Raw genomic sequence first — 144179 nt, 5'->3', positions numbered from 1 at the left:
TCGGAACAGAGTAGTTTCCGACAAGGACGATCATCCATTGACCATTTAGTGTCAATGGAAACAGCCATACAAAACGCCTTCCTAAACCGCCAGCACCTCGTCGCTATCTTCTTCGATATAAAAAAGGCGTACGACACAGCCTGGCGACGTGATATTCTTAACACCCTCAAGGGATGGGGAATCAAAGGCAATATGCTTGCTTTTATCCGGGAATTCTTAAATCACCGATCGTTTCGTGTTCGTGTAGACGATTCACTTTCAGATAGTGTCGTCTTGGAGAATGGAGTACCTCAAGGTAGTGTATTTATTAAGTGCCACCTTATTTTCTGTGGACATAAACAGTATTACCAATTGTGTACAGGCTCCTGTCTCATGTTCTCTATTTGTTGACGGTTTTGTTATTTACATTGCGAGCCGTTCAACGCCACAGCAGAGCGACTACTACAGAACACTATATTTCGCCTTGAGGCTTGGTCCAGGACTACTGGTTTCACATTTTCATCCGACAAAACCAAATGTGTAGTCTTTTCTTGGCTACGAAACCCTTCTATTTCGCAAGTTTTTCTGAACAGAGAGCTTGTTGCTATCTCTCCTTACGTCAAGTTTCTAGGTTTGATTTTTGATAGCTGTTTTATTTGGGTCAAACATATAAAGGAATTAAGGACAAAATGTTCCAAACTTTTAGATATGATGCGGGTCCTTAGTAACACCAATTGGGGAGCCGATCGGTCATGTATGTACGTTACGTTTTTACTATTCCCTTGTTCGTTCCCGTTTAGATTATGGTTGTGTCGCCTACTCTTCAGCTCGTCAAACTGTGCTTAAAATGCTGGAAGGTGTACATCATGCTTTTCTTCGGCTTGCCACAGGTGCGTTTAGATCAAGCCCTGACACAAGCTTACTTGTAGACTGTAGTGAGCCATCACTTTGGGATAGACGAGACCAGCTTTTGTTATCTTATTTTGCCCGTCTCAGAGGACAGCCAAATCATCCGGCTTTTGATCAGTTCTTAGAATTATTAATTTAAGAAAGTGTGAGGACCGTCCACGCTGTACTGCACCTGTAGGTGTCCGTACCCGACGTCTGCTGCAGCATATAAGTGTTGACACTCGTCGTTCTTTCCATCATACCTGTGCTCATATCCTCCGTGGAGAATAAACCTTGTAAGTTTTACTTTTGATCTTACGACGTACAATAAACAATCAACACTACCTATTATTTTCTGGCAAATGTTCCAGTGTGTCCTCACCAAGATGAACCCAGAGGCAGTGATCGAAACAAGATGATACCGTTGGTTGTGCTTTTGTTGTCAATGAAAGAACTTATATGTTTGGCCTACCCGATATTACGAGTGTGTGTTCACTGCTGAAGTATTCGCTATAAATAAGGCTCTAAATATCATTAACCTTAAATGTAGAATTATTCTTATTTGCAGTGACTCATGTAGTCTTCTCCAGGCGTTAGAAAACTTTTATTGCAAACATCCTGTCGTCATTGAAATTTACAATGCAATCACCGAGTTGAATAATTGCAACACAGAAGTAAGTTTTTGCTGGATCCCTACCCACGTAGGGATTCCAGGTAATGAACAAGCAGATTATGTTGCCAAAGAAGCGTGTATTCAACTTCCTTTCACCACCCGAGTTACTACCTCTGATTTTATTAATCGTGTAAAACAATCACTGAGAGCAAGGTGACAAAGTGACTGGACGATTACCGTCGATAATAAACTCGATAGATTAAAGATTTTGTTACCGCGGGATTCCTTTTGCAGAAAAACTCTACATGAAGAAGTAATCCTTTGCCGATTGCGGATAGGACATACGAGTATCACACACAAGTACCTAATGTCAGGAGGACAAGCACCCATATGCACACGATGCAACTGCCACATGACTGTGCACCACATTCTCATAGACTGCATATGTTTTGCGGCGTTGCGTTGTTAATTTGATCTACCCAGAAACATTCGTGGTATCTTGTGCAATGATAATGAAACTTTGAACCGAATGTTTCTGTTTTTGCGTAGTACAGGTAACTGCAAAAGTTTAATATTGCCATAAATATTTTTTATGCTAGAAGAGTTTTTGTCAATTTTTTCCCTTGCTTTCAATTTTGATTTTTTTTGTTCTATGTCTTTAATTTTATTATCTGAGTAGGGAGCCTTTTGCACTCCCTGACGGAATTAATTAAGTTTTATATAGTTTCCATTTTCTATTATTTTAGTTTTTATATTTTAAAGACTCCGTCTGCGATATTAGTTATGAGTTTTATTTCACCTATTTAACTTAGTTTTAAATTTTAATTATATAATTTATATTAGTTTTAAACCTTATTTAGTTTTATTATTTTTACTTTTTATTAAAGAAAATTCCGGGCGATGATAATGCACAGGCGTTTTTGGCCCACAAAAAAAAAAAAATAGGTGGTTATTTTTCTAGTTACTTTTGTTCTTAGGAAGGTTAGATATAATGATACATTAATAAAAGTATCATACATTTTGTTACAAAATAAAAGAAGCCGCTGTCATATTATCAGGATTTGTTTACTAACTCTGAGAGTGTTATTCGGGTAAGTATCCCATTTGTTGATGTATGTCTTCAATAAAATAGCTTGTAAAAATATACAAATTAATTTAAATGTTGTATTCTGTTATGTTTCAATTCCTGCTTGAAATGACCTCACTAATGTAAAACAAATTTTAGATTTATTACTCCATAAAGATAGCCTTCCCTGTATTCTGTGTTAGGAGTGTGGTATTCTGCAGTTAATATTATTGGTTGATGGATTCTGATCTGTCATTCACAAGAAATTTTAAGCATACTAATTCTCTTATTCACTTCATCATCTAACATACATCTGAATAAAAAAATATAAAATGTAATTTTTGAGTCGTGTTTAAATTACGTTCTATGTAACTCTTACATACTAAGAGACTCTTTGTATCTCCATGTTAGCCTTCTCTATTTTTTAATTTTCTCAGAGTTGCTGTTTGTAGCTTTTATTTTCATTAGTTATTAAATTAACATTTTTTAAAATTGTCTTCTGAACGAGAAAGTTTGTTTTTGGTCAAACAAATTATTGTAATTTGCAAGTTAGGAAGGAATGTTAAACAAGTCAGTGTCTGGAAAAAATTTAATTGACCTAGTTTGTCTGTAGGCATGGTACAGAAATACAGGAAAAAATTATTGAACCTTTTAATGAGATTAACTCCAAAAAATTTCTTCTCCAGAATTTGAGCACGTTAGACAAAGTTGATATAAAATGTTCCTACAGACAGAAACATGTTAATATTACTGGACTAAAAAAAAAAAATTAAAATCGCCTTCTCGGCTAGTATTACAAATATTCTGCAATCGATGAACCAGTGTTATAAAATGTTAAAAATATTACTATTGAAAAAAAATGTATACTTATCGAAGACTCACTCCCAAAAAGTTTAATTTACAGATAATGCACTGAACCTAGAAAAGCATGAGAAAATATAACCGTAAAAAATTAATTTTATATACTGGCCTTGTTGAGAAATGAACAATACTTAATCTATTCTACAGTTTCTTAAGGAAACAGGTTTGGTTCTTTATGTAGGGGCAGACAACTGTATAGCTACATCAGCATCTTTTGGCGACAAGGTGAGATTAGATTGTGATACTGAAACAAAGATACTGCTGCAATCAAATAAAATAATTTGATTGTAGCATATAAAATATTCATAATACTATTTCCGTGCTTTCCGATGCTATCACATAGGTTTTATAGCAGGAAATCATAAATATTGAAAATAAAATTGAAGTTCTATAATTACAAATCAAAACAACTAGTTAAAAATGTTTGCTATTCTAAGTTTGCCGTAAAGTTTTTCTGGTAGTGTCAGTAATTAATAAAATTACTTTAATTTGCAGATATATCTGGATAGATAATGTGTATGTTAAGTAAATATTTATTTTTTTCATATTTTGTGAATATTGTATTTTCATAATGTTCTTGCATAATAATGTGTTGCGTACCGCAATACTTTGCTTAAAACTACATTTTTAAAGGTGCTAGGATTATTCAAAAGCTGGTGTCTTCATTCTTAAGGATGTGTTTCTTCTCTGTACATTCAGATTTTATTTGCGTAATACAAATTTTTTGAGTGACTTTACATTAAAAATCTAAATCTGTGTAAGGATCAATATTGCATAGATTTTTTAAGTTTGTGTTTAATTTTCTCAATGGGAATCTTGTTTTAGCGGCAAAAACTGTCATTCTCTATGCTGTTATAGTGAGATTTCAGTGTATCTTACCCTAATCATCCCTTTGCGTTTTATTTCAGTATTAAACTGTTTCTGAAAGTTGTCTGTCTTATAAAGCCCAGCAACTTATAGTAGTTGGCTCCATTTAATCGCACTCTTAAATCCTTAAAATCTTTATAACTTCTTGAAACCTACTTCAAAATTAGTGTAGCCTTATATATCTGATAACTAGATGTGTAATCCATGAAGTGTACTGTTCAACAGAGCTCCCTCTTGATCTGTATGTACTGTTTAAATGTATTAACCCCTTATTCCTTTTAAAACTGCATATATTTTTTTTCTTAACACATGCTGTCAATTTTTTAATACTTAGTCTTTATGTCGATAGCTGACCCATATATTAAAAAAATATAAATTTTTGGCAAGTTCAAATACCAAGAAATTAAAAAAATAAAAGTTGGAATTTTTCGTAGTTGACAACTACAAGTATATTCTTATAGTAAATTTTTGTAGATGCTAGGATTACATTTATAAAATATGAAATATTTATAACTTAAAATTTTTCTAAAGAATAACTTTTGCTGAATTTACAAAGTATTCAGAATAAATGCTTGTAAGAATAAAGAATTATTTTGAAATAAAAATTTTTCTTTCTTTATAATCTTGTGTGTCCAGGTGCTCTAAAATTTTGAGGCTATAGCACAGACAGGCAACTTTGAGATTTGAGCCGGTTGCAGTCTTTTTCCAACCATTAACAGGTTGCATACCACACTTGCTTAACATTTTGCTCTAGATGAGAAAATATTTTTCAACAGTACTTATTAAAAAGTACATGTTAACACTCTTGTTAAAATTTTTGTTTATATGTATTACTTCCTTCACTTGAACATCACTCTTCAAGAACATGTGTGCCCTTGGTATTTAGCAGTTTAATATCAAGTTAGGGTTCTTGAACCCTAACTTGATATTAGGGTTCATTAGGGAAACTAATTAGGGATATTAGAGTTCATTAGGGTTTATGAACTTCAGATTTGCATGTACTAAAGGAAGAATAAAAACACTATCTGAAAAAATTGGGGAATTTCTTATAACCTTGACGACTACCACATGAGCATGAGGCAAAGCAAGTAAATTTATAAATTAGTAACTTAATTTTTTTCATAATCCTTTTTTATCGTTTTTGGGTTTTTTCAAAATTAACTAAAATAGAAAATCTTAATATGTTATTATTGTTTTACTTTTTTATTTGTTTTAGTGTTACAAATTGATAAAATATTTATTTCTAAATGAAATCCCTTAATAACTTGATGGTATCATAATGCGTGGAAACTCTCTGAGAGCAGCAACCTGAAAGTTGAAGGGTATGTAGTAAGAATAAAATTAGAAATGGTTTAATGAGCTGGTTCTTGTAAAATCTTTAATAACTGTGTTTATATTTAATTAGATATTGTAAAAACTTCTTGAAAATTAACAGACTACTCATTAAGAAAATATAATTTTTACATCTTGACAATCCATTTGCTTGACTTAATCCATGTGTCCTCAATATCTTATTGAGATGCCTTAATGTAAGGATAACTACTTTTACGTGCATGATTGGTTAAAATAAACCTCAAAGATATAAGTGCTTGTAATTAATATAGAGTCCCAGTTTAGAAAAAAAAAATGTATTTTAAAAGCTGCTTCTGTTCTGTTCTCTTTTCCCTATGAGTACGAAACTAATACTTGTTTCTTTGAATGTATCATTCGTAATTCTATTGAAGGTCTTGTTTACAATGCTTGTGGCACCTTTATACATATAGAAAAAGCAGCATGAGCTAGGAAGTTTGTATCGGCTTATGAGACTTCTTCATTCATCTGATAAGTATAAAATGGTGCCTACCTTTTTTCTTATTTATTTGTAGTCCACGTTTAATAAACTGGGATTTCAGGGTTGTTATATAATTCGTAGTTAAAGGATTTCTGTTCAGTTTATACAAAAAACTTTGTGACTTTATATGTTGGTATTCTGTTTTCAGCAAAGCACAGTTTTATATAAAATCGGTAATATATTTTAAAAGCATATTTGTAGGGAGAGTGTTTACTGGAACTTCATCCTCGACTATTTGTTTCATATATTTTCACATCTTTGCCTTCCTCTATCCTTTTTACCTCCTACGTATCCTTATTTTACCTACGTATTAACTTATTTTAACCATCTTTATATATGGTCAGCTAATGAAGTACACTTTTTCTCAAAATTCTGCCAGAAAACGTTCTCTTCTTTCCTATCCATCTTAAGAGATGCCTTCATCTCAAGAGGATATTCATTATATCCTCTTGTAACATTGTATTTAAGGTCTCTGTTCTTTTCTTTTCTATTCTTTTCTAATTTTCATATTTTTGCTACCGTAAAGTGCTGCACTCCCCGCAATAATTTTGAAGAATTTCTTTATAAATCTTTGATCTATTTCTGATTCTATCAGTCCTCTTTTCTGTATGAACCTCTTATTGCTTGTACCGATTAGCTTTTCTTCATCCTTTGTAATTTTGGTTTCTAAATAAAGTTCTCTCATTCTTATATATTGTGTATCCTTACATTAATATTTATGTTTTACTATTGTTTATTTTTAATATAAAATTATGTTAGTAATAAACCCATGTCATTCAGAATTTTTTCTAATTTATCTTTAGTTTCCGCCAAAAGAACAGAATCCTAACATTTTAACCTTTTCTTCTTGAGAAAACAGAGTTACTCTCAGATTTTTCCTTCATGTTAGACATACAAGTTGAAAAAACAATAGGAATAGATTACTGCCTTTTATTCGTTTCTGAGCCTTGCCTTTCTTCGTTCTTCTACTCTTAGAATTACTACCTTATTTTTTGCAGATTATAAATGACTTCTGTATTTTAAATCTAAATTTTCTTAAAATCTTAAATACTTTATTTTATTTAACTTTTGTACATTTTATTTCATCAAATGCATTCTCCAGCTACACAAAAGTCATTTGGTATTAGTGTCAGTAATATGATCTTCATTGTTTTTGAGCTTGCTTTTTAGAATTGATCCAAGGGACAGATTAACCTCACTGGTATCTGTTTTCTTTTTTTAACTGAACTGGTTTCACCTACTATTTGTTCTATTCACTTCTTATCATTAAATTATTTTGGATGTTTGAAACATTAAACTAAATGATGTTATACAATTCTCACATCGCCGTCTGTCAGAAACCAGTTTAAGTTCCATACAAATGTGAGTTTAGATGCCTATGATTTTGAATCGAGTGCCTTGGAACCCGACTTTAATATGTTTTTTTATGATAATTCAGCTTATCAAAGAAAATGGAATGGACAGTACTGATACTTGACACTATTAATTTCAGCAGTTTTCAAATTTTTATATGTCTGTCTTGGCGAATAAAATTATTAATGCAATTTTGTAAAGTGTCGGTCAAAACTTCTACCAGTCTTAAGCTGCTATGAACATTGGTGATATGTATTTTGCCTGATTAAAACTGTTTGATCCACTTAACAAAATTTTTCACGGTTAATATCCTTTTTACTATATTGTTTTGATGTTTAAACATTCACTAGTAAATCTTGCCGGTTTTACTTCTTGAGGAAATAATACATACATCAAAGACAAAAGTATAACACAGTTTTCCACCAACAGTACAGAATTCAATAATTCCTCTTACCTTATTCCGATTGTTTTACCATTTTAAGAGCATTTTTGAGAGTTTTTCGCATCGTCAATAATAAAAACTTTTTAAAATCACACATTAAACTCAAATACATTATAATATGCAACATATTATAAAAATATGTAGTCAGAAGTTAAATAAAATATTTCATGTGGCCAGCCACACATACATTACTGTACTAACATTATTTAAAAATTTTATTTAATAAAATATACAAATGTGCTGTTATCTACGGCAGTTCTGATAAGGAAGTCATTATCAAACTCTGTCAGTACATTAATCAAGTTAAACTTTTGTCTATACTAGTATATATAATATTTTTCTAAAATATTTAATTTTTTATTATCACATCCTTTTACAGTTTCTGTTATTTTTAAATACCATATTTTTCTTGTATAAGATGCACTTTTTTACCTTAAAAATTCATCTTAAAAATGGGGTGCATCTTATACAATGAAGGTAAAGATTGTTTTTAAAGTTATACGCACTCCATTTTATATACAAAGATCCTTATAGCGGGTGAATGACGTGATCGAGTTGATGCGTAACCTTCACGTGACCTCTAGCACATCATTGCTCAGAATGGGGAGTCCCAATTTGAATTGCATAATCTCTTATCAGAGTAATCAGTTACAGATGTTTGTCAGTATTGAGTTGACGTGTTGCGGTGTTAGGTTGGTAATTTTTAGCGATGGAAAAAATAGGCGACATTCTTACACTTCAAGTTACAAATTGCAGGTTGTAAAATATGTGGAAGAACATCAAAATAGGGAAGCTGAAAGACATTTTGGACCTCCGTCTACAGAAAAAATGATTAGAATTGGCGTGGTCAGAAGGAAATGTTGTTCAATTAACGCGCAGAACGTGGTAAAGTTGCGAAATGGCCAGAACTCGAGACTGAAGTTTTAAAATGAGTGCAAGAAAATCAGCAAAATGGCATTGCCATTTCAACAAAAATGATTCGTATACAAGCAATCAAAGTAGCCTGTTATGACTGTGCAATGCCAAAGTAGCCTGTGTGTAATGTATCCCTCATTAACAGATCGAATCATCCTTGGGCACAAAATTAATACATTTACAAATGTGTTAAATAGAGTGAGTGATACATTACACACAGAATAATAAAGAAAAACTTAGATGTAGAAATAGATATTATAAAATGTATCGCAATAAAAAATGGATATAACACATTATTAATTGATAATATTTATAAAAAACAGAAATTGAAATCTAATAATACAACAACGTTGTTACCGATAAATAATAAATGCGGTGATGAAAATATTTATATAAAATACTCCTACACTAACAACATTATTGGGAACTTGGTTAATGTTTATAATGACAAAAAATATAAACCAGCATATAGACCATACCATCATATAATAAAACATTTGAAAATCCATAATGATAATGATCCTAATAATTTGTTGTGTGGTATCTGTAAAATAACATGCAATGATTGTAACAAAAATTTATATTGGAAAACTAGTAGATGATCATTTAGAGCAAGGTTTGCAGAACTATAAAAGCAATAATTGGGTTTCTTCAATCTTGCAGACCGTTTAATAATCAATAAACATTCAATCACTGACTCAGATATATATTTAAAAGTAATAGAAATTGTAAAAGGATGTGATAATAATAAAAAATTAAGTATTTTAGAAAAATATTATGAATACATGTATAGACAAAAGTTTAACTTGATTAATGTACAGAGTTTGATAATGACTTTCTTATTAAAACTGCCATAGATAACAGCACATTCGTATAATTAAATAAAAATTTTAAATAATGTTAGTACAGTACTGTATGTGTGGCTGGCCACACAAAATATTTTATTTAACTTTTGACTTCTATTTTTATAATATACAAAAATTTTAATGTTTTTGAATTTAATGTGATTTAAAAAAAATTGATGATGAGGAAAACTCTTGAAAGCGCTCTTAAAATGGAAAAACAATAAGAATAAGGTAAGAGGCATTATTGAATTCTGTACTGTTGGTGGAAATCTGTGTTATACTTTAGTCTTTGACATAATTGGTACTGAGGGGAATATGGACAACTACAGTAACAAAAAAATAATTGATTATTTCTAAGTATATATATATATATATATATAAAATTAAATATTAATAATACATATTTTATTATTCAATTTTATAAAAATATAAAATTCATATATAAGAAATATGACCTATAACATGGCATACACTTGTAACACTGTGTTTCTTAACATCTGAATGCTGCTATTTATATGTTTGTAGTTACTGTTCTAGTTGAAGTTTATTGTGTTTATACGCAATGATAATTGTGTAGCATGCAGGAAATTGGTACTATGAATTTAGTGACATTTTTATATTAGTGTGACAAATGAACAGCAAGTATCTTCCATGAGGAGTTAGTCTCTCATGTGGGTCAATCTAAGAATATTTTTCATGATTATTTTTGGTACCAAAAAGGATGAGCAACGTTATCTATTGTCTGCTACTTACCTCGCTTCAGTGAAGTTATGATTTCATAGAGTGAACAATTTGCAAGTAATTTTGTTATTTTTAATGTGTGAAAATTACATGTAAAATTGTCAACAAGATCATCCCTCGTTTTACTGATAGGGCTCTGATTATGAATTTCCTTCTTAGACAAGCAATAACGATTGATTTTGTTTTTTAAAAACAGTGTGAGGGTGATCTAAACATGCAAATATTTCTGTAAAAATAGATTATTATAACACTTCAGAAATTAGGATCTTATTTTCCTAATATAGAATGGCATTGAGTTGACTGACACTTTTCAAATTTGTTATTGCACTGGTGCAAGTTAACCATGGTCAGTGGGAAGGGGAACAGTAGAGAAGTGGATCCCATTTCATATGGAAACCAGTTTCAGTGGAGCCTTGGAATGAACAACACTTGGTTAACTTGTATTTGCAGATTCAAAACAAAAACTGAGACAAAAATGCAGCATGTTTTTAGATGAAAGTTCATTGCTTGTTGCACTCAGTCTTTGATTACTGTATCAACCCAGTGAAGAAATTTAAGAACCTGATAGTGTGTCTAGTGTGAATTGTGGAGCTTCACAAACAGTGAGGACATTAGAAAATCAGCAGAGAATGAGGGAAGTTTTTGAAATAATGCATTGGTATAAACAGAGATCATCTGCTTAATGCAATTTTCAAAAAATAAGTGGTAATTATAGGTAAAAAATACCATATTTGAACATATTTATAGAACATTAGTTATGAACATATTTATGGTTTCATTTGGATTTCTGTTTTCATATATTATCTATGACCATTTGAAATGTGTCGGTTGACTCAAATGTTTCTTTGTACATGTATTTTGTAATATTAATAAAAAAAAACAGAAAATCATATTTCTTTGTACTTTTCATAATGTAAACTACAATATTATAGATTTTTAATTTTTACTTTATATTTATATACAGGTGATTCAAAGAAACGGGGAATTAAAAAAATTAAATAACGTTAATGAAAAATATTTTTTAGAAAATGAATTTTGTTTCATGTAATTGTACAAATGTTGCCATTTTAGGATACATACATTTGATTTTTTTTTTAAAGATGACCTCTTGCAGGTGACCTCCTCTTCTACATAAACACTCACGAAGTCTCTTCGTTAAATTGTTCATGGTTTGACATAACATCTCAACTGGAATTTCCGCAATTGCTTCTCGGTTCTTTGACTTCAGTTCTTCCGTTGTAGCAGGACTACTGTGGAACACTTTGCTTTTAAGGTGACCCCACAAAAAGTATTCGCAAGCTGAGAGATCAGGCGATCTGGGAGGTCATCTAATGTCACCATTTCGTGAAGGAAATTTTGAAAGTTGTATTGGTAGCCGTAGGTGATTGGTACCACTTGATAAGTGGCGCCAGCCTCTTTAAGCTAACCTGCCATTTAGTTGCCATGGATACTTGGAGTGGTGCGCAACATGCATTTGCTATCAAAGCGTTTTACAAACAGTGTGGAGGGAGCACGTAGAGAATTTCGCCGTCATTTTAATCTGGGACGGCACGACCGTGTTCCATCAGCACATCCAATTAAAACATGGATATCTAACTTTGAGGAAACTGGTTCGGCAATGAAGAAGAAACCTCCAGGCCGTGAGCAAACCGTCTGTACACCACAGAATGTTCAAGCTTTACAAGATGTTGTCACACGAAGTCCACATCGGTCAATCCGTCGTCTCTCAGGATCTTTACAATCGCATAGTTCAAGTGTTCGAAGAATGTTAGTGAAGGACTTGCAATTCCATCCATACAAGTTGCAGATCGTCCAGGAACTGAAACCAAACGATGCAGTTGTGCGAGCACAATTCTGTAATGTAATGCTTCAGAAGATAAATGATAACGAAGAGTTTGTTCACGAACTGTGGATGTCAGATGAAGCGCATTTCCACCTCAGTGGATTTGTTAACAAGCAAAATTTCAGATACCGGGCACAAGAGAATCCTACGCAGCTACACCAGCGCCCGTTGCACAGCCAGAAAGTGACCGTGTGGTGTGCTACATCATCTTATGGTGTTATAGGCCCTTATTTTTTTGAGGATGACAACGGTCTTGCGATTACAGTGACGTCGGCTCGTTACATAGCCGTGCTTGAAACCTTTGTTGTGGAACAACAAAAGAGATTTCCACCGATTCTTAGCACAGCCTGGTTTCAACAAGACAGAGCAAAGTCACATACTGCACGAATATCGATGGCAGCTGTACGCCGATTGTTTGGACAACATGTCATTTCACAAAACGGTGACATTAGATGGCCTCCCAGATCGCCTGATCTCTCAGCTTGCAATTACTTTTTGTGCGGTCACCTTAAAAGCAAAGTTTTCCACAGTAGAGCTGCTACAACGGAAGAACTGGAGGCAAAGATCCGAGAAGCAATTGCGGAAATTCCAGTTGAGATGTTACGTCAAATCATGAACAATTTAACGAAGAGACTTCATGAGTGTTTACGTAGAAGAGGAGGTCACCTGCAAGATGTCATCTTTAAAAAATATACTAAAATGTATGTATCCTAAAATGGCAACATTTGTACAATTACATGAAATAAGATTCATTTTCTAAAAAAAAATTTTTCATTAACGTTATTTAATTTTTAAATTTCCCGTTTCTTTGAATCATCCTATATATATATATATATATTTTTTTTTTTCATTTTTATAGCATACTTGAAATGTTAACCTTTTTTTAAATTAATAGTTAGAAACGTAGTCAACATATTTAAATTAATCATACAGAATTTCAAGTTTTTTTTTCTTATTTTCAGTTCAGGAATTAACTCGATTAATAAATTTGAGATTATTGTGAAGGAAAGTTTCACCCTTATTTTCCAATGTCAATTTTTTATAGCTCAAGGTATCTGATAAAGCATGAATGTATAATTAAAAAGTGTACAGTAATTTTTTATTTTTAAAGGAAAACATGAAACAATTTTTAAAGGCAAGTTAATAATAATAACAATAATATTAAAAATGGATATCCTAAAAGTTGATTTAATTTAATGCTGTAGAACAGTCATAAATTTAAAAAAAAAATATTATTCTATTTCTTAACTGTACGAAAGAGAATTAATTTATAAAATGAAGTATTTTTTAAAATGTGAAAAAGTTTAATTTGCCTTTTGTTACGAAGCACATTGAATAAATGAACTTATTTTAGTTTCCTTTAATAATTACAACTCATTTAGAGATATATGAATAAAAGAAATAATTAATATTTTTAAAGAGTACAAAACATTCGAGTTCATCTGCTGGAGTTCAATGACAAAAAATATTCCTTTGCATTCTTAAAGCAAAATACAATATGAAATACAAAATTATAAAGAAAATTTTACATAATTCTTTCCTTTTACGCTAACCAAGTGCTTGCTGACATATAATGGTATCACATACGTTAATGTAAGACAAATATGTAACAGAAACTACTACTTTTCAATAAAACACCTCTCCTCAACCCCAGGTAAGCTTTCAGTTGCTGCTCAGGAAGAAGTCTGTTGATTGCAGTTGTGTTCACTGTTGAATAGTCTGTTTAACATCCTTGTTTTATCAAATCTTTTTCCTCCTAAATACACTTTAGATGGTCTGAGGATGCAAAGTCTGGACTTTAAGGAAATAAGTTTATTGTCAGTTTATGGGCGGAGGCCTTGTAAGCCGTGACATGTAGTTGATTGTTACCCTGGAAGAATTACATTGATGTGTTCTTTTCTGTCTTGTTCCAACTGGAAACTTTGCCTATGACAAATCTCAAACAATATTCAGCATTTATTGTGTTAGTCTGTGAGGAAATCCTTGTGCTTTACTCTCCATTGTTTGCTCTTGTGTGAAGTAATTCACCCAGCATTTTGGCTGTTGTCACAATAGACATCAAACAATGAATCTCTTTCTTCTCATATTGTAACGATAATGTTTGTGATACTTGAGCGTGCAATGTTGTATTTAATCTTGTATTAACAGCAGCAGAATTCATTGGTCATACATTTTAACCGTTAAAGGTGGTTTTTGATGTTTAATTTTACCCTTTCTTTGCTGACGTTCATTATTTCAGATTATTTATATACAATTACTAGCCTGTACTTCCAGATTGGTGTGTCAATCGCTAAATTTTCCTTATCTTATGGAAGTCCATGACTAGTGCTCATGCGGTTCACTTTTCATCTCCGATATTTTTTACTCTTAAAAACTTAACAGTGAGTACTCATTGTCTCTTCAGTCTGTAACCAGTTTGTGACAGTTCATAAACTTTTTGGTCAGGAATGTGGTTATAATGTACTATTTTATGGTAATGTGCGCCTCTACTTGCTGATCTTTTACTATTAATTAATGGTACAGTAGTAATTATGAAGAGGGGCAAGTGACCATGAATAATTTTGTTTGTTTCCTGTAGTACCACTTTCACTGCATTTTGCTGAACGATGACCAAACTATAGTTCATATTTGAATCTGTCTTGTATTTAATTAGAGCGGCCCGTTTCAAAGAAAAAATTATCCAAGGGAAAGTATCTTTGTTCAGCTACAGAAGACTATGATTGTCAATTTTCATTTATTGAATTAATATAACAATATTTGATCAAGAAGCTCTTGTAATTGTGTTTAATCTCAATGGGATGATGAAATCAATCATCAATCTTCTATAGAAAATACCATCCCCATGTCTTTAAATGTGCATCCTTCTATGATGAACTCATTATTATATTAGTTGATTGTTATTGAATGTTAACAGATATATATTTGTTATTGTGAACGAAGGCTTTTTGATTGCACTGTGAATCTACTGATAGTTATCAGTAGATTCTGAGATTCGGTAGAGCTGTTCAAAGTATTTATAACATTAAGCGGTTATTTGTTATAAGTTAAGCAATTAATAGGGTAATTAATAATTTATTATTAGCTTTGTAGTTAATTTTACTTATAAAATCTATAATTGTTGCAGGGGAGTGTTAATAGTTGGCTCTGGTAATAGTATGGAATTAGGTGTCCTTGGTTGTCAAAGTGAGAATAATTGGTTGCAGTGGGTTCAAGAAGATGCTTCAAGAGCAGAGTTGCCTTTAGCTAAATCACATCAAGAAGAAACATTTCCCATTGGACTTACTGTTGATACAAGCATACAGTATACTCTTCCTTGGGGTAATCTATCATTGATGTCTTTTTTGTTTGTCGCCAAAACTTATCAGGCTGTTATGCTTTGATACATGCTATTCCTAGGCATGAAAAATTAGTCTAAGACTGTTCTAAGGATTACGTAACTGTGAAGTGTTTCTGCTGTCCTGATAAAATTAAATAAAGTAGTGTGACTTTTTCTTCTCTTCTCTGCGGTAAGCCTTCTTGTGATCTGGGTGAGCTGGTGTGTCACTCTCATTGTTCAAAATCATAAAATTCTCTGACAGTCTACCAGGAGTTATCTCCTGTCTAGACAGGCCTCAAACATTATGTGCATCCGTGGTCCTTTCTTGCTTAGGAAGGCCAGGTGGGTCCTGAAACATCCATTGCTACTCTCTGATCAACCCCATTTGTCGATCGGTTGGCTGTACTTCTTTGATTTTTATGGTCTCTGGGGCAGGGACCAATCTGTCTAGATATATTCCATTCACGTGATCTATCTTTCTTCATTGTATCTGGTGTCTTTAGGTTTTCAGTTTTGCCGATCGATGTACTTACCGCTTAAATTTACAGTGTAGTTTGGCTATCTCGGTTCTTAAAAATCTGTCTAGAACCGAGTGAATGTAGGTCTTATCTAATTTACCAAACTATCTGTGAGTCGGTGTGATGATAATTTCCTAACATTACTTATTATTATTTGTGGAAAGAATTTCTTCCCTGGCATTACAGCTTTAACAGTATTCCTAGTTTTGAAATCCACCGGTCTTCCTCAGCGTTTTGGTTTCTTGGATTGTCACTTCCATCATAAAAAAGTATATAATTCTTGATCTAACTGAGTGCAGTTCACTACAAATCACTATAGTGGTGAATAGTGGTGATTATTGTTTTTAATTTAAGATTATTATATGTTTTTATATAAATTAAATATTTAATGTTCTATAATTTAATATGAAATTTTTTGTTTAGGTGAAAATCAGAAGTTACACCAATGCCACTTGTGTGCATTTACTCACACGAAGGATTGTTGTGTTTGTTCTTTGCTGTTAACTTATTACAACTATCAGCTGATTCATTGTGCTCTCCTCCACAGTTACCCTCTGACTTAAGTGGATTATCATTATTTACTAACGCTGTAAGAAGATAACTCTTTTAGAACATTAAATATGTATATAAGCATTATGTATGTATATAATATGGGCAAAAGTATCATTCCACTTATAACCTCTTCATCGTACGCAGTACCTTGTCTAATATTACCAAGGCTGTTTCATGTAACCGATGTACCATGTACCTCTTTGTCATTTGTGATTACATTATAATTATATTATCCATCATTAAAACTAGTTTATTTGTAATGACTGAATTTTTAAAATTAAAATTAAACTTCTTAAATAAAATAATTAAGTTCACTAAAACATTTTATCGGTGTTATTTGATTAATCAGTATTACTTATGTTTATGTTTATTTTAATGTAATAGATATTATTTAATGATAATTAACATATCTTAGTAATTAGTGTAAATAAATTAAAAAATGAAATTGGAAAATAAATTGAAAATTTTACAAGCTCACTAAACACGTTCTGTAATGTTCTGAAATGAATAATAATATGATTATAAAAATGTGAGTTTGCCATTCACACTGCTATATAACTTTTTGAGATCGATAGAGCAACATTTAAAATAGTCAATTTATTGGACTTATAATATTATTTGTATTTTTTTTTTTAATTGTTGTTTGTTTTATAGATTTAAGTGCCAAAGTAATGATGTCATTTTTATTTGTTGGTGGGGGGAGAGTTGTCAATGCCTGAATGATTGATACCATTTTATTTGTTAGTAATAATATTAGTATTAAGCTTGTTAGTGATATAACCTAACAAAAGTCTATATTCTTAAAATAAAACATATATTTTGTACATATATGTACAATTTTGTAACAGTTGATAGATAGAATTCATTAAAAAGGAAGATTTTTATTAAAGTATTTCATTGTTTCATACATTATTTAAAAGTAAAATTTCATGATAAAATATTTTTTCTTAGGTAATAATAACACATTAAGTATAGAGTAAACATAAATTACTCAGTCATTTTAGGGGTTAATAAAAAATCAACAAAGCAGTGTGGCGCATGTTAATTTTTTCAAACATTAGTGTAGGTACTAGAGTTACTGATGACCTTGAATTAACAGGATGGATCATCAGTCGAGCATCGGCTACCGTGCAGGAGAAAGCAATGTGCATACTCTGGTTTCATGAAAGCAAATTTGTTGTTGCTGTTTGTTGACATTTTTGTTTTGAGTATGGTTTTTGTTTAGAGTATCTACCTAATGATGTAAATTTTGGTATCAGCAGTTCAAGGATACAAGTGTAGTACACAAAAAAGGTGCTGCCAGACTTGTTTCCAAGGAAGTTATGATTTTAGTAAAGGAACCTTTCAGAGAAATCTGGCTAAATCGCTAATTCGCTGTGCGAGTTTAGAACTGGGAATATGTCATTCAACAATCAGGAATGTTCTACACAAGCGCATTAAACTTCATGTATATAAAATTCAGTTGGTGCATGAATTGAAAATGTAGATAAATCATGCCATTACAATTTTGCCATGGATGTTCTTGATAAAGTGAACAAAAATAATGGCTTTTTTTTTAGTAAAAATAATCTCTCATTAAGCTATTTTCCATGTTTCTGGTCGCATTAATGGTCATAATTGTCAGGTTTGGGGTAGCAGGAACCCTCATGCCATTTGACAAACATAATGTGATAGCCTGAAAATTAACATTTGGTGTGTGTTGACTACTTATGAAGTGATTGGACCATTCTTCTTTGCCAAGCCGATGGTTACTGGTGCTACTTATCTAGACATGTTACAGGAGTATGCAGTACCATAAATTCAGCATTGTTAATCTATTGTTTATTTCTAACACGCTGGTGCACCATCTCAATAGGGTTTACATGTTAGGGACTACGTACGCAAACAAGTTCCTCAGTATTGGATCGGCAGTGATGGACCAATTCCCTGGCCAACTTGATCCCCTGACATTATGCCACTCAATTTCTTTTTTGGGTGGGTTTGTCAGAGACTGTGTATGCAATGAAGGTTGTCAACAACAGTGAACTAAAAGTAGGAGTAATTAACGGAATAACTCAAGATGTTCTTCATAATATTTTGTGTCAAATCGAATGTTGTCTAAAACTTTTATGCTCCACAAAAGCTGCTCATATGGAACTTGTTTGAAATTAATTGTAATAAACAAAACTATTTGATATGCCCTGCTCATCAATAAAACATGAACGTAAGTATATTGCTTTGTTTTTTTTTTATTAACACCTAAAATGGGCTGAATAATTTATGAATGCCCTTTTGTGCGAGGGTAAGTCAATTATTATCCGCAATGTAGTTATAAATTTTATTGCAATACAAATAGGAAACTTACATATACATCATTTTTCAACATAGTCCCTTTGCATTTCAAATGGTCCATCGTTGTACAAGCTTCCTGATGCCTTCATAAAAGAAGGTTTTTGGTTGAGCGGCGAGCCAGGAATGCACCGCTTCTTTCAGTGTTTCGTTTGAGGTAAATTGACAGCCTCTTAATGCCCCTTTGAGTGGACCAAACAAGTGGTAGTCGGAAGGGGCAAGATCAGGACTATACGGAGGATGAGCCAGGACTTCAAAGTTGAGTTTCTAGAGCGTTTCAGCAGTGTAAGCAGCAATATGTGAACAGGCATTGTTGTGAAACAACAAAACACCTTTCGACAGCAGTCCTCGGTGTTTGCTTCGAATTGCAGGCTTCAGCTTGGCAGTAAGCATCTCACTGTAATGCGCACTGTTTATTGTTGTGCCCCTTTCCTCATAATGTTCCAGTACTGGGCCTTAATGAGTCCCAAAAACTGTAAGCATCAGTTATCCTGCGGATTGTTGGGTCTTGAACTTTTTTTTCAGATCGAATTTGGATGTTTCCATTCCATGCTCTGTCGTTTACTCTCCGCCTTGTAATGATGGATCCATATTTCTTCACCAGTGATGATTAAGATATCCCGTTTGTTACCTTAGCGATCCAGATGTTTTTGGCAGATGTCCAAGCATGCTTGTTTATGCAACTGTGTGAGTTGTTTTAGGACCCATCTTGCGCAGACTTTATGAAACCTAAGTCTGTTGTAGATGACTTTGTAGGCCGAACTGTGACTAATTAGCAGACGATGTGCCACTTCATCAATAGTTACTCGTCTGTCTAAGAAAACCATGTCACGTCCATGCTCAATGTTTTCCTCATTTGTGGCGGTAAATGGTCTTCTCTCTCCTTCATCGTGCGTAACACTTGTGCGACCATTTTTGAATTTTTCAATACATTCGTAGACACTCCGTTGCGGCAAAATACTGTTTCTGTACTGTACCAAAAGTCTTTGATGAATTTTGGCCCCTGATACACCTTCCGATCACAAAAAACGGATCGCTGAACTTTTCTCTTCTTTGGTGCAAACAGAAAGCAGAGCAGCCATGTTTAACAGCAGGGCAGTGATAATGGAACTAACCTACTAACATCAAACCTGCACAGACATAACAACAATTAAATCACGCATGTGTCATCTACGCAACATGACTGTACTACCAACATAAACAAAAATATAACTAAACTGCGGATAATAATTGACTTACCACATATAACTACATGTTAGAGTACACATAAGAAACTGGATCATTCAGTTTACAAACATGAGAGGTATCTTTGTTAAAAAATCCTAAAATTAGCATACCAAAATGTAAATAATTTGACTTAATGAGTTTTCATTTATATTTAGACAAACATATTAATAATTTTATTTGGGTCACGGTAAGAGCAAGAAGAAATCATGGCAATGTCAGATCAGGGAAAACAAACTTCCAAAAATCTATCGATGCATCTTTTATCCATTTGGTGTTTTCCGAAGGTTAATGCAGCAGCTTACATTGCTGTGTTGATTCCTGTGTTCTACTTGAAATCAGACCGGTGTTAATGTTATTTTTCATCCATTGTTCTTGAATTTGCAAATGTATTAAAAAAAAAAATTAAAATGTTTTAAAAATTTGCAAAGTTAATGTTTGCTTATACACAGTAGGTCTGAAAAGTTCCTGAATTAAATGGCTGTAGTCGATACAAATAGCGCCATCTCTTGGACAACCAAGGAACTATGTAGTACAATGTTTGATAAATGTGTGTACAAAATCTCATCACTTCTTGTCACTCCAGACTAGAGTTATATTTGGCTGCATATGTTGTGTTCATGTGACCTTGTGTGAGCTCGTGATATGGAACAGAGGAGCACAATAAAATTTTGTGTTGACTTCAAAAATCTGTCGTCGAAACTTATTCTATCATACAGCAAGCATTTGGTGATGAAGCTGCATCTTGTACTACAACATATATGTGGGGTGGAAGCTGTTTAAAGATGGTAGAGAGTCGTTGGATTATGACAAACAAAATAGGAGTCCTCAACAGTTGTTCATGATAAAAATGTTGTGAAAGTGTGCACACTCTTGCTCGAACAACCTCATCTCACCTTTCAGGCCACAGCAGTAGAGCTAAACATCAGTAAAGATGTGGTACGTACAATTCTAACAAAAAAAAATGAATTGCAGAAAATTTCAGAGTGCTCTCGTTTCATTCCATACTTCTTGACTGAGGAATAAAAACAGGTGTGTCTTTCTTGCGCTCAAGACTTCGTTGAAACTGCTGATAGCGAACTGAATTTTTTTCAAACAATTGTAACTGGGGATGAAAGCTGGTGATTCTTGTATGATCTTCAAATAAAGCTCAATCTGCTACTTCGGTGAATCTTGGAGCACAAAGACTGGCGAAAGTCAGGCGGCAAAAATCTGAAGTGAAATGATGCTAATTGCATTCTTCGACTCGAAGGGATTCATCATGAATTTGTCCCAACCGGTCAAACTGTGAATTCTAAATTCTATTTAGAAGTAATGAAATGCTTGATGTATTGCATTCGTCGAATCTAGCCCGAGTATCGGGATCCAGGCAGTTTCACTGACTCTCTTCCATGACAATGCCCCAGCAGACATGTCAATACACCGTATTACACCACAAATCAAATCACAGTTTTGTCTCACCTGCCCTGTTCACCCAACTTGGCTCCAGCAGACTATTTTTTGTTTCTGGAACTCAACCTCAACTTGAAGATGAAAGGATGCTTTTTGACGACATTCCGGCCATACAAAGGGCACTGAGCAGTTGAAGGCGATCCCACAAAGTAATTTTTTTAGAGTGTTAGATGGGCCCTATTGGCACTGCAATGAGTGTATTACTAGAGAAGGGTTCTATATAGAGGGCTGATGTGAGTAAATTTGTTTATCTTAATAAAATCTCTGGTTTTATTTTATTTAGTTCGAGAACTTTTCAGATATACTGTGTATGTTCTTTTAGTATTGCTCAAAACACTAGTTTATCTTCTTATTCCAAACTATTTATTTTTTTTTTAGTCATGTGGTTAAGTTGCTTACTTGAATGTTTTTTTTTTAAGTCTGCTATATTTTTTTTATTTATTACATTAAAATAATCTACTAAGAAAATTCAATGAGGTAAATTTTTAGTGTTGTTTGTTAATGAACTCTTGCAAAATTGATCACATCTATTTACCAAATCTATATTGCATGATTAATGTGTGTAGTTAAATTATAAATTGTAATTTTTATTTTAAAATAAAAAAAAAAGTTCTGTTATTCGTGTTATAGTTTTAGTTTAGGTTTTTTATTTTGTTTTTGTATTTCATATTTTAATTTTGTTTTTAAAGTTCTAATGTGTTTTGTATTTTGTTTTTATATTTTATATTTTTGTTTTCCGAGCGATGATACGTACAATCATTTTTGGCCCCCCAAAAAAAAAAAAATTATAATTTATCTTTTCTTGTTGATATTAATTGTTTGTTATAATTTGTTAGATTGAAATAGATCTGTTTGTTGTCTAATAAATAATTGTTACATGTTTTAGGTTTCAGTTCCTAAACCAATTGAACCTGTAAGTTCAGAAAATAAAACTCCAGTATCAGTTACTGTAGCACAAGTTGCTCCTTTTAAGAATATTACTTTTATTGGAGAAGGAAATGGAAATGTACAAACACCTTCAGTTATTTCTGGAGGATTACAGGCTACAGCATTCTCCCCGAATGTTGCTCAGACCACTTGGATGACACAGCCCTCACCTCCGCATTTGCAAAAGTAATTAGCATCATAACTGTTGTAAATTCTAAAAATAATTTATTTTAGTAATATTGTCTCAGACTAGTCAGAATATTTTACAGGATCTAAGGATATTTTTTGTTGATGTTTGTTTTTTAATTCATTCTTAAAGTTACGGTTATGGATTATTCACTGAAATTCAAAGCTGATGCTGGACTGTGTTCTCTAAACTCTGAAGTGATTATTTCACAACCTGATCTTGGAAAGAAACAAATGAACAATCTTATTGAAGTTTTCTATCAGAAAAAAATAAAATCTGAGTAGATACAGCTGAAAAAACTAAAAGTCAGACTACCTTTTTTATGAGGCAAAGAATGATCTCAAAGGAGATTTTGATACTTTTTTAGATGCTTTTCATGATGCAGACAAAAAATAAATTAGATGATTTTTATGTTTCCATGTCATGTAAGAACAAGAAATATTCTGAGTTGTGGGAAGTTCTGAAATTAGTACTAATTTTTTCACGTGGTAATGTTAGTGTGGAGTCGGGATTGTCTGTGAACTTTCTACTCTCTGAAAACCAAAAAGAGTAAAGTATTGTGGACCAAAGGATTGTTTATGACGCTTCAAAATTTTTTGGAGTTTGCAAGAAGTTAAAATAGATCAGAAAATGTTGGCCAGAGGGGCGAGAAAGTAATATGACCTTTATTTTGGACCTTTAAGGTGAAGAAACGAAGACAAAAGAAGAGGGTAGGTGATGTTCCTAATAAATCAAAAATGAGGATTCAGCTGAAGAAGCAACAAGAAGAAAAAAAATTGTGTAGAATTAAACAGCAGATTGAACAAGAGGCAATCAGCTTAAAAATTCAAAAGTTGGAGGATTCTTTGAAGTGAACTCTGGATGTATTGCAGGATCAAAAGAATATTTGTGGATTTTGCCCTATTGTAAGTTCAAATAATGTGTGTTTTCGTCTTAAGTGTTGTTATCAAAAAGAGAGTTTATTTTGTTCCTTTATTTTTTAGTCAATGTCAGGCTGTTAGTTTATATTATTGTTTAGTTCGTATGAAAAGGTCAACCAAAATTAGTTGGTTTGTAATTAATAATTAAAAAACCCACTTACCAACAATTCTTTTATATATGTGTTCAAGGGCTTTAAGAATAAAATTCCATCATCGGGAACTAAAAAATTTTTTTTTTATGTTTTCTTAAAACTAAAACCCCTTTGTCATGTAAATTTGTTTATGCAACGTAATATAATATAACAGTGGTCGTCATAGTTTAAAATTATGTCAACTGTAGAGTGAGTTGACCATACCATTCCCATTACATTTTACCATCACGGTGGAGGAGACATTCATAATGACAGGACGTTAAGTCGACATAATTTTAAACTAAAAAAAAGAAAAAACGTCAGGGAAATTGAAAGTGAAATTTTTGTGAGAATCCTGTATTTAAATCTTTTATCACCATGCTTATACAGTATAACGTTTGCAGAAAAGTTAAAAATGCTCAAACAAATCTGTTATGCAATTTTTTTTCAAATGTGCTTATTAAAATCATGTGAGTTTTTGACCACCAGTATTATTTATAAAAGCTGTGCAGTTAAATGACTTGAATCAATACATCAAAGTTATCCAATTATTTGTTTCTTTGAAAAGTTAAGAAAAAGTTATAGTTAACTATAAAAAAAAAAATATTTATAAAACTATATATGTAAAAATGTATTTATTTATTGTTAACTATAAAAGTTAAAAGAAAAAGTTAGAATAACTTTTTCTTATTGTGAAGACGATTTTGTGCATACCATTCATATTGTCTTATTTTCATATTGCCTTCTTATATTAAATAATTGATAAAAACTCTTATTTGTGTGTACAATAGAATGTAAAATATTCTAAATAAACTTTTTTTAGTACAGAAAATTCATTCTGATTTCTCAGTACTAGTGATGCAAGTGACATAATAAAATGATTTTATTTTAAACGTGCTCTAAAGTTAAAAAAAAAAAAAATTATTAAAAAAAATTATTTTTTATATTTAGCAAGTTTATTGATATTTCCTATTAATAGTTGTATTTCATAACTTTTAACAGAATCAGAATATGAACAAAGATAAATGCGAGTTAAAAAAAGCATATTTTAAAGTATATACCAGTGGTACCCAAATGTTTCTAAGTTGCAGCACCCTTTTTCAATTGAAATTTTTCCACGGTGCCCTACCCTAAGTAAAAGCATGACTACTCGTAAATAAGAGATAAAAATAAATAAAACTCATGTATCTTCATTATTTTTTTTTACTTTATTAACATTAAATGTCTTGGTTCAATTAATTATAAAGCTTTTACAATATTTTGCGGCACCCCTGTGAAGAGGCCATGGCTCCCCAGAGTGCAGCGGTGCACAGTTTGAGAATCACCGGTATATACATTAAAAGATTGTACATATTACATATAAAGTATGCATATAAAATTATACTTGTTAATTGCAGTGTTTCAGTCTTCACTTTTCCTAGTAATCCTGGCATAGAAATTGTGCTGTTTTTAGTACAATAAGTAGTGTCAGGTTGCCTACAATTGTTGTATTTAATGGCACAAATATGCACGCATACTACAGTGATGGAACTTCTTACAAGCTTAAACACTTACTTTTAATAATAAAACCGCTGTATATATATTGCCATATTCGCTAGACATGGTCCTATGTAACTTTTTCTATTCCCAAAAATAAAGAGAACCTTAAAGAATATATAAAAGAATTTTTTATCGTATTATTGATAGTGCATTATGCATTCTTTCTAATTCTCTGTAGGACAGCCAGTTTTTATATCCATTCACTTCAACTGTTGTGGTTCATTAGTTTTTTGTCCTTACAGGTATTTGACCTCATATTGTGCTTTGTACATGAAAGTATTGTATTTATTGTGCTTCAAATTACTGATGCTTGGGTTATACATGTTTTATTTATGTAATTTTAATGGGACTTCTTACATATAAGTGATTACATAATAAGTGGTAAAAGCCAATAAATGATGGTATCATTATTTTGTAGGGTGTAAAATTCATATTATTATGTCATATTTTATATTAATTATGGTTATTGTACATCGGTATATTTTTATTAGATTTTGATGTATTTGCTGTTTAATAATAAACTAGTTAACTTAACCGTTTTTATTGTATTGACCGGTCATGTTCTTAAGTATATTATAAAACAATTCACATCCCTTATCCTCCATCATCAACATTTAGCCCTATCAGAATTTAAAATGTTATGCCGTCCTTTCCACCAGTTTTCATCTTTTATTTATCCACTGTTTGCCTTCATTTTTATGCTTGCAGCATAAACGTTTAATTTACTGTAGCATACTGTTAAACAGAAGTAAATGTGACAAACAATTTTTTTTAATTTAAAATTTGTAAGACTGTCAGTGTCTATTAGCACCTTTTACAATAACTTACGTGAAAAGATGTTTTTTTCTATTGTTAGGATGCTACATAATAGCTATAATTTCCTTTTAATATTTTTAATTTCCTTTTTGTATAAATTTAGGAATGATCTATGAAGAAAGTAATGAAACTGCTTGCATAGGGCATAATAAGGTCACACTGTGAACTCACCGTTCACATGATACTTAATTAAACATCAAATGGACCTTCAGTACATAACACATTGTACTACTATCACCGGGTTATTTTTTAGTGTATATTTTTGTGAAACGGAAGAGCACAATTTGGAGCAACTATGTGCGATAAAAATCTGTTCAATATTGGAAATATCAATTTTTAAATAAAATGTTTTTTTTTTTTGAAAGCCTTGAGTGGCACGAGGTATTTTTAGATGGCTGTAAATCCATTAAGATAAACCTCGATCTAGAGACCTTGAAAACTAACGACAATATGTGGAAAACCTCTATCCAACAGAAGGTAGTGTATTTTAATTTCTTGGAATGCATCCAAGGAACAGGAATTCTTTTAATTTCTTTCTTTCAGGCATTTCATCTGATAAAAAACAAGAATGAGCAAACCCAAGATCAATGCACACTCATCTACTTTTTTTAAGAACCAGGGGATTGTCAGTAAAAAACTTTTAACTAAAGAACAAACAGTTTAATCAACATTTTACTATGGTGAGATTTATATAGGATCTGGGGGGGATGGTATGCCTCTCCATTGTGTTTAAGGGCAATGGGAGCCCAAGTGCTCTCCAACCATGTAAATTTATACCAATATTTGTTTCGGTTCTGCCTGGCAGCTGATGAGCTGTGTGTCTGTGGGAAGGCCCAGTCAAACGAGCACATTATGTTTGACTGCTGAGCTCTTGGGGACGCCAGAACTCAGACCACCCTGGAACTTAGAGGTCAAGTAGAAAACTGGCCACTCACAAGCGGTGAGTCAATGTGGAGAGAGCTGCATTGTCAGACCGTATGGGAGTTGCTTGATCTGGTTGCTTTGTTCAACCAACATCAGTAATTTGCCTAAGGGAAAAGACCCCTACCACGCTGCTGTAGGAAGCTAATCGAGAGATATGGCTGGCTACCAGCCAGATTAAGGCTCTAAGCGCTTTAATGGTGGATAGGTACTTGCTGGCATTCAGCGACCTAGGCATGGCAGCGAATTGCTGTCTTTGATGAGATAAATTTAATTATTGATAGTCATATGTGTTTTAGTAGTTGACGGGGTGCGCCTACCTATTTTAATGATATATGACAAGTGGGCGGTGGGACACGCCAGTGAGTGGTGTATGGTACCACGCTTATTCCGCTCACGCTTTTAGGTTAGCTCTAGGAACTAGTTAGGACACTGGTCCGTAAACTGTTTCGAGGCTCAGTAGCTGTTTGTGGCACGGACATTTGGTCTTATGCTTTAGGCGACCGAATGGGGTGGTGGCAGGAGAAATGCCAAGCAAATCAAAAAAAAAAAGAAAAAAAGTGTTGTTTGCATGCGATCATATATTGTAAACATTTAAATGTTATACTGTGACAATGTCCTGTGGTTCAATAATGTGTGTGAATGAATTTGTTTTTTGTTAAAAAGGGCATTCCTACATTCCTCAGTCCCCTTACTCATCTGATCTATATCTACGTTAACTTTTTATTTTCCTGAACTAAATATACCTCTTGGAGAATAACATCATGGGGTGGAAAACATTAAGAAAAGCTATTATCATTCAACTAGGAGTAATTCCGATTAGTGACTTCCGTCACTTATTTGAGGTGCAACTTCTTCGGCATTACGTTACCTACCAAGGGAACTATTATGAAGGAGATAGAGTTGATTTGTAGTTAAATAAACTCAGAGTTATATTGAAACAGCCTTGTTTCGTTATTACTGATCTTGTGTTACTTTGTAATGCGCTCTCTGTATCTAAACCTTTATATGAATTTTAGCTTTGTTACTATAATAAATTTATTTATTATTTAAAACATTGTGTATTATTTATTTATTAATGAGGTATAGACATTTATATATGTTTGTTATGATGTATTATTAGCTGTTCTACAATAATTAAAAAAAGATTGTTTTGTCACTGTTCTTTTATGATTTTTTGTTTAAGGTGCTCCAAATTTTTCTTCTGCTGGTTTCGATAAAGGGTTTACACCATCTTCTAATATTATCAGCAGCATAAGCAGCCCATCATCTACTCCAGCTTCAGTACCAAGCCATCCATTACAGGTAGAATATTAAATTTTATGTATTTAGAATACTAGAGTGGTTTTTAGAATTATTGTAATGGTTAACTATGATCAGAATTTTATGAAATTATTACCAGTGAATCGATATATGTTGCTACACATTCTTTGTGCAAGTATGCCCCTGCACTATTTATAAAGACTCTTTTCCAGTAGTTGTGACTAAGTTATAACAGTCATCTCTTATGTTTCTATAATGAACTCCATTATAGTAATTTCATTCATGCACATGCCTGAATAGTTCTTTCACTTCAAATTTGTTTTCTGTCAGAATCATGTTTTTAACCCCTGACAGAATTTATACAAAATAGCACAATAACTGGTATACATTTTATGCATATTTCCCCCTTAGAAACTTCTAAAATCTTTATTTTAATGAAATAACTTAATAGTATTTAGATTAATTAAAAATGTATTTATCCAAAAAAGAATGTATGTTTATCATAAACTGTGTTTAAACAACAGGTTAACTTTGAATTATTACCAGGAAAATCATATGTATTGGGTGGGTACTTTCAACATTTACTTGCTAGTGTGTGTGTTCAAATTTTAAACAGACAAAAAAAAAGGCAACAACAAAAAAACTATTTAATAGAATAAATTGTTCACATTTTCATAGGAAATGATTATTAGTCATTAAAAAAGGTCTATGAAAATCCTAACAGATGAACTTTGCCATAAATCTATAACAATATATCAGAAACTTTATGTCTATCATGAACAGAAGTGATAATAAAACATTACATTAATAAAACAACAAGCATAATAGACACACAGATGTTATTATAAACATATTAAACTAAAAATAAAATATAATGTTAACTGAAAAGAACATATCAAATGAGAGGTATCTTTCGATATTTGCATCATCATCATTCCTAAATTTATACAAAAAGGAAATTAAAAATATTAAAAGGAAATTATAGCTATTATGTAGCATCCTAACAATAAAAAAAAACATCTTTTCACATAAGTTATTGTAAAAGGTGCTAATAGACACTGACAGTCTTACAAATTTTAAATTAAACGTTTATGCTGCAAGCATAAAAATGAAGGCAAACAGTGGATAAATAAAAGATGAAAACTGGTGGAAAGGACGGCATAACATTTTAAATTCTGATAGGGCTAAATGTTGATGATGGAGGATAAGGGATGTGAATTGTTTTATAATATACTTAAGAACATGACCGGTCAATAAAATAAAAACGGTTAAGTTAACTAGTTTATTATTAAACAGCAAATACATCAAAATCTAATAAAAATATACCGATGTACAATAACCATAATTAATATAAAGTATGACATAATAATATGAATTTTACACCCTAAAAAATAGTGATCCCATCATTTATTGGCTTTTACCACTTATTATGTAATCACTTATATGTAAGAAGTCCCATTAAAATTACATAAATAAAACATGTATAACCCAAGCATCAGTAATTTGAAGCATAATAAATACAATACTTACATGTACAAAGCACAATATGAGGTCAAATACCTGTAAGGACAAAAAACTAATGAACCACAACAGTTGAAGTGAATGGATATAAAAACTGGCTGTCCTACAGAGAATTAGAAAGAATGCATAATGCACTACCAATAATATGATAAAAAATTCATTTATATATTCTTTAAGGTTCTCTTTATTTTTGGGAATAGAAAAAGTTACACAGGACCATGTCTAGCGAATATGGCAACTGGGGTATCATTACAGTGTTGTTTTTGGCAAAAAATTGACAATCAAGCAATGAAGTGTGAGCAGGAGCATTATCGTGGTGCAAAAGCCATGAATTTTCACCACAAATCCAGGCGTTTTTTTTAATTGCTTCACGCAAACAATGTTGAGCTTGTAGGTAATACTCAATATATATACAGTGGTTTTATTATTAAAAGTAAGTGTTTAAGCTTGTAAGAAGTTCCATCACTGTAGTATGCGTGCATATTTGTGCCATTAAATACAACAATTGTAGGCAACCTGACACTACTTATTGTACTAAAAACAGCACAATTTCTATGCCAGGATTACTAGGAAAAGTGAAGACTGAAACACTGCAATTAACAAGTATAATTTTATATGCATACTTTATATGTAATATGTACAATCTTTTAATGTATATACCGGTGATTCTCAAACTGTGCACCGCTGCACTCTGGGGAGCCATGGCCTCTTCACAGGGGTGCTGCAAAATATTGTAAAAGCTTTATAATTAATTGAACCAAGACGTTTAATGTTAATAAAGTAAAAAAAAATAATGAAGATACATGAGTTTTATTTATTTTAATATCTTATTTACGAGTAGTCATGCTTTTACTTAGGGTAGGGCACCGTGGAAAAATTTCAATTGAAAAACGGTGCTGCAACTTAGAAACATTTGGGTACCACTGGTATATACTTTAAAATATGCTTTTTTTAACTCGCATTTATCTTTGTTCATATTCTGATTCTGTTAAAAGTTATGAAATACAACTATTAATAAGAACTAGATTCTATTTTTTTTATTTGTCTTGTGTAAAATTTATAAAAAAAAAAAAAAGACTCATAATCATGATAGAAATAAGATAATGTAGCTAGTTGTTAATAGTGTTTTCAGACAATGAAAGAGTTTCAGGAATAGGATTCGGAACAGGATAAGTTTTTATTATTCTCTCTTCTGCATTATTTTTATTTTTCATTATTTCCTGTATTTGATTTTGAGTTATTTATAAGTTCTTTCTCAAACTGACAAAAGTTCTGATCTTGCAAATTCACCCATTGGAAAATCTCTTAACTAGTTTGTGTTTGGATTCATGTGTTGTGTCTGGATGTAAAATAAATTTTTATGTTTATACATCTAGGTTGAATTGTGGAAATCTTAAAAATAAAATCAATGAATTTTCTTTAATATTTCCACATTAACAGAACTGCAGAAAGCCTTTATATCAAAGCAGCTTTATCTGCTTTTTCATTAGGTGCTAGATATATTAAGAATTTGTTTATATTTTTAAAATATTGGAAGTTATCATATGTAACATGTTTGAAGATTTATCATTTAGCTTTAGTTGCTTTGATTAAATAGAAATGATAGTAACTGTCTTGTTAACACCTTGTAGATTAAATTTCATTTCATTAAAATGTAAGCACAAACATCTGTCACCTGTTTAGTTGTCAGTTTTTGTTAACACCAGCATCTGCACATCTGTGTGCAGTTACCTACCTACTACCATTGTGTTGTCCTGCTTGAGTTACTGCATTAATTGTGCACATCTTTGTCAATGAGGATGAAAGCTTTATATCATTTTTCATTATTTGGTAACAAATTTAGGAAGATCTTATTTCATTCCCAAATTGCTTTCTTTTTTTTTTTTTAATTTATGCAATTTTGTTTTAGGATTGAAACGTTTATTTAGTACATAAAAACCAAGTAAAATAGAGAAAAGTTAAATTTTTTTTTGTTTTTACCTCACTCAAATTTATGCCTTGAGAATTGCATCAAAAAATCTAAAAACATATTCCACTTGTACTTCCTTGCTCACTTTTAAATCAAACATATCATTCTAAAACAAAATTTTAAAGTAAAACAACTGAAAACACTTTTCTTGATAATTATATCATTTACAAGGGTGAATCTTGAAATATAATGTAAACCAGAATTTTTGTTTTATAATTTATTGAAGGATAATAAAAATACGTACTCACAATATTATTTTTATAAATAATTTCTTGTTTTGGAAACATTTTTCCCAGCAGAAAGGTAGCTTTTTGATCCGATTATCATAAAATGGTGGGCATGATGTCAACCGATTGCACATGAACACTTAAGCAGCATAATCTTCAAATTTCTTCCTTCAAATATCTTCTTTTAGTGGCTCAAACAAATGATAATTGCAGGACAATAATTCCGGACTGTAAGGCGGGTGTGTCAGTGTAGTCCAGAATAAGGATGTAATTTTTTCTTGAGTTTGAGCTGCGATATGGAGCCAAGCATTGTTGTGAAGCAGAATGACGCTTCTAATTGGAAATTGACGTCTTTTTTGACGATTTGTGAGTTTTGCTTCGTCTGAAAGTTGGCAGTAGTATGCAGAATTCACTGCACAATGTTCATGGAGAAAATCAACATGCAAACTCCTTTGAAATCAAAAAATACTGTGGCCAGAACCTTTCCAGCTAACAGTCGAGTTTTAACTTTTTATGGGTGCTGTTTCTCCCTTTTTTTTGCCATTCCATGCTTGCCTGTTTTGATTCAAATGAATTCAAAATTCATTCATTCAGTTCAATGTAAAAAAAAATTCTCCTTCTGCTTTGTAACGACTTAACAACTGCTGGCACACCTCTGGCTGGTAGAGCTTCTGACCTTTGATGAGAAGAAGAAGAACCCATTGTGCTGCCACTTTTTTAAATGCAAGATCGTCAGTAATGATTGCCTGAGCACTGCCATAGCTTATTCCGATCTCAGAAACAATTTCTGCAGTTGTTAATCAACGATCATCCTTGATAAGGTGATGGGACCATGAGAATGTTTTCAGCAGTAGCACTTGTCCTTGGGCAACGTTGGTGACCAAGTAGTTCAACTAGTTCTCGTCCTTCCAAAAACTGCTTATGCCTATCATACACTGGAGTCTTTGTGTCTGAAGTATTCTCAAAATTTTGGCTGGTTTTACACCCTCTGCTGTGAGAAATTGAGTAATAATACATTGTGTGTTGCGCAATGGTACCTTCTGTTCTGACATTGGTGATTGTTTACGCCATGCGTAAAGTTTCGGTATTTCCAATGAATTCAAAGCTAGGGTTGGGTCATGTTGTTATCACAGACTTGATATATTTATTACTATGTTTCGTTTCGGGCTTGTCTTATGTGTATCTGTTTGTTTATATTTGTTCGTTTTATTCGAGCCTTGGCGTCAACCAGACGGCGATTTCTGTCATTCTAGTGACCGACTGTTTTCATTTCTCGCAAATTTATTGCTGCTCTCATACACTCCCTTTTTGCTTCGTTCACATACTAATACTTGCACACATCTCCTGTTGCCAACACACACTCTATTAGATCTGCCTAGGCTCGGTTTCCCCCTCTTTTCGTTCGCACCATCTTTTCGGCAGAGTTGACCAGACCTTCACAATGTAAAGACGCCTTTACATTTCGCTCTCAAGATTTGTGCTAATCTCTTCATCACCTCCATATTCGCATACACAGTGCGGTATTCCTGTGTCAAAAATATTTTCTAGTTCTACTCGTCAGTTTTTCGTGATTTCACAGTTTTCTATGTTCGTCCAGCCTCGTTTCTTCGTTAAGTTATTCTTCAAATTCTACATTACTTCTCTGTGGAAAGTGCTTCAATCATTACAAGCTGTCAATTCTGTCGACGCCGAATTTTCTCCAGCTTCTTATTACAATTTCAGCGAAGCAGAATTTCTTCAAACTCGTTGGTATACATTTCAGATGCCCAGTCTTGCTCAACCTCGAAGCCACATTCTCACCCCTGTATTCCTGATACACCACGGCGGACTACGCTCAGGAATTTACAGTATGTATTCGTTTTACCTTCATTCACGAGTTCGTCTCTTACAAATATTTGTGTGCTACAGGCAAGTTCAGTTTTTCATTACGTATTACGTTAAACAGTTATGCTATCATTAAAATTTGTGGAACATTCAGTTCATCATACCTAAGCCTTTCAAGTTTTAATTTCAATTTCATGTTTAGTCTAATACCCATTTACTCACCGTACAGTCACAACAGGTGACGTACATAAAGTTGTGTCATTGTTTCAGCTGTAACCTATTTTACGTGCTCAATTAATTTCAATGCGATTATATTGTAATTAACTCTTTTTATATTGAAACTATTGTAATTTAATTATCTAAGTTAATGACATCCGTTCATTGCCATTTGTCATATTATAGTATATATCCGTAGTACAACTGTTTTCCAGTTACATTTTTCTATTGATATTATGTTTTTCTAAATCTACAATTAAAATTAAGTCTTTGTTAAAAATGTATATTGTCAAAAACTGTATTTAAAAGTGTATATTCATGTATTTTTTTTCATTTAACATCATTGTTCAGCTGCTGATTTCAGTTGATATTCTATGTATCATTAAATTATGTTATTTTCATAATTTCTTTTTAGTTTTTAAGGTTATGATTTAACATAAGTTCAGTTGTTTTCTTTCTCATTAAAGTCCAATTTCTTTTGGCAAATACGAGCTGTGTTTTTTTGTTAACTTTACCCAACAGTGATACTAACTAGAAAATAGTAGTGAGCGGCTTTCTAAGAGTGGGATCCTCTCCATGCATCCCTATGTACAACATTGAGAAGCCATGCCCCTCTCCTAGCTATGTGTCAACAACAACAAGAATTCCAGTTTATATTTGATTCACCCTTGTAGCTTAGTTTTAATTTTAATAAATACAATTTTTTTTACCTATACCTATTCCATTTGTTTATTTTCATTTCTTTTGCAGCTATGATCCCAATTCAAAAGATAGTGATAATGTTCTTCAATAATTTTTCTTTTTGTAAAAAGTCTTCATCAAATTACTAACAAATGTTAGAAGAATTTTTCTATTACTTAACCATTGAACTTTGGTACATAACTAAACCATTGTACAAATGAGTTCAACTCATTTAATAATTCTAAAAATATTTTTTTTTAAGTACGTGCAGATATAAAATTGACCAATTTTTTTATGAGGGTTATTGAATCTTCCAGTGTCTCGAAACAAATGATTGTACATAAAAGTTCCTGATGTGTAATTTAAACCCTGAATTCAATGTCCGATATGCTACTGTAAACATTATTAGTAGTACTAAAAAATCAACATTAGGATCTAGACATAGATTTAAAAATTAAAAAAAAAAAAATGGGGTTTAGATGGAAATGGATGAAGATAATCAAAAAGTTTTAAAAGCTGGAGAAAAGTGATAATTGTTTCAAGATTTTCTATTAGAATAAGAATATGTCATCGACAGTTGTGATGCAATGTATAATCATTCCACTCACGAAAAGGTTTTGCATGGTTAAATGGCCCAAGTAAGGGTTATAAAAAAAGAAATCAAAAGGCCAAAGGCGGGTTATTGTACATGCAGGCTGTGAACTGAAAGCATTCCTAATGATATATTAATATTTAAATTTGGTCAGTGTAGAGAATATTACACAGTGATGTGAATTCAAAACATTACAAAAAGTTAGTAAAACACATGACTAACCTGTAATCTTCTTCTTTGGTTTATGTTAGTAATCGACAGTGCTTCTTTTCATATTAAGAACATAACTGAAATTCTAAAATTTTCAAAAAGAAAGGCAGTTATGCTAGAATAACTCTTAAGTAAAAATATCCAAATTGCATTAACTAAAATTTGAAGAGTACTATTGATAAAATCCTGGAACAATACCACCATACCTTTCCATTCTGAACTCAGTCTCATCTGGCTAATCTGGGCAAAAGTAATATTCCAAATGCAACAAGAAATATGAGGGTGGTTCTGAAAGTAACCTCTGTTTGGCTATAAATAAAAAAATGTTTACTGCTTTTATAAAAATATTTTATTATATACAACTTAAAACTACATTTTTTTACTATTTTTCAACGCAGTTAAAAAAATGTAGTAAATAAAATTAAAAAAATACCTTCATAAAATTCAGCCACCTGGACACCTAGCCAACCTTTCATGGCATTTTGAAGTTTATTGTCATTGAAGTACTGCGATGCAAGCAGCTACTTGAGCCATATACTGTGAAACTTTAAGAAACTTAGGTAAGCCATTTAGAACAAAGGTCACAGTATGCTGTCATCCAGTGTTGTTTTTTTGCATGCAACGCTCTTTCTCACAGTGCTTGAAGAACTCAAAAATTTCTGAATCGGTTCCAGTGGGACATTTTTGATTATCCCCCTTACAGCCCGGACTTTGTGCCAAGTGATTTTCTTCACTCTTATCATCTCTTCACTCATATGAAGAAATAGCTTATGTCACTGCACTTTGATGATGACGACAAACTTCAAAATGCTGTGAAAGGTTGGCTAGGTACCCAGGTGGGTGAATTGATTTAAGCTTTCTCAGCATTTTTTGGTTTTTTAATGTATCTTCTTCGTTGGTTGTGTATGTGCTTCGAGGGCCTTTCTGTTTTTACTCCATTCTTTAATCGTAGTAATGTTGACTCTCAATTCTAAAGAATGTTTTGGTACACTCACTCTTATCAAGTCATTCAAGCATTTAAAGCTTCTGTTGCAGTGAACACACAATGCGTTTTTGTTTTTGAGTAACCATTAGTGAACACATACAATAGACTAGATTCAATACCCTGCTCACAAAATTCACAGTAACAGCGGCACTTTTAATATGATTATGCGTTAATGGACAAAGATTGCACTACTGTACTGTACTGGTTAAGTTAAAACAAACTTCTATTTCATGTTAGTAAACAAGACTATATTTATAGTATGGTATGTACTTCCCCCTGTATGATACAATAATGTAACAAAATTAGTTATTGTGATTTAACACAGACAAGTTTAAGCATGCTTGTATATCAAGCTACAGTACTGTGCTGTGTAGATTGGATATACCCAGGAGTCTCTTACACAGAGGTTGGATCTGGTGGGTGCTGCTGTGTTTACTTCTATGCATATAATGTATTGATAGTAAATAAAAAATAATTTATTAAATAGGTAGTTTGTTAAAGTTATTTGGAAAGTAGTGGGTGATAAATTAATACTCATAGTGTCATGACTCAACTCTTGTTAGAAATTTTGTCAGATCTAAATTAACTATGTTCTTTGTTTTGTTTTTGCTTATTTTGCATTAAGGGGAAAAGGATGAAGAGTAATTTTCTTTGATTCACTTATTAATTTTTATTGAATAGATTGGTACTGCCAAACAGTTACTATCATATAGACAGTTTGTAATTTACAATGTATTTGTCACATGTATTCATATATTTACAGATATGTAATATGTATTTTAATATAAGTACAGTATATTATTATTTGTAATTATAAGTTCTAGACTTAATTTGTATTTAATATTAAATTTAGCGTATAGTTTCAGGTTGGTTGTATCTTTTTATGATTTAGTTTTAAATTTGTAATGTTGGAAATAGATTTATTATTATAATACACTGACGAAATGATTCCATAACCGATTTTAAACTTTTCTCCATACTTAAAATCTCAATTAAGAAAATCGGTTTGCAACTCCCTGTTGGTTCGTCTGGATAGCCAGTTAGAAAGGTGGAGATTTTTACTGGTGAACTAAATCAGAATCACCTCTCTAGATCACATCCGGAGTTGTAACTCAGGAATTTATTCCCACCCAAGGCTGACTTGCCTTTGAAAGTCAAATATGGAAGGGTTTTAAGAAAAAATCCACCGTCTGGTAAATACCAGAGAAGGCAAACTCTGATCTGGTGGGCAGCTGCTTAAAAGATAATGACGAATCAGAGCGTTTGGAAATACCCAAAAACAACACAACTTCAAAATTGAGGATAAAACACAAGCAGATAAACTCTCTAACTCAACTTCTCTAACTCAACCAGGCAAACTAAAAACTCTAACAGACATAATGGACAAACAAAAAACCCTACTTGCAGGACTTAAAGAAATGAGAAACACCGATCAAGAAGGGTTAATCTGAGGGTTAAAGAATTTACAAAGGAATTCCCGGGAAATGTATGATGAAGAAATGCCCACAGTTTGGAACAGGATTTGCAATCAATCTTAAAATAATTGACTCAATCATAGGATTTAAGTCTTACTCCCCCAGGATTTCAACCTTAACCCTAAAATCAGCCAATAAATTCTACACCATAATAAATGTCCATGCTCCCACCAATGATAAAAACAATCTTAAAAAAGATAGAGAAAAGATGGACAAATTCTGGGAACTTCTTGACCAAACTGCAAACATAAATAAGACCCACACCAAGATTTTAATAGGAGACTTTAATGCCCAACTTGGTAAAGAATGAAGATATCATGATATTATCGGAAAATGGCCTGCCCAGAAGAAAACTAACAAGAACAGCCAAAGACTTGTCGAATTTTGCAGAAACCATAATATGATCTCAAAATCCACCTATTTTATGAGAAAACAAAACAAATTGAAGACTTGGAAACACCCGGGTTGGAAAAAAGGGGAATGGCAACTCGATCATGTTTGTATGGACCAGAATTATCACAAGGAGATTTATAAAGTTAAAGTCTTGAGAGGAACAGATACTGGATACTGATTAAAGTTAAAATAAAATTCACCCCACATAAAAAGAAAAAAATCCCAACCTTAAAACATAAGAGCTTATGATCCACATAAATTGATAAACGATGCCATCTTTGAAGAAACAACTAAAAAAATCAAATTAACTAATCATTTAAAAGAATTGACATCCCAACTGAAAGAAATAGCTGAAGAACTAGCCCCTATAAACCCAAGAAAAAAACACCAATGGTGGAATGAAGAATGTGACAAAGGAGTCGAAGACCGACACCGGGCTTGGATCAACCACCAAACCTGGAAAGCTGAAGATTCTAACCACGAATTCACCAAACAAAGGAAAATAACTCAGAAAATTATAAGAGGAACCAAACGACAAGCCCAAAAAAACTTGATTCAACAAATAGAAGAAAGTTCCAAGAAAATTAACTCCCGAAACTATTATAAAATTTTTGGTCAGGCTCTTCAAAGATATGAACCACCCACCCTTATGCTGAGAGGAAAAAAAGGAAATATGGCCCACACCAATAAAGAAAACGCTGAAATTTTGGCAGAAACCTTCAATAGACTCCTCAACTGTGACGCCCCCCCAGAGCTTTTTGAGATTGACACTGAAACTCCAGTTAAAACTTCACTGGTAAATATCAACCTGACAACAATTCAAGAAGTTCTCGCAGCCTTAAATGAAAGAAAAACCTACAAAGCAAGCGGAGAAGATCAGCTTTTCGCAGAACTCTGGAAACACTCAGCAGTTTATTCAGTCAAAACTTCCCTACGTGAAAATGCCTCGTGAAAATATGGAACGAAGAAAATTTTCCAGAACACTGGACCACAACCCTCATTCATCCATTACATAAAAAAGGGGTTAAAACTAATCTGTAAAACTACAGAGGCACATCTCTCCTGGATTGCACATACAAAATCCTGTCGAGAATGATATACAACCGATGCAAAGATCAACTTGAACTGGAACTTGGGGAGTACCAAGGAGGATTTAAGCCATGGAGAAGTTGCCCGAATCAAATAATATCCCTAAAACTTATGATGGACTTATACAAAAGACGAAAAAAACAATTAATAATCACCTTCGTCGACTTTAAAAGGCCTATGATTGTATACACTGACCATCCATGCTGAATATTCTGAGAAACCTGGGCCTTTACCCTAAACTCATAAACATGATAAAATTAACTTTAACCGTTACCCAGTCCGGAGTGAAATTCAGAGTGAACTCTCTCGATCCTTCTCCATAAAAACTGGATTGAGGCAAGTAGACGGCCTCTCACCACTCCTTTTTAACTGCGCCCTTGAATTTGTCATGAAAAAATGGTATGAAATAAATCCCAAAAATATAAAAATGGTTACTAAGAAAAACTCCATCACACTAAATTGCCTGGGATTTACAGATGACCTCGCTCTTTTAGCAAATAATATTCAAGAAGCCAAAACATAAATCATGAGCCTTCAAAACGTAGCACAAAAGATAGGGTTTCATATCTCTTTCAAAAAAACTGAACTAATGGCCATAGATCCTCTGGTAATAGAGCACATTGCAGTAAACAATCAGAAAATTAAAATAGTAAAACAATTTAAATTTCTAGGGGAAATAATAACATATAATTTAAATGAAAAAGTGACATGACAAAATAGGACAAATAAAATGATTAAATCCCAAAAATTAACTCGGTCAACATATAACAAAAAATGCCTTTCGACTAAAACAAAACTTAAACATTATAAAACCGTAGTTCAGCCAGAAGTCACCTACGGAAGCGAGACCCTTTTCAAAATCACTCAGAAAAACAAATTGATAAAATTCTGAAAATAGAGAGGAGAATTGTCAAAACGTGTATCAATAAAAAACACCAAAAAGAAGGCCAATGGTGGATTGTGCCAAATGAGGTGGTGTATCGAGAAATAGAGCCTGTTACTGATACTATGCGGAAAAAAAGAATCTCTTTCTTTGATCATCTCATAAGGACACCGGAAACAAGACTGTCAAGAAATATCATTGAGAAGCTCTGGTTCCAAAAACTAGAAGTAGGATGGATCAAAGAAATTAGATAAGATATGAAAGAATTGGGAATTTCCCTGACCGACATACAGAATAAAACTGGAAAAATTACAAAGCCTAAAGACAAAAACATTAGATTTAAACAAAAGACAGAATACAACGAAGAGGGTGTTTTTTTACAGATGAAGAAAAGAAAGCAAGATCTGAACGGATCAAGAAATACTGGGCAGCTCGGAAGAGTAAAATAACACGCTTTTCTCAGAAAAGATCTAACTAAAATTGACTTAAGTGGTCCCATGTTGGCCGTAAAAGCATAATAATAATACACTGATGGTAATACTCTGAGTGGTGTAACTTCTTGGACGATTATGCATCATACAATCAAATCCAGATTTTTCAGTCAATGTTGACTCGAGAATTAACTTACATTTGAAAAACCACAAGACTAGTCCACTACTACTTTTACCACTAGACTAGTTCAGTCTGTAGTAAAACTCATTGCAAATCACTTGTTTAATAGCTGATTTTCAAAGTCTTAGATTCTGAGGTTCAGATCCTAGTAAAGGTTAGCTGCTTAAATGGATATGAATGCTAGACAGTGGTTACTGGTATACTTTGCTGGTTGGGGTCCAATTAACCGCACATCTTAGCAATGGTCCGCTTGAGTGTGTAGAAGAGTACACCTCATTTATATGTCATAAATATCAAAGGTTACTTATTGTTCATTAGTTGAACAGATTGCAATGTACACTCTAGGAAAAACAAATTATTGTTTTGTTAGTTAAGATTAAAAAAGCATTCAGTTATGTCATTAAAAGCACATATGCGAATATAATACGTGGTCCATTTGCAAAAACAAGAGCGACAGAGTTACACTTATATAAGACCCATAACCAAGTATGATATAGATATAAGAAAGACAGTTGATTTGGCTTTCTGTCTTTTCATTTCTTAGTGCAGTTGAATTGGTAAATATATTGGCTGGTAATCCATGGAGGTTTTCATGAAGAAATGTGTATACAAATAAATTCATAATTTTTGAATGGGAGTATTAAATTGCCATTAACTTTTCTCCATTCTCTAGTTAATGCGCCCAGTCCTGTAACTGAAAAGAGTCGTAATGGATTATACAGAAAACCATTCAGCGGGGATGAGTCAAATTGTGCCTTTGTGCATGGTGACTTTTAATTAGGATTTTGCCTTTTAAAGTATGAAAATTGTTGCCCCAAACAAAACAGCAATGTTCTTTAGGAATGTAGATAGATAGGTGTGAGCTGTAGTACATACCTTGAGCTCATCTAAGTTCCCTCCCTGACTTGAGCAAGTGAGCTTCCTTATAATATTGACACATGTTTTTAATTTTTTTCCAGATTATTTCTTAAGGTAAAAACAAACTAAACTACGATTAATTATATAACTTTTATTAGTTTATATTTATAAATTTATATCTATTACTTCTGATTTCTTATTTTAATTTATTTTTTGTTAATTTCTAGATCATCCAGCCTCCTCCTGTTAATCAGTCTCCAGCCACTATAGCTAGTTTTTCAGCCCCTGTACAACCAGTTTCTACACCTACATGTGCTCTACCATCTGATGCTTGTATGTATTAAACAGATACTAAGTTTGCTTATAGGGTATAGTTATTTTCCTATCATAATTGAATGTATTTGTGTTACAACAAAAAAAAAAAAAATTATGTAAAATTTTCACTTCTTGGGGGGGGGGGGGGTCATTAATTAGAATTTACGTGATTGGAAAGAAAGGGTTGATCTGAAGGTTCATTATGTTTATTATAGTTCATTAAGCTAAATTACTTTATTTTTAAAAATGAAAAAAAATTCTTGGAACAGATAGTGAAGTATTATTTAATTTTTATCAGTAAGTAGATAATATATCCTTATGCACTACATCTCAGTTTTTGTTTTTATTATTTTGTTTGTTAAATATAATGTAATAAAATATGATAAATATAACTACAATAAAATAGAATACTTGTAATAGTAATCATAAAAAAGTAAAGTAGTTTTGTATTATGCAATTATTTGGGCAGAAGGTATCTAAGATAATAAAGTAAACATTAATTTCCATTGTCATTTTTTCCCAAAGAATTACTAAGGAAATTGTTTTATTTTTCAGTCGTCAGTAATAAATTTAGAATTAATAAATAAAGATATTATGACTCAAAATTTAACACAGATTACCCACTCATGCATTCTCAGATGAAATTTCAAATTGATTCACAGTGCAAATTTTATCTTGATTTGAAATGCTTAGTGTTTTTTTCAGTGGCACAGAATTTCAAAAGGAGGGAACTTAAAATTGTATTGCTTGTATTATTGAAGAATGAAGTGCTTTAGCTTATTAATTAAAATTCAGTTGAAATTAACCTTCTTAGTGCAAAAATTAATTATGTTTTAGATTGTAGTATTTTACAAAAAATAAAAAAATAATAATTTGTTCCCAGAAATAAATAATTTGCTTAATTTAATTATGAATTTAATAATCTATTTGAAACGATAGTACAGAACAAATTTGAACTAGTGTGCATACTTTGATATGAAAAATTACTCTAGTAAGTAATTTCCAACTACAAGCCTGGTGGATATAAAGGATAGTGAATATGTGGTACATGAGCATCAGATTTACATGTATAAAGATTAAGTTTTTAAATTAGTGATTTTTATTTTCATCTATAATCATGCTCATGCTTTATTATAATGGTTTTTACATTGTTTAGAGTAAAATAATTTAATTGTAAGTAACATATAAGCTGACCGAGATTGATGCTTTGCTACTTAATGTATTTGAATTATTTTTTAATTATCTTGAAATAAACTGATCATAAGCATAACAACATTAAAATCTTGATTTTAAACTATGGCTCATATTATTGAGTACTCTGACTTATATTAAATATTGCACGATTTCTTGCCTAAAACAATATGATTTGTAAACTTGTATCACAGATAAAGAAACAAAATTTATATCCCCTCTGTTGAATATTATTTATTGACTGTTATTATTTACTGATTGATTGATATTTTAACTATTTTGATCTTTTTATGTAGTTTTGCCTGAGTAATAAAAACAGTTATCATAGTAATGAGATAATATACGAGGTGTGGCTATTAAATAACGAGATTAATGGTGTAAAATATTTTATTTAAAATTTATACATATTTAGTTATTATCCCTTTCAATATACACCCTTTCTCTATCCCTACAACACTCCATGCGAATTTTCCATTGTTTGAAGCAGTGCTGGAAGTCTTCTTCTGTGAGCTCTTTCATGACTTGTGACAAGGTCTGAAATCTTGTTCCTTTTAATGCAGATTTGACCTTGGGGAGCAGATAAGTCACATGGTGCCAGGTTAGGTGAACAAGGCAGGTGGTCTAACACTGGGATGTTATACAGGTGATTCAAAGAAATGGGGAAAATTAAAAAATTTAAAAACATTATTTAAAGTTAATGAAAAATTTATTTTAGAAAATGAATTTTATTTCATGTAATTGTAAAAATGTTGCCATTTTAAGATATATACATTTTAGTTTATTTTTTAAAGATGACATCTTGCAGGTGACCTCCTCTTCTACGTAAACACTCTCGAAGTCTTTTCGTTAAATTGTTCATGGTTTGACGTAACATGTCAACTGGAATTTCCGCAATTGCTTCTCGGATCTTTGCCTTCAGTTCTTCCGTTGTAGCAGGTCTACTGTGGAACACTTTGCTTTTAAGATGACCCCACAAAAAGTAATCGCAAGCTGAGAGATCAGGCGATCTGGGAGGCCATCTAATGTCACCATTTCGTGAAATGACACGTTGTCCAAACAATCGGCGTACAGCTGCCATCGATATTCATGCAGTATGTGATGTTGCTCCGTCAGAAACCAGGCTGTGTTAAGAATCGGTGGAAATGTCTTTTGTTGTTCCACAACAAAGGTTTCAAGCACGGCTACGTAACGAGCCGACATCACTGTAATCGCAAGACCGTTGTCATCCTCAAAAAAATAAGGGCCTATAACACCATAAGATGATATAGCACACCACACGGTCACTTTCTGGCTGTGCAACGGGCGCTGGTGTATCTGCGTAGGATTCTCTTGTGCCCGGTATCTGAAATTTTGCTTGTTAACAAATCCACTGAGGTGGAAATGCTCTTCGTCTGACATCCACAGTTCGTGAACAAACTCTTCGTTATCGTTTATCTTCTGAAGCATTACATTACAGAATTGTGCTCGCACAACTGCATCGTTCGGTTTCAGTTCCTAGACGATCTGCAACTTGTATGGATGGAATTGCAAGTCCTTCACTAACATTCTCGAACACTTGAACTATGCGATTGTAAAGATGCTGAGAGACGACGGATTGACCGATGTGGACTTCGTGTGACAGCATCTTGTAAAGCTTGAACATTCTGTGGTGTACGGACGGTTCGCTCACGGCCTGGAGGTTTCTTTTTCATTGCCGAACCAGTTTCCTCAAAGTTAGATATCCATGTTTTAATTGGATGTGCTGATGGAACACGGTCGTGCCGTCCCAGATTAAAATGACGGCGAAATTCTCTACGCGGCCCCTCCACACTGTTTGTAAAACACTTTGATAGGAAATGCACGTTGCGCACCACTCCAAGGATCCATGACAACTAAATGGCAGGTTAGGTTAGAGAGGCTGGCACCACTTATCAAGTGGTACCAATTTCCCACAGCTACCAACACAATTTTCAAAATTTCCTGTTTCTTTGAATCAGCCTGTACTTAGCTAGAAACGTCTTGACAGACAATGCAGTGTGAGCTGCAGTATTGTCCTCATGATGAACCCATGACTTGTTCTTCCACAATTCGGGTCGTTTTTTTCTTATTTTTTCATGGAGTTGAGCAAGGACCTTGAATAAAGACAAGAATAGTTAACCAATGATCAGATCAGATCAGATTACCACTTGGATCAGGTGCCACTTTGGAGTTATATCAGCGGCTGTCGGTGTCATCTATTCATAAGTCATATGGAATGGATTTTAGTTGTGCTAGTCTTTCAGTTCAGCTTTTATCCTTTATGTGGCTATGTTAGTAGAATACTTAGTGTTATAAAATTGTTTGTGGTCCCAAGGTATCTCTGTTATTTTAATAATGGGCTGGTGGTGAAATCCTGGGTCTTAGTGAATAATACGATTTAATGTTTTTAAAAAGATATTATTAGCATGACAACTAAAACATATTTTGAAAAATGAGAGTAGTAACAGTGAATTTAGTGCTGAATTTAGATGACAATGATGTCCAATCGGAGAGTGAAAGTGATTTTGAGTGAAGCTGAAAATCGTACTGACACTGTGCAAACTATACATAGAGAAACTGAAACCAATGACAATAGTGTTCAAATAACTGAAAATAACATTAATACAACTATAAGTGAAACCAATAATGATGATACATTCAGAGAACTGAAAATGACATCGGTATAATTAAACCTATACCAAAAATCATCTTGACAAACAACAAATACAAAAGTGGCAAGTAATGTTGTGTGGGTGACCCATCCACCAGAATTTAAAAAAAAATGATTTTGTTTAAATTCCTGATCGTTGTATTCCCATTTCAAATGTTTGTAAACCAGTTGACTATTTTCAACTACTAGCTAATAAGTTTTTTAATATGAATATGGATGAAACGAATAAATTATACAGAAGATCTTAGAACAGAAATTAATCACCCTAAATTTTTCATTTATCATCACAGAAACCTGTAACAAAAGACGAATTCATGTTTCTGGGATTTTTACACTTGGGGAAAATTAAATTGAACAGAGTAAAAGATTATTAGTGTACCCCATTATTTGTTTAATATACCAGTTTTTGTAATTGTATGGGCTGGAATAAATTTTTCCATAATTATGAGAGCTCTTCATTTTTGTAGTAATGAGAAAACAGGACGGTAATTGTATACATAAGATAAAACAATTAATTGATTTTTCTTTTAATGAAAAAATGGCTAATTTTTACTATTCTAAAAAAAATTATGTATAGATGAGTCCATGGTTTTGTGGCGTGGGTTCCTAATAATTTTTTGACAATATATTAATAAAAAACATAAAATACAGGATTAAACTGTATTTTCTTACTGAGCCCGACGAAACAATTTTGAAAATCCTAGTTAAAGTGGTGCTACAGATGACCTGGGTGATAAAGGACGTGTGTCAAATTTTGTTTTGTGTTTAATGAAAAAAATATATATTTATATAAACATCTGACACTCACTGTTTATGGATAGTTTTTTAATTTTTACCATTTAGAAAAGAAATTATTAGAATTAAAAAACTTACACTACTGGTACTCTAAGAAGTGATCGAAACGCCAAAAGAAGTAGTAAAATCAAAGCTGAATGTAGGAGAATCTGTTATGCAATCTTCAGAAAGGGTAATTGTTGGAAAGTGGTGAAATAAAAGAAAAAAAAAAAATTTTCATAATAAATTAATTATATTGTATGTAAACCAACATTGATTACTATGACAACCAGTTAAATCTTGTTGGTGCCAAATGGTATGTGTGGCCCTCAGAACATGCATTCATTCAGGAAGCTAATGGCACCAAAAGACGTCACACTTATATAGCTTTAAAGGCGATATTAGTGTAAATTTATAATTGGTTTGCTTGGCATTTCTCCCGCCACCACCCCATTCAGTCGCCCTAAAGCATAAGACCAAATGTCCGTGCCACAAACAGCTACTGAGCCTCGAAACAGTTTGGCGACCAGTGTCCTAACTAGCTCCTAGAGCTAACCTAAAAGCGTGGTACCATACGGCACTCGCTTACGTGTCCAAGGTTTCAAGAATAGCAACATGCAGAATCTATTGTAACTTATACGAAGCCTATTGGAGGTGCTTGTCATAACCGTGAGAGGCTAAAACAATAATATTATTGGGAAAACAAGAAAAAACTTTTACTGTTAGTTTCACTAAAGATAAAAGAAGAAGATCCAGGTGAGTTTGTGCAAGATAGGTTGAAGGCTGCTGGAGAATGTCATTACAAGCATGTTTACGAGAAGTGAGGTAGAAAACATTTAAAAAGTGTGTGAAAAACCATCGACTTTATTTTAATAATGTTTAAATATAAACTGTTCCTGTTGCTTTAAGAATAACGTTCCTGTTGCTTTTAAGAAAGGTTCTGCTAAATTGATGTAAGTAAACCTAATTCAGTTAGCTTAAACAGCTGAAGTAAATAAACTGCATACACGAGTGATCAGATGGCTGATTCTCACAAGCATCTTGTGTAAATCCATATAAAAGAAAGTGCACAACGTTAATATTCAGTAACCACGAGCTATTATATTTTATGAAAATTATACAGATATTTTAAATTTAAATAAAGTAATACATGTTAAATGATCAATAAATCTCTTTAACCTTGTTCAGTACATCCAATAACACGAGTATTTTATTCATTAAAATTGTTTATTCTTGGGTCAGTCCATTTGAAATGTCCTAGAAAAACATAAGCTGGTTGCTTGACCAATTTAAAAAAAAATTGAAACTTTTCCACTTGTTTCCTACGTGTTTCAGGACCTTAAAACTATTAAAAAAATTTTTTTTTAAGCAGTTTACCTGTGGCAGCCATTTTTGTTATGGTGCATACACCTATTTTTGTGATTGTTAGTGTTTACAGAAAAAATCATAACTAAAAAGCTATTGGTTCTGGAAGGATGAAACAAAAAGTAATTTAATCATTTTTCTCAAGATAAAAGATCGGTCCAGCGGTTTATTTACCTATCTCTTTTCTTTCTATGAGAAAGTTGCCAATAAATTTGAACATGAAAAACTGTGAAAAACAAGAAACCCTCTTGGAGCGCTTATTTAGAGAGTCAAAATGGTATCACTTTTAACAGGTTTTTCATGATCTTTGAGAGGTTATAACTTTTTTATTAGTACAATACACAAGAAATGTTTTTATTTGCCATAAACATCTATAAAAACACTGTAAGTTGTGGAAATTTGAGTATTTTATCACTAGTCCCCGATCAGAGTTACTTGATGCCAAAATTTGAATTAAAAAAAAAATTAATAAAAATTTAGCGGTAAGTATATATCACCATTAATATTATTTACAGTAAAACTATTAACATATACCTACATATAAAAAATAATTTAAACTGTGTTGCCGTCCCAAAATAAAATGTAATACTTAAACACTCAATTGTTGTGACTGAACAGCAAACAAAATGGGATAGTGCTTCAAACAGTTGGCATTGATGTCTAAATATGCTCATGTTAACTCACCTAATTTGTTCTGGTGCAAGTTATATCTGCCTTTGAGAATTGCATAATAAAAAAAACTTTGAAATTCAAATTTACTTACCTGTAAACTAATTTGCTTTTACGAGGGAAGTAAAGAATTTGCTCAAAAGTAAAGATCGCTGGGAAGTTTCTCTCCTTAAGCTTGGTGAACCTGTGTCGTTCCTTAACCTGTGTAGTAATGTGTACACACTGCATTGTTGTCTGTAAGTAGTCACATTGTTGTAGTACCTTTGATTACATGCGAGTTATTACATTATAAAATATATAGGAAAATCGATGTTGCCGCCGACTATTAAATACAATAGTCATATGTTTTTTAAACCATCAAAACGTTAAGCCGGCTTAAATTCATAGGCCGTTCGTTACTGTTAACGGTGAATAATGAACAAAAAAAATGTCTGAAAATGGTGTGAAAGGTTTAGAAATAACAGAATTAATATGAATGATGAAGAATGTTTGGAAAGGCCTCAATAATCACTGAGGTCTTGTTGAATTGTGTCGATGATGAAATCAGAAAAAATCGTCGCTCAACAATTTTCGACTTGGCCCTTCTTTTTCCTGATGTTTCAAGAGCTGTTATCGGTCGCATTGTTCATGACCATTTAGGCTTCAGAAAGGTTTGTGCACGTTGGGTGCTGCACATCTTAATGGAACGTCACAAAAAAATTCAAATGGGATCTGCTATGAAATTTTTGATGCAGTACCCAGATAATGGTGATGAGTTCCTTAATTCAATTGTTACCGGTGATGAAACGTGGATTTTGTATTACACACCAGTGAGAAAATGGCAGTCTAATAAATGGCATCATCCTCAATCACCAACCAGACCAACAAAGGTCAAACTACAGCCGTTTGGACACAAACTGCCACAGTCTTTTGGAATTGGTTTGGCATGACTACAGCCGTTTGGACACAAACTGCACAAATTAATAGCACATAAAATATGTTTTATTTTATTACCATACGACTATTACCATACTAAAACGAGGAAGAAAACGTGACTTATTTTCAGTAACTAACTTCTGTAAGATCGAAATAAATATTGGTCCAATATTGATTGTGTAACACATAAAAACAACGTTTCTGAATAACCGCACTATACGAGAGAGAGAGAGAGAGAGAGAAAAGACGCAGACATCGACACATCGTGAAAGTCAGGACTAACAAAAGGTGGCGTGATGAGAAGAGGGGGAAACAAACTAGGCCGTGTACAGACGAGAGTGTGTGTGTTGACGACAAGAGGTAGTGTGCAAGTATTGGTGCGAGAAAGAAACAGCATAAACGGGAAGTTTGGGTACAATAGACATAACATAGATTATTTGTATAAGCAAGCAGACCATTAAAGAATTACGTAAGACTGATAAAATAATTTCTCAATATGTACAAGTTAGGAATGACATCATCGCAGACAAAGAAAATTAGACTTCTAGGAACATTGACAACAACATTAAAATTAAAATAACAAAAAACAGTTAAGACTAATATGTTAAGACTAAATAGCAATAAATAATGCATGATAGAAATATGCTGACAATATCATGATGACGTAACAGTCATTCAGACTGGAGCCGAGAGAGTTGATAATGAAAACAACACGCCAAAACAACCTATTCTAAAAGTGCACATATGATAAGCCCTACAAAAGTGCAAAATAAATTTACCAAGCCTGTAATAACTACAAGACTCAACCATAACCTTGAATTTATTGGATTAAAAGCTACTTTACGCATTGGCGTAAACATCCATCATACTTATATTTGCAGGCATGTACGCCATTCTCGGAAGGGAACTTTCTTAAAATTATTTTCAAAGAGGTGGAACCTACGCACTCCCCTACACCTACCCCAAACTCAAAAATCTTAAATAGCAATCCTAACATTTAATTACATTAATTGGCAACCTAAAAAATTGAGTTTTGCTGAAAAGAAAAAAAATATGTTCACCCCCATCGCACGATAGGTGTGAAAAACCATTTGGGGTTGTAGTTTTTTAAATTTTAGTCCGATAAAAATAACTGTGAAATTCTGTAATATAACTTCTTAAACCGTTTGAAATAATTATAATTGTAGATTAAAACTCTGAAAATTGTTTTTAAAATTACCACAAAATTTTGTCTAAATTTTCAAGGGTTGAAAATTTTTTTTTGGTGAGACAATATAGTTAAATACCTCATTGGAAGGCCCTTTGAATGATAAGTAATTTGGTACAAATAAAATAAAAACTTGTTCACTGGTATTGAAAAGTTATGATAAAAAATTTGTTTTGTTTTTTTTAGATTGGTAGGATATTTTTTAGGTTATGTTGAGATGCAACTGACCCAAAGCATTAGGTCTGAAATTGCCTGTTCTTCTTAAAACATGGGTTTTAGGTTTCTCCAGCATTAAAAAATGTACTAATAAACACAGTATTACATCAGTTAAACATATGAAAAACCAATAATAAGGTACCTTTTTTTTTCATCTCCCTTGGGTCGGTTCAACATTCAAGTATTACTCATCCCAGGGGAGTGTCCTTTTGACTCTAATGGGCCTTCCCACCCGCTGGCAGTACATCCAGCATGGCAGGTTGGCCTGCCAGTTCAAGATCTTTTACTTACATCGCGCCTGCCTCTAACTGGTAGGACATGGGTAATTCCAGGATCCGGCTATGCCGTTCCCAGGGCCTCTGCCCAAGCAGTTGGGACTCTGTCTTAAATAATCTTTTGTCGCCTGCCTCAAGTCGTGAGGCAGGAGGTCGGGCCCACCTATGCTGTTCCCAGATCCCACCCCACAGCCAGGACTCAATCTTTCACAAATTTTTTTTTGTGACTCAAAACCTCTTCCACTCCCAGAAGTTTTCTTGTTATGTCTTCAGTATTAGATACTATTAGTATTAGTCACTGCAATATTCATTGCAGTGACTTCTGTGTATTTCTCTTTGTGTTGAAGGCTCCAATCCCAGCTGGGACCACATACAGTAGCACCGAGCTAGTGATCAACAGTAGTATCTGCTCTCGGGCCCCACTTGCTCACTATTAAATATCCCATTTTATAAGTGAGTCTCTCAGCCTTCTTTACGGTCTCTAGTAAATGCTGATTAAAATTATTCGTTTGTGAGAACCAAACCCCCAGATATTTCACATGGGAGCTTGGATTCCACCTGGTAGCTGTATACTAATCCACCTGATCTTGCGTCTGCCCATTACAGCCACCATTGTGTTTTCTCTGGTACTAATTACAGGTCTTTAGTTTGGACCAGGTGCTCACACGTTGCACTGTATGGTTGGCATTTCTTATCACTTTGTCCTCTGTGCGTTCTGCTGTTAACAACATCAAATCATTCGCGTAGGCAACCAAAGACACTTCCTCCATGAATTCCAATTTCAGAACTCCTTCAAACATTATATTCCATAGGAGAGGGCTTTAAGCTGAACTTTCAGGAACATCCCTTTGCATGTGTGTGTCTCCCTCCTCTGTGTCCGTCAATAACTCTCGATCTCGCAGGTAATCTCTGATTGTTGGATCAAATATGGGCTAATGTTTTTCTTACTTAAAGTTTCCATAACTGTTTCCCATGGAATACTGTTGCAAGCATTTTGGCCATCCAGGGGGACCATCAAAGGTATTTTTCTCGTCCTCCGGGTGCCCGCCCTACACTCCTTGATCCATCTCATTACCCTACAGAGAGCGTCTACTGTTGACCTGCTGTGGATGAATCTGAACTGGGTGGTGATAGTCCTCCTGACTCATTTAATTCCAACCAGATCCTTTCAGCTAGAAGTCTTTTGTGTATCTTCCCCAATGAGGGTAGCAAACATATCTGTCTGAAGGATGGAGTCCTGTTGTTGTGTCTCGCCTTGGGGATCAATACAAGCTTCCCCTTTACCATGTTACTGGGAACTGACCCAGCTCAAGCATCTTATTTATAGCCTCGAAAATGAAACAGTGGTGTCTGCTCATCAGCCCCTTCAACAGTCTCCTGGAGACCCCATTTGGGTCGGGCTTTTCCAACTACTGGTCCTTGAAACTGCCCATTCAAGCTCATCGATATTGAACCGTCTTTTCTTATTGCATATTACATCGGTCTGTTCTATTACTTCCTTCTGAAAAAGGAGTTAAACCATATATGTTGCCTGTTACCTGGATAACTGTGGGGGGACGGACGGATGCACTGAACTTCTTCATCAGCACCCGATACGACCTCTCCCATGAGTCATTACGACCTCTCCCATGAGTCATCATTTAGTTTGGCCACTAGCTTCTTCTAGGCTTTCGTTTGGAATTCTTAATCATAGCAAAATACACCTTTTGTTTGTTTTTGTACAAGTTTCTACTATTTCCAACTCCTCAGGGTGAGGGCATCTGGCCTTCATAGTAGTTGAACATAGCTTGGCGATTCCTTTCCTCCACCAGTAAACCTTTTACGTAGCTTATGGTGCCTGTGGTTTAATACATTCATTCTCCTCCATTAGAAAACGAAAAAAAAATCATGTGGGTTCCATTCCTTTATGCTCCCAGTCCTGGTTGCCACCGAATCCTCAAATGCTTGAGGATTTCCAGTTTCCACCTGTAGTTCGTGGTCTTGATAGGATCTCAAATTGCATATGAAACATGATCTCTAAATGATCACTCAAAAAGTCTTCATCTAGCACCTTACAATACTTCATTTTACTGGAGATCTTCTCCAGGATGGCCATGATATCAATCACTGCTCCAGCACCATGTCTCACAAACGTCCGAACTCCCATACTGCTCAGGACTACTATATCCATCAACCCCAAAAAAGTCGCCAATCTATACCCGTGATGAGTCAGTCTTGTACCACCCAGTTCTATTGATTCAGCATTAAAATCTCCCATAAGTATTACAGGTTTTCTCGACATCCTAATCAGCTCTTCCAGGTTGTGAAGAAATTCATCAAATCTCTCCATGTTGCTATTCAGGGAGGTATAACAGTTTACAAGTACACATGGGCTTCAAGTGACTGCAATAAAGCCCCTTTCAGTTTTCACCTTTGCCATTGACTAATGATTGGTTACATTTTTTATTGCGATGTCCTCTTCTGTGTCCACCAGCCAATTGCCTGTTGAATTTACCCTCTTATTCGGTTCTGCAATTATTAAATAGTCAACAGCCTTCTCCACCGTAGTGCACCATGCAACATTATGAGCAGTTGCCTTCCTATTTATGTAAATTTGTAGCAAATTCATGGTTTATGTGAATGACACTCCTGGCCACTGGTCCGGTGTCCGTACTCCCTGCAATCTAAGCATTTCTCTGGCTCCCTGCACGCAATAATTTTTGTGGCTCCCACTTCCACAATTGTAACATAAATCTGAGTGGTTGGGTCCCTTACAGACCTTATATCCCATTCCCCATATTCCAACATTGGTAACATCTAATCTCATCAACCCTAAGCTCGATACGGCATGAATGCCACCCAACTCTGATTCTGTTTGCTGGCTAACATTTTGGCTCTTCTAGAAGAAAGCATCACTTTGGTTTCTGAGTCTCTTCAAAGGCTGGCCTCAGAGTGTACACCTTGATCGGAATGTCTGTGCCCACCTCTTTACAAATTGCATCCTGCACTTCTGGGTGGCATCCATGTCTAAATCCTTCACATGGAATGAAGTCATTCTAGCATTTTGGGTCCCTTCCCCTACCACTGCATTCTCCACCTTTGCTCCCAAACGTCATACACATCTTCCCATTTCTGAGATGAATCAGTCACTCGGATCTCCATAGTATCCGTTGCCCTTCCTTTCTTCACTGAGAGGATATCCTCTGCTAATCCATCTCCAAAACCATTCATAACCTGTTAGAATAATTCTGCATAAGTTACGTTAGGTTTTCTGATCGTCACAATCAATGTGGCTGATCCCTGTGGGACTCTCTTCTTGTGTTCTCCATCAATGAGGAAAAGGGGCCATTTTTCCTCCATTTGCATCTCCCTTCTTGCCCATTATTCCACTGTTTTGCTAAATTTTATACCAGACTCGTCATTTGGGGCTATGAACACTGTCCTGGTTGTTTCCATTTTCCCGATTCCATGCAGTACCTTGCTGATTTGTCTAGTTAGATCATCATTATCTTCTTCTACCATAATCGTAAATACTGTGTATTTGTTCTCATCTTCATTTTCCGGGTATAAAATCTCAATTCTCCTGGAGTCTCACTATTGTGCCACTAGGAATAGGTGTTCCAATATCTGGTGCCAGCTCTTATATCATGTCTGATTATGTGCTGCTTTTCGTAGACTTCCCCTTAAGGATGATGAAGACGCGCGACCCCTCAACATCTCCCTCCCTTCAAAAGACCACGTGTCACCTCCACCTTCCGGAAACGATTTCTCTGCTATTTGATCTCCATGACGTCTTCCAGGTTGCATAAAGCATTACACTATAATGCCTTATCTGTATTCTTGGTCAGTGTTTGTGTGCGGTTTTCATCCATTTCCAAGCACATGTGAGTCTCCTTATTCTGTCCCAGTTTTGGGAGGGCTATCTCATATAAGGATCTCACTACTAATTCAACGTCTTTCGCCTTCTCCAAAATCGTGTAGGCGCACTCTTTAATTTTGGTCTTAATATTTGTATGCTGCCGAATCAACATAATTACAGCAGGATTTTTCCTATTTGGTAGGAAAAAAGTGTACACTGTTTAATTAACACAATACAAGTTTGCGACTAACAATCATCACTAAGTTGATTTCTGGGACAAGTAATTTAATTTTGTAATTTTCAAGAGAATTTTCTTATAAAATAATGTGTTCTGTTGTATTTTAGCTACAAGAAATTGATCTACTCGCAAGAATTGGACCCTGTTAGTAAACTAAGATTGGATAATATACAGCATTATTTGTATTACATTAGCAGTCAGTTGACACAGGCTAATAAAGTTCTGGATGACAGTTGGATTTCATATCAAGACAAGAAGAAAAATGTTAAGTAAGTAACTGTCTAATATTTTGGTGTCAGGGCTAATTTTGTGGTGTTACTTTTTGATGGTAATATTGTTTGTTTATTTAGTAGATTGTTTTTATTCTAAATTAGTTGAATCAAAGGTAAGAGTATGAAAGTACACGGGCAAATTTAATGGTCAATCATTTGAAAATTGGTAAGTTTGAAAGAAGACCTGTTATAAAAAGAAATTTAATTAGAATATGCATTGCATTATTATCTTATCCGTTAGATTAGTTGAGCATTGTATTAGTTTAATTCTGTTTTTGGAGAATGTTATTTTATATATTTGCCTAATTTTTCTTGTAATTAGTTTATACGGTTCATTTTTTTTACATTAATTTTTCATTTTCAGTCAGCAGGATAAAAAAAAGTTCATAGCAATTTAATTTTAGTAGTTTCCTAAAACTGGTTATCAAAAATTAACTGGTTGTCATATGTTAAAAATTAACTGGCAACACAGCATAATTGCAATAGTCACCAGAATTCTATAATTCAGTAAGTAAAAAATGGAACCTTTTATACTTCCACCATTTTTGGTAGTTTGAGTGATTAAGTTCTTAAAAGCCTGTCTCACAGAGATAAATTGACAATTAGGACAATTGACCTAACAAACCTAATAAATCCAAGCAGGCACTGTCAAACCAAAAAATGATGGTTAGAGTTTTGGAGCAGATTTTTCCAATGAAATTTATTGAATGTGTTACTATAATAATATCACAAAAAGCTGAAGGAGGTATGCAAGATCAGTCCTAAATAATTAATATGCAGTGCTCACAAAGGGTATTATTCTTGATCACAGTGAATTATTCCACCCTATAGCTTGTACCAGGGCTTTGCTTACTTAATTCTGGGAAGAGATTTTCAATTATCATTTCTACAACCTGAACACAGTACTGAGTGACTATCATCTCTTCACTGAGATGAAAGTCTAGTGGCTAACCAGCATTTTGAAAACAACAAGAAATTAATGATTAAGATTAATAACTGGGATTTTTTTATAGTTAGGATTGTTTTTATACCCTAATAATTTTTTTTTACATTTTCTTACAGGGGTAGTGGTATCCATATTCCTCCACGAGAGGAACTTTATCAAACATTAATTATACAGAATAACATTATTAATAGATTTAAACTGATGATGGAGGACGTACAACATCGTATTCAACAACGAAATCGAAAACTAGAAACAAGAATGCCATTAATTACTAATCTTAATTTGAAAAAGAATAGTAAATATAGCCAAGGGTAAGTCAATAATTTGTTTGATATTAAATTGACAGTTAGCAATAGCTCACTTATTTTGTTAAGGCGTAGAATTTTTAATTTTTATTACAGGCTTTTATAAAATTGAGTATTTATTTTCAAAATCTCTAGTTTTTTTTAATAATGAAAAACTAGAATTAGTTGTGTCATAAAATTTATTTGTTTTCATTAATTATTTGTAATTCATTCACTTAACTGAAAATAGTTTTTCATCCGAGTCAGTTTTATATTTAGAGCTGCATTATTATTCTCCTGGCTATTTTCTTAACCTTGAGTTGTTTATATTTCTCATTTTCTGTTACCTGTTATTTGTCATTGTTATTTAACATATCTATGTAGAAATATATGGCAGACATTATACTTTCTTTATATCTTACATTATACTTATATTATACTTTTGTTTTTGTGTGTGGTTTTAAGAACCTCTGTTATTAAAAATGTCTGAATCTTAGGTATCTTTTGTTTACAGATAAGAAAAATGTTTTCTTTTTTTTGATAGATATTACCATTCTGATAGAACCCTTTACTTTTCATTTAGTGTGGTGGTGTGGTAGTAGTACAAATACCCTGTCTTAATATAATTATCACAGTTCTAAATATAAATATCATAAATTTCTGATTTACGTAACTTTTGTAAAGAGAAAAAACTTAATTTACTGAGTGTGGATATACTGGGTGTACAATTTTACATGTAGAAAGAGCAAAACATACAGCTTTCATTCTCTGATATTAACAAATTACTGCAGTATTCTACAAAGAAATATGCTACAAAGTAATTAAAACAAATTTATTCCCTTTTTTATTGCTGATAGAACAATTTTTCTGTTTTTGAAAAAAAAGTTTGAAAAACAAGTTTTTCCCTGTATATTGAGTAAAGTGAATTGGATGAATAAAAAGATGCTGAAACTACATATACTGACACGTTTTGATATGTTACAACTTGCTCCTTTGTTTGCTGCTTGATGTGAAGTAATAATATTAATTTCATAACACATATTTGCTGTAGTCATCTTTCGGAAAGAAGTGTCATGAGTTAATATTTTACTATGATTTGATAATGATGTCTTCATCAGATGATGAGATAGTAGGCATCAGGCTTGATAGTGATTTTTTTATAAAATTATTATCGGAAAATAAAATAGTATTAGAAAAGTTTTAAGTAACTTAGAGTGATATCATCAAAAAAACAAATCCTTGAAAAATAATCATGGATTTGCACTAAAATGCATTCGGTCATTTGGTAACAACAATGCAGTTTAATATAAAGTTTGCTATAAAGAAGAAAACTGAAATTGAAGTGACAGGAAATAAAAAAAATTTAAATTGAAACGATAGGAAACTACACTTCTGAAATTAAGAAATGAAAATGAAAATTTGATTTTCATTGTTAGATGAAATTTAAAGTTTCATGATTAGATTTAATAAAAATATAGTTCTATCAGCAGGAATTATATGTGGTGTTATTAACCCTTAACTCACGAGGTGAGGTGTGTCATATCGCTTGAATATTTTAAAATGTGTCACTTGTGCATAAACTGTTTCAACGCCCCAATACCCGAGAATACCTTTTGCACATGCTCTCTTCTTTCAGTTGTCATTGTTAGTTTTGACCTTTAGTTCTTATTTGTATAGTGTTGTTGTCTAGCGGTCCCTTGTATCGGTCGTCATGTTATACACTTCCATATTCTAATGTTTTTTGTTATTTTTAAGTTATAAGTGTTTTTTTCGTAGTGTAAAAAATTTTATTATTTTGTAAAAAGTAATTACATTTTTCGTTGTGTATTTTGGAACTATTTTAATTGTATATAATGAATATTGATCCTAATGCTTCAACTGATGATCCTGAAGTCATAAATAGTTTGACGTTTTATGAAAACCTTAGTGATATAGATGATCCGAATATTAATGATGATCAATTACACAGATTATTTTTATTTTACTAATGTAAAACTTCAAATAGTTAAAAATTTGCAACAATAACCAAATGCTATAGAAATGGCAGATGAAACCTTTTTGAAATGAAGGCCTTTATTGGTTTGCTTTTTTATTTGGCAATTTTTACTAATTGTCAAGATTAAATCTTCATTTAAATCCAATTATGCTATAATTTGCTGATGATATATTAATTATAGCCGAGAATAAAAAAGATTTAGGAGGGATAATGAATGGCATGAATGAAGTCCTTCGCAAGAACTACCGCATGAAAATAAACAAGAACAAAACAAAAGTAATGAAATGTAGTAGACATAACAAAGATGGACCACTGAATGTAAAATTAGGAAAAGAAAAGATTACGGAGATAGAAGAATCTTGTTATTTGGGAAGTTGAATTATTAAAGATGGATGAAGCAGGAGTGGTAGAAAATGTTGAATAGCACAGGCGAAACGAGCTTTCAGTCGGAGCTTTCATTAAAAATTAATTTAAAAGTCAGGAAAAGATTTTTGAAAGTATATGTTTGGAGCGTCCCTTTATATGGAAGTGAAACTTGGACGATCAGACTACCTGAGAAGAAAAGATTAGATGCTTTTGAAATGCAGTGCTATAGGAGAATGTTAAAAATTAAGTGGTTGGATAAAGTGACAAATGAAAAGGTGTTGCGGCAAATTGATGAAGAACGAAGCATTTGGAAACATATAGTTATAAGAAGAGACAAATTTATAGGCCACATATTAAGGATCCTAGAATAGCCTCTTTGATATTGGAGGGATAGGTAGGTGGGAAAAATTGTGCAGGCAGGCAGTGTTTAGAATATGTAAAACAAATTGTTAGGAAATGTAGAAGAATGTAGCGGGTATACCGAAATGAAGCAACTGGCACTAGATAGGGAATATTTGAAAGCTGCATCAAACCAGTTAAACGACTGAAGACAAAAAAAAAAAACATTTAAAAGAAGAATCCTTCCACTCAAGAATATCAAATTTAGCATCTTTTGACTTTGGCATGAATAAGTATAAGTAGTTCCTGAAATAAAAAATACTGAATTTCAAACTAATCTAGATTGTAAGTATTATACAGACCAAAATAAATTTAGTTAAAAAAACTTTTCGAAGATAAAAATTCATTATAACAACAGCAAAATTTAAAAACCTAATGTTTGAAAAATGTTAGTGGTTTCACAAGGTTATATTCTTAGATGAGATTGTCTTTATACACTATCAAAAAACAAAATAAAAATGAAAACATTTTTTTAAATCAAGAACTAAAAAAACACTCAGGCCTATATAGATTGTAAAATTAGTCATTTTTCTCTTGAATACACTTACTACATAGCTTTTTTGCACACTTTAGACGCATGGACTTCCTATACTGATAGCACACGTAAAATGATTTCCTTAACTTCTTTGGATCGCACAAGTGATATGACTTCTTATTTTGAGTCTACCACCTTCATCATTTTTATTTATTACTGGTGGTTTGACCTGTAGAACTTTCCCCACACAACTTTGAAGTTCGTTAGCGATATGAAAATGTTGAATTCTTTGCCCTATGTGAGGTTTCCATCAGACTTCAAAAAGAGTGTTATAGTCATGATACCAAAAAAGCAGGAGCAGATAAATGTGAAGAATACAAAACAATTAGCTTAACTAGCCATGCATCAAAAATCTTAACTAGAATTCTGTATAGAAGAATTGAGAGGAGAGTGGAAGAAGTGTTAGAAGAAGACCAATTTGGTTTCAGGAAAAGTATAGGGACAAGGGAAGCAATTTTAGGCCTCAGATTAATAATAGAAAGAAGATTAAAGAAAAACAAACCAACATACTTGGCATTTATAGACCTAGAAAAGACATTCAATAATGTAGGCTGGAATAAAATGTTTTGTATTTTTAAAAAATTAGGGTTCATATACAGAGATAGATGAACGATTGTTAACATTTACAGGAACCAAACAGCAACAGGAATAATTTAAGAACATAAGGAAGAAACTGTAATAAGAAAGGAAGTCCGACAAGGATGTCCCCTATCCCAGTTACTTTTTATCTTTACATAGAACTAGCAGTTAATGATAGTATAGAAAAATTTAGATCTGAAGTAACAGTACAAGGTGAAAAGATGAAGATGCTACGATTTGCTGATCTAGTAATTCTAGCTGAGAGTAAAAAGGATTTAGAAGGCACAATGAACGGCATGGATGAAGTCCTACACAAGAACTACCGCCTGAAAATAAACAAGAACAAAATGAAAGTAATGAAATGTATTAGAGATAATGAAGATGGATCGCTGAATGTAAAAATAGAAAGAGAAAAGATTATGAAGGTAGAAGAACATTGATTTTTATTGATTTGAATTTTTCATTGACCTCTTATCTTTTTCCAGTTTATCAATTTTTCCTTTTAATATGCGATTTTTATTGTGCATTTCAGATACTAACTGCTTCAGTAGTTCATTTTCAGTAACTAAGTTAATTTACTTTTTTCATTGTCAGATTTAGATCCTGATTTAGGTTTTAAATCATCCACTAGTTATTGAAGCTGTGTGTGTATATATTCTTGTACATTGATTAATTTTTCTTTTAATACGAAAATTGCTACATTTCCTTCATCATTATTTTTAATGTCTTCTTGTTTGGAAGACATGTTTGGAGGTTATGTCTTTCTTACAGCTACATATTGCAGTTATCAAAACCAACAAACCTTTTTCCTTTGTGACAACTTATATGATGTAAGGAATCACAGAGTGCACATATACAAATTGATGCTGCTTTTTTGTGAATACAACAGATAAAATCAGTAGGAGCTGCCTTTAAACTGGTTTTCTTGTTAGCAGCCATCTTAGAATTAATTGATTCTTTTTTTTATATGTACGGTATGTCCCACGAAGAAATGGAGACACTTTCAGGATATATTCTACTGGTGAAAATAATGAAAAAAGTGGAAATGCATTGTTTTCTTGTTACGGTTAGCAAAAGATTTCACTTGGATTTCAGCTCTACTAATAAAAAGAAGCCCTACTGTAATTTTTGGGACCCAGAGAAAAAGTTGGTGGTTTCTTATGTAATTTGAACTGGGAAGTGGATAAAACAGGTCCTAGAACTGTAACTCCAGTAGTTTTTAAGTGATCCAACATAAAACAAAAAAATTGTCTAAAAACAAGTTTGTTTTAGGTTTGTAGTACAATAGCTTTGTTAAATGACTAATAAATGCAAAAGATTTAGTAAAATTGTATAGGATTTAATTCTGAGAAAATCGATATAAATACAGCCAATAAAAAGTAAAAAAGACTTAAAAATCAGTTTTTTATTGAAGTAAAATAGATGAAAAATACAGAGAATTTTTTTTTTTTATATCTAATAAACATTATTCTTAATATAGCAAAACAAAAAAATAAAATACATGAAATGATAAATGGTAACTGAATAACATTCCTCAGTTACAGCAACAGTTTGAAATTCCCTCCTTTACAATGTACTCAACATTCTGCATAATGTAAAATATTTCCAGTGGCTTTCTGTATCATCTCACAATTGTTTCATACAAATTTAATAGCATTTTGTATTTTAATGAGTAACTCTTCTTTAGTATTAACTTTTTGTTGGTATACTATTGTTATCATATGGCCTCAAATGAAGTAACCTAGTGGTGTTAGGTCAGGTGATCATGGTGGCCAATTGATTGGTCCACCATGTCCAATCCAATTTAAGAAATTAGCATTCAAGCGATTTCTGGCTACTAAAGAAAAATGTGGTGTTGCACCATCATGCTGGAAAATCATTGTCAGTCTACTTAGTAAAGGTATATTATTATTTAGAGCTGGAAATTATTTTTCAAGAAATGAACATATGCATCTCCTGTAAGGTTTTCATTGAAAACAAATTGTCTTAAAATTTTGTCATAAATGATATCACACCAAATATTAATGTGAAATCTGTGTTGGAAACTAGCACACACAATAACATGTGGTTTTTTCCCTCCTTAAAAGACTATTTTTTAGAATTGAAGACTGTGTCTTGTAAAAGTGGCTTCATCAGTAAATAAAATGAAATTTACCTTATCAGCATTGTATAGAAGCCAGTTACATGAGTTTAACCATGGGGATAATCTATTGGCCACAAATTTTTAACTCTCTGCAGGTGGAAAGGATTAAGTATGTCTTTCCGAAGGATGCACCATATCAGTGCGAAAAGAAATTCGCTTTGTACTAGTGTTTAGGCTACGCTGAATATACTGAATCATTTGATGTTAATCATTAGCACGATGATTTACTTGGCGTTGAACAGAAAACTTAACACATTGGAACCCTTTTCTTTGTATATGCTGATATACTGAAGAGTGTATAAAAGGAATGTTTATTAGGTACAGAAAGAATAGTACAATGTTTTGTCTATTTTTCATTTGTTTAACTTCAATAAAAACTTATTTTTAAAAGTTTTTTTTTTACTTTTTATTTATTATATCTACATTAACTTTCTAAAATTAAATTATCTACAAGTTTTGATACTAAATCTTGCGCATTTATTAGAAATTTACCTTTAGACACATTTTGCCATACTATTACAGCAGTGAAAATTCAGTTCCAAGGTGTTTTGCCATAATAGTATGCTTCATGTACTGCTATCAGCTGCTGCTGTGTAAAATGACTTAAGACTTAATGTATTTATTATTATAAGGGAATAGTATCATTAGGATAATCAAAACTTATAGTTACTCATAGGTTATGGGTTATATACAGAAGTAATGAATATATGTTTATATGGGTTATAAAACAAAAGGAATGAAATGTAGTAGAAATAACAAAGATGGACCACTGAATGTGAAAATAGGAGGAGAAAAGATTATGGAGGTAGAAGAATTTTGTTATTTGGGAAGTAGAATTACTAAAGATGGACGAAGCAGGAGCGATATAAAATGCCGAATACCACAGGCAAAACGAGCCTTCAGCCAGAAATATAATATTTTTACATCAAAAATTAATTTAAATGTCAGGAAAAGATTTTTGAAAGTATATGTTTGGGGCGTAGTTTTATATGGAAGTGAAACTTGGATGATCGGAGTACCTGAGAAGAAAAGATTAGAAGCTTTTGAAATGAGGTGCTATAGGAGAATGTTATAAATGAGATGAGAGTGGATAAAGTGACAAATGAAGAGGTGTTGCGGCAAATTGATGAAGAAAGAAGCATTTGGAAAAATATGGTTAAAAAAGAGACAGACTTATAGGCCATATATTAAGTCATCCTAAAATAGCCACTTTGACATATTGGAGGGACAGGTAGAAGAAAAAAATTGTGTAGACAGGCAACGTTTGGAATATGTAAAACAAATTGTTAGGGTGTAGGATGTAGGGGATGTACCGAAATGAAACAACTAGCACTAGATAGGGAATCTCGGAGAGTTGCATCAAACCAGTCAAATGAATGAAGACAAAAAAAAATGTTTATCTGAACTTTTTCAAGAGATCACGTCTTGAAAGTTTCTCCGTTTCTTCATGGGACATTCTGTATTACTGATTATTTTCAATATTGGTATTTACATAACTAGTAAACTTTCTATTGCTTTTAAAATATATTATTAGCGTTTTTGAGAACATTAAAGAAGAATTAAAAAGGGGACGTGTTCCTCTTCATCAGTTTTTTCAACAATCGAAAATTAAATTCTATCTTCTTGAAGATTCTAAGACTCTTCATTGTTATTATAGGATTTTTTAATTTCAGTATTTCCTTTTCCTGTGCTTTAATTATTTTTTTGTAATGTTTTTTCACTTTTTGTAGTATAATGTTCGTATAATGATTTTCTTTCTAATTGTATAATAATTAAATTATTCTGCTTTATAAAGGCATGATTATAGGCCTATCCAGGTAACAAACAAAAATATTTCTGATTAAAGATTTTATTTTGTTTTGAACTAGCTTATGCTATTCCACTAAAGAGTTCTTTATGTACAAATTAAAAAAAAAAACATTATTATTAATTAATTGTCTCCAATTATTATTGCTTGCTATTTAAAAATTATTACACAGATAATAATAATAATCTGTGGAAGATAAAATTATCCCCCAATCTTTACCCAACATAATATCTAATTCTATTAACTTATCATCCTTAAATTTCAGATCGGTATCTTTCGTGGTTTGTCAGATCTTAAGATAAAATGATTACAAAATCATTTTATATTTGCAACTATGCAACATAGAAACATGAGTAAATGCTCTACAACATCCTTATTCTAAATTGATGAATATATTATTTTATAAAGCTATAGCTTGTTATTTTTAGATTATTACTATTTTTAGATTGTTATTTGATGATATAATATTTGAAGCACATTGGCCAGATTGAGGAAATAAATATATTACTTCATTATAGTTGGAGGGATAATTAATTCCTTTGATCAGTGAAAAACCATTGCCAAGGTTGTCTTTTTCATTATACATGAGTTTAGTACATAGTTCATAACGTTTACATAATATTTTTAATAATTAATCTGACAGCTGCATTTCTGTTGCTGTTGTTAATTATTTTTGAAATATTCAGACTAATCAAACTACTGTGTATCTTTGTTACATTATATTGCAAAGTACAAAATCATAAATTACAGTAGATATTATTAGTATAGTGTACTTATAATGGAAACAGTTTAGCAACGATTAACGCACAAACAAGTAGCCTGGAGATAAAATTGACGTACTTCTGTATGATTTTTTCCTTTTTTAGTAGTTTAATTAAAAAAATTGTTTCTTTTTACAAAAAGATTGCAATAACGTTTATAAAATATGATATTTATCAGTTTTAAGTTAAATAAAGATACAGAATGTTGATCTTTAGTTACAAATATAAAAAATTTTTCAACTTGAATAAAAGCACAAAAAAGGTTAAGGGTGCATATTTGAAATTTAAGGGATGATAAGTTAATAGAATGAGCAATATAGTGAAAAAATTTGAGTGGCGCAGTAGTTGAATTTAATTGGTAGAGTACTTTAATGACAAGCGATCAGTCAAGGTACACAACAGAAGAATAAAAAGTGGTGTCCTTTCAGTTATTGGAACAAAAACATAGCTTTAAAAATAAAAGGTCAATAATCACTAAATGCAAAATAAAAATGTTAATTTTGATCCGACTTGCTTTGAAATTGGGCTGATCTGTGCGGGCACGTTCCACACATATACCAACTCTATGGCTTGCCAATTCTGACATATGCCTACCCGGCATGGGGGGCTTTGTTGTACTCCACATTCCAGAAAAAGCTGGAGGCCGTCCACAATGTGGCGATGCGAATGATTTTCAGAGTGTCGTGGTTTGTCAGAAATGCCACACTTCGCTACTATGCGGACATAAAAACCATGTTGGAAGTGGGCATAGCACAGGCATGCAGACTGTTCAGGAGAGCGACCATGTCCAAGCACAGCCATCTCAGGAACATCTGCTGAGAGGACCCTACACCACAAGATGTGAGGAAAAGGTCTCATGCCATGTTAGATGAACCACAGGCAGGATGAGGGTTTGTGTATGATAAACCAAGCCAGGAGCCTCTACATCAGATGAGCCAACAAGGAACTCCCAGAAATGATTGCGGGCCTTAAAAAAAGGTCATTAAAAAGAGTTGTTCTCATAAAGTCTCTTATTGTGAGTAAAGTTGTTAAGTTCATAAATGTATGGACATATGGTTTTTTTTTTGACCAAAATTAAATCAATTTTATTTACCCCATCCAGTATCATACAATACTGAAGAGAAAATATAATATAACATCCTAACTGTTGCTTAACAAATAATTAAACATTTAGTTGTGTTGTATTTTATTCAAATTAAATCTAAAATAAAATAATTACTTGAACCAATATCAATTATTCCTAATAGTATAGATATAGATAAAATTTAATGTTCCCGTGTGCAAGTGGGAACTTAAGAGCGATATTTCCATGTTTCATAAAAATGAAATTTTATGAAAATTTACTATGTAGGTAGGTTGAAACATGACAGGTTTGTCACATTGCCCTTAACGAGGTCTGTTATATATTTTTTGCAATGTAGAACATGCCTTCTTTTTATGTCTGTTTCAGCTCTGTTTAGGTGAACCAGCACAATGACGGTGCCCATGCGATCCCCCAAACCCTTCCTGAGCACACGTGTATGTGTGGAAGTTGCCTCCAAACACTAGGGTCCCCGTGAAAGGCAAATTCCTAGAGCTGAATTATACTTTGTGCAAAACTCTATAAGTCGGTCCACTCTTTCATTCCTTTTGCCCAGCCCGTATTCACCCACTATATTTCCTTCCTTGCCTTTTCCAATGCTTGCACTCCAATCTCAAACTATTATTCATCACCTTTTATGTGTTTAATTGCTTCATACATACATTCTTCGTCATCATCACCACCATGGGTGCTTGTCGGCATATAGATGTTAACAATTGTTTTCTTTTTGGGTTTAGATTTTATCCTTATTACAATGATTGCTATGCATTTTGAAATACTCTACTCTTTTCCCTATCTTCTTATTCATTACGACACCTACTCCTGCATGCCCATTATTTGAAGCCGAGTTAATTATTCTAAAATCACCTGACCAAAAGTCGTTTTCCTCTTCCCACCGAACCTCTCTAATTCCTACATCTACATTTATCCTATCAATTTCCCTCTTTAAATTTTCTAACCTACCAACCTTTTTTAAACTTCTAACATTCCACGCTCCAACTCATAAAATGTTTCTGGTGACCCCTTCCATAGTAGTCCCCACCTGGAGATCCGAACGGGGGACTAGTTACCCCCCGGAATATTTTACCAAGGGAGGTGGCTACATCATTTCTATATGAAAATGAAGAGAGCTACATTTTTCTTAAAAAAAAAAAACAGTTGTAGTTTTTCATTGCTTTCAGCTGCACACTACTTAGAGGACTTAGTGATATTGATATGACTTAGATATATTGATATTGATGTTAAGGGCGTAAGTCAGAATGACTTACGCCCTTAACAACTACTGAAAGAGCTGCTGCCCTCTTTCAGGAATCATTCCTTAGTCTGGCTCTCCATAGATACCTCTCCGATATGGTTGCACCTTCGGTCCAGCTACTCTGTATCACCGAGCACTCAAGTCCCCTCACCAATGGCAAGGTCTCATGATTCATAGAGGGAGAATAGCCAGCCACAAATATTATCATCTAAAGCACTCGTCTGAATTCGTGACTGTTATGGAAATTTTCAGTTATGTCATACCTTATTGGACAGTGGATCTCAGGTGAATTTTTTGACTGAAGATCTTGCACAGCGGTTAAAACATAGGTGGTTTAGAAACCCATTACATTAGGATTTTTTGATAGCCTTGCTTCAGATTCAGAATACAGTACATCAGTGCAAATAGCTTCTAACCACTCCAACTTTTCGATGAACATAACTTGTAATCTTTTATCAAAAATAATTTCAGATTTACCCACGATGCCTATTGATTTTAAAAACTGGAAAATTCCAGCTAATATTATGCTAGCTGAACTGTTTTTTAACACACCCCGAAAGGAAAATATGTTATTGGGCGCTCAACTGTTTCTAAAAATCTTACGTGTGGACCAATTAACTCACAAGGGAAGCTATCCAGTTTTACAAAATACTGAACTAGGGTGGATTTTAACTGGTGAATAAGTAACTTATGAAGACACAAATATTTGCAGAATTTGATTGAAAACACCTGAACTTATTAAAAAAGTTCCTGAGCAGAAACAAAAGATTAGTTTAGTTTCTAATTTTTCTAAATTACTGCGTCTGCAGAGAACCATTGCCTATTGTATAAGGTTTGTTAATAATTATCAAACAACTCCGAGACTGAAAGCTTCCTCAGACTTATCTGTATCAGAGTTAGATGCTGCTTTTTATGTTTGTATCAAAATATGCCAGAAATCCAGCTAACCTCAAGAAATTATAGCCTTGTAAAATGGAGAAATGTTACAAACTAAATCATCTATTAGAGATCTACATCCATTTCTGGACAATCTAGGAATACTGTCAGTAGGGGGGACACCTACAAAATTCAGAATTACCTTATCATAAATCCAACCAATCACTTTTCACATCTCATCATAGAAAATTAACATCTTCGCCTTATGCATACCAGTCTGCAGTTAAAATCATCTTGTCTTTACAGGAAACACATTGGATCCCAGGTATATGATGCCTGACTAGAACTGTTCTTCACAAATGTGTAACCTGTTTTAAACTAAATTTTGTAACTCATTCTCAGTTGATGGGAAACTTCCCATCTTATCGGTTGCATCCTGCTCACGCTTTTATTAACAGACGAATTGATTATGCATGCCCTATGTATATCAAAACTGGAACACGTCGTTCTAAACCCAAGGTTAAAGTTTACGTAGCTGTTTTTGTCTGCTTAGTAATGTGAGCAAATCAAATGGAATTAGTAAGCGACCTAACTACAGAAGCCTTTAAAGCTGCACTTTGTCGTTTTATGGTGTGAAGAGTGAATCTGTATAGTGATAATGGTGAAAATTTTAAAGGAGCGCATTATGAGGTAAATGATAACAGCATCAAAATATTTGAGAATCATCATCGGAATTGTGCCAGTGGACTTTTATATACCACCATATTTTCCACATTTTGGAGGCATATGAAAAGCGGCCGTCAAATCTATGAAATAACAACTTAAACAAATAGCAGCTTAACATTTGAAGAGATGGCTATTCTATTAGTTCTAATTGAGACTTGTCTAATTTCAAGTCCTTTGTCAAAATTATCTGACAATCTTTTCTGTACATCCTACCTTATTTCTGGTCACTTTCTCATTCCTAACTCAGACCTATGTGATACAGCTGTTAACAGGTTGGATTGTTGGCAGCATGTCCAGCAGATAACTCAGCAGATCTGGAAGGAATGGTCAGTGGATTTCCTGAACACCCTTCAACAATGCCAAAAATGGACAATGACGGAAGCCAATCTCAAGGTCGGTGATGTAGTCATCATTAAAGAAGATAACCTACCACCACTACACTGGAAGATAGCGACTGTTGATCAGATTCATTCCGTTGCAGATAACCTGGTTCATGTAGTGACACTTTGTAATGAGCAAGGAATGTTTAAGCGACCTGTTGTGAAATTATGTGAACTTACAGACTCCAATAAACATGATAAATAATAATTTCATGAACTTTACCTTTAATTTTGTTTAAATCTTTTGTGTTTTGCGTAACTGTTTTGGTGAGCACTATGTAATTTTGTTTGTTTGATTTAATTCTTTATTACTTTTTCATGTTTAATTAATAAAAAGTATATTAAAAAATATACTCTTTGGCTGGCGGCATGTTGGACATTGAGAAGTGGTGGGAGAACTTGTTTGGTTGTGGCCGGTCATTAAGTGAGTTGCGCATAGCATTTGTCAGGAGCAACATCGTCTTTGCTCCAGCAGTGAGCAGTCATGTTTTAGTACTTATCAGGAGCAAGATCGCCTCTACCTGCAAGTCAGTCGGATTTAGTATTTGTTGTAAGGCCAGTCAGTGTATGATTAGGTGCATTTGCTATGTCTTGTAGTTAAATAAATCTTACTATAAAGTAAATATCGTTTATCTTATATATCAAGTATTTCATGGTCCAAGGGATTGTTCCAGCCGTAGCATTGTCTTATGCAGTCCACTATCTCCAAATCAACATAAATTTTATACTTACATAGTATAGTATCATCCTATCATTCATTATACGCAATATTTCTATGGTCCTCCGACTTCATTATTTCTTTTGTTTCCAGAAGGTCAGTTTCTGTGTTTTCTCTGAACACCTTTAGTAAGAGTCCAGCTCTTCCTTCTGGATCCTCCACATGAAGCCCCTGCAAAGGCGCCTATTGACTACTTCAGCTACCACAAATTCAATGCATTTGTGGTTGCTGAGCGATTGTGTCTACAACTTGCCATCCTGAAATTTTCACGGCAAGATCCACTGATACAAATGTGAGGTCATGGGTAGAACTATGGACCTATATTCTTTTGAAGGTGGATGTTTCCCCAGTGTTCAAGTTATCAGTCATAATAAGCCATTACCTCTGCAAGGATCAACCCTCTTTAATCGGGCCACATGACCCCCCCCCCCCTATCTATGCACTTAGAATTGAAGTCTCTGGCCACTAAGATAGTATGAGTCCATCATCCTAGTGCACAAACCAGTTTATCATGACTTCATGAGCTATACAGCTCATGAAGTCAGCTTCATGAGCTATACAGCTCATGAAGTCGTCCGTGTTAACATTAGGTGAGATGTAGCAGCTGAAGATTGCCTCACTCCCCAACTTGGCCCATGCAACTTCCAGAGTGGCTGACCAGGAAGACATTGAAGGTTCTTCTAATTGTTCAGTCAGTATTGTCATCCACCAGTTATTTACTGTCGATGATTCAACTCACCAACGAGTATGAAATCACAGTCCTCCTTTGCCAATGAGGTCACAAGAAGTCGTGGGAGGGCCTGCTTCTATTTGTATCGAGTTGAAGAATCTCATTTACAGATCCCACTCAACTGACTCCCCAATCCTGTGACCCTCGTTAACCACAATCAGTACATAGTGATTTTTTTCTGTACATTGGGCTTTAAAATTGCCCTCTCTGCCAGAATTAAAACAATACGTTGACCTGTCCAGTCCTTGCATTTTGTGGCTCTATGTCCTTCTACCCAACATCTATAACGTTCGTTTGTCTCCATGCTGGGGACCACTCAATAGGACACCTAGCCCATCTTTAATCTGTCACTTACAGATTCTGCACACCTAGCTGGGATTGTTAGTGTGGCTACTTTGGTGTTTCCAAAGGTGTGTCTCATTGTCAAAGTTTGACAATAATTCTCGTCAAGGTTTACCTCGGTGAGGAGAGCTTTTTGTATATCTTCTGTTGAGGTCAGTTCATCGACGTTAGCTGTTTTTGCAGGTAACTTGGACACCCCTTGCACACCTTCGTGAATCCTTTTCTGGAGTAACCCCTGTCCCTCATCTTTCACTCGGATCAGAACGTCTTTATTCTGACCATTCCGTAGGGACTGGATCTCCAGTACCTCATTTCCTTTACCTGTTTTAGATCTGCATATTTCCTGCCCTCCGCCCTGACAGCAATATTCTTAGTGTGGGGAGGGGATTTTCCCAACAGATGCACTGCGTTGAGCTATCTGCTCCAGATGGGTTTCTATGCTTCCATTCTTCCTTCTCCCTGCATACTCCAATAATTTTTTCATTAATGTACCAGCTTTGTTGGCTGCTGCCCCGAAAATGACTTTCACCTTCACCAGTTCATTTACTTTGCCAAGAGGTTTTTAAGGTCATTAACTATCTTTACTTCTTGTGTAGAATTGATTACAGTTACGTAAAGGGTCTTTTTCGACTCCTCTATTTCTTCACCAAGGAGTATTGTGGTCAATGAATTATGTGCCAGCAGCTGACTGACCTTGAGCTTATTTGTTGAGTGCCATTCGCCTAACATTAGAGATTGTTCTAAAAAGGTTGTGGTAAACCCATTCTTTATCAAGGCCAAATCCAACAATGCAGCCTCATCAGTCTCCATCTTCTCTAAATAGCGCTTCTTTCTTTTATGTGGTGGTAGAATTCCTTCAGTCATTTCTTTCTTATTATGTCAGTTATTTCATCGTCCTCCTCTCTCTCTTCCAGTTGGTGGAAAGTATTGCTTAAATCAGGTTCAGTCTCAGTTTGACTTGCGGCACCTTATGTAGGTGCTTTACTATCCATCTTCTTCAGTGCCATCTTGTACATACTGATTTCCTCCACAAGTTTTGCCAATTCGTCCTGAACAAGTTTAAGCGCTGTCTTATTATTCTTATCGATAGACCGTTGAAAGTCGCCAGAGATCTCCTCAAGTTTGGTGGTCAGACCCACAAATTTGTTCTCCATGAGAACCTTCTCTTCCTCATCGGGAACTTGTTTCCTCTTTTTTACTTGTTCTGCTGCAGTAGCTTTTGGAACCTTCGTGGGCATGATCTCAACCATCGCTACTCATCCTTCCTCAGTACTAGTGGAAGGTTAATGACCCTTACCGATGACCTGCTTAAGGTCCTGCCAGCCTTGAATGGATCCATTCTAAAAGGGCCTGTATCCCAGGACACTTTATACAATGGGCTCGTGTTCACCAAACACTCTGTGTACCTTATTTAAATAAATTTAAATTAACTTAGCTTAAATCAATAAGATAATTACTTCCTGTCTTGATATCACTCTGTCTTGATATTAATATCTGTCTTGATATCACTCTCTTGATATTAATAAATAGTAGAATATAATATCAGTGCTATAAGTTAGATAATGATAACACACAGTATAGATCACACAAACAGTAACACGAATGTACTTAAATACACAAAATAGTTCAAATAATAATTAAAAAACAGTTAAACTAAACACATCCACACAATGTTCAGTGTTGAAATACATACAGTCATATCTTTCACACTTCATTTGCAACAAACACCTTGAAAATCTGACAAGAAATAGGAGAAAAAACAGACCTAAAGTGAAGTAAATAAATAATGAACATCCTTCCACCTCCAAGTTCTGAGCGTACTCAAAGCATACTGTAGCATACCTGCATCTGATGAATGAAATTATATTTTAAAGATTGATTTTAAAGATGATGATATATTTTAAAGATTTATTTAAAATATAATAACCTTTCTTTTTATTTTTTAATGTGGTTTTAGTGGTGGGGGATTTGGAGGAAGTCCTGGTTCAGTTTTTGGTGGTTCTTCAGTCTGCAGGTACTCCTGGTACACCTAACAATGCATCACAGACAGGAGGATTGTTCCAGTCAACAGGTCAGTCAGTTGTTGTGACATGTTCAGAATATTACTTACTAATTTCTGTGTATTTTTTTTCTTATCAGTTTCAAGTTTGGTAGTACTAGTATCGCATCATCATATGGTTATTCTTATTGCGTGTCTGGGAATATCTTGCTTAAATTGTATCATTTATTTTTTACTAACATTTTTCCGCCCTAGTTATTTTAAAAGTATTTTTAGAAATTCTATTGAAATTTTTGTATTTAATTGCTAATCAATAAAGAATTTTTTAATCGCTTCTGTTCAATTTCTGCTGATTTACTAATGATATTGCTGTCTTTAAGAACATCATCATATATTCTGTTCTAGCAGTGTCATGATGGAGAATAGAAAATTTCCATTTTAAGTGCTTTATGAATTTTTTTACTATTTTAAATAAAAGAGCTGGTTACTCAAAAATGGGATGTACTATGCAACCTGTGTATACATCTTGTTATTTTATACTGTATGTCAATCAGATATGAAAAGGTTCTAAATTATAATACTTAAGTTTTAATAAATAATAATACTTTTCTTTTACTGAAAGTACAATTATTTAATAACAAATTTCTTCTATTATGATATTTTTTCTGTTAGCGACTTAATAAATTAGCTTTGTCCATTCAATTATATTTTAATTTTATTATTTGTTTTTCGAAGGAAATATTTACTTTAAAAATCAGCTGATAGATTTTATTTTTTTACTGAACAACTAAAAATGGTATTAATTTTTTAATGGTAATCAGGAGTAAGATGAATTTATTTTGTAATATGTAATTAGTATTAGTTTAATCTTATGTTGCTAGAGATGTGCTTTAGTATTTTGAGGTTATTTTGTTAGTTAATCTTAACCTATTTACTTTTTATCTATTTATATTACTAGAAAGTCTTTAATTAGTTAAATGTTTTGAAACCATGCAGAGAAGAGTGAGGTGTGGACTATTTTTTTATGTCCATAATATAAATATTGATTATAGATATATGTTTTGAAACGTGCAAATTCAAAATTGTAGGTGGGATCATCACTAGTATAACAACAAAAAACAGGTGTTATAAACATTTCTTTTAGGAGTATTTATTACTCCATTTTTTACATTTTCTGTCTTTCTCTACGTAGTTGTTTGTAGATGGATTTACCTTTTTGCAAAATTAATATAATTACATGTTTATTGAAAATCCTGTACAACAATTTTGGTGTTAGTGGCAACAGCTATTTTGGGAGGTTGAGATGGTAGAGTGAATAGGAATTATCTTCATAAGGCATAACTATTAGAACTGTTTCAATCATGATTAAGTTATCATAGTGAAGAGAAGAGGAGAGCTGGTTTTTAATTATTATGTAAGAGTATGGGTGGTGTGTAGGATAAAATCTGTAAAGTGATGAATTATTGGATAGGAAAATGTAAGTGTTGTGAAATTTAAAAATGCAAGTGTGAATGTAAATGTAGTTTACAGAAGGAAGTATATCATACATGCGGTACATAAAGTTAAAATATAATGTTCTATAATAACTATTTACAAAGAATATCATGAATTCAGGCAAGGTCAGATCAGAAAGGCAAGGTCAGATCAGAAAGTCAAGGATGATTTTTTAAAAAAATTACAAGATAAAATAAATAAGCAAAATGTAGATTTAAGTTGTATAAAAATGAGGATTTACAGCAGGTAGGTATGATAATAGTGAAAAGGTACATGATTTACAATAAAAGCGGGAGATAAAGATATAAAAAGTAGTAACATTACAGAAGTATTGTAAATCTCAAAAACAAGAGGAAAGGGTAGGGTTAATTTAAGCGAGAAAAGATTGCGATTATGTATGATAATCATTTTCCTAAAATAGAACAGACAATGGAAATTTATAGAACTAAACTAAATGCGAGGTCAGATAAAATGGAAGTTAGAACAATGTAGCACAGAAATAGAAAAAAAATTGCAAAACATCTTAGGAATGTGAAATTGAATCGAGTAAATTTTGCTAATTTTATACTGGATTTCATATTAAAAAGTAGATTATAAAACTGCAGCATTTTTTTTTTAAATATCTTTAAGATTATTTAAATAAGAACAAAAATAATGTTTAAAGTTAGGGATTTACTGGATGTAAATTTGAATAATGATAGTAAAAATAAGAATGCCCAAATTCCCTTTAAATTTCAAGAGTTTATTATAAAATTAACTCATCTAAATAATATATTTCAATGCTAGGAATGATTTTACAATTTGGAAATTATAATACTAAGCTTTAAAACTTAGAAAAATATGTATGAAAATACAAACTGTATTGATAATTGAAATAAAATCTGCGATGAATCTGTAAAAATGAATAATACTGTCATGAAGGCAAAAAAGAAATACGATTGTTGGCTAAAATTAACAAAAATAAAATGACACAGCTCGTTTTTGCCATAAGAAATTGGACTTTAATTTATCACACAAATAAACTGCATATAGGCTAATAATATGAAAATCTGCAATTTAACAAAGCCTGAAAACAAAAGAACTTAAATCACCTTTTTTACAATCATATACTTATAAACATAACATCAATAAACATAGTGTAACTGGAAAACTGTTGCATTACTGACATATTCTGTAATAATAAAAAATTTAGCAATGAACAAACGTCATTAAATTAGAAAAATAAACTACAATAATTCTTAGCACTGGCCTTTCTGATTTATGAACATCTTCATACTTATCATTAAATAATTAAAACTTGCATTTCTAGTTTGTTGTAGAAAAAGGCCACGATAATATTCCAGTATGAAAAGAAAGTTAATTACAATATAATCAATTACATTCAAATTTCATGCAGTTAATATTATTCTACATGTTTTATTCTTATAAACTAGGCATAAAGCTAAACAAAAAAATGTATTTAAATTTAAACAAACAACATTATAGGTTTTGAAAAATATGTTATCTCTATAGTAAAAATTCACAACACAATTATCGGTGATACAACTAAATCGCATACAGAGCTTCTAAAAACAAGATACATAATTCTGAATTTTCAACTTTCAGTGGTGCCATCTCTTAGTTACAAAATGCAATGATACTGAACATCATCGCAGAAATTCATAAACAATACACAAAAATGTGAACCACTGCACCGTTTTAATATTGTGCGTTAATGTAAACTATGTATATATTAACATATTGAAGAACAGTAATAAATCAGACAGTCTTTATTTTCATTTTCATATGCACAATGTTAACATGAAAACATGAGCTCAATTTAACTCCAGTACATGATTTTCAGCTATTTTGCATAACTATAAGATATAAGATCAACTGACATTTAAACAAAGAGTTTTAATGAACAACTAGAATATTATTAATGATAATTATTCAATGACCTTGTCACTACATTTTGGCCATTAATAGCAATAATGCTTAAGTGATTTACTGATGATCATTTAAATAATTATAATTGAAATGATCTCAAAAAGGGAAAAGTACTGTACAATTTACAAAAACCTAAGCATCGATAAATAACAAATGTATAAAAACTAATAAAACATTCTGAAATTTACTTATTTAAAAAACGTTATTTCATGTATATCGTAAAATACCAGAAAAATAATAATTCAAGCAATCAATACATATGGTAATTCATTTCACAATTAATAATTTTAATTGACCTTAATCACACATTATTTTTTGTAAAAAATGAACTCGTGAATTAAAGTACACATATATACATACAGCAGTTTATATACTTGGCATAATCTACAGTGGTGTATCAGAAAATACAGAGGTAATAAAAATACACAAATTTGAAATAACCAGTTTGGAAACTGCTTCCATAAATTTGGCTGGTTTGTAGTAACTGAACCACTTTCAACAGAGTACAACAAGATGATATGGCGACCGAGTATTACCACACTAAAACGAGGAAGAAAACGTGACTTATTTTCAGTAACTAACTTCTGTAAGATCAAAATAAATACAGGTTGATTCAAAGAAACGGGAAATTTAAAAAATGAAATAACGCTAATGAAAAATTTTTTTTAGAAAATGAATTTTATTTCATGTAATTGTACAAATGTTGCCATTTTAGTATACATACATTTTAGTTTATTTTTTAAAGATGACATCTTCCAGGTGACCTCCTCTTCTACGTAAACACTCACAAAGTCTGTTCGTTAAATTGTTCATGGTTTGACTTAACATCTCAACTTCCGCAATTGCTTCTCGGATCATTGCCTTCAGTTCTTCCGTTGTAGCAGGTCTGCTGTGGATCACTTTGCTTTTAAGGTGACCCCACAAAAAGTAATTGCAAGCTGAGAGATCAGGCGATCTGCGAGGCCATCTAATGTCACCATTTCGTGAAATGACACGTTGTCCAAACAATCGGCATACAGCTGCCATTGATATTCGTGCAGTATGTGACGTTGCTCCATCTTGTTGAAACCAGGCTGTGTTAAGAATTGGTGGAAATCTCTTTTGTTGTTCCACAACAAAGGTTTCAAGCATGGCTACGTAACGAGCCGACGTCACTGTAATCGCAAGACCGTTCTCATCCTCAAAAAAATAAGGGCCTATAACACCGTAAGATCACACCACTCGGTCACTTTCTGGCTGTGCAACAGACGCTGGTGTAGCTGCGTAGGATTTTCTTGTGCCCAGTATCTGAAATTTTTCTTGTTAACAAATCCACTGAGGTGGAAATGCCCTTCGTCTGACATCCACAGTTCGTGCACAAACTCTTCGTTATCATTTATTTTCTGAAGCATTACATTACAGAATTGTGCTCTCACAACTGCATCGTTAGTTTCAGTTTCTGGACGATCTGCAATTTGGATGGATGGTATTGCAAGTCCTTCACTAACATTCTTTGAACACTTGAACTATGCAATTGTAAAGATGCTGAGAGATGACGGATTGACCGATGTGGACTTCATGTGACAGCATCTTGTAAAGCTTGAATATTCTGTGGTGTACGGACGGTTCGCTCACGGCCTGGAGGTTTCTTTTTCATTGCCGAACCAGTTTCCTCAAAATTAGATATCCATGTTTTAATTGCATGTGCTGATGGAACACGGTCGTGCTGTCCCAGATTAAAATGACGGCGAAATTCTCTAAGCGCTCCCTCCACACTGTCATTATTTTTGTAAAACAATGACAGTGTGGAGGGACCCACGGCAACCAACACAACTTTCAAAATTCCCCGTTTCTTTGAATCACTCTGTATAAGTCCAATATTGATTGTGTAACACATAAAAACAATGTTTCTAGTACGAACACGTTATGAATGCACAAAGGCGACGAGTATAACCACAATATACAAGAGAGAGAGAAATGTGACCGAGTCGCAGATCCACACATCATGAAAGTCTGTCCTGGACTATATGAGAGAGAGAGAAGAGAGAGCGAATCGCAGGCTGGTCCCCAGGCCGGAGGACCAGCCTGTGCACCCACACATCGTGAAAGTCTTTCCTGCACTAACGAAAAAGTGGCGTGATGAGAAGAGGAGGAAACAAACTAGGCAATGGACAGAAGAGTGTGTGTGTACAACAAGAGGTAGTGTGCTAGTATTAGTGTGAGAACGATTAGCATAAACGGGAAGTTTGGGTACGAAAAACATAACAACGATTATTTTTAAAGCAAGCAGACCATTAAAAGAGTTATGCAAGACTGATAAAATAATTGCTGAATAAGAACAAGTTGAGGAAATGACGTGATCGCAGACAAAGAAAATTTAGACTTCTAGGAACTTTGACAACATTAAAATTAGAGATAACAAAAACAGTCAAGACTAGTTTGGTTAAATAGAAATTGCTTTTATGAAACATTGTGACCACAGCAGAAAAAATAATAACAAAAACATTATTGGAATAAAACAACTTTAAGCATTCGCGTAAACAACGATTCTGAAGATAAAATTTTGACAAATGATGTTTCAGCAGAAATATTACGGCATATGACACAAGTGTAATAAATGTTAAAGTACAAGTACTCAATGAAATCAGTAATGCTAGTTAATATGCTAAAATTTTATAGGTTGAACTTAATGGATGAAAAATAACATCAAATAATGATGATGTTATAGTTGATAATGGTGATTGTAGTAATAATGATGTAAGCAATTTTGAGGATAATACTGATGAAAACATTATAAAAAAAATTGTTTAACCTTACTGTTGATAATAAATTTTGTTTATATATTTAAAAAAGGATTGGGTTGAGAAGATGTGGGTATAGAGTTGTTGGTTCACACACTATTGTAATCTTACGGGCAAAATATGTGAGAGGGAATGAGTTGATGAAATCAGTAAGGTTTATTTTAATCTAAAGCCTTTGTGCTCGTGATGTGCATTTCACGGACAACTGCAGTTTTCACACACTTCTGTAGACAGCAACCAGTGACAATATACCTTCCAGTATATTATCACAAATGTTAATAATTTTCTTTTTTCAGAATAGATTTCAGTAAATAATAAAAAAGGAAAACAAAAATAGATTAATTTGTGTTTTGTAGAGCGACCAATGAAACTTGTGTGAAGCAAATGATAGTTGTTAAATTAGGAATTAGTTATTAGGATAAAGAAATCTTAAAAAATCATATTCAATTAATATTTATGAAAATGACAAGCGTGACTGTATTACAAAGAGTTATTAAAAGAATTAAAAATATAACTGCTATAATTTAGTAAAAAAATTAACAAGGAAAGGGAAATTAAAAACCGATGAATGAATAATAATTTAATGAATAAAATAATTATCAGATATTGAGATACATGAAAAACTTGACTCTAATGCAAAAAAAAAATCCCTTTAGGTGCGCCGGAAGGTGGAGGTAGATTTCACCAGTGCTAAGTAGGGGATAAAAAAAGATTTCTACTTGAAGTTAAGAAATATTTCAAATTTACGCAATAGAACAACGGTTGTATGTGAAAAAAATTTCACATGTTTAGCGTACGACAAGCCCCATCTTCTTACAATTCCAGCAACATATTGGTCATCCCTTGCTGTAACGGTTGGCCATATAAAAAATCATTTGAGACAAAAGTTTTAATAATGTTTAGAGGACTAACGACCACTTTAAACTGATTCGTTACTGTGTCTATTTAGGGAGGTATGATTTTTTTTTGTCTTGATCTCCTTGACCTTCTGGGCCAATGGTCGGTGATATCAAAAAACTTTACTTAGAAAGTTTTAGGTCCTTATCCAAAGAATAGTAGGAACTTTAAAATGAATTCGATATTTTACTTAAGAAAGTTATAGGGATATTTTGTTTTTTGAAAAAAGCCTTTCCATTCCAGCCCCACGGTCTAATTTTGCCCATTAACAAACTCAACAGAGATTTTGGGTCGTTATATTATGTATCAATTTGAAAGTGATTGGGACAAAATTATGGCAGTTATCGTGTCCACAAGAAAGTGAAATATATATATATAAAGGTATAGGAGTTGAAGATCCATCCATTGATTGTCAGACTGGGACATAAGAATAAACTAAATTTTATTATTTTGTTATATGGTGATGTTATTTTATATATTCTTTAATCAGCTTCTGGATGAAGTACCAATACCTGTTGTTCTGATAGAATAATGATTATTTTTTTTAATTAGAAAGAAAGACTTGTGTGTAATTTTTTTAGAATACAGTTTTTTATATTTCTTCGTTCTTGTGCCAAAATTTTGTGCTCATTATATTGAAAATATTTACATTACTTAGGGACTCTGTTTATCCTTTTTCAATCTTGTTTCAGATTGTGCCCTGAGTAATCTCACACAGTTGTCTAATTCCTGTTTCATTTGTCCATCCCCTGCTCCTTGTTTCCTTAAATATTTCTTTCTACTATGCATCTGTTCTTTATGGCTGTTCAGTTCAATGCTTAAAATTAACTTCAATTAAGCTGCTTACTGTAAAATAGGAATAGAACTGTAGTAATAGGATTCTATATACATTCCTAATTCAATTTATCATCAGTTTTATCATTTCAATGTTGACTGCACTTTGTACTGTAATGGTGTATACCTTTTTCTTCACCGTCAAACAACAGTTTACTTTGTTTGGTGAGAACATTATAGAATTCATCGGGTATTACTTTTAAATCTTTTGAACTTTTGTTTACTTCATATAATTCAATTTCAAGTTATCAGAAGGGACTGTCCCCTTCTATTTCCTGCTGGAATCTGGTCTTACTCACTGCAGTTGGGCATGAAAACTTACAAAGCTTTCACACTATAACTATGTCTAGACTGTTGTGTAACGTTAATATAGAGGTGATATAAATTATTCAGCGCATTTAAGGTTTTAATAGAAAAATAACAAAACGATGTACTTGAATGCATTTTTATTGTTAAACAAGAAATTCAAATAATTTTGTTTATAACCCTTATTAACTTCAAACAAGTTCCTTTCATAGTGTGCAAAATTTCTGGATTTATTCAATTTCATGCCAGTTATTACAAAGAATATAGACTGAATCCATTAATTACATCTTCAATTCTTTTTTCTAATTCATTCATGTTGATAACCTTTGTTGGGTACACCCTGCCTTTGACAATCCCACAAAAATAGAAATCAAATGGCTTGTAATGTCAGGAGATTGAATTTGCCAGGGAATTTGTCCATCATGGCCGATCCAATGTTGAGGAAATTGTTAGAAGTAAACAACCCAACGCTTAATAAGAAGTGTTGATGTTGAATTGATGTTGATGTTGAATTTGTGGTACTGCAGACTCCTGTAACGTGTCTAGATAACAAGTGCTAGTAACTGTTGGTTTGGTGAAGAAGAGTGAATCTTTATAAGCAGTCAGTGCACACCCATTGTTAATTTTTAATTTTTGTTAATCATTTTCTGTTTTTCCTAATGGCTTGAGGGTTTTTTCATCCTCAAATCTGACAATTATGACTTAATGTGACCAAAAATGTAGAAGGTAGCTTTGTCAGAAAACATTCTTTTGAAAAAGTAATCGTAAAAGATTTTTACTTTTTTTTTTTTAAAAAAATCAGTGTGTGCTACATTGCTCTGTTCATTTTTTTATTAACTGCTAAAATTTAAGTTTAACCTATCAATTTTAGGGCTTCACTTCCTTAAAAAAAATGAGTGATTCTTTGAATATAAAAAGGATTATTAAATTAATAATCATTAATTAGTAACAGTAAGCATCTCTTTCTTGACAAGGATTATCAACCTTTTAAGGGCTGAAAAAAAGAAGCAAAATTTTAAATTATCTTTGAAGTTACTTTCTGAATCAAATTCTAGTTTTGTCATGAATTTCAAAATGTATGGAAACTACAAAATGTGCTCTTAATATAGCTTAGTTGTTTTAGGGGTAATTAAATGGGAAAGATATATGTAGAATTTTTTAATTATCCGTGCTGAATTTTAAATTTCTTTTTGTATTTCCCATAGATCGGTAAGCATATACTTTTTCATACCCAGAAGTACATGAGAGAAAAATCCGTTGTTAGTAATAGTTTATAGCAAGGGGATTGATATTAAATTTCAAGTTTTTAGCTCTTACTGTCTACTCAACATCCCACATCAACCTATTTTTAATTTAGCCCTTTAATGGTTGTTATCCGTTACTTTTTCCAAAGACTTTTATGGGATAAATGTGTCAACTTAAGCTATTGCTGTTCAGGAAGAAGGGAAATTATTTGTGAATGATGGATGCTTTTCACGATTAGCAGTTTATAGCAGATGTATGTTTAACTAACATTTCCTACTTTGTGTCTTAATTTGCATTTTAGTTGAGAAGCGAGATAAGAAATGAAAATAAATAACATTTTGTAGTTGTTAATCAGAATGATATTTTCTTACCTCCTTAAATACCTTTTTCTGTTTAGCTTCCATAATGACCGTAAGAGGATGAATGAGGCTTATTTCTTATTTTGACCAAAATTGCTCGCCAATTTTTTTTTGGTCCTAATTAAATTATGAATTTTCCACGGTAAATTTTTATTTTATCATAGTAATTACTATACTTAAATTACTAAGATCTTGATTAATTGCTCTTTTGATAAATTGCTTACCGCTTTATTAATTTTTTATCTCGGTTTTTGTTAGAAACATAAAACAAACTTCATGAACTTTCTAAATTTAATTTACTGGTCCATGTTTTCTTACAATCCAAATCCTTTGTACAGCCTTAGGTCGACTTCCTTAAATACCTGCTTGAGAATAACTTTCCAAAGTTCTTTGTGTCTTAGTAACGGTGGGCGAGTGAGTGAGTGAGTGAGTGAGTGAGTGTGGTCGTTGTGCAATTCTTTTTCCCCTTTTTTTTATCTCTAAGGATTAGTGGAAAAAAGTTGCTTCTTAGCTGTAGTTTATTATTTAAAAATACCAGCCAGGTTTGTAGTTCCTACATTTGTCTCTACTTGCTTTCAACTCTGATTAAATTTAACCCCCTTAGAGATTTAGGATTAATCAAAATATTTTTCCTTTTCCCAAAATACCTCTGAAAAATAAATTGTCAAATTTTAGCTTAAACAATTTTTAGGATTAAAAAAATGTTTGTATCATGTAATTATTATGAAAGCTGTACCTGTTGATGTGTACGAATTAAAAAAAGTTTCTTACAAAGCTTTGTAGTTTACTCATAATCAAACTCGTAATTTTTATTTTGTAATGAGAATTTGTAGCTTCACAAAATAACAATCTTATTTTGGTAAATATGTATTTTAAAAATCTGGATGAAAATATTTTTTTTGTTTCTAATGTATTAAAACTAGTTTGGTTTTTTATGATGGCTTTGTGGGAGATGAATTTTGATGGTTTGACAGTCTGATGTTGAAATTATATATGACATTATTATTCACTTGGAATATCTTATAAAGAATACTGATGTTTTGAGCGAGAATGATTTAGTTTAATGATCCTTTTATTTTTTATAGGATCAGGTGGTGGTATATTTGGAACTAGGTCAAATACAGGTACCAGTCCTGGAGGTTCATTTAGTACTGGTGGCCAGACTATTAGCCAGACTGGATTTGGACCTCCATCTTTTCAAAATAAAACAGGTATATTCTAGATAATTATAGATTTCATGTTAATGAAAATACTAATACAAAGATGTTTTCGTTAATTACACAAGATAACAATCTTTTTAAATGAATTCTTCATGGAATTATTCAGAATTTTTTACATTATCTTGTTTCTTAGAATAGTTTTCAACAGTATAGAAAGCAGAATTACCTTAAACCACTGAAATCTGTTTTGATATTTGTGATGTTATGTGTAAAAATAAAGTTCAAAAATGGTGTTTGTTTCAAGAGAGAGTGATAAAGGATGTAGTGTTTGGCTGGCTTCAGTTGCTTAGAAACATGAAAGTTAATAAAGTTGATACTTTTCCCATTGAGAGAGTGGGCCATTACAAATTTATTTATAAAGACAAAAATTGAAATTAGGATCTATAGTACAAATTGAAAAAAATTTAAAGTAAAATAAAGGAGCACTTAGCTCACTATAAACGTAGAAGAACAGAGAAATTGACTGTATCCTAGTTACAAAATTAATTTATTAGTAAGATGGTTTTTAAAATATAAGTAATAAAACAGGAGTTACTTGGGAAATTTACTTCATCAATAATGAATCAGAAACTTCATTTATATTAATGATAACTAATGTTTTGAATTTTAAATGTATAAAAAAATCCTTTTGTAAAAATATTCAATTGAGAAAATTAAACTGTTATATCCCCTTCCTAATAGGTTATTTACTTCAAGCAGGGGGATACCCGTTTTGTATGCTGTTTTTATCTTTCTTTAGATAAGTTTTATCTACCCAAATTATAAAAGAGGTGTGGTGGATATATATGAAGATTCTGAAGTAAAGAGTTGTGACACAACTTCAAAACAAATTTCCACAAGATGATGGAGTGTTCCAATGAGATTTGACACCATGCCATACTGCCAAAAAAGTGGAAAGATTTTTCAAAAAACGAGAGTAAAGTGCTCCCATGGCTAGGCAAAGACTTAAATCCAATTGAATATGTTTGGGCAGTAGTAAAAAAAAAACTAAAAATTGTATCGCAAAAATTGATCTCATTAAAGCAATAATATCATTATGGTTTGATGATGAAAAAAAAAAAATGTGTAGTACACTTGTTGAATCGATGCAATATCATTTACTTAAGAAAACTATGTCCTCCTTTAGAGGGCATATTAATTACTCAATATTCACAAATTGTACAGATACGATTTTTTTTTTTTAATGAAGTAATTTTTTATTTAATAACATCGCTGTTTTAATTAATTTACACACTACTGTATTTGTATAAGTATCATTGTTATCATTTTTCCAATCATATGGCGGTCTTCTCTTTTCACAATATTCTTCACATGAGCATAGCTATATGAACATATAATTTTATATGTATATGATGATTCAGATCTATATGGCAATCTCTTGGGAGCTGATTTTATAACTAAAAATAGGAAAAATGTTCATATTGTCGCCAAATGGCTTTGACAGTACGTGGCACTTAATAACCTTGTAGTAACCCTGAGAAGGGCTGTTGTTGTTGATTGGCTTCGATGGATTGTTGCAATTAATAACCTTATGGTAGCCCTGAGAAGGGCTGTTGTCGTTCAATGGCTTTAACGGCTTGTAATTTATAACCTTGTGGTAGCCCTGAAAAGGGCCGTTTTTTGTGTTAGCTCTGAGAAGAGCTGTTGGGTCTGGAAGCTGGTCTCCAGTGAAGTTGGGGAGTTGTGGCTTGTCCATTGAAATCAGACCGGGCTTCCCATCAGTGGCAAGCGGGTCTCCACTGTAGCGTGGCAGTGGTGGCCCCCAGAGCCCTGTAGTGTTGGGTCCGCGTCGGTCGTCCTTTGTCGACACAGCTGAGGTGATTCTTCCAGAGCAATCCCACGCTGGGCTGGCTCCTGCTGCTGAGTCCGCCAGCCAGGGCAATTGAAGCCTGGCGAGCTGGAGCGGAAAGGTAGCGTCTGCGTCCAGCAGCTTCCTCAGCGGGGGCCAGCCAGGTCTGTTGCTCCAGCAGGGTTGTTGGCATCCATCAGGAGGTCCCGTTGAGGTGGCCAGAGAACTTCTTCTGTCTTCTTCCATCTTCTTCTTCTTCTTTGTCTTCTCCAGGTGGTCGATGATGAATTAAAAATTCACTTTTATTGGAGCCTGTGAGTGATGGGGCTGCAGCACCGTTATGGTGGGAGAAACTGTGCGGCAGGAGTGATGCTTGTACCAGCGCGTATATGTACTGTGCTCCAGCTAACATCTGAGCTGCTACCATTTGTTGTCTGCTGATATTAAATTAGGCTATCACATATATGTGATAGCAATATAAACATAGGCCTGAAAATGCTTTTGTAAACTAGTTACAAGTAGCAACAGATTTAGTCCGGATTTTGGTTCCCCCAGGGAATTGAAGACCTCCTAAAATTCTGGTAAGGTAAATTAAATGGCAAATTTAGTAGTTTATCATTTTTTATCTGAAAATAGTTTAAAAAATGGGTTCCAGGGCTCCCATTAGGGTTAAAGATATCTGATGTAAATCAAAAAATTTGGGATTAAAAAATAACATGTTTTTGGTTTTAACATAAGAAAACTGTTAAATGGTTAAGTTGTATTTTTTTTTCAAATACAAATGTAGAAAATTTAATTCTGAAAAGATTCATATAAATTACCTAAGAAAAAATTGAATACATGATATTGAAATATAACTTTATTAAAAAACAAAACTGACTGAATTGTGAAAAAAATTTTTAACAGCATGAAATAACTAATTTTGTCAGTAGGTTGGAAACAGCTTTAACATAAAATGTAATTTAACTTTCAAAACAGCAGAAAAATTACATAAAATTAGTGAAGGCGTTATTAAATTATCTTCAAAGTTACTGGAAGTGGCTCCCTTCTGTTCACTACATTCCATTTTCTAACAGGTTTCATAACATTAGTTTTATTCTTAATAGTTTCCGGAGCTTCCGTTATGCTGATTCCTTAGTTCCTCTTATGTGTTAATCCATTTTGAATAAACAGTTGACTTCATCCAATCCCATAGAAAAAGGTTTGATGGCTTGAGGTCAGGAGATAGTGGTGACCATTTCACTGGTCTGTTTTGACCAATCCATTGTCTACCATATGTATTTAAATGATGCTTTCTATTATTAGAAGAATGAGGAGGTGCCCTGTCGTGTATGAACCACATCTCTAACCTATTTTCAAAGAAATATCTTCCAAGAGGATGGGCAGGTTTGCTTTAAAAAGTTTAAGTACACTCCTGTAAGCCTCCATGGTAAGAAAAATGGTCCGGTCAAATTATCACCATACATTTATTGAAAACGTATGCTGGAAATATATATGACAGTGTTATGTGGGTTTTCATCCGCCCAAATATGGTTGTTAAAAAATTTACTATTCCATTTCTTATGAAGCATGATTCATCAGTTACCAGGGTATGACAAGGAAACTGCGATATCAAACTCATTTTCTAGTTAACCATTGGCAGAATATCTTCCATAAACTGTTTAAAAAAAATAAGTAACTGTTTGAAATTGACATAAAAATAACTGTTTTAAAGTTTTTAATTTTTTATCAACTGTTGATGAGGGAAAATTCCCGAAAGCGCTTTTGATGTAAAAATAAGAAGTAATAATAAGGTAAGAAATATTATTAGATTTTCTGTACTGTGGTAGATTGTGCTGAGTTTTACATTTAGTCTTTAATATAATTAATACACAGGAAGATATGAACAACAATAAAGGAAGAATTAATTTTACTAAATTAATAATATATATATATATATATAATTACTGCTTTCCCAATTCTGAAGCAGCTTTAGCCACATCTCTCTGGTCACTTCATTCACTTTACCTGATTTTTCTCTCTTTTCAGTGTTTCTTGAATTTTTGTCCAAATTATTGTTTCTTCCTTTAAACAGTAACTCTATCATATTGTTTTAATCTCTCTTTTTCATGTAGAAGTGTATTAATCCTTCGTATGTGGCGATGTTTTATGGCTGTAGGTGGAAGACATTTTCAAAAAAAAAAAGGTTCATGCAAAAATTATTTAAAGTAATTTAAAACATGCATTCATGCATAAAAACAACATATACATTGTTTTTTTGCTGAATTCTGCCACCAATCTTGTTAAGGAACACTGTTAAATTATCTTATAAGAAAAAGCTTAGGTGAAAATCAAACAAACTTGCTGAGCGCGCTGGAATTTGCAAACTGTAGGTGATGATTTTATTTATGTTTTACATTGAGTTATTTTTATGTAAAAGACACTGAATAATAATAAAAATAAAAGTAGTAACGTTGATGGGAATATAAAAACGGCAATTTTGAAGAAGTTGTGCACCTAGGCAGGGAATAATAGTATAATATGGCTTTATTATAATATAAATATTTTTATTCATTTCCTTCTAAATTTTTGTCTCAAAAATTTTGTTTGAATTCAAATGAAACAAGCCGAAAATGAAGTTTTGGAAGGAACAATTTGTAAACAAATTACATAAAAATGACCAAAAAACACGGAAAAAAAATGCCTGCGTCTTACATACGCATTGAACTCATCTGATGAAGTAAAATGGTTTCCAATCATGTATATCAGGATTTCTCACCCCAAAGTGATTGAAAGAACATCTCTTGCCATCTCTTGGAATTTGTATCTAACTACGTGAAGACAAATAATTGGTCACATTTAGAGACTCATATATGGGTTTCTGCCCTCCAACGTAAGTACAGGTAACCTATATATGGGTTTCCACCCACGAAGGGTTAAAATACTCTCAATCTCTTTTATTATCTTCTTCATCTATTACTTAGACATTTTATTTTCCCTTTTCTAACTAGTAATTGTTAGATAAAAATGATTTAAGAAGTTACATATTTGTTTTTAGGAGGATTTGGTTCATCTCCACCTGCATTTGGCACAGCTCCATCATTTGGTGGTGCCCCAACATTTGGTGGTTCACCAACTTTTGGCAGTCCTGGTAAGGTGTTTGGAAGTGCTTCACCAACTTCTGGTAGGATATTTTTATTCTTATATAAAGAAAGTTATATATTTGATTTTTCAAACATTTTTTCCAGTTTTTATAACTTTGAAGTCAAGACTACAATTGTGTAGTGTTTTAATATGTATATTTATAACAATTAGTAGTTCTCTGCAACAAACAGCTACCCTGAATAGTTTTCAGCCACACATTGGCAAATAGTTGTTCAGTACAATTTTCATATACTGAACAATGTAATGGTCCACATTTTTTTCCCCTTTTCATGGAATAATGAAGAACAAGAAGCAGAAAATTTAATCAAATGAAGTTGATTCCATCAGTTTACATAGAGGAGCATCTATGGTCTGTCTTAGTGCTCCCAAATGATCTTTACAAAGAGGATACCTTGACTGCCCCACTCGACATCTGCAGCTGTAGCAATATCACCTCCTCTTCTATAACTAGTACATCAAGATCCTTCATCATGAGCGCTACTTGGCACTCACTCCTTCCACCTTCCACCACCTTCACGTTGGGATTTTTTTGTTATGACCTCCCTTTGCTTGGTGGTTGCTTTCTTCTCCCCTTTAACTTTTTCTGCAGAATTCACCACATCCCTAGCAGCAGCACCGACTGTTCACTAAAATAATACCGACTGTTAACTAAAATAAAACAATTGACACTAGATAGTGAATCTTGTAGAGCTGCATAGAACCAGTCAATGGACTCTTAATAACATATTAGGCAAGTAGGGCAATTTTAGACTATGTAAAACAAATTGTTAGGGATCTACAATGTAAGCTGTTTACTAAAATGAAACAATTGACACGAGATAGTGAATCTTGTAGAGCTGCTTAGAACCAGTCAATGGACTCTTAATAACATATTAGCCAAGTAGGGCAATTTTAGACTATGTAAAACAAATTGTTAGGGATCTACAATGTCAGCTGTTTACTAAAATGAAACAATTGACACTAGATAGTGAATCTTGTAGAGCTGCACAGAACCAGTCAATGGACTCTTAATAACATATTAGCCAAGTAGGGCAATTTTAGACTATGTAAAACAAATTGTTAGGGATCTACAATGTCAGCTGTTTACTAAAATGAAACAATTGACACTAGATAGTGAATCTTGTAGAGCTGCACAGAACCAGTCAATGGACTCTTAATAACATATTAGGCAAGTAGGGCACTTTTAGACTATGTAAAACAAATTGTTAGGGATCTACAATGTCAGCTGTTTACTTTAATGAAATAATTGACTCTCTCTCTCTCTCTCTCTCTCTCTCTTTCTCTCTCTTTCTCTCTTTCTCTTTCTCTTTCTCTCTTTCTCTTTCTCTTTCTCTCTCTCTCTCTCTCTCTCTGTCTCTCTCTCTCTCTCTCAAAAAAAAAAAAAAAAAAATTGTGTATATATATATATATATAATAAAAAATGTATCATTGTTAATTTAATCGCTAAGCAACATATTATACCACTTTTAATTTTTATATTAAAACACTTATATCACTTTTACTTCAACCTAAAGAGAGATAATTGTTTTATCTGTCTGCAAGTGAAGAAAAGAATACGATTTAATATAATATAAAAGAAAAAGAGAACAAAGAAGATTAATAAGTAAATATAACAGAAATTTAATTAATTGTAACTGCTAAAATCTCATATTTGATTTCTTAAAAAATGTTCAAGATTTTGAAATTCATTCTTTTATTACTACTCCTTATATTATTGGTGGAAGCTATCTGCGGTGTAATAAGAACATTACTCATCTATTTACTAGTCATCCTGCTGGTTCGTCGTTCATATAAAATTTTACTCAAGTTCGCCAAAAAATTAAACGTATAAAATATTTTTAAATGACAACAAAATCTGAAGTATAAATCAAAATTCAAATAAGTTTATCTACAAATGTTATCTGCAAATTGATCAAAATTATTAAATCTTTTATGGAATCTACATTGTTAAAAATTATGTGATTTTTCAAGCTTTTACATCAAAATTGCTACTGAAATCTTCGTGCTGAATGTACGTTGTTAAAAGTTGTAATGTTTTTTAATCCTTCAGATCAAAATTTCGACTGAAATCTTCGTTGATGGTGAAAATTAATAGTAAAGATTCATAAGTTATCAAATCAAAAATAAACAGTTTTATGGGTTAATATTGATGATAATTTACAAGTTATAAATCAAAATTCTGATAAGTTTATCTACAAATTGATTAAAATTATTAAATATTTTATCGAATCTACATTGTTAAAAATTGTGTGATTTTTCAAGCTTTTACATCAAAATTGCTACTGAAATCTTCGTGTTGAATGTACGTTGTTAAAAGTTGTAATGTTTTTTAATCCTTCAGATCAAAATTTCAACTGAAATCTTCGTTGATGGCGAAAATGAATAGTAAAGATTCATAAGTTATAAAATCAAAAATAAACAGTTTTATGGGTTAATATCGATGATAATTTACAAGTTATAAATCAAAATTCTGATAAGTTTATCTACAAATTGATTAAAATTATTAAATATTTTATCGAATCTACATTGTTAAAAATTGTGTGATTTTTTTTCAAGCGTTAAATTAAAATTCCTACTAAAATCTTCGTGTTGAATCTACGTTGTTAAAAACTGTGATTTTTCAAGCCTTCAGATCAAAATTACTACTGAATTCTTCATTCATTAATATTTATTGTAAAAATTCAGAAGTTCAGAATAAAAAATAAACTATTTTTTGGGATTTACTTTCATGATTACATCAATTTAATCAGGATTTACAAGCTATAACATTTTACTTCTATGTGTCTTAAATAATTGTTTTTAATAAAATTAATTTTTTTTAAATTTTTGATCTTTTCTTTTGTATTTTATAGTAATTCATTTTAATAACCTTGAACATTTTTTATACATGTTATACAAGAAATTCTTTTAAAAAAAACACATTTGTGGCATAAGAAAGTGATGATGAGCTTTTGTTGGTTAAACGAGATTTAAGGAACGAGATTTAATTCAGGGCAGCTCGATCTTGCTAGATACTCCCTCCAGAGCAGACTAGCTGTTACACAACGGCCTCGTCTATCAATGGCAGGTCATCAAATTAGGTATATCCTGCTGTAGAAGTATCTAGGTGTTATCCTTGATTCAAGGAGCACTTTAAATATGCTGCCAAAAATGCTTGTTCTGCTTTCTTTGGTGTGAAGAGAGCCGTTCACCCCGACTGGGAGCATAATTTCAGAACCATGCTGTCTGGGCTCATCAAATGAGGTAAAAATATTATAGGAATATTTCGTTGAGAGCCCAGCATCTCCTGTTATCTGTGATTAGTGCCTATAGGGCTGTCTCTCAAGAGGTGGTCCTTGTTATTTCTGGTACTAAACTCATTGATATCCTTGTAATTTAGCACCAATAACATTGATGCTAAGAAGATAGGTCAACTTATCTCTGGGCACATGAAAGAAATAGACGACCAAGGTTTCCATTATGGCACGTCAGGTGGACTGAATCATTCGATGGCTGTTGTACAGATGGTAGTTTTACTAATGTGAAAAGCACACAGGTAGTTACGTGGATTTCCCCCAATTGGCATATTACACAGTTTCTTTCTGGACATGGTGCTTTTTGAGATAGGTTGCCAGATTTAGCTTGATTAATTTAGGCTTTTATTTGGAACGTAGGACCATTCATGATGTGTGTTATTTCTTATATGACTTGTTTATTTATCTGCAAATTAATTGGAAAACCGAAAGGGAATGGCATAGTTGCTGGCTTTCTTAGATTCTGAGCCCTGGGGAGGATGGCTGGGGGGGGGTCTGATGCTATAGATAGAATAGCAACCCGGGTGGCTAGGAGCCGCCTGGGTAGTTACAAGATAAGCATTTTGGCATTGAGCCCCGATTAGCTGAGATATTTGCTGTTAGGATGAAAATGGATGTGTGGAGAACCCTGTGATGGAGCTGCGATGTGGGAGGGTACAGGCATTGACCTCGCTTCTGAAAGTGGACCAGAACAGAGAGAAATAGGATATTTTCATTAGAGGCCTATTAGATTTGTATATCTGTTTCTTGATTTTTAAGTAAATCAAGAGGACTTTGAATAAACTAAATTGAGGACAAAATTGTTGTAGTTGCGAACAACATTTAGTTTTGTTGGTATGAAGATAGTATTTTTGGTGTTTAAAGACTCAGTCAAATAATGATTTGAGTGCATAATCTAATTGAAGTTAGTTAAAACTCTTCAAGAGTTTTTGTGTGAAACCTTCAGTGTTAGAAGAAGACACATGGATCACCAAATTGGTTAATTTGGTAGTAGCGAGTTGTGAGTTATGGTACATGATGGAAAAATCTGCAGAGACATTTGCATCAGTGGCATCCTGAAAGAGGCTGATGACTGTGTTGCGTTATCAAGTTTAGAGGGTCTAAAAGATAACTTCCAATAAAACCCAGCAGAGCTAGGAACAGAGTGGCCCAGCAGATGACTGGGACTGTCACAAGGTAAAGTGTCTTCATACGAGAGTTAGGTAGTTGTATAGTTTTGATTAGACAACTACTGCACTTAAAAACTAGGCAGATAGTAGTTTTGAGACTAAGATTTAAAAACAGAACAGGCTATTTATGTGATGTACATTTTGGTTTTAAGTAAATCTGAACATTTGCAAATATAAAATTATTAATGTGCTAAGAAACAGTCCTGAAACTCTCTTCGGAAACAACTGGAACACAATTAGAATGTAATTTTACAAAAAGAATGTTTGGTAGATTGTTTGAATCAAATTCATATTTTTATAAACATATATTTACTAAATAATAATAATTGCTGTTTTAAACAGGTTTAGATTTCCCAACATCAGTAGCAGTAGATCCACAAAATGGTAAAATGTTCTGGGCCGATGCTGGAATTTCACCAAAGATAGAAATTGCTTGGATGGATGGTTCTAAACGTAAACCTCTTGTAACTGAACAGATACGTCTTCCTTCTGGACTTACTATTGATTATGCCCGTGATCATTCATTATATTGGGTTGATACTAAACTAAACAACATTGAAGTGATTAGACAAGATGGATCAAATAGAGCTACTATCCTTCGTGGAGGTATTTAAAATAGTTTTTTCTTTTTTAATTAAAATTTATTTAATGTGTACTTAATTCTATTTAAATTTTAATATTTATTAAGTTATATCATAATTAAATTAAGATTTTGTAAATTAACACTTTTATTATATTTAAGAAAAGGTTTGTATTATAAAATGAAATTTTTAGTGTAAAAGTCTTGTAAATTTTTAATTTTAATTTTATCAGTATGCAATTTTATTTAAACGTGTGTTTTTATTTATAACTTATTTAAACATTTTTATTACAGAAAAACTTCATCATCCATTGTCGTTAGATGTGTTTGAAAACAACTTGTACTGGACAAATAGAGACCTAGGAGAAGTAGTTAAACAGGATAAATTTGGTCGTGGTTTAGCAGTTGTATTAGTTAGAAACCTTATTAATCCTACAGGTGTTAAAAGTAAGAATATTATTAAACGTGTTAATATCTTATCAAAAAAAAAATCTGTGTTGTTTGTCTTTAGATATTTATAAATGTTGACCAGGGAATTTTATAGAGTATAATAGTGATTATTTACAGAAATAGTAGTATTTTCATTTCTAAAAATATAAAAATAATTACTCAATAGTGAGTGAGTACAATTTATAACCTGCTGCCAATTGATATTTACTTTCGTTTTCTGCAAATGGTCAGGCAGAGCATGCACTTTATGAGCATTTGATGGTCAATTATAATTATAAACAAAACAAAATTGCATATAAAGTGCTTTTAAAAAAATTAGTTCAAAGTGTTTTTGTAACTTTCTTCCATAATAAGTTAATCTGTTTTAAAGAAAGTTTTTTTTAGAAATTTTTTTATGTAATTTGCTTCTGTTTGTCATTGCAATTGTTTAAATTTTTTTATTAATTGATGATCAGTTTTAATACATAAAAGATCTGTTGAAAAATTATAATACAGCCTTATGTTGTTTTTATTTGGAAGAAACTAAAATCAAAATGTCAAGCATCTGAACTCATTAAGTTTCCTGTTAATTTTTATTTTTTTACTTTTTTTTATTTTTTAAGACAGTAATGATCATACAATTAAATAAATTAAACATAAACAGTAAGCTTTATTATTGTTTTCACTGCCACATCTCAGTGAAAAATTATTAAATGGTTGAATTTTGTTAACAAGACAATTATTTTCTGCTCAGTAATGTATTTTCAATAACATTAATTATATTCACTCATATTTTTTTACATATAAATAGTATGTTTTGTTGGTTAAACAAAATTTTGAGAAATATATGCTGCTGACTTCTATCAGACATTCATTGTGATGCTCGTAAGAATTTTTATTTTAATTGTTTCCTATAATAATATATTTCTACTTATTTCATTTTTAATTTTATGACAACCTTTTCAGGACACTTGTCTTTGTTTTTATAATCATAATTTTGTTAAACATTTAACGAAAACTGCCGTTGTGAAATTTTATATTTAATATCTTTTTAATCTGTAAAACATTAAGAAATTTAATTATAAATGGAAAAAATTTCAATTGTTTTATAAAATGTTAAATATTTTTGTAAGCAGGAAAAAATAAATTAGTCTTATATTAGTTTTTATTCTAATTCAGTACTACTTATATAATTGTTCACCTATTTTTAATGCATGGTCAGAAATGTTAATAAATTTTTTTTTCTAATTGGTACAAGATATTATTATAAAGATAACACAGGAATGTGTTGGGTGCTACTTGATGAATAAAAATGGAACTTATTAGCATTTGTCTGTATAAATTACATAAATCACCTACACAAATCACAAAATAAAATTAACTGGTTAAAATAAAATATAACTGGTTAAAATGCAAATACATCAAAATATTAAATATATTGGAAAGTAATTTAGTAATAAGGAAATATATTAAATAATCTGTTAAATTCAAAACATAGCAATTTAGAAGATATTAATAAAAATTATTGAACTCATTTATTAAATGCATAATGAAGATGCAGACAATTCACATTTTTTAACTGAGTGAGAGGTAAAAACAATGGTTATGAGAAATAAAATATTTTAGTTTATAATAAATTGGTGGGAGGATCCTTTCCTTTAAATAGATCAGCAGTATATTAAGAATGACAATTGAAGTGTAATAGCCTATTTTTAATAAACTGAGGTATTTTTCTGATTTACATTAAAACAGTATTATAATTTTAACAAAGGTAATAAATAATACAACTACACATCCATCTTTACAGTTTTCATTTCAATTTCACTTTAGAAAAACAGTTTTTTTGTCTTAATGTGTCACTTCTTACCAAATTGTTTTATCTACTTCTGAAATTATTTTCTCAGTATTTTTCACATTAATGTCTATATTAGTTAATCTACAGTATGCAGCATTATTTTGTTGTTAAATAACTTCTGGTTGTTAACCCACCAAAAGTGCTTAAGAATGAAAAAGATTGAAAGGAAAGGTAGCAAATTGGAGTGATTAAATTTCCTCTATTTACTTTAGTTGTTACTTTCAATTTTTTTTTTTTTTTGTTTTTCCTTTCTAGTTATTACTTTCAGTAATATATGTATTAGTATTTTATATAAAATATTAATGTATTTATACTAATGGATAAGCAGTAAGTATTACTATTACTCATAAAAATTTAGAGATCTCAGTTGATGCACAGGGTAGAAATGGATGCTGGACAATCTGTAGGATTTTGTCTTCTTATGTTTACCTACATTACACTGTTCCCTACACTGTACTATTAGCAGTACCATCACTACTTCAGACATCCTAGTTAGATCTACTGCTCATCTGTGTGTTTACACTATCTAAACTTTGATAAGTTATAATGAAATTAGAGTATGAAATAATATAAACTCTATCCTTTACAAACTGATGATTTTGTAACACCTGGGATGTTTCATTGAAACTGAAGATTATTTAAGTATAACGTTTAAGTTCTATCACAGATATTTAATTTCTTGATGTACTTACTAGTGGCTAATGACCATATGTGCTGATTGCACCTGTGAATATTTATTACAATTAAAGAAATAAATGAGAGTTAAAAAAAAATGTTTATAACTAAGAGGGTTTCTTAAGTAGTAATAATAAAATGTGATGAAGATCTGCTAATCTATTAACAAAAATAAAAAAATTATCTTTATTTCTTCTGAATCTTTCTTTATTAGATTGTAATGTTATAAATAGCTAAGTAATGATAACGTGTGTATAGTGTTTCAGTTGTTATATTAATAACCATATTGTTGAATAGTTATTAAAAATCATAATTCACACAGCTAATTTGTTTTAATTTTTTCAGCTTCAGAGCCACCATTACATGCACCACGTATATGCAAGTGTCAAAATGGTTATTGTGAAGAAGATAAAAATGGAGATTTGTATTGTAACTGCTTCCCAGAATTCAGAGGACAGTTTTGTGATATTTATATACAGCGTGCCAGAGTACCTGCACTTGGAAATATGGCTGCTCTTCTAATACCTTTAACATTGCTGTTAGTTGTTCTTGCTGCAGCTGCTATTTATATTGTTATAAGAAAGAGGACATTGTAAGTTTTCATTAATTTTTATTTTAACTATTAGTAAATATCTATTTAGTGTTTCCTACAATTTATATTTATAATAATTTTCATTCTGTCTTAGTTTTCCATCTCAGTTTTTTTTTAATCTGTAAATATACATTGCTAATTAAAACTACAAATAAAATCGTTTACCCCTCTAATCCTTCTCAAAGTACATATTTATATAAATAAATTATTAAAAAGTAAGGGATGAGGTGGCTGTATTTCTGCATACTCTATGGCTGCGCCAAGGGGCAGCAGGTTCTGAAAGTGGCAAGATAAGATTTTAATATCACGTTCCTAAAATAAATTAGATTTGCTGTTGAACAAAAAAAAAGGCATTTGAGGACACAATTTAATTAATTTAATAGTAAACACGCCTGTGTCAAAAAAAGTTTTTTTAGGGGAGATTTTTAGGGTATCTTGAAATAGGGCTTACGAAAAAGAAAATATAAACTCGTTTGGTTTTCCTTACTCAGTCCATTTGAAATGAATCAAATGTATTACTGTAGTATGAAACTTAATAATCAGTCAGTTTAGCTACATAAATCAATTACCTTTTTCAAGCTATGCACAGCTGATTTAATTTTTATTGTTTTTAAATGGAAATATATTAATTCATAAATGGATATAACTGTAATTCAGATTTATTTTGATGAACTAATTTTCACTATGTAGGAAACAAAATTATATAATTTTACATTAGTGTTCAATAACAGAGATGAGATTAGTTATTGATGCTGCAGGAGGAACAGTGCTTAGGTGGCACTATTTAATTTAGTACATCAAGTAATCAAAATATGTCAACAATAAAGAAAAAAACAAGCAACTTAATATTTTGAATTGGAAGATGTTTTCTTAATGTAACTTAACCAAAAATGAACAATAAGATAAATAAAAATGTTAAGATTTATTAAATAAAATTTGAATTTTCTGCCACTAAAGCATTTATAAACAAACACAATAAAATTGAGAAAAAATAATTTTAATTAGTCTTTTATAACAATACAAATGATAGCTGAATGGCTCACCTACCAAGTAAAAGGTAGTACTTTCAAAATGTGTTACTTGACTTTAGCATTTTAAAGAATTACAAAAAATTATTACAACAGTGAAAGGAACTTCTTTTTAGGAGTGTTATATGCATTAAACTATGTGTACATAAAATTAAACACTGTATTCAATAAATTTTATTTAACTGAAATTGAGTTACTGGTTTAATTATGTATTATATAATGCGGAATTATATTTTTAAAAATGAAGTACTTTTATTTCTTTATTTTGTGATTACTCTACTTTGTAACAAGCCATTAGTGTAAATTGCAGGTAATTAGTTGTTCTTGTCAAATTACACATCAGTCATTCTACAAGGAGTGATGTTAATTAAACCTGAATAACCAACCAAATTATAAATAATATTGACATCAAACCCTGTAAAGAAGACAATTTTAACAGTGTAAATGTATTCTATGTAATTTATCTTCTGAGAGATGGATTTTAACTATTAGTTTTCAAAACTTTTCTCATTAATGAGAAAGTCTCCTCCCTGAGAAAGAGTAGCAACTCTTTCATTATATACTTGTCTGATGTATGCATTACAATTTACAAAGGTATTTTAATATATCTGGTTCATTATTGCTGTAAAAGTTGGGTGTTATTTGAGTACGTTACGAAACATTTGTTTTGTTGTTTATTTCCTTTACAGCATTTCCTCAATATTCTGTAAGTTTTCAATACTTTGAAACAGTGCTACTTTCTTTTTCTCATATTTTCTCAATCAATAAAAACAGAAATATTAGAACACCTGTTAGAGTAGATGATCAACAAAATGCTAACTTCTTTACCAACTGACCAGTGATGTATCTAGATTATTTTACGATGTCTATACTGAAATATTTTAAATATCTTTAATAAGTAAGATGTCAGCAGAAATAAGAAAGAAGTAATAAAAGTAAGAAGTTAGTTGTTATTTGTGCATTAATAGTTGTCTAATGTATGCATTACAGTTCACAAAGGTATTTAAATTTATCTGGTTACTTGCTTTTAAATTTTAAATTGCTTTAAAAGTTGTGTTATTTGAGTACAATGTTCAAAAAGTACAATGATCTAGAATGGAGAAGTTATTTTCCTTCATGTAACAAACCTAGTGAAGAATATTTTAATTATTTTATCTGGAATTGATATTTTTTGTTGTATTCAATATTTACCTTTGGTTATTACTGAGAATAACATACTCTATGTAAAAAATAATGCCGTAGTCGCTATTCTAATGTAATTGTTACAAAAAAATTAGTAACTTAAGAAATTGTTTCAACAAAAATTAATTTCATCAATAGCACGCATAGAATTTTTTTCTACAATTAACAATTATTTTCTGTTTACAGTGGGAAAGGAACTGGCTTAGGCGGCCTAACTAATTCACAAAGCGTTTCCTTTAGACAAGGTACAAATGTAGAATTTTGTTCTCCTACTTTCTCTAGCAATGGTCCTCCAATTGGAGTAAGTATATATTTATGGATTATAAATGCAATGTTTTTTTCTTAAATTACTGACTTGTATCTATAAAATAGTTAAAAATTAATTTTTGTATGATGAAAAGATTTTTTTAAATATCCATGAAACTTATTTGTCCTCTGACGGTATGAAACTGGTATATGATTTTTACTCTTTTTTTTGCTAATATGAATTTTTTCTTTTTAAAAGTTATAACAGGTGAGATGTAGCATGACATGAAACTATAGCACAATCGTTGCAGAGGGGGGAAATTATCCTCTTATCCAAGGAACAGTATAGAAGTTGTTCCAGCACCAAGAATTTGTTGATAATCTTCACATTTCAGATGTCCATCAGGAAATTGACCATGAAGTTCAATATACTAGAGAGAATTTTAACAGTAACACAGCAGCAGGTCATGGATGCTTAACCTGATTTGAGTTTTCAGTAAAATACATTCCACAATCCTTTATCTGAGAAACTTGCCTCTGTAGATTTTTTCACTTTTACAAAATTAAAATCAGTTTTGAAAGACTGCCATTTTTAAACAATCAGAGAAATTTTGGTACACACAGTACCAGGAAGATTATCACAGTGGAAAAAAGTGCAGGGAAGCGCTTTGATGGAGGTATGCTACAGTAACATGTATATTACCAAAAAATATTTTTTTAAAAATAATGCTTGATTTCTTTATAGAAAGCTCTAGGAGAAGGTAAAAACTCTAAACAAACACTAAGTTTGGAGTATTTAAAAACAAATACTCCATTAGCAGCGCAGAATAGACTGAAATAGGGGAAAAGCATTAAACAAGGTTAAATATAAATAATAGATGATCTAAAAAATATATTTCACATAGCTTAAAAAACTTATAAAAATTTGGTTATGAAATAAAAATAAAATACATATGAGGTCAGTAAATTAAGTAATGGAACTGGTTCATAAAAACTTTTTATTTACAATCCGGTTAGTTGTACATGGACTCTATCACCTTCGAAATAGTTCCCTTGGGAAGCCACTTCAAACGGTTTTCCCGCTCATCATAGCAGTGTTGGGAACTCAGAAACCAGAATATTCTTCAGATGGTCGGTTACATATTTTTTTGTTTTCTACTGTTCCAAAATTGTGTCCATTGAGGTGTTTTTTTAAAGTCAGGAACAGGAAAAAGTTGCAGGGACTCAAGTCAGGGTAATAAGGTAGTCGAGGAACTAACTACAGGAATATTTTTCTTTGCCAAAATCTCATTAATTGAGAGTGCAGTGTGACAAGGTACATTGTCATGATGTAGCATCCAGTTGTCTTTGATGGCTGGTGTCAACTCTTTTCTGCAATCTTTTAAGAATTTCTCAGTAAACATTTTGATTTACAGTCTGTCATGTAAGCAAAAACTCCTTATGGACATTACTATCGAAATAAATTAAAATGATTTTGATTTTTGATTTACTCATTTTTGCTTTTTTGGGATGTGGTGAGTTTGAAGTGTGCCACTCCTTGCTCTGGTGTTTTGTTTCTGGGTCGTAATCAAATATCAGAGATTCATCACCATAATAACATTTTTTAGAAAATCTGGATCGGTTTCAATTCGCCCTAGAAGATGGCGGCACACTTCCACTCTGTTATTTTTCAGTTCAACAGTGAGTCTTCTTGGGACCAATTTGCATAAATTTTTTCATGTCCAATTCGTTTGTGAAAATTTGATGGACTATGGTATGGTTCAAATTCAATTGTTCCGCAATCATTCTGACAGTTAATCATCGGTCGTACCGTATCAAGTCACTGATTTGCTCAACATTGTCGTCACTTTTTGACGTTAAACATCTTCCAGAACAAAGATCGTCTGCAATTGATTCCCGGTCATCTGAAAATGCTATAACTACCTAAAATCTTGGGCTTGTGACAGAGCGTCATCTCCATACGCCCTTTTCAATTTTGAAAAAGTTTTAATACCATTTCACAGAGTTTAGTACAAAACTTGTTTGCACAATGTTGCTCATAATTAGTATCACTCATTTCTGTAACGCACAACAGAAAGTCGTTTCACGAAAAGTTTGTTTACGTTTCACATGCCAACAATGGTCTAAAAATCCCCGACGGGGAGTCTTATTCTTTAAGACTTTGGGGGTTGGCGTCCCCACGGGCCTGCCTCTGCAGCTTTTCTTCCCACTATACAGTGAGCTCCAGAACACTTTACATTATACACATATACTACACCAAGAACACTACATAAATTACAACATACACACCTACACAATTACACAACAACATCCTACTCTGATATTTCTTACATTTACACTCAACCGCAACCGTAACCCAAGGTGGGAACAAATCGTGCCTATGGGTGAATGGCTCCACATAGTGAGTCTTGAACTCTCTCAAAAATGATTAGTGGTTGAAAAAAGTATGTAGTCTGAAGATTTTGTGTCTGTGTCTTATTATATTTTTAATTCAATTAATTGAAGAAAGTGAAAACACAATTTTTGCGATTCACTTTAAAAATTAAGCTATATCAACCAATTTGAACAGATGATGTGTCATTTAGTTCACAGTAAACATTTTATCAAATAAAATATAATTCAATAAAACTAATATTTACAGAACTATTAATAATTAAAAAGTTTGAATGACCATCATTTTGGAATTTGCAATGGGAAAAATGTTCAAGCTTATTTATTTTGTAGATGTTGTTGGATGGATTACACTATGTTTCATTAAAATATTTCACTCCATTCTTAAAATAGATATTTTTATTGGAAAAACACAAACTTATGGACAGAGGAGAATGATGTGAAAAAGGACATTTATCCACATAAAGTTTGTTTTTTATTTTGGTGCCCTGAATTAGTCTCTGGTCTGGCCAACACATCCAGTGTCACATGTGTATCTCTCACCAGTAGTTCCTGTTAGTGCAGTTTCATTTCTTGCCCCTCTTCCCACCAATAGATATTGTTCTTCACTACTATTTGCTCTATTTTTTCACTCTGTCTTCTGTCACAATACTGAAAACTGAATTATGAAGAAAAAAGAATGGTGCAGTATTTGTTTTCCAAATAACCCTTTTACAAGGTTCAATAAATCAACTTTGGTTATGCTTCCTTTGTGCTCGCACTTCTTTCATCCTTCAAGAGTGACATTTCATCTCTTCTTGTGCCCGCTTCCTTTCACTGGTTAATTTTTTCCTGTCCTGAAAATTTGCTTTCTGAATTATCTGTCTAAAAGGTTTCCTGTCATTTATTGTCTGTGTTGATTTTAATGTTTTTCATGTCTTTTTCTATTTCCCGAAACCATTGGATTTGTAACTTCTTAACAAGTCAAAGATCTATTTAGTTTTTATGTTATCATCCATCCTATGTATATGTCTACAAAACTGCAATCTCTTACCTCATAACATCTTTCAGTTTTCAACTTTCAAATATAGTTCTTTATTAGGTTGTAATTTGAATTCTGAGTCACTGTAACTTTTAGGTACTAGTATTTTTCTCAGAATTCTCCTTTCAGTCGTTCAGAATTACTTACAGTTTATGTTTTTTATTTTTCAAATTTGTCGTCAAACATTTTTTTACATAATTAATAAATTTCAATATGTGCGCCCTTAGTCGCTCGACAAATGTCCAAACGATACTCAACTTCTCACCAAACATTAGTTAACATTTCTTCATTAATGGTTGTCATTGCTTCATTAATCCTGTTTTTTAAGTGGTTTAGGTCGTGAATTTTTTGTGTATAAACAACGCTTTTGATGTACTCCCACAAGAAAAAATCGCAAGGTGTCAGGTCTGGACTCCTTGGAGGCCAAAGTACGGGTCCTTGCCGGCCTATCCATCGATCTCCAAATTTTTCGTTCAAAGCGTCTGTGACCGATGCATTGAAGTGCGGGGGAGCACCATCTTATTGGAAATGAAGTCGATGAATGTTTTCAAGTTCATCCACCTGAGGAAAGCAATAATTGGTTAACATGTCTAGATACGCAACTCCATTATTTGTTTTTTTCAGCAAAGCAGAAAGGCCGTATTACACGATTTTTCATCGCACCACACCAAACATTAACTTTAGGCAAATCGTGTTGTTTCTCAATAATTGCATGTGAGTTTTCAGAGCCCCATATTCGTGAATTGTGTCTGTTAACACATCCATTCACATGGAATGTAGCTTTGTCTGTTATGTTATTACGGATTTTAATTCAGCCATGAATAAAACACACTTTGCTTTGTCTTTATCCGAGAACATAGTAACTCACTAAACTCACCGCAACAACAATACAGGAACTGACATTGTGGTTACAACTTCTGATAAACAAACTTTTGGGTTGGAGGCTTTCAGGGATACCAATATAGCATCTAGAAATTTCCCTACAATCTTCCTATGAATTACTGAAACCGCAACATTCTTTTATGATAACCCTGTATTAAATGAGAGCAATTAAAACACATATTTAATCATGTTTGGAAGTATTTTCATTAAAATTGCTTTCAAAAAGATTACAATTGTATCTATATAGTTATTACATAACTATGATCTTGGGTTAAGCTGAGAGTGGGTGATACATGTTGCAGTCTCAATCTTTAAAGGTTCAAATAGCTCGGCACAAAATGAACAAAACAAAAACTGCAACACTATATTAAAAACCTCACAATTTGTCATTAAAGCTAGCTCAGCTAGATCAAAACCCTTTTATCTCCATATTTATTTGTATCAATACGTTGCTAAGATCAGGATATATGCAACATTAAAGACAAAATTGGCCCTTTCTCTTTAAAGTACAATATTTCCGTTCAGAAAAATCATAGACATATAAAAAAAGAAATTAAAGTTAAACTCATACGCTTTTAAACGATTTTAAAGCATTATACTGAATAAATTTTGTTTCCCCATGTGCTCGATTAAACAAAACGAAAAACTTTCAAATTTTTAAAATTTCTCTTCTCGCTGATTTTTAGTTTAAATTTGATGATTTTTGAAATCTTAAGTATACTGTCAGAAAGAAGAGTATTCAAGCTTTAATTTTTTTTTTATTTGTCTCTCTTCAAGCCCCTTGGTTACCAAGTTAAAGTAGTTTGAATACAGTCATTTTTTGTCATAAAATTTAGATGTCTTTAATTTTGTGTACCAATGTAGTAGGTATTTAATTTTAGTTTTAAATATCAGGAAAACATATTTTTTGCTTTTTTTTAATCAGCCATTGCCTTCCTAGACCACCTGAATGCCCCCTAATTTGCTGTGGGTCTTCTATCCTCCTCCCTGAAGGTCTCCAGCACCCACAAGGCGCTGGTGGTTTATCTCCCACTTTGAGAACAAATGATTTATACAGTTATAGAATGGTCATCAAGATATTAATATTTGACAATAATTAATTACTTTAGTCTACCTACTAAAAAAATTATTTTTATGAAATTAAAATACACATTACACATTACACATTAATAATTTAATGTATCATGTACATACTAGACTGACAAGTCCTATTGTTTTGCAAACATTTCCCAAGTGTGAATACAGGTATAATAAACACGCAATAGTTGGGTTGTGTGCTACCTTAATTTTATTTAAATCTAATAGATTTAAACAAACTTAAATATCATAAAACTTTATGTTTTTCAAATTAATTTGTATCTTATGGTAAAAAAGTGTAGACTTCATTCCTAAAGAGGCCACCATGCTCATACAACACCAGTAATTTCCTGTGGGTATATTTAAGAAGTGCAGATTTTCAGAAAAATCCTCATTACAAACTGGAGGAGACTAATGTTGAAAGTGAAAACTTTTAATGGATAAACATGATGAAATATGCCTGTAAATACTATGAAACTGTAAGAACCTGCTTGAGCCTCCATCCAGATTAGAGGAAATCACTTTCAGTATCTAATGTCAAATTAATGGATTGTGTGATATGAATAATTCATATAATTCGAATCTTATGTTATTAAAAAGTAGTCTGAATATACACATTATCAAAAGTCAGAATGTCTGCTTTTTTTACACACTACATTAGCCCATAGGTAACTGATGTATTAAAAGTAAAAGTTTGAAATTTAAGTAAAATAAATCTGTTTTAAAAAAGTAATAATAATAAATCAAATTCAAAAATTATGTCAAAGTAAAGTGAACAAATAATTTTAAAACCTTTAAATTTTGATTTTTTTTAGTCAGTAATACATTCTGAAAAACCAACAGCTTGCTATTTTATATTATGATGTCCCAGAATGAAAATTTAAAAAACTACTGAAAAAGTACTACTTCTTCACGTGTAATGAATTTTTTAACATTTAAAATTATTTTTTTTATTTTACTTTATTTAATAATATATTGAATTTATTTTTTTTCAGATGAAATTGTAATTCCAGAAGCTATTAAGAAAATTAACTCATTAGATGATTTTAACACTATGTTTAGGTGAAGTACTAAAAGAAAAGACAGATTTTTACAGATCCAATGGAAAAATTATAATAAAAGACCAGTTAGAAAAATTATTTCAAAAAGAAGTAAAGATTGTTGGATCCAGAGCAAACAGTCTAGCACTATCAAATAGCAGTTTCGACATTTATTTCGATTTCAGTGCGTATAAATCAACTATTTATCAGTCACTCACTCACTCACTCACCTCACTCACTCACTCCACTCACTCCACTCACTCCACTCACTCCACTCACTCACTCACTCACCCACTCACCCACTCATGTGAAATCATAACATTTTTCTAGTCTTCTTTGGTTTAGTAAGCATTTGCTTTGGCCCACAAAATCTTTTTTTTGTAGCTTGCTGGTGTTAAAAGTTGCTTTTAGCTGACCGTCAAGCTTTCCATCCAGCTGCAAGAAGTCAGCATCTAACAGTTGTCATGCGTAAATCTGTTATAGTGGTTGCTAATTCTCAATTTAAGTCAGTAGCAGATAATCTTGGAAAGTTTACTTTTTCTCACTAATAATCGATCTTGTGTTGTAGGAATTTTTCTTTTATGGCCACATTTCTTTCCTTTGAACTGAAAAGGAATAATTTTTTAAATTGTTTTAAAATATCATTCACTGTTCCTAGTATAACACTACACTCAGAAGCTATCCATCGCTGTGTCATAATTTTCAAATGTAAAGCAATTTTCAAATCTTTCTTGGTGTTATGTCTATTATTATATATTCAAAACACACAGACAAAAAATATGAAAATATGATCTTGTAATAAAAAATGGAATAAATTTTCACAAAACACTATTTACAACATGAAGACTGCTAAATAATCAAAGAACAATAACATCACATTACATGACAACTTAAAAAATGAGTGTGCTCAAGCAGTGTAGCCACACATTTTTGTTTGTTTTTTTTTGTTTTACATAAACAAAAAATTCCTTTAGATGGATAATCTGCACACTATATATATATATATATATAGTGTATAAGTGTGTAAGATATATATATAATCTTACAAAATTATTTTTCATGAAAATATCTACTACTCTTTTTAAATTTTGAGAATTAATTTCAAGATTATAAGAACTTTATTTCAAGAATCTTATAAGAATTATAAAAACTGATTACATAAAATTTCAGGAGTAGTCTGTCTTAAATCACAGGTCGTTGATAGTCTGTGGACAATCACTAAATCTGAGATATAGTACTAGAAAACACTTATCAACATTCAATTGCTCTTCTTTGGAAGTGACTCTAGGGTTATAAAAAATATAGTTAAGCAGCTGAAATGAATTTTTGCACCATAGAAGTAACCTCTAGAATTGATATGATTAAAAGTGAAAAGATGTCTTAACTTCCTAATGAGTAAGGAATTAGGTAGAATCATTAGTAGAGAATCATAAATATAGACCAGCATAAGAAGCTTCTTGATCAAATAAATTTAAAACAGGCTATCCTTTCATGGTAACTATAAACATTCCACTGCATGTAGGCATTTCAGTTTGATAACTGTATTGCAATGTATATTTTTTCTTTTCATAGAAATTTGCTGTTTTTTTTTTTATTGTATATATCATTCGTCAACTGAAATGCTAGTTCCACTATACTAGCTCTGATTTTGTTCTCTTCATTTTTCTGGATTATTTCCCCTACATATGTAAATTTTTCTACTTCATTGATTTTCCATATTTTGTTTAAAATTTTATGTGAAGTTTTTATACTAGTCAAAATTTGGTTTTCTCTAAGGACAGTTGAAGACAGTGTTTCCTTCTGCTTCTCTATTTTCTGAAATCATCTGAAAACACCAAACAATTGATCTCTAGATTTTGATTTTTTTACCTCAGTTTAATCTCTTTACTTCTAATCTCTTCTCCCATTCTCTAATCACATTTTCTGGTACACAAATACTTGTGAAGTAGGTCTGGTTAATTTAAGTCTGTCAACTTACCTGAATTCTGTTTTAATCACAAAGACTTCTGAAATTTCACCCATTAACTTAATTTTAGATTTTGTATTCTTTAAAGTCTGTTTAGTTATCGCTAATGTCTCATTATCTACCCCAAATTCTTCCTAAATCCAAATTATATTTTATCAGAGTTGTAAGCTTTCTTAAAGTTTACAAAAACTACGAGTATTATAAAATTTTTATTTTTGTTCAATCTCTATCTCTGATGATTAGTTTTAAATTTAACATTTTTTCTATACATGACCAGCCTTTCCTGAAGCCTTCTTGGTATTCTCCTACTTCATTATCATATTTGCACTCTATTCTGGTTAATAACTTGCTTTGAAATTTTATGTCATCAGTAAGGGATATTTCTCTATAGTTATTAACATCTATTTATCACTGTTTTTATAAAGCAAATGTATAATTGCAATTTCTTGTCTTCTGGTTATTTCTCTTTTTTCAGTATGATTTCTAATAATTTTTCAGTCAACTCATCATTCGCCTCTTTTCACATTTCTACAACTATCAAGTCTTCTCAGACTGATTTGTCTTTAAACTTTTTAATTGTGGCCCTAATTTCTTTTTCATTATGAGAATCTGAGTTTGACATTTTTTAAATAATTATAATTTTCTATCTTTTCAAAAGGTTAAATCTTCATAGTTAAATAGTTTTTCAAAATTTTTAGTAAGAATTTGTTGTTGTCTCTATTATTTAAACCTAACTCTTCATTTCCTTCCTAAAACAAAGAGTAGGAAGTTGATATTTTGTCACATCAGTTTTAAAAGTTTAAAAAAACTCACTCGTATTACTTTTTTGAAAATCATATTTTTTTTGGTTTAATTGATTTTTTTAAAAATATTTTCTTCACCAGTAATATTTTAGAGACTTTGTTCCTAATCTGCTTAAAATTTATAGTCTTTCTTCTGTGAATACTCTCATCTTCTCCAAGTCCATATGTCAAATTTAAAACCTCTATATTTTTGTTTTTCTTCGAAAGACAAGTTTCTTCTGCAGTTTTCATTATTTTAATTTTCATTTCTTTCAAACTTTCAGCTTTAATCTTTCCACTTTTTTTCCTAAATTTTTCACTAACTTGACAGTCAGATTTTAATTTATTTATAACAAATTTTAAAATAATTGTTGAATTTTTGTTTATTTTAGACTATGAATTTTATTTGTATGGTAGTTAAATAATAATCTATCTGTATGTTTATAACTTTTTAAATTTAACTTTCATTATTTCTCTGTTGTACTTTTTAGAAATTACTACCTGATCGATTTGATATTCTCCTAGATAGAGTTGGGTAATCTTTTAAAATTAATCAACATTAATTTCATATTAAAACGTTTATGCGCCAATTATATTTCTTCATTATTAATCATAGTTTTATGAGTAGGATATTCTTCCTCTATACTTTTAAAATTTTCTCTATAACAATTTGGGTGTTAAATTTTTATATTAAATTTTAGTTAAATTTTTTATATTATGTTTGATACATTATGAATTGAATTCCTGTTTCTAAAACTTCCCAAAACTATTTTTTTACTGGATTTCTTTTGTTGCCTTCATTTATTGTTTGAATAATTGCTGCCTTGGTTCAATACCTTGGTTAGGTTGGTATATATATATAATGCCTTGGTATATATATATATATATATGAGGGTTATTTTTTTTTCAAGGTCCGATCGGCCACGAAATTAAAACCACATTGAAAATAAAAAAATTTTATTTGTATCAAGTACTTACATAGTTACACTATTTATCTACATAGTCGCCACTCTGATTTAGACATTTGTTGTAGCGTGGGACCAACTTTCCAATACCCTCATCATAGAACGGAGCCGCCTCTATTTTTAGCCATGTTTCTACACTGGTCTGCAGTTCATGTCTGTGCCAAAATGTTGTCCTCCTAGCCAGCGTTTCATGTGAGCAAAGAGGTGAAAATTGGATGGAGCCAAGTCCGGGCTGTATGGTGGGTGATCAAACACTTCCCAATGAAAACGCTACAGGGGCTTCTTTGTTACAGCTGCAGTGTGCAACCAAGCATTATCATGGAGAAAGACAATGCCTGATGACAACATTCCTTTCCACCTATTCTGAATTCCCCTTTGTAGACATTTGAATGAATCGCTCAATACAGAAATTGTGAATCTATGATTTTCTCGAATTGCTCTGAATATTAGTACTTATAAACAAAAAATTGGACTGTTACTGAGTGTCCTTCATTAAAGAAAATTGCCACAAATACCCCCTCTCAAGCCATTCAGATAAAATGGGGTGGTGTGCTGTCCAGCAGCATTGCCTTCATCCTTGATAATGCTCGCCCACACTCAGCTACAGCAACTTCAGATATGCTTTAACAGTTTGGCCTTTTCAGCATCCACCAGATAGCCCTGACTTGGCACGTAGTGATTATCATTTATTCCCAAAGTCAAAGAGTTTTTAGGAGGTAGGTACTTTCAAGATGATGATGACCTGAAAGATGGGATAAATGGTTTAATAACTTAGCAGCAGAAGTGTACAATAAAGGTATAGAGAAAATGGTACCACGCTGTGACAAGTTTTTGATTATCTGTGGTGACATTGTTGAAACAGAGTTTAAGAATTTCTGTAAATATAAAATAAAAATTGTTTAATTAATTTTTATCTTGATTTTTGTAGTTCAAAACACTCTTTACTTTGTGGATGATCATAATATATATGTATTTATTAAGGATACAAAACTTCAGTAAAAATTATAATATAGCATATAACATTTATATTTACATTGAGGTTTTTTTTATAGATGACAACTTTTTAGGCTACAAGATTCAAAATGCACCACCATTATCTGAAGCAGCTGGTGAACTTAAATACATTTTGAAAAGTAATGACAATTTCAATGAAGTCAATATAACTTATAGTAACGGAAATCCAGTTATTTCTACTAACCATAAAGATAAAGGTCAATGTAACATATTCTTTGTAAATGGTTTAGTAGACAAAAGTACTGAACTTATCTGGTATGTGTACAGGATTATATGGTGATAGTGTTTTATTATTAATATCAGATATAAATATAAATGATTTTAATTGATAATCAGAATGATGGAGGTTAATTTTCTTACGACTCAGCTGGGAGAATAAATTAACGATATGTTCAAGATTTGGGTCTTGGCTGGTTTAATAGTTTTTATCAATCACAGTTTCTTTTAATTACTTACACTTTCTTAGGATTTTGTACAAAAACCTATCAGGGTCAAAAATCGTATGAATTCTTTTGTTTCTTAACACAAAACCTGATTCCAGTTGATTAATGATTTATATTTTTAATAAACCTAATTGTTAGTTTTACTCTACTAATCAGTTTTAAACAATATGGCATGCTGCGAAATGGCATAGTTTTTGTCACGAACAAGAAAACAGTTATTAAGAAAATTAATGATGAATTGTTTTTCAAATTCCTTCTTCACTCAGCCTTGTTGATTTATCAAACTAACAAATTTGTCATTGAATGAATAATGAATGAATTGACAACTCTAGTGGTAGCTCAACAGCAGTAACTTTCGCTTATGCATCAATCGTACAAAAGATTGAAACAGATTGTAAAACAATTTTCTGGACACTTTTGGTACAGTTGATTGTAATCAAAATGGAGGCACACAACTAGATGTTACAACAGTCCTAAATCCAAAATTTCAACATCCTATGGCTAATTGTTTTTGAGTTTCGCAAGATACATACGTATGTATGTACAGACGTCACACTGAAACTAGTCAAAATGAATATTTCTGTTGAAATCTGAAAACTGAAATTTTCCGCGATCACAATACTTCCTTTACTTTGTACAAGGATGTAAAAATTTCATGCTCTATTGAACACCCTGATCGAAGTGGAAGACCACCTAAACTAAATGAACAGAAGTTGCTTGATATTTCAGATGCTATGGCCAAAAGTCCATCAAAGTTAATACAATGTTAGCACAGTAGCTATAAGAAAGTAACTGAAATTTTTTGCCTACAATGTAATAATATATGTTCAAGAACTGAAGCAATGTGAGAAGTATCTGCAATGCTTGAACTGTACACCATCAGTAGGGCTTTGAATATCATTAACCCAAAATACTGTCACATGCTTATTTGTAGCGATTCATGTAGCACATTCCAAGCTTTAGAAGATTTGTATTCTAGACATCCTATCATCACCGAAATTCATAATGAAATCGTTGAGTTGAACGATCAAAACACACAAGTGAGTTTCTGCTGGTACCCTAGCCATGTGGGAATTCCAAGTTAATAACATGCAGATTTTGCTGCTAAACATACATGTAGCCAACCGTCTTTCACTCTTCGTGTTAAGCTACTGCCAATTTTATTAATTCTATTAAACTCATTCTTCGAGGAAGGTGGCAAGGTGACTGGATTGCTACAGTACATAATAAACTCCGATACATCAAGGATAGTGTGCTACCATGGAGCTCTTCACTCCAGAATAACTGTCGACAGGAGGTTATTATTTTCTGTTTACAAATTGGACATACTTATCTTAACATGGACACCTAATTAATTGTACCATTGCATCTGTTTGTGTTCACTGAGACTACCAACTAATGATACACCACATCCTTGTGGACTGTGTATGTTATGTGATATTGCATAGTAAATTTAAATTGGGAGCTAACATCCAAGATATTTTGGGAAACACTATGATGTTATCAAAGACGGTGCATCTGTATTTGACTATTTAATAATTATTGAATTATTTTTTATGTAATATATTACAATACATTTGTTCCGAGCAATGATTACACAAAAATGTTTTTCACCCTCCCAAAAAAAAAAGAACTAAAACCTACAGATCATCTCAAAAGACTAAATTAGATATATATATATATATATATATCTAATTTAGTCTTTAATAGATATATATATATATATATATATATTACACAAAAATAACAGTCTGTGATGTGATCCTTCAGTTCTTTCCAAACCACTGGAGTTGCTAATGGCATGTGATAAGATCCATTTAGCCAACCAGTCAACAACGTTACACAAGAAGCACAGCAAATATGAGGAGCCTAAGATTTTTCCTGATCACCTAATTTACATCCAAAATTCATATGACTTTTTTGTCAGTGGAGTTATATTTCTTTTCTGAGACAACGTTCATTGTTACCTCACCACAGATATAGCAGAAATTGTTTTGATGATTATTGCAACTGCGAGGCATTGTTAATACAGTACAATAAATCACATTGTTTAAGAAGAAACACTTTATAAATATACTAATTTAATAAACATACACTTTACTGAACAAAATATACCTGCAAATACTAAAGAAAAAAATTCTTTTTTTCTTTAGTAAAATGTGTATGTAATAGTGACTCTTTAGAGCAAAATCTGAGTAAGTTACACTCTTAGTTATGTTTAATTATATCCTACTAAATTTGTTTAATCAGTCAGCATTTCTAAAAAACTTTCATTAGTCTTCAAAGTTGCATTCCATATTTCCTTACTTAATTTTTTAAACTAATTATTACATCTTTATCTTAAATTTATAAATTAATAAAAGTTTTTGAAATATAACATGTTCAATATTATCTATTTGTTAATTATTACCAAATTTTATGTACACAAGTATTAATTTTTCATTTCTTATCAATACTAATTAATATAACTATTATTAATAAGCACTACTTGCTGTAAATCACTTGAGTAAATCTCATAATCTTTCAGTGATGCTTTATTATTATAATCAGATGTAAGTGTATATGATTTTAATTTATAATCAGCATTATGGTGGTTAATTAGTACACTATCTTTCAGTGTAGTAATTTAAGGGCACTTGCACAAAAAAAATTGATATTTATTTTGCATTTTTAAATTCTTCTACTTCTGTTTAATTTAATATATGTAACACATGATATTTGAGTGAAGGTTTCTACTGCAAAAATATTTAAAAAGATAGTTTTACATTATACTTTCTTTGATTTAGTCACTTATTTTGTGGCAACTGAATTTTTTGTAGCTGGATTTCCTTTCCTGCTCACATGTGTGTTACTTTTGAGTTGTTCAGGTTTTGTTTTGTATGTTCTATGAGTTGTGAATGTTTGTTGATTTTTGTGGTAACTGATAAAGTTTTAGTGCAATACAGTTAGTTATTTTGATTTTTCTTGTAAATTTTCATTTCTGTTATTGTAATTTATAGGTAAACAAGCCTAGTTTGTTTTCTTAAAACAATGCTCAGAATTAAGAAATTCAACAACCGTAAAAATGTCGGAAAGAAAGCGAAGGAAAATACTGTTTGTAGATGACTGGTTCCAAAAGAAAAGCTGAGGAAAACTTAGAAGATATTCAATCAGAACATATTCAGTTTTGATGATGAGTAACCCTTTATCAGAAATATGTGTATGCAAATTATGCCAATTCCCCAAAATTTATCTGCCGACTAATTATTGTTGATGAAATAAAAATCTTATTATGGTTTAGCTACTTTGAGAAACACCAGTAGGGAAAATGACATGAAATGTGCTATTTGAACTGAGTATTTCCACTTGTCATCTACTAATGAAGAACCTAGCCGCAGTTTGATGATGAGTCATGTAAATGTGTAATATGTAAATATGTCGTTCAGCTAAACTACTATATGACCACAGTAAACGTACACACCTACCAAAAGAGTAATGCAGGAAATTAAACCGATATTTAAAGATCTTTCAAATCCAGTCCTGCTGCAAAAATGTCTGCATTGTGGTACGCAGAATGCAAGTGAGTCTTTGAACAATATTATCTGATCAAGAATACCAAAAATGTATTTGTACGTAGGAGTACTCTGGAATTTGGTGTTTATGTTGTTGTAACTGGGAACATGACAAAATGTTTAATGTTTGAAAAGGTAGCTTAAATCCTGGGGAGAACTGTCAGAGTTTCCAAACATTTTGATGAAACTCGTATCAGGGAGGCTGAGAGGGATATACAAGAAATTTTAAAAAATGCAGACAGAGTCTTCAGCAGAAAAGAAAATTTGATGAAACTCGTATCAGGGAGGCTGAGAGGGATATACAAGAAATTTTAAAAAATGCAGACAGAGTCTTCAGCAGAAAAGAAAATTTGCAATTAGTCTTCAGCTATGAGAACACTACGAAGAGCAGGAGGATTCTGATAACCCTTCTTATAGTGCTGGTATGCACTGACACTTTTTTCATTCTCAGGTGAGTCCCCAGTCCAATCTTTAGGGTTGATTTCCCAAAAATCTTGTATTTTAATCTTTAGGTACACTTTTCTCAACAACCAGAAAAAGTATTTGAACAATTCTTTTTGCACTTTTTTAAAGACAACAGATTTCTTTAACACTATGGAAACTGATTTTCAAATAACATGTTACAAAACTTTAAATAATTATTTCTCTTTTGGGCACAGGAAAAACACAAGTAATTATAGTAAAAATTTAAAAAATATGAAAAACTAAAATAAAACCAAATCCATAGCATTGAACAAAACCCTGTAAAAAATGAAGCAAAGAAAGTCCTATGCAGTTATCTTTTCTGGTTTTCTGAAAAAGTGTACCGAAATATAGACAATTAACCTTGTATGTATAGGACTGAGCAAGTGCCCTTAACTTTCAGTGTAAGGTAACAGCTGCTTCAGTCCCTTTCGTTTAACCTACCAAATTATTTAGAGTAAAACATGGATTTTTTTACCTTATTTAAACAATGCTGTGAACTTTACTGTTTCTATTCTGATCTTTATTCAAATCAAAAAAAATTTGATGTGGACACCACATGACTTCCTTATACGCCTATTAAATTACATTTACATTTTTTTTTTTTTTTTTTTAAAGAAAAGTACATAAACTTTTATTTTATTAATAACTTTTGATATGTTTTCATTTTTTTTATTATTAAATTATTATTTATTGTACATTTTTTTTATTTTACAACCAGAGGTTAATAATATTAATAAATTAATATATTTAAATAAAAAAATAAAAAAAAGTTAAAATAAAAAGTAGATGAAGTCTGATTCAAACTAATGTGCCTTCCCCTTGTAAGAAATATTTCATTAATTAAAATTTTATTTTTCCAATAATCCAATTTTTTTTTTGATTTTGGGCTTTTTTGAACACTTTTGGTTCAGTCGATTGCAATCAAAAGGGGAGGTGCACAATTAGATTTTATAACAGTCCTTAACCCAAAATTTCAACATCCTATGGTTAATTGTTTTTGAGTTATGTGAAACACATACGTACGTACAGACATCACGCCAAAACTAATAAAAATGGATTCAGAAATGGTCAAAATTGATATTTTCATTGAAATCTGAAAATCATAATTTTTCACATTCACAGTACTCCTTACTTCATACAAGGAAGTAAAAACTCAAATTTATTTACCATTGTAAAGATGTACATTTCAAATTATATTGACTCTCCTGTTTGTTAGATGATCGATAAAAATAAAGACTTATTAAATTTGGAATTATTCCTCTTCACTAATGAAGAGGAATAATTCTATTATAAATTTTACTACAGTTATATTTACCTGCTGAAAATCGTAAATGTTTATTGATGAAATATATATATATATATATATATATATAAAAGAATTAAATATATATAAGAGGTTGATAATTGCTTTAGAAAATATATGCTTTTATAAAGTTAATAATTTAAGAATACTGATATAAAAACTAAATGTTTAAAAATTAAGATTTTTTTCTTTCTTCAGTGGATGTGGAGTGAAGTCTGCTTTATTTTTTATTAGAAGTGAATGAACTAAATATGTTACAATAACTATTACTAGAACTTGGTAACTGTATTTTCATAAATGAAAATATGTTGATTCTTGAGAAATTGAGTAAAGGTGCGAGTAAGGATGAGAAATTTAAATTTAGAAATATTAATGCATTTTTAATGATCTACTTTTATGAAATTTAAAAAGTGAATAAATAAATAAGTATAGATGTTAAAAATCAGATAGGTGGATAAGTGACAAATGAAAAGGTGTTGCAGCAAACTGATGAAGAAAGAAGCATTTGGAAAAATATAGTTAAAAGAAAAGGCAGACTGATTTATAGGCTAAATCTTAAGGTATCCTGGATAAGTGTCGCTTTGATATTAGAGGGACGGGTAGAAAGGAAAAATTGTGCAGGCAGGCAACGTTTGGAGTATGTAAAACAAATTGTTAGGGATGTATGATGTAGGGGGTATACCGAAATGAAACAACTGGCACTATGTAGGGAATCTTAGAGAGCTGCATCAAATCAGTCAAATGACTGAAGACAAAAAAAATGTTGAGCTGATGAAAAATTGGTGAAGGGATACGTAAAAAGAAAGATTTAACATACTTAAAAGATAATTCCTGTATTTTTTATGATAATAGAATCCCAGGATATAACAACGTAAACTCATCTATAAATAAGAATTTTGCAGTAGAGGTAATTTCTTTTTTGAATTTACTACCATTAAATGCCACATAGACTCTACTGCACATTACAGTAAATTATTTGTACAGTAACTTAATACAAGTTTCTAATTTCTGTTATTTAAGTTATAATTCTGTTTCTGTATGCATAAATATTCATTATGAACAATAAATCAGCCAAATTAGGAAATTAAGAAGTGTAAAATGATTATACACGATAGATATGATAAATAAAGAGTATAAGTACTACTCTACCACTTGAAAATCCTGAAGAGTGCTTTAAAAGTATTAATAATGCAGAAAGCAAAGGATAAGAAACATCTGGAATATGAAATTTCAAAGTTTCAACACCATCTGGAATACGATATTTTGTTTTCCCAATACTAGAGTATACAGTAAAATTTATTGACCAGAAAAGAAAAAATTAAAAATACTACAAATAGCCAATAAAATAAAAACCTTTGAAGAAAATAAAAAGGCAATAACATGAAAAGAATTGAATTGTTTGTACAATATGAGCCACATACAAAAAATAGAAAACTATATATTATATCATTGTTTGAAGAAAGATGTTGGGTACAATCTAACTTTACCAGTTGTGATTGATTTATCCTCAGAAAACTGAGATGCACAAAACCACAAATAACAATTATTAGATAAACATGAAATTATGTAACTTCACCAGAAAAATTCTCTAGTCAAAGAACAAAATGTAAAACTCATTGATTTTTGATAAATAGATATAAATCCCATAAAACAAATAAACTAGCACATTTAAAAATGAGAATAATACAAACAATACCAAATTGTTTAGTTTAAATAAATATTTTTTTTTTTTTTTTAATCAAGATGTTTACAAAGTTTGAAAAAGAAAATGATTAAATGCATCTTCTTTGTGTTGTTATATGGAGTTGTATCTTGGAGAATGTCGAAAACATTGTTGAAGAGAATTAAGGACTTACAGATGTGGGTCTGTTGATTACAGCTTAAGATCAGTTGGAAAAATACAATTTACAATGAAGATGCACTTGAAAGTCTCTTTACTGTCACCAGAGGTAATTAAGATTGTACTGGAGATAGCTGGAGTATTTTATATAAATGGTGAGACAATCAGAGAAGTATCACCTATAAGGTACGGTATGTGGCCATTAATATATTGTTCTGTTTGATCGTATGTGTTTGGCATGCCAGTTATTTACTAAAAACTATGTAAATAAAAATTTGTTTCTCCAACAAAAACTAAGTGAACATTTGTGCCTACATAAAATTTAATCATAAATAAATCACATTGTGCAGTATATAGATTTTTTCATGGCAGGTAACCAAAGGATTAAATGAATTCAACACTTCAACTTTACTGTGGAATAAAGTATATTTAAAAGTAAAATTATTGACTGATAGTTACACTTAACATAAAATAGTAACATAAATTGTATAGCCTGTAAAATAACAATTATTTCTACTTATCAGGTTCTGAACCACTTCCATCAAAGACACCAAATGAAACAGGGTAACAATCTAATGAGGATAAATTAATCACAGCTAATGTCTTTGAGTCTGCAAATCGAGGCACACATACCAGTCTAGTTTTATGAACACTACCATCATCTATAAAAATAGAATTAATACAGTTACAAAAACTAAAATATTACAATTTTTTTGGTTTACAATCCATAATCGCCAAATACTTTCTATGTGTGTTTAGAGTTTTAGTATTTCTCTGTAATGGTTCTCTTCAACATCTTGGCTATCCACTTTTGTTTTCAAATTCCTTAGATTACATGATGTGACCAATAAATGGATCTCTTAATTTTATAATATTTTTCCTAATAAAGATACTGTAAAATATATGAAAAACACATAATAGATAATGATAAAGAAAAGATCAAAATAAAATAGGTCAATTGAAAAAGAAAAATATAGAAATAATCTTGTAATGAATCAGATTGATTACTTTGTTGGAAATAACTGAAAAAGTAATTAATATAATGTAACCATGTTAAAAAGGAATTATGGAAAAATAAAGATGAAACATGATGAGGCAAAGCCCAGGAAGAACCAAAAAGAAGACAAACCAATATGGAAATTAATAATGAGGATGAAATTGAAGTTTGTTCTGCAACATTCCAATGAGGGCAAAGTAGCAGTAGGAAAATAATGAGTGAATGGCCATCTAGCTAACATGTTCCAAGTTCATGTTTCCCCTGGAAACTTGAAATATGATTAAAATAATGAATACAAAATGGAGAAAATAATTTGCTCAGTGGAAACATTCTAATTTGAACTTATTTGATTTAAAACTTCAGCTTAACCAAAATAAAACATGAGCCTGCTCTGGGTAGCCACTCAAGTAATCTGCATACAACATGCAAGTATAACCTATAAAAGTAACTTTACTTTGAATAATATTAACTCAAATATAATTAATGAATTAATTTAACTTAAAAAATCAACATCATAGCTTAGTCAAATTATATACTTGAAAAACATTGAGTTAATGTGGTTATTCTAGGTAGATAAAAATAATATTACAGTGATTAAATATTTTAAAAATTGAGAGATTTTAAATCCAAAAAGATTCTCATAAAAAACTTAGAAGTTGAAAGGTTCAAGTTAAAAATAAAATGCTAATTTATTAAAAATTACTAACCATTAATGAATGGCTAAATTACCATACCAATGGTGTGGGTAATTAGGCGGCTAATAACCATACCAATCATAACCACTTTTATGAATTTTAAAACTGAAAAATAATATTTATATCACTTAACTTTTGCTCTCATATTTCAGTGCACAGTATGAATATATATATATTACTTTATATAACAAATGTGGTTTTTGCAGCCTCATACAGATTTTAATAAATGCTACTAAGAATTCCAGAATGCTTCATTGAATATTTATAATAAACTTTACTTTCCCATCTAGATAGCGCTATAGCTCTAGAAGGGAAACTACTTGGTCAGATTACTTCTGTATATGGGGCGTTGATGCCATTAAATTTTCATTTTAAAAGGTCAAGGGGGTGAGACTGTAGAGCAAGGTCACCCTAAGTATATTGAGATTTCACCTATTTAACAACATATTTTTCTTAGGCACATTTGTTAACAATTAAAAAATAACATTGCAAAAAAATATTTTGCAAGATCACACCACACCAAAAAATGCTGTTGAAGTCATCTGCTATGCTTTGACGTCACAGATGAGCAGTAGAATTAAATGAATGAATAATATTTACAACCTTAAGGGGATTCATTCAGCCTGGCTGGATCTACTCTAACCTGGTGTGTTTAGTCTCGCAGCTATACCAGCCTGCCAACTGTACAAGTGAAATTTATTCTTTGTAAGATGGAAATTTACATTAGTTTGGTTAATACCACCACACCTGCATGAATTAAGTACAGTATGCACGCATACTTTAGTTAGAATCACTGAATTAAATAAATGAAAAAATATTACATTTAAATAAAATTATAATTTTAAATTAAGTTGTGTGTGCAAGCCATGTTTCAGAAACAATCCACAGTTGTAGGGCTTTTCCAGAATGCATCTTTAGCCATATGATGGGAAAGCCCTATAAGTGCTAACAGTTTTTTTTTTAAATTTAATTGACAATAACGAACTAGTAATCGATTTAAATTTTAGTAAAAGAAAAATACTTTTCCAATAGGGTTCACATTCCCTCCAGAACTCCACTTAAAAATCACTTCTTAAAATTTACCAAAGATCATCCAGAAAGTAAGTTCCAAAGGGCTAATTAAAAGATCAAGAACATTCTATAATGTAACATTTTTATTGCTTTGAAGTACAAATCTTTTTTTTCTTTTTCACATAGTTCCCTTCATTATTGAGGCACTTACTACAGCAGGACACCAGAAGTTACATCCCTTTATCATAAAATGATGCCACCTGTGATGCAAGTCACATACTGACAACTTGTTTGACATCATAGTGATGGAACTGTTGGCTAGGAAGGAAAGGAAGGTTTTAAGATACAAGAATGGGTGATAGTCACTTCGTGTAAGGTTCAGATTGTAAGGGGAATAAAATTATTGAACTATTCCTAGTCGAAGGCCATGAGAAACTTATGTTGTAGCAGCAAGGTGAAGATAATTTACTCTAATATAAGCAGTTACTTTAATACAGATTTGAATATTATATAGTGGATACCAGTGTTCATTGGTGGTTCTTTCTTTCTTTTTCCTGTTTAGCCTCTGGTACCTACCGTTTAGATAATTCTTCAGAGGATGAATGAGGATGATATGTAATGAGTGTAAGTGAAGTGTAGTCTTGTACATTCTCAGGTTGACCATTCCTGAGATGTGTGGTTAATTGAAACCCAACCACCAAAGAACACCGGTATCCACGATCTAGTATTCAAATCCATGTAAAAATAACTGGGCTTTACTAGGACTTGAACGCTGTAACTCTCGACTTCCAAATCAGCTGATTTGGGAAGACGCATTAACCACTAGACCAACCCGGTGGGTTCATTGGTGGTTGGGTTTCAATTAACCACACATCTCAGGAATGGTCGACCTGAGACTGTACAAGACTAAACTATTTACATTCATTCATACATATCATCCTTTGAAGTAATACCTTACGATAGTTTTGGAGGCTAAACAGAAAAATAGAGCAAGGTGAAGTTGTGTTGTCATGAAGTAAGCTACATTACTTGGCCAGAATAGCATTGAAATTTTTTCAGTGTTAAGCAATGGACATCACTATTGATTGTGCAGCCTTGAGGCAAGAATTCAACAAGCTAAACCTCTTTATTGCCCCAAAACAATATACATATGATCTTCCAAGTGGAAAACAATGAGTTTGTCTTTCTGGGTAATAAAGTGTGTTGCCACATTCCGTAGAATGTAGTTTCATTTAAGGTGTAATGTGTGACAACCATGTTTCTTCCCAAGTTAACACTTGAATAAATTGTTCTGTATAAAGTTAAAAATTCCAACATGTTGCCCAACTATTTCATTTTGTGATTTTCCGTGACCATCTTAGACACCTAAAATGCACATAGTTTTGATAATTCAATCTCTCATAAACAATTTTAGACAGAAGCAATAGTGAAATTTCTGAAAAACGTATGAAAAGAGATTGGTTACCTGCTCCATTCATCATTGTGCATGTTATTGCATTCTTCACTAAATAATTGCAACCACCTCCACATCATGGAATTATTCATTGTACTTTTTCCATAAACGTTGCAAATTTGATAGTGAATTTCAACCAGTTTAATGTTCCTTGCATTCAAGAAGCAGATCAGAGACCAAATTTTGCATTGGGTAACTAGATTTCCTTAAACATTATAAAAGCATAGTAAGAAGTGTACAGATTAGACAACTGAATAAAAATGGCATCAATCCCTTCATAACATATCAGGTGACTCAGCACGCATGTGATTGTAGAATCATGATCACAGCACTGAAGCATCTATATTTAGAAATGGAACTTACTTTCTGGATATAACTTGTACCATTTTACATTGTATCACAAAATTAAAATTGTTAGAATTAACATTAAAACAACAGTTGGGTTCTAAAATATACTTACTACAATTAACATCAATGATTTTAGTCTCAAACTTAGGTTGATTTCCAGCAAAATAAATATCAGGTTGGGAATCCAATATAAAAGGATCATCATCATAGTACGGATAACAACCTACAAAAAATAATTCACAATTTACAAATATATAATACAAATAAACTTGAACCAAAAAGTATTTTCAACAAAATGATTAATGTATTTAAGTAATAAAAGTCAATGTAATAATAGTAGGGTCAATGCAGTAGTTTTACTTTGGGCAGGATAATGGTAAACAATGGTTTCAGCCGACAAAGGGTAGATGAACCTCCAGAGATGGCTGGACAATAAACGCAGGAAATTGGGGTATGAATTGATAAAGTTCCTTACCAGTCACAGTTGTTTTAAAGCATATGTGTGAGCATGGATGTAGAGACCCTCTGCAGTATGAGATTATTGTAGGGAAAGGACACTGCAGAACACACGTGTTCATGTACTACCAGTTCCTGGAGGATAAAAAAGCATTCTGGAGAGAATTTAGGGTAGTTACCCCATAAAACATCATGGGAACTATGTTATAGATTGTACGGGATAGCACATATGGTATCCATAATATAGGTCAAGATCATCTGTACAACAATGGCAGAGAAAGTACAGGGGTGAATAATTTCCCTGAAATCTCCTTGAGGCTGCGTTTATATTAAAGCAGGTCCAGCCCCAAGAAGTAACTAAGAAAAAAAGGGGTAGGTAAACAGCATGATGATTTTGCTCTATACCTCAAATATTTCAAGTAGCAAAATGGAAAATAAAGTGACAATTGCTGAAACCACATTTAAAAAAACAATTCCAATAAATCACTGAAGCTAAACAACATTGGTTTTAGTTTTGTTGCACGATGCTATTAACATTTATTGATGAAAGATGCTCAAACAGTTAGCAACCTGTCAACTTCTGCAAATCGTTACAGAGTCTGTACACTTAAAAATCAAGAACCACTGGGATAATCTGAATGGTACTTATATCATTGAACTTAGTGGTCTTTTAAAATGTAAATTTATCAAGATAACTTCATTGGATGTCAGTAAAACTTAAACAGAATGTTACATTTACAGCTATTTTTCATGTTTCAATATTTTGAGTTACTAATAAAATAATGCTCTATAAGAAATAGTTAAGCTGTATAGGACGAATGAGTAAAATTATAAAGATTATTTATTTTAATATCTCATTCATCAAAACTTTCACTGTTATTAGGAATTAGCTATTTAACATAAAATTTTATTGTTCAATGATTTTTGTAAATAAATGAGTATGGTAATTCTTCTAAGTACTTGCAAGGTTTAATAAAAAAAAATATGGAACATTTTTAAATTTTCCATGCTGTTTAAGTCCAATTGTCAGGTTTTTTTTTTTGTTAGTATACTTGTCCCTAACTAATATTTACATTGGTAGCCATACTGGATGCTTAGTTTATTTTTGGCTTTTGAAAAGGCTACACATCTTTATTTGTATGGCCATCTAGCTATATAGATTTTTGCTGTATATAGAAATATATACAAGTTAACTTGTTAGGTATAACAATACCTAGCATCAGATTGGAAATGCTGAATGCTACTTTCACCAATTATTCTATGAATAAAACAAGTGGTAAAAACATTTCCAAGAGGGCCTTGAAGACGTTGAAGATGACGAGCACACCCTGTATGTCTCAGCACATCAGCAATCAATGATAACGTCAACAAAGTAAAGAAAACGATTATGGACAATCACCAATCATTAACAGATGCTGATGATGCTGGCATATCATTTGACTCATGCCAAGCAACTTTCTCAGGTGTTTTGGACATGAAACATGTGGCAGCAAAATTTGTTCCAAAATTGGCAAATTACCAAAAGCAGTGGTGACTGAACATTGCACAGGAGAGTTGCTGAATGAAGTCAACGACAACCCAGCACTGCTCAAACATGTCGTAACTGGTAATGCATCATGAGTGTATAGGTATGCTGTTGAAACTAAGGCCCAAGGATTCAAACGGAAGGTTCCTGAAGAGCCAAGACCAAAAAACGCTTGTCACGTTCAATCTGCAGTGTTCTTCAATTTAAAAGTTTAGTGTATCATGAATTCTTGCCAGCACGTCATACGGTCAGTCAGGAGTAATAACTAGTAGTTCTACGCAGTTTGCATGAAGCAATCCAAAGAAAACACCCAGATTTGTGCCGTAACAATTCATGGCAATTGTACCATGGTAATATAATCCACCTGTTTGAATTTTTATTTTATTCTATTTAATTAATGCACACTTATCATTAGAAAAATTACTTTTATTTAAAAGCTACTGTGCTAATATTAATAAATCAGAGAGTTTTAAATATTAAATTCATGTGAAATTTCTCTTTTCAAAATGTAAATAATGTTTTAGGTTTGTATAACAGGCAGTATGTAATTTTGATATCTTATTATTACAAAACTGCCCAAAAAGGAGTGTGATGTATTTAGGGTATATGTACGAGGGTTATTTTTTATTCAAGATCCGTTCGGTCACAAAATTAAAACCACAGTGAAAATAAAAAAAATTTTTATTTGTAACAAGTACTTACATAATTACGCTATTTCTCTACATAGTCACCACTCCGATTTAGAAATTTGTTGTAGCATAGTACCAACTTTCCAATACCCTCGTCATAGAACGGAGCCGCCTGTGTTTTCAGCCATGTTTATATGCTGGTCTGCAGCTCGATATCTGTGCCAAAATGTTGAAACGCTGGCTAGGAGAGAACTTTGTGAAAAAGCCACAATTCAGAATAAGTGGAGAGGAATGTTGTCTTCAGGCATTGTCTTTCTCCAAGACAATGCTTGGCCGCACACTGCAGCTGTAACAAAGAAGCTTCTGCAGCGTTTTTGTTGGGAAGTGTTTAATCACCCATCATACAGCCCAGACTTGGCTCCATCTGATTTTCACCTCTTTGCTCACATGAAATGCCGGCTAGGAGGACAACATTTTGGCACAGACATCGAGCTGCAGACCAATGTAGAAACACGGCTGAAAACACAGGCGGCTCTGTTCTACGATGAGGGTATTGGAAAGTTGTACCGATACCCTCATGAGGGTACCTTCTATGAGGGTACATTTGTTGTTCCATGCTACAACAAATGTCTACCACAACAAATGGTACAACAAATGTTGTACCACTGTACAAGCCCAATGGCCGAACAGAATTAAATGTATGACTCCGCATTGGAATCCTTACATTATAAAAAGTGTCACAGGCTATGTAAATATGTATATATATTTATATATATGTAGTAGTGAAGATTTTCCGGTTGAAGCACAAACTTTAATGAATTGACTTAATGAACTCTGAGTCTCTATCACTGTGTTTGGTGGGTTTGAACTGAATAACTCAAATCAATAGAATGAATAATATTATAAAAATAATAGAATTAAATTGATAAGTAAAATAAGACAATATTAAATAAATTAAAAGAATTTCTGTTTAATAATAATCGGCTCCCGTGAGGACTGCGTGTGAGGCTACAGTGGTAAGGTGATCTGAGCACCTCTTGAGAGGCTGACTGATCATCATCAACTGGTAACAAATGAGTTGCCTCTGAGGCGCTATTTTGGTAGGTGCTCTTATAATATCTCTGCAGTCACCTAATTTTCAAAATTTGAATGGTGAACATCTCTGAAAATAAAAAATTTGATGTAACAGATAATTCCCAGGTAACCAGTGCATGAATTACCGACAATTGACATCTTTTCATGGAGATGATCCAGATTTTCAGAAATTGTATGATGTACAATTAATAATATTTTACATCATGCAATTTTTGCTAACATCTTTTAACTGATAAATCTAATAATTCTAGTACACTGTTTGAATTCTTTAAGCCAGTAATTCTTGTGTCATGTTTATAATACAGATTAATAAAATAAAATACGCCAAAAGAAATGTTGACAGGAATTTATTGTGTACTTAGTAGAAATTTCACATCATGGTTAAAGGAGAAAGTATAGTTTGCCAATTTCTTCTGGTAATTAAGAATGATTAAAAAAAGATTTTTGATTTCAGTGAAAAATAAACCAAAATTATCAACAAATACGTGCTATTTCCAACAATGCTAAACATAATGGTGTACATAGGAAGCATTGATTTTATAAGACATGATTCACTTTCATTGAGAAGAATGTTTCAAAAATATCACTTATTTGAAAATTACAGGAATTTTTAACATTAATTAATCATTATAATAAATTTTAAAAAAGTAGTGGAATAAGGAAATACACATTGAAAAAGTAAATATAGTTATTTCTTTTAAATTATAGCAAATACATAAGTATGAAAGCATAATATTAGTGATAGGGGTTGGCAAGCAAAAGAAATGACAAAGAATAAATTATTACCAAAGTTTTTAATTTTTTGCAGATAAGGTTAAACAAGATACAATGTCAATACAAGTTAATAAAGTTGTTCAATTGTTTTTTCTTCTTTAATGTCAATAGACTTGATGAAAACATTCATGAATGTGTAAGAGCATTACAATTACAGAAATTGTAATAATTTTAGCCTGATGGTTGGTAGGGGTATCTTTAAAAATTTTTTTTTGTTGAAAATTTAATTAATTTATAAGTAATGATTTAAAAAGAATAAAAAAATTAATTATCATGTCATTTTATACATTGAGCAAACAGTGTAAAGCAACTATACTAAATATGAAATAATTTCTTTAAGAGAACGTAAAAATGTAACATGCTATCATACAATTTCTATAATTTACATAATTTTATTATTTGTAGTATTTGATACTATAAAATTTTATAATTACAATTCATAATATTTGTTAATTTCAAGGAAACAATTGAATAACATAAAAGAACATATAAACCTGAAGAAACAAGAGATGTGATAGATGCTTTTCTTCATGAAATCGAAAGGCACAAACATGAAAAGTTTACAATATACCATGGTATCAATTCTGTTCTTTCATATGTCTCTAATTTTAAATATTCCCTTACAAATGGGCACACAGAAATGGGTGTACTAATCTTTTTCTTTACATTATCTACCCCAGTTTTTCTTATGCAAGGAAATAATCTGCTGTATAAGTGACTACTGTCACTTATACAGCAGATAATTTGGTATTAATGGGATTTATTGTAGAGATATCAGAGTATCCACCTCATTGCTGATGGCTTTTGCATGCTGATATGTTCTATGCATTAGGTTTTGTGAAGAAGCCAGTAGAAACCACTTCACTTCTTACTTCCTCTAATTAGCTTACTGTTAAATTCTTGTTATTTTGGAAGTGCCTATGTTATTTGCATGAATGACTTGATTTGAGTTGTCTGCACCTGCACCTATTAGAGTACAGTACCTGATATACACAAAATTGATATTTAATTATAATTATATTTAACAAGCTAATGATTAAAAGTTAAATTTTCAACTATTTTGTAATGTGTACCATTTTTTCACATTAAAGAACATGTATTAAATGTCAGTACTTTACAAAGACAAGTTAAAGACTGTTTATATATATTAGCAGGAGCACTTACTTTTGTCTCTGTGACAATGTGCTACCATCATCACTCATATAATCTGTGAATATTGTTCTTGGAAAAAATTTGTAAGTACAAACTAATTTCAAAATAGAGTTTTCATAATTTATGTTATATACAGTGAAGGGGTCATTTTAATTTTTTTTTATTGGAGAATGTCCTCCCAGAAATATTTTGTCAAAAAAGGATACACTGCAATCATGGTTTACGATTTTAAATTTGAGTTGGTCCTATTTAAATTTTATAACAACTAGTATTATGGTTATTAGCTTACAAACTATCAGATAAAAAAAATTAACTAATTGAAATATAAAAACATATTAAATATCAGACAAGAATATTTCTTGTGGAGAGAAAAAATAGAGCTTCTATTACCAAATTAAACAAATCTCATCAAAATTAAAGAAAATATAAAACTGCCTTAATAGAAAGGAGATTTTTTCTAAATTAAAAAAGGATTTTTTTTATTGTTCAATGAATTTTTTACATAAATTTATTAGTTAATAATGTAATTGAAATATTACATTTTTATTTTTCACCAAATATTTCATGATTTTTGTTCAATTGTTTAATGTATTTTGACAGAAGGAAGATAGTGCTAGTTTATTGATTCATTTTTTCTTTTATTGAATAATACATTTTCAGAGATACTTCATCAGTAGTCATCATTATTATTGTTATAAATAATGCTATTGCAAAAGAATACAGTTAATGGACAAAGTTGACAAATTAATATGGCATTTTAAAATTAAAAGAAAAGCTGGCAATGAATTGTATGTATTCATTTTTTCACTTCAATCATTTTAAGCCCTATTTGTATCCTCTTCCGTCCCATCCATATTATTTGAAATTGAACATATATATATCTACATAGCTCTGTAGATATATTTTTCCATGTAGTATATTTTATCCATTCATAGACCAAGGAGAGAGATGGTCTTTTAATACATCCAGTAAGAGTAAGTGAATGATCATAGTTTGGCATCCAATAAGAATAAAATTCTTTCAGTCTGTTTTTTAAAGGCTTAATAATACAAACATCTAAAGGTTGAAGGAGAGTAGTTAATCATCCTGTTACAATTACTAATTCAAAATTATTTTTTGATAGTGAATTTTTCACATTTTCAGTTAAATGTCCCCAAAAGCTGTCATGGATGAGCATAGATTTTATGTTTCACAAGCTTTTGGGTTTATGAAACCACACCGGTTTCAACAATTCATCCATTAAATGAATATCCATCCATCCATAACTGCAAAATAATTTTCCATTTTTTTTTTTTAATAATCAAACACAGTTAGTTGTTGCTTTAATTCAAGGGATTTTCTGAATTTCAATTCACAAAACGATTGTCTTTTTGAATAATCATCAAGCAATAAATCCTTTTTCTTTTGCAAATCTTGAATGCACAACTTATTGAATATTTCAGCTACTGACACAACATTTAATTTTTCAGCAATGGTAAATGAACAAAGTTTTTTTTGTTTGAAAACATAACTTTTAATCAAAAAATATTAAAAAAAAGAGAGAGAGGAATGTGACACATTTACAATTAATAGATAAAAAAAAAATAAATAAATAAAAGGACCAATTTTAAAAACAAAATAAGTTAACAATTATAAACTAATCACTAAGTAAAGGATTTTTTTTCACTTTTGAAATCAACTGAATACTGAAAGGTAAAGGAAAAGCATGAAGAAGTTAAAACTAAAAACGAATAAAACTAAAAACTACAATGTACCATACTTCCAGAAACCTGTTTTATTCTATGTACTTTGTTACAGAAAAAGGAACTAATAATGGACACATAACAATATTAACCCCTGTTATTATTCTTCCTCTAAATCAATACTTAAATTTTAAAAAAATTTTTGAAAAATTAAGAAGATATCTTTTGTTACTCCAGACCATTGGAGTTGGATGGCCAAAAAGATTTTATGAAGAACCTGTTGGTTTGAAGACCTATTGTTGTAGAAAATATAGATTTAAAAAACTCCCTTTACACCTTTTCTCAAGCATTTCAAAGGTAAATAAGTAAAAATATATAGTCATTTTTCAGGGAGGGGGTGAATATTAAATAAAAATTTTTGGCAATTTATGATCTTGATATAAAAAGAAAACTTTTGTAAGAAATTTTTTTTTTGCTATACCACCCAAATAAAAATTTGAAATTTTATTTTATTAAAACACCCTCACCCCTTTTCCAGTTTTTGCAAAAATTTAATACATTTTCCCCCAAACAGGATTCAGAGTTACAATATAAGCCAACATAAATATGTACAAACGTCCATCTGACAAAAATAGATTTTTTGGACCTGGGAGCATTGGAATAAAAAATTTTTCATAAATTATTTACAATTTACTTAAATGTACCTTTTTGTTAATTTTTTTTTAATGTATCCTTAAGGTCAAAACTTAAAACAAGACCTTTTTTTACTGATCTACATATTTCCCATTAAAGCTATAGCAGCAATAACTTTATAGCTGGGAAAGTAATGTAAGTATTTTTAATTTCAAAATTTGTCATGATTTGGATATGTTTATATAATATTTAATAAAACATGTCCTATGAATATACCAAAATAATGCTTTAACAGAATTATTGTGCGTTTTATATATATATATATAAAACATGCTTGCACATGCATAAACATAATTTGACCTTTTAAAATGTAGTAACTAAATGACTGTAGGTGACTTGTCAGGAGTCATGAATCACATCTGAAAATAGATTGTAGCAGTTCTCAAGAAAATGGTTTCCAGACATATAAAGAATAGTTAGAATTGAAATGGTTCCCTGCCATCCTCACCTATGTAATAACATTAGTATTTACAAAAAAATAATTCCTTAATGTATTCAAATTTTTTTTAACAAATGCTAATTTTTCTTTCTTATTTTTTCAGAAAACCAACTGGTTGTGTTACTTCTTGATATGTTTATGGCTGGTGCAGAAACCACCAGCAGTACACTATCATTCGCAGTCCTTTATATGTTACATTATCCTGATGTACAAAAACATGCGCAATCTGAACTAGATATAACGGTTGGCAAAGGAAATCAACCCGTAATGCAACATCTTTCAAGGTTTTTAGTATTATTCATTATGAAATCTAAATAAAATATGTTTAATTGTTAGATAAGTGGTTAGTTAAAGGCAGGCAGTGGTTCCCAAACTATGCCCATGGACGCCTTTTTATAGCAAAAACCTGACCATGAATCCCAAAGTGAAATAACTACATAACTGTGTAATAGAAAAATTACAAATTTAACTTTGATGTCTTGAATGGTAAATGGTGATGTATTTATGCAAAAATAACTTATTAAATAAGTATTATAACTTATTATATATAAGTTATATATTATAACTTATTAATAAGTATTATATATGCAAATTATAACTTTTGTTTTAAAATATAAAATCACATTTATTTTTTTTGAGTGAGATGGGTGAACCTGATGGGATGATATGAGATTATGTTTAGCTCTATGTTTGTGATAACAGTCATAAGTCTCCACGAGCTCTAATTTCCAGTCGATTTCTTTTTTTTGTGATGAGGATCATAATTGCACTAAATCCACGTTCTTCTAAATAGTAAGGTAGGAAAACAATTGACAGCTTCTGTATTGCGACCCATAATGTAGGATGTAAAGTTATCTGTTTTTGTAACCAGAATTTGTGGTATCCTTGTTCAAACATTGATTTCAGCTTCTCATTTGTGAATAATTCAATAAGTCCCTCTAGTATTAATATGGATTCATCTGAGTTTGTGGATCTACTTGCAAAAGGATTTAGCATCCAATTGGAGATAACCAAGTGAAGAATGTCTTAAAATTTCTGGCTGAAGTCAGAATGAAGACCGTTAAGTTTTGATAATAAGTAAGCAAATCTTCATCTTGTTTTTTGCAATTTTGAAAAATTTGGAAACTGAAAGCATTCTCCTCTCCCCTACTTTTGTTTGTATAGAAAATGTTTTACAACAAACGCATATATTATACCTTTAGTTTTAATTAAATTTAATTGATGACTTTATAGCTTCAAATTGGTTTTGTTAAATCTGGCAAATAAGGCAGTCATATAAGCTATGTAATTTTTCAAATTAATTGAATTGAGCTATATATGTAATTTTCAGGAATTCCAACAATGAATCAAAAAGTGTATAAAATCTATCCAAACATGCACTTTTAGATAACCAGCAAACTTTCGTGGTAAGTAGTAAGTAAAAGAAGACTGTAATCTTCATTATTTTCCAAACAAAGTTGAGTAAATAATCTCTCATTTAAGGCATTCCTTTTGATTTTATTAACTGCTCTAATGACATAATCTGGTGAGCCATGCAAGCGTTCACTAAGATTTTTGGCTAAACATTTTTTTTTGACTAAATGTTGTTGATAAATGGCATAATGTACAGATAATACATTTGGTATAAATTGTTTTAAGTATGCCAGAAAGCCTTGATCTTGTCCTACCATTGTCAGAGCACTGTCACTAGCAAAGGAGAGGATATTACTCAAGGGTATAGCTTTTACATAGAATAAGTTGTTGAATTCATTAAATATTGTTTCACCTTTCATATCAAGTTTCCAAATATTTGGCGGATAACAATTCTTTGGAAATTTTTTCTTCTTTCACAAATCTCACATAAGCTAAAAGTAAAGTTTCATTTCCTGGCAAAGTTGACTTGTAAAGCTGTATAGGGAATTCAGTTAGACTTATATAAAGAAATTTTTACACACTGAGCCATTTCATCAATCCTTCTTTGTACTATATTATTACTCAGTGGAATTCTTTTTAAAACATCAAAAGCTGGTTTATACAGCACAGTGCATATTACCTCATTTACAGCTGGTAGAATAAGTTCTTCACCGATGGTGTGCGGCTTTCTGGACTTTGCAATCAGTAAAGAAATGTTACAAAAAGCACGCAGTCCATCGTCATCTCACTCAGATGTTGTCGCAATGATTGTGTTTTCAAATATTTTTCTTTTACTGTTTCAAAGAAAATTAAATTTTTTTTTTGTCGCTATAGACTTTTGTCTAATGTTCCTTATGCTTAAAAGGTTTCATTGATTTGTTTGATAATGTTTTATCGCATAGAAGGCACATAGGTAAAGTACTATTTCCTGATAATGGAATACAGCCATATTTTAAATATTCAATACTATATTGTCTGCATTTTTTCTTCGGCTCACTTATACTCTTATCTGTAAAAAAAGGACACAAATTTAAGATACAAGAAAATAAAAGAAATTATTTCTTTGCAAAAAATCACTATTTATTAATTTTTTGTTTTATTTTGAAAATGAGATTCTATTTGTGTTCAAACCTGCAAAGATATATAGATAGATGGCTGTGGTCGGCTCGACTCCCACCACGCAATATTTGTCATTACTGTTATTTTATGTACCTATCTATAATATTTTACTCAGGACATAAAAATTGCTACCAATTTATTTTAACTTTTATAATAATGAAAATGGGTTACAATTATTTTACTTTATATTAAACCTTTCACGAACCCCCTGATGTTGTCCACACACCCCCACATTAATTTTAATTTGCCACAGACCCCCTCAGCAGTCAAATGACCCCAAGGGGTCCATAGGAACCGGTTTGGGAATCTACGGTTTATGCAAACATGTTTTAATGAGTCTGTATTACTCACTTCATAATGTAATTATAATAATTAATTATTGACAATATGTTCACAGGACTCTCAGTTAGCTAGCCATTTGTGGTAGCCAACTCCCAATCCACTAACAACAGTAACAGATTAATAAAATGTTTATTATCAGTAACTTTTAGAAAATTTATTTATAGAATTTCCTTCTAAACAACTTTTTAAATTTGAAATGTAGATTTTCTCATCTTGTTTATTTCTGGCTGCTTACAATAATGCAAAGTTCAATAAAAAATTATATATGATAGGAAGTATGTTCTTGTCTATGTTAATCAATAAACTAATAAAATTATTCAGCATTATTGAAAACCATAAGTGTAGCCTTTAAATTTCATTACATATGTAATTCAAGTTTCATTGAGTTTCTCAACTGAAATATCTGCAATGACATGTCCAAGATTATCCAGCATCCTTTTGTAAATCTCAAACACAAGTTCATTTTCTTTAAAAAAGTAAGCATTATTAGTTAAAATTTAACATACAGACTAACACTTTTAATTTGTATATTTTTTAATAATGATTTTACACTGATATGTATATTTCTTGAAAGTTTTACTTTTGGTGAATATTATCTCTTTCTATATTAATATAGAATTATCAGTTAGTTTAGTATGTTTTTATTACATATACATATTTGTAATTTATTTTTATTTTTTTATTCTCTATATTTTTTTTGCATTTCTCTAGAACCCTGTTTCAAATTCAATAAAATATTTTATTTTTAGCAGGATTTTGATTCACTTATTACCGTGTAATTTGATAGTTTCGGGGTTCAACTCTCAGAAATGTTGTTCACCCTAAAGATCACTATTTCTTTCCATTTTGAGGTTGGACAAAAGAAAATTCAAATTGGGTTTTCAGTCTGTTATAAAGCAGAATAATTTTAAAATAAAAAAATTTAAGTCACCTTATTTACATCAAAACAATATATTAAAAACCAAAGTGATCTCAGGATAAGATTAAACTGCCTCACAACATTATCACATTTATAACATTTTTGCTATTGTTTCATTAGTTTTATAAAACATATTAAATTGTAGCAAAAAAATAAAAATAAACTATTTTAGACAATTTTCTTGTTAACAAGAACACATAATTTTCTACAGTGTTTTAAGACTTTTTTTAATAATATGTACGTAAATAATCTGTAATTTATAATAGTATTATATTAAATTTGTATTATTCTGTTAAAGATTAAGTTACATTGAAGCTATAATAATGGAAGTTCAAAGAATTTGTAACATTGCACCTATAACTGCTGCACATCGAGCAAAATCTGACACTAAAGTATCTGGATATATTATTCCAAAGGTAATGAAAAGATGTTATTTTTTTCTTTTATATTCATTGTCTCCAGATTTTTCATGCTTCTATAAGAAGGACCTGACAAAAACATGTTGAATAAGAATTATTACACTTAAATTTTTGAACAATTTTTGTCTCAGACTTCCTTTTAAAATCACATTATAAGGAGTATTTTAGATAAAATTAAAAAAAAAATTTCTCAGCAATAAATTTTGTAGCTTAGGTATTTTAACAGTGAAATTTTTTAATATATTTTGCACATTAATGTAAAACACACTATTTATTTGTATGCATTTATACAGAATGTATCACAAAATTCTCCTAGGACTTTCTCCTAGAACTATTCTATTCTTGAAAATAATGGAAAAGTTCATATAAATATATGTCCTAAAATGCTTTGCTAGTGAAAAATTTAGCTCAGGTTTCAGCTACCCTGGTGAAATTAGGTTGTACTGAAATTTTTAGGACATTAATTAATGGGTGAATTAATGATTTTTCATGGTTTTTGACCTGAAAAATCAAATAAAATAGGTCCCAGAACCGTATCTGCAGTAGCTCTTGATAAATCTGGAGTCAAGACCAAAAATTAGGGTAAAAAACCTTGATTTTTATGTTTGATGTACAATAACTTTATTAAATGGATGATAAACATATAAAACTTTTAAACAAAACTACTAGAGAATTTAATTCTAAAATAGTTCATTGTTTTGGGAGGACTTTCATGGTTTTAAGTATAATATTCTATTATTTCAAAAATTCAAACTTTAAAGAAATGAGAAAATGTACTATAAATAAAAAAAAAACTATTTTATCTTTCCTTAAAATATGGTAGGCCTACAAAAAATGCTTCCTCTATGAAAACAAACCATTAGAAAAAATAGAAAGGTCAGACACTTTTGTGTCTTGATAACAATAAGAAAAGGAGCAGAATAGAAAGAATATTTTTTAAAAAAATGTTTAGAAACAAAACAGTGTGACTGTTACAAAGTGTGAAGTAAGATCCTTGGAACCCGTTTAATATTTTACTCATAAGTTAACTAAATTTTCATGTAAAAGTACTTTGAATGTCTTCAGATCTAACAGACAGACAATATGACTTTTTGTTTCCATTTTAAATAGTTGGAACAACTTATAATAGGACTAAGTTAACAACCCACCGGGTTGGTCTAGTGGTTAACGCGTCTTACCAAATCAGCTGATTTGGAAGTCGAGAGTTACAGCGTTCAAGTCCTAGTAAAGCCAGTTATTTTTACACGGATTTGAATACTAGATGGCGGATACTGGTGTTCTTTGGTGGTTGGGTTTCAATTAACCACACATCTCAGGAATGGTCGAACTGAGAACGTACAAGACTACACTTCATTTACGCTCATACATATCATCCTCATTCATCCTCTGAAGAATTATCTAAACGGTAGTTACCGGAGGCTAAACAAGAAAAAGAAAAAGGAAGGACTAAGTTAACAATAAATATTTATTTTTAAAAAAATTACAGTTGAATTGAGAACTTTCTCCTTTATTGAAATCAATTAAAACAGCAATTATTCATTCTGCCATACAGTTTAATAAATTAAAATAAACTTTATATGGCATTGATTGATATAGTCATTAGACACTAATATAATAATATACCTTAATTCCTACTCTTCAGTTTCCAGAATTCTATTTCCTAATACATTGTAGATATTGCAGAAGACTTATCAGTTTCTACGTGGGGTACAGTCTTTAATAATACGCAGGACCAAATTTCTTATTTAGAAACTCATGCGTTTTTTATTTTGTTTTTACTCATACATTATACTGTTATGTAAACTATTGTTCATTTACAGTTATTACTATTATTTTTAAATCATATTAAAATTATGATTCTATGATTAATTTTGAATATTTTTTCATTAAAAGTAACTGCGGTATTAAATAACTCCAATTTTTGAAATGCTTTAAATATTGGAGTATTCTTTTTTATTAACTGCTGAGTGTGAATCTGAATGTTATGCACTCTATACATGCAATATTTCTTGTTACATTTATATATGAGTATCTCTCTATAATAATTATTATTATTTGTGTTTTAAAAAAAAATAAATTCATTTTTATAGAACTCTATGGGCATTTTTGGAAATATATGGTTTCTTAGGAAATTAATACAAATTACTATATATATTTTATATCAAATGATTGATATTTCTGTTCTATGCTAATCTTCTCACCTGAACATATTTACTTCATTGTACATCAGTACTGTTTTATAAAATACAATGTCTTGATGTATGACTCATCAACCTAATTCATCTTACTCATAAGATTCTCAGACTAATTTTTCTCTTCTCTTATTCAGTTTGAATTTATCGACAAAAGTTCATTTGAACTTTATCAACTCAGATGATTTCCAGCATCTTCCTATATATCATACTTCGAAGACTTCTTTCTATTCTTGGTCATTAATAGTTTTCCTCTTGTCAATATTTCAATACCATAATACTCCACAGATGTTTTATAAAATTTCTTTGTAATGCTTTGATTTTTGTTTGCTAATAAAAATGGCTGTTCTCCTTGGAAGCTTACCTAAGGTTCTGCCAATCTGCTTTTAATGCCTTCCTTACTTTAACCTTTAAAATTTTACTACAAAAAAAAAATAAAATTCTGTAACTTCTAATATATTATTTAATTCATCATTATACTTCTTTCCATACATGTATATAATTTTTGTTTAATATTGTTTATTTATTTTCAAATTAAATTTCTTTCTCAGAAATAATCAGTCGCATTCAAATTTTTTTTAAATTCGTTTTTGGTTGTACAAAAAAGAAAACAATATAATGAAATATAACAAGTTTATTTTACCTCGTTGAAGATAAAATTGTGCAAACCAAAAATCAAGATCCTGCACTGTCTTTTGAATATACAAATTGAAAAAACAAAAGGATTGTCTTACCTTTTAAATTAGGCTTGCATTTTTTGCCCTCCAATTTTAAAGTGTAAGTTAATAAATTGTAAATAATGTTTCATTTTAGTTTATTTTGTTAGCCTAAATAGTTTATTTCGTTTTACAATCATGGCTTCTCCAGACCTACAAATGCCATATAAACCTTAGTCTTCTTATGCTTGCCTTTCAAGATTAATCCTAGAGCGAAATGGCCTCCCTTGTACCCTTGCCCTTTCTGAAAACCAACCGCTCTTCATCTGCTACTTTTAACATTTTATCATCATCTGTAATCTAACTATGTATTTTTGTATGTGTTATTAAGACACAGTAATCTGTGCTTCTTACATTAATTATTCCTGCTTTTAGTAGTTATCAATAATTACCTTTTTTTAATGTGAGAACACTTTTCCTGTCACATAAATTACATTTACAAATATATACAAACTAATCTGTACAGTTTTATTTAGTCCTACTTTTGAATACTGAATTTTTTTGCTGCTTCATCTTATTTATTCACACTATGTTTTATGTGATTTGTGCTTCAGGGTGTATTTTACTTAGCAATGATTTGGCACTATATGTTATGCTTAAAAGCAAAATTAACCAAGTTTACTTCTGTATTTTCTTTCCTTTATTTTAGGATACAACAGTTTTAGCTAGCATCTATAGTGTTCATATGGATAATGAACACTGGGGTGATCCAGAAAATTTTCGTCCAGAAAGATTTATTAACAATGAAGGAAAAATTATTCAAGATGAGTGGTTTATACCGTTCTCTTTAGGTAATGTATTACCTAAACAACAAAACAACAACAAAAAGATAATATTCTAATCATTAAATTAACTTATGGACATGACATGACATATTTTACAATTTAAACATTAGATACTGGTATTTTTTAAGAATATTATATTTTAAGTTAGACTAAACAATCTTTTGAGGGGAAAAAATAAGTAAAATCAACTTAAAAAACCAAACTGAAGCCAGCCCAAATTAGAGGTCTGTAAGTTGTAGGGCATATTTGTTTTTAATTTGGTGTCAACTACAAAATGTCAAAATTTAAACAGTTAAAAAAGTACTTATTATTTTTTAGTTTTAGTGTTTTTAAGTTGATTTTATATTTTAGGAATTTTGATTTATTTAATATTTTTCAATTTGTACTAAAATTTATATAAGCCTACAAAAAAAGGGGATAGAAGATTAAAGAGGAATAAGAGGCCTGATGAAAAAGTAATGTCTGGAATAAACATAAAAGATAAGAATTTACATCTTGATAAAAGAAGGAATACCTAGAAGTGGCCAGAAGTTGTCTTTTTCACTCAGCAGTAACTGAATGTGAGCTGACACTCTAGAATGTATAGAGTTTTTTGAAAACAAAAAAAAACCTTAAGTTTTTACCTTAAGTTTATACACATACATTCATATAAAATACAAAGTGACAAATATTTTTCTTATTATTTCTAATATTATGTTGTATTCTGTTTAACTAGTGAACAGTAAGCAACCTCATCATGGCCCAATGAGATGAGGATGATCAGTGTGATATGTAATTGAGGTGTATATTTTCATACTCAGATTGACCATTTCTGATACATATGGTTAACTGAACCCCAACCTCGGCCTTTCATCCAGAGGTCCCAGGTTCAAATCCTGGTCAGGCATGGCATTTTCACATGCTACAAAAATTGTCATTCATCACATCCTCTGAAGTAATACCTAACTGTAGTCCTGGAGGTTAAAATAAAATCCACTTAAGTACACTGGTATCCACTATCTAGTATTCAAATCCATATAAAAGCAACTAACTTTTACTAGGATTTGAATCTCAGAACCTTAACTTCAAAAATCTGTTAAGAACTGATTTAGCAATTACTAAGTTTGCTTAGTAATTGCTTAGTTGCTTTAAAGTTAATTACTAAGCAACTCTGGTGGGATATGATTTTCTTTTTCTTTTTTTTTTTTGACTGAAGGTTTAAATCTCTTTAAATATATTTTCATCAATTCAGGGAAATTGATGAAATTTTCTTTAAGTTTCATAAAAATACTTGAAAATATCAGTAATATCAGGCTTTATATCAATAAGGCTTAAATATTATCAGACTTTAAATACAATGCTGCAGCAATACAATATTAAGGTAGCAGTCTGACAAAAAATTTTTTATGGAACGACAAACTAAAAAAAATCATCAAAATTATTACATTTGGCTTGAACTCATAAAAAGAAAAAAAACATGGGTTAAATTGAGGACCTCTTTTTGACTTCTTTGATGAAGAATTGATGACTTCTTTTTTGAAGAATTCTAGAAAATATATTTAAAAATGTTCCCTCCTGAGCAGAAACATATACGTAGTACATAGATTCCCAACAGAAAGTGAAACATTAATTTGATGTGTTAGTTTACATAACCTACTTTTTTCATCGAGACACTTGTAAATTATATGAGGTATATGCAGTAATATTTGGATTTTTTTTAAACAATGATTTTCATTATGCAGTCAGTCTCTGAGTAGAACAAAATGAACAATCACAATCATTTCCATTTTATGGCCAGTATGCTGTTACCAGCGTAAGCCTGGTTCCAGAGTAAGCCAGGCTTACTCTGGAAAGCCTTAGTGGGATACTTTTTCTTCCTGGAAATGAGTATACATTTGTCATATTATTTTTTTAAATTAATAATCAATTGAACTGTTTCAGGTAAAAGGCGATGTTTGGGAGAGACTTTAGCAAGAGGAAGTTGGTTTTTATTTTTTAGCACTATTTTACACAATTTTATTATTTCATCACCACCTGCTGAACCTCTTCCCTCACTCGAACAAATTGATGGAGCAACACTTTGTCCTTTACCATTTTATGCCGTTTTTACACCACGATTTTAATTAAATTTTAGCTTCTCTTTTTAAAATAATGCAACGAAATGTTGCATTTACGAGTATTAATGTTTATAATTTTATGAGAATAATCTAATAATAAAATAATTACAATTTAACTTTATGGCATGTTAATATTTTTTGTTTGCTATATTAAAACATATTATCAACATATTTATATTAACATATTTTTTGGAATATCTCTTAATTTTAATTTGTTGAGTTTGTAAAGCAATTCAACCTTTGATAAAATCTTTTCAAGAACTGAACTGATAAATAGACAATTAGAATTTGTAACAAGATAAAAATTATTTTTTATGTACATGTTTCTACGTAAAATACAGGACAAAAACATTACCTGAAGTACGTGTTGACTGTTGAATGAATTGTTTTTTGTTAATTAACAGCAAAAGCTGCCTAAGCAAGTGTAAAACATGCAGAAAGTATTTCTAACTGTTTTATTTAATTTTTTAAGTCAAATTTACCCATCATTTTCATGTTCTGGAAGGAAAATAATTCATTGTTAAGTGAAAATTTAGTTAACACATCTGTGGTTTTTCATCATTTTTATAATTATAAATGATTATAATGATTTTTATAATATTTGATTGATTAATTTACCCCCTAATTTTGGGAAGGGTTCTTTTTTGAAGTAACTTTAAGTTATCTTGATTTTATTTATTTTTATTACAAAAAGACGTTAAAAAACTATTATTTTTACATTAAAAATAAAATACAATAATCTCCTCAATATAGTTTTTTATAGAGCTCAATATTATTGTACAAAATACAATGAGATTTTAACTGTCAGAAGAAGTAATTTGTACGTACAATAATAAATAAAATTTTTACAGGACTTTTATTAACCGATGAAGATTTATGGGTCGAACAAAGACGATTTGTTCTTAGACATTTAAGAGAATTTGGTTATGGACGTAGAACCATGTCCGGTATTGTTGAAGAAGAAGTGATAGAGATGGTCACATTATTTAAAAAAAAAGTTGAAAAAGGAAATGGTAAAATAGTTATGGAAATGGATGAAGCATTTGGAATATTTGTAATCAATACGTTATGGAAAATGCTTGCCGGTCTTCGATACGATCCGGAAGATAAAAAAATGAAAAACTTACAATGTCTTTTAGATGACTTATTTAAAAGTATTACCATGGTTGGTGCCCTTTTTAGCCAATTTCCAGTACTTATGACTATCGCACCGGAAATCTCAGGTTATAAAAAATTTGTCAGCATTCATCAGAGCATATGGGTGTTCTTAAACATAAGTAAATATTTTTTTTATAAATATGTTATGTAATTAATTAATAGTTGAAATTATATTTACCTCTAGCCACGAATAATGTTTAAATTGTTATCAGAGCACGGTGCAATATGTTCATTTTTATCTGTCTGATATATAAATAATGAATGAAGTATACATTAAATGTAAATACATACTTCTGAGGGAGGAAGGAAACTAGCATCTATCATATTTGTATTAGTCCTGGTTCGAGACTTTTTTTTTGCGTTGTCTAGCTTTGTATTATAATTGATTGAAAAATTTAATCGATCATATCAGTGGATCGTTGACCAAATAACTGAATTTACATATTGAATTACCACAATACTATATTTTATACAAACATTTTGTGATGTATTGGAAAATATCTAACGGTTTGACTAAACTGTTGTTTCTCAAGAAACAAAAAACGAACTGTTGTTTCATTTTGGTAC

General features: G+C 31.6%; 3 protein-coding genes across 3 annotated transcripts; all 3 read left to right on the top strand.

Moving 5' to 3' along the window:
* Window positions 1–15399: 15399 nt before the first annotated feature.
* LOC142318003 (uncharacterized) lies at window positions 15400–55774 on the top strand. The gene is made up of 5 exons (XM_075354535.1): window positions 15400–15587; window positions 22725–22747; window positions 28262–28380; window positions 42101–42206; window positions 55652–55774. The coding sequence occupies exons 1-5, from the start codon at window positions 15400–15402 to the stop codon at window positions 55663–55665; spliced, it is 450 nt and encodes a 149-aa protein (XP_075210650.1). The 3' UTR covers window positions 55666–55774.
* A 17202-nt stretch (window positions 55775–72976) lies between these two features.
* On the top strand, window positions 72977–132716 carry LOC142318001 (uncharacterized). Its single transcript, XM_075354534.1, has 12 exons — window positions 72977–73022; window positions 73698–73811; window positions 84669–84794; window positions 89630–89755; window positions 94541–94804; window positions 95073–95225; window positions 98083–98329; window positions 100726–100840; window positions 107152–107380; window positions 111962–112178; window positions 128969–129083; window positions 132578–132716. The coding sequence occupies exons 1-9, from the start codon at window positions 72977–72979 to the stop codon at window positions 107161–107163; spliced, it is 1203 nt and encodes a 400-aa protein (XP_075210649.1). The 3' UTR covers window positions 107164–107380; window positions 111962–112178; window positions 128969–129083; window positions 132578–132716.
* Window positions 128112–142516, top strand: LOC142318000 (methyl farnesoate epoxidase-like). Its single transcript, XM_075354533.1, has 5 exons — window positions 128112–128127; window positions 132578–132758; window positions 136545–136662; window positions 140223–140364; window positions 142279–142516. The coding sequence occupies exons 1-5, from the start codon at window positions 128112–128114 to the stop codon at window positions 142458–142460; spliced, it is 639 nt and encodes a 212-aa protein (XP_075210648.1). The 3' UTR covers window positions 142461–142516.
* The last annotated feature ends 1663 nt before the right edge of the window (window positions 142517–144179 follow it).

This window comes from Lycorma delicatula, chromosome 1, assembly GCF_047948215.1.
Source record: "Lycorma delicatula isolate Av1 chromosome 1, ASM4794821v1, whole genome shotgun sequence".
Classification (NCBI taxonomy): Eukaryota; Metazoa; Arthropoda; class Insecta; order Hemiptera; family Fulgoridae; genus Lycorma; species Lycorma delicatula.
This window is presented reverse-complemented; position numbering and strand designations above follow the sequence as displayed.

Bases quoted from the DNA above. Each gene is read 5' to 3' on its own strand.
- LOC142318003 (XM_075354535.1), top strand. From the start codon at position 15,400: ATGGAATTAGGTGTCCTTGGTTGTCAAAGTGAGAATAATTGGTTGCAG. The intron at 22,748-28,261 runs GTAATTAGCATC...TTTTTGTTTAAG, and splicing joins TCACCTCCGCATTTGCAAAA to GTGCTCCAAATTTTTCTTCT. The intron at 28,381-42,100 runs GTAGAATATTAA...GTTAATTTCTAG, and splicing joins TACCAAGCCATCCATTACAG to ATCATCCAGCCTCCTCCTGT.
- LOC142318001 (XM_075354534.1), top strand. From the start codon at position 72,977: ATGATCTCAACCATCGCTACTCATCCTTCCTCAGTACTAGTGGAAG. The intron at 95,226-98,082 runs GTAAGAATATTA...TAATTTTTTCAG, and splicing joins TAATCCTACAGGTGTTAAAA to CTTCAGAGCCACCATTACAT. The intron at 98,330-100,725 runs GTAAGTTTTCAT...TTCTGTTTACAG, and splicing joins GTTATAAGAAAGAGGACATT to TGGGAAAGGAACTGGCTTAG.
- LOC142318000 (XM_075354533.1), top strand. The intron at 132,759-136,544 runs GTTTTTAGTATT...ATTCTGTTAAAG, and splicing joins GTAATGCAACATCTTTCAAG to ATTAAGTTACATTGAAGCTA. The intron at 136,663-140,222 runs GTAATGAAAAGA...CCTTTATTTTAG, and splicing joins CTGGATATATTATTCCAAAG to GATACAACAGTTTTAGCTAG.